The 109265-nt window shown below is 33.9% G+C and overlaps 9 protein-coding genes and 1 long non-coding RNA gene across 15 annotated transcripts; 5 read left to right on the top strand and 5 right to left on the bottom strand.

Moving 5' to 3' along the window:
- The first annotated feature begins 21476 nt into the window (after window positions 1–21476).
- LOC140809399 (aspartic proteinase 36-like) lies at window positions 21477–25416 on the top strand. The gene is made up of 10 exons (XM_073167010.1): window positions 21477–21960; window positions 22324–22453; window positions 22576–22823; window positions 22919–23146; window positions 23614–23776; window positions 23875–23948; window positions 24022–24118; window positions 24232–24298; window positions 24798–24869; window positions 24955–25416. The coding sequence occupies exons 1-10, from the start codon at window positions 21719–21721 to the stop codon at window positions 25131–25133; spliced, it is 1500 nt and encodes a 499-aa protein (XP_073023111.1). The 5' UTR covers window positions 21477–21718; the 3' UTR covers window positions 25134–25416.
- A 3008-nt stretch (window positions 25417–28424) lies between these two features.
- LOC140810862 (putative phospholipid:diacylglycerol acyltransferase 2) lies at window positions 28425–39104 on the bottom strand. The gene is given in 11 exon segments (XM_073168759.1): window positions 28425–28887; window positions 28889–29075; window positions 29468–29739; window positions 30100–30258; window positions 30260–30425; window positions 30612–30670; window positions 37437–37609; window positions 37612–37660; window positions 37885–38019; window positions 38022–38109; window positions 38215–39104. Coding segments are annotated over 11 exon segments (2016 nt in total). The 5' UTR covers window positions 38655–39104; the 3' UTR covers window positions 28425–28599.
- A 4835-nt stretch (window positions 39105–43939) lies between these two features.
- Window positions 43940–44968, bottom strand: LOC140810668 (uncharacterized). The gene is made up of 3 exons (XR_012113273.1): window positions 44721–44968; window positions 44206–44645; window positions 43940–44122 (listed from the first exon to the last, which is right to left on the bottom strand). It is a non-coding gene; the product is annotated as an uncharacterized lncRNA (long non-coding RNA).
- A 251-nt stretch (window positions 44969–45219) lies between these two features.
- On the top strand, window positions 45220–48919 carry LOC140809949 (UDP-D-apiose/UDP-D-xylose synthase 2). Its single transcript, XM_073167735.1, has 9 exons — window positions 45220–45594; window positions 46129–46221; window positions 46321–46428; window positions 47403–47517; window positions 47604–47737; window positions 47822–47923; window positions 48004–48096; window positions 48189–48324; window positions 48775–48919. Exons 1-9 carry the CDS (start codon window positions 45325–45327, stop codon window positions 48885–48887), a joined length of 1164 nt encoding a protein of 387 aa, XP_073023836.1. The 5' UTR covers window positions 45220–45324; the 3' UTR covers window positions 48888–48919.
- A 399-nt stretch (window positions 48920–49318) lies between these two features.
- On the top strand, window positions 49319–54102 carry LOC140809948 (BTB/POZ domain-containing protein At3g44820-like). Of its 3 annotated transcripts, none has more exons than XM_073167734.1 (6): window positions 49319–49438; window positions 49994–50090; window positions 50250–50452; window positions 50860–50929; window positions 51414–52622; window positions 52974–54102. In XM_073167734.1, the coding sequence occupies exons 3-6, from the start codon at window positions 50403–50405 to the stop codon at window positions 53568–53570; spliced, it is 1926 nt and encodes a 641-aa protein (XP_073023835.1). In that variant the 5' UTR covers window positions 49319–49438; window positions 49994–50090; window positions 50250–50402; the 3' UTR covers window positions 53571–54102. The 3 variants fall into 3 exon arrangements, with proteins under 3 accessions (XP_073023835.1, XP_073023834.1, XP_073023833.1); XM_073167733.1 differs by having other exon boundaries at window positions 50171–50452; XM_073167732.1 differs by having other exon boundaries at window positions 49340–50090; window positions 50171–50452.
- Window positions 54103–56819: 2717 nt separating this feature from the next.
- Window positions 56820–68336, top strand: LOC140809854 (AP-2 complex subunit alpha-1-like). Of its 2 annotated transcripts, none has more exons than XM_073167609.1 (27): window positions 56820–57106; window positions 57901–58032; window positions 59107–59232; window positions 59324–59386; window positions 59461–59558; window positions 59637–59844; window positions 61169–61240; window positions 61384–61476; window positions 61768–61869; window positions 62021–62118; window positions 62422–62503; window positions 62596–62684; window positions 63609–63714; window positions 63818–63883; window positions 64184–64290; window positions 64366–64470; window positions 64560–64680; window positions 64826–65005; window positions 65109–65354; window positions 66006–66086; window positions 66223–66387; window positions 66509–66595; window positions 66733–66861; window positions 66955–67035; window positions 67144–67215; window positions 67616–67695; window positions 67777–68336. In XM_073167609.1, the coding sequence occupies exons 1-27, from the start codon at window positions 56975–56977 to the stop codon at window positions 67913–67915; spliced, it is 3060 nt and encodes a 1019-aa protein (XP_073023710.1). In that variant the 5' UTR covers window positions 56820–56974; the 3' UTR covers window positions 67916–68336. The 2 variants fall into 2 exon arrangements, with proteins under 2 accessions (XP_073023710.1, XP_073023712.1); XM_073167611.1 differs by having other exon boundaries at window positions 56821–57106; window positions 66736–66861.
- A 2890-nt stretch (window positions 68337–71226) lies between these two features.
- LOC140809855 (GABA transporter 1) lies at window positions 71227–75176 on the bottom strand. The gene is made up of 7 exons (XM_073167612.1): window positions 75016–75176; window positions 73911–74141; window positions 73257–73354; window positions 72913–73099; window positions 72621–72751; window positions 72302–72538; window positions 71227–71849 (listed from the first exon to the last, which is right to left on the bottom strand). The coding sequence occupies exons 1-7, from the start codon at window positions 75134–75136 to the stop codon at window positions 71469–71471; spliced, it is 1386 nt and encodes a 461-aa protein (XP_073023713.1). The 5' UTR covers window positions 75137–75176; the 3' UTR covers window positions 71227–71468.
- Window positions 75177–85298: 10122 nt separating this feature from the next.
- LOC140809025 (glucomannan 4-beta-mannosyltransferase 2-like) lies at window positions 85299–90059 on the top strand. Its single transcript, XM_073166479.1, has 9 exons — window positions 85299–86011; window positions 86123–86221; window positions 86608–86860; window positions 88191–88301; window positions 88456–88592; window positions 88666–88779; window positions 88859–89058; window positions 89136–89339; window positions 89446–90059. Exons 1-9 carry the CDS (start codon window positions 85682–85684, stop codon window positions 89606–89608), a joined length of 1611 nt encoding a protein of 536 aa, XP_073022580.1. The 5' UTR covers window positions 85299–85681; the 3' UTR covers window positions 89609–90059.
- Window positions 90060–92953: 2894 nt separating this feature from the next.
- LOC140810601 (histone deacetylase HDT2-like) lies at window positions 92954–95591 on the bottom strand. Of its 2 annotated transcripts, none has more exons than XM_073168444.1 (8): window positions 95435–95591; window positions 94774–94844; window positions 94478–94694; window positions 94122–94178; window positions 93818–94002; window positions 93645–93701; window positions 93486–93579; window positions 92954–93310 (listed from the first exon to the last, which is right to left on the bottom strand). In XM_073168444.1, exons 1-8 carry the CDS (start codon window positions 95445–95447, stop codon window positions 93189–93191), a joined length of 816 nt encoding a protein of 271 aa, XP_073024545.1. In that variant the 5' UTR covers window positions 95448–95591; the 3' UTR covers window positions 92954–93188. The 2 variants fall into 2 exon arrangements, with proteins under 2 accessions (XP_073024545.1, XP_073024546.1); XM_073168445.1 differs by having other exon boundaries at window positions 93486–93576.
- Window positions 95592–97519: 1928 nt separating this feature from the next.
- On the bottom strand, window positions 97520–98699 carry LOC140810669 (uncharacterized). 2 transcript variants are annotated; one of them, XM_073168536.1, is made up of 3 exons: window positions 98538–98698; window positions 98022–98453; window positions 97520–97877 (listed from the first exon to the last, which is right to left on the bottom strand). In XM_073168536.1, exons 2-3 carry the CDS (start codon window positions 98425–98427, stop codon window positions 97687–97689), a joined length of 597 nt encoding a protein of 198 aa, XP_073024637.1. In that variant the 5' UTR covers window positions 98428–98453; window positions 98538–98698; the 3' UTR covers window positions 97520–97686. The 2 variants fall into 2 exon arrangements, with proteins under 2 accessions (XP_073024637.1, XP_073024636.1); XM_073168535.1 differs by having other exon boundaries at window positions 98022–98699.
- Between the last annotated feature and the right edge of the window lie 10566 nt (window positions 98700–109265).

Here is a 109265-nt window from a genome sequence, read left to right as displayed (position 1 = left end):
CAAGTCTCGAACCTATGACCTCCTGACATAAATACATAGTTCAAAACGACTTGGTACCAGTTGAGCTAAAATTTTAATAGAAGATCTAAATATTACCAATCAAATGCATACATATGATCGAGTGATTGTCTTTTTATTAAAATCTATATTAATAGCCATTATACAATCTTAATAGTTTAAATGTCATACGTTTCGATTGCTACCTCAGTAACATTGAAGAAATCAAACCTAATTTTAAGATTTTTATAAACTAACTAGAATATATAAACTGTATTAATGGACAAATCGACTATTTCTTGTATGCATGATAATGAATATTTGCGTTGATCTATATTATAATTACTAGAGGTATTTAATGACATACCATGATTTAAAAATTTTCGCATTTTTAAAAACTTGCTACATATGATTAAAAAAAATCTTAAATTAGTCAAAAAAAATGAACCAGAATATCGTAAACTGTATAATAATCATGCATGCCATATTATTGCAACCAAAATTTTGGACAACACTCTTTCAGATTATTAAATGGGAAGCCCTTAAATAATTATTTTTTAAATAAATGCAAAAAACTTCAATAATTTAACGCATCTATTATCCATGAATTGCTCCATATATTGAACATCAAACAATCCATATCTCTTATAAAAATGAAAAATTTGTGTGAGACGGTCTCACGGGTCGTATTTTGTGATACAGATCTCTTGTTTAGGTCACCATGAAAAAATATTACTTTTTATGCTAAGAGTATTACTTTTTATTGTGAATATACCCGTTTCGCAAATAAAAATTCGTGAGACCATCTCACAAAAGACCTACTATTAGAAACATGCCACCAGAACTCATCACTCCCACTTTCATACATCCAATAATATTTAGCTCCAATCATATCTCCTTCTCCCACTCAGGGACGGAGCCACCCCAAAGGCTGGGGTGGGCTCCAGCCCAGGGTAAAAAAATATGATTATTATGTATTCTAATTATAGATTAGGTTAAATTTTGTAGAACTCACTAGTAAGTCAAATATTTATTGTTCTTTCAAGTTTCAGCCTAAGTTCTGTTGAATAGAGCCCAGGATGAAAAAATTTCTTGGCTATGCCCCTGCTCCCACTCGTTCCATTTTGTTTGAAATCTGCATCATCATTTCCACACAAAATCCTAAGACTAAGTAGCATTAAACCTGAGAAGCACAGATAAGATTTTGTCTCTGCAAATATTTCAAAAAGGCTACGAAATTATTTACTTACATATATCATTTTCTTGGTATTTGGTTTAGTATGGATTTTATGGAAATTCAGTCCCTTTTTGGAACAAGCATTGAAAAATGATACCCTTATAGGGTATTTTAACTCTGCTTAAGCCATAGCTGATTATGCTGAGGTGTTGTTGCAAAACGGAAAACAGAACTTTTGTCAATTAAATTGATGGATCAAGACATATTATGCCCATCTTCAAGCTACAAAGTAATATAAAAATTCCTAATTTTGTTCATTTATATTGTAAAATTTCAGTTCTAGTGTGCTATCTAAATTTTTTTTGTTATAATTTTGTTCTATTCTCCGACGTGACGTCAACGAGACGTCGATCTATAACTGTGCTCATGTGTGCATGACTAAGATCCAATTTTAACAGTCGATAACTAAAATGGTAATGAAGCAAACATAATGGATGAACATTCAAATTTCTCCAAAATTTATAGTTTGAAATTAAATGGTTATATCTTTAGGTTTTTCAAAAAAAAAATTAGTATATAATATCATTTTATGTAAACTTTACATGAAAATTAAATGGATGTTCGCAAAAGTTCTTGAACTAATTCACGCCACTGCTATAAACCAGCCGGGTTAACCATATTTTCGCCGTTGATTCCGAAAGAAAGAAATTGGAGGATATATAATATTGTATTTGTGGACCTGTGGTGTAAATTGATTATATTTTTTACAAAGTACAAACTATCTACATATATCTATATATTTCAGTATAATATTAAGTTGAGATACCTCAAGTACGATGAATTTTTTTAAATACCAACGATATATTTTTAAAATTATATAATCACTCTATTTTCATTTAATAAAATATATTTCGCATAATATATAAGATAGATAATGCTTGATTGTAGATCGTGGATTGTGATTATTGATGTCCACGGTTTGGTCGATACTAGGTGTGGGGCACTCCCCACACCCAATCAACGGTCCAGATCATTTCATGGGGGGAGGGGGGTTGAATTTTAAAAAAAAAAAAAAAAAAACCAAGGGCCAGAAAAATTCTGGCCCTTGGATCTGCCCCTGCAGGCACTGCCTGCAGGGGCAGGGTCGAATTTTCCGATGTCCATCTTACTGATTAATTTATAGGCTTTTATCCAATCGGTAGGCTTTTTGAATCTGAAAGTCATTCCAGATATAGTAATCTTCGGGTCACATCACTTTCATTTTTTACAAATCGTACATCATGATAGTGCAAATAAACTCTGACAAAAAAAAAGATCAAATAATTGTTATGATACATAGAAAATCATATCTGATTTCACCAATTGGGCTTTGGATCTTAAAGAAAATGTTCTAGAAAACTTGAGAGAATGTCTGATGGGATGCCTGACTGAATCAATTCTGAAATATCATTTCGTAGACCTTGTAAATCAGTTGGCTTCCAAAAGTCAGTAAGCTTTAATGAGAATCCATATTTTTTTTTTTTGAAGAAATGAGAATCCATATTAACATTATATTTTAACATTATATTTTTTGAAATATATATTATAAAATGTAAACTTTTTTTCCATAGAAACTTTTAGGGATGATCACAGTGCGGTTTTGCGGTTATTTTAAAAAAATTCAAACCGAATTGCTACATGCGATCGGCTAATATTTTGAAAAACTAATTGCGAATTTACATAGAAAATTAGCCTTGCGGTTTTGAGCGGTTGCGGTCGGTTTACGTTTTTTTTTTGGAAAAATATTAGAACATATATTCTAATTTATTTGAAAACAACAACAATATATTGTCTTCAAATATAAATTATAGTTCAAAGCATATAAAAATCAAAATAGATAAAACAATAATCAAGATTCAAGATTCAAAACTAAGTTAATAATTTAACAACACAACACATTCACAACAAAAATAACATTTACACTATTTTATCTTTTTTTTACTTTCAACCACAATCGGTTGAAATAAATAACCCTTTGAGTGGTATATAATGGGGATTGGACAATCCTCCCCTCTTGAATGCTAGTTTTGGGGTTGAGTTAGGTCCAAGTTTCAATCGTAACATGGTATCAGAGCCAGGTTATTTATTCAACCGATGTGGGACAATTAACACACTCCTCTCACGTCCAGGAATGAACATCTGGAGCGTGAAGTTTACAAATGACCCAATTATGGGCAGAACGGGTGGCCTAATTATAGGCAGTTCAACACATAACGGTGAAACCCGGGCTCTAATATCATGTTAAGATTAGAACTTGGACTTTTTTCCGTAGAAACTTTCTTCAAACTAAGCGGATTTTTCATGTTTAATGATTAATTGATCGGATATTTCATTTTTTTAAAAATAATTGTTTCAAATAAGTAATCGATTTTTTAAAATATTATTTGTGATACATTTAAAAATCATATTAATGTTAATGACATTATTCAAGCCTTAAAAAAACAAATTTTATTCAAGCCTTTTCGAGAGTTGTTTGTCATATAAAGTTGACGTGAATTTGATTATGTGAATTTCCAAGGAATTGAGGAGAACCTTGCCACTTCTTAGGTCCATATTGGACAACTAGCTTTCTAGAAATTTTACACATTTTTTTTATGGAAAAAAAATTGTTTTTTTTTAATTATTTTTTTTCAAAAAAAAAAATCCCAGTTTTAATTGTATCAGGATACTGTATCCTTTTTTTTTTTTGTATTATGAATTATTTTATGCTAAAAAACTAATTTTAAAAATTATTTTATTCGAAAATTGTATTAAAATAAAATTCTTAAATATTATTGTGATGGCTAATTTATATATCGTAATCAGTGTTCGAGACAGTGCTCTTGAAATTAATAACGACTGTGAATGCGTTTCACCACTGGGTTACAACCTATTACAGCGGCCAAGTAATGATTTTCTATATTTAATTGATTATATTATTTTAATTCAAACTTTATATTTTATATTAAAATAAAATAATTAGGAGTACCAATTTTTTTTTATTAAATCAACCGTTGATTTTATATGCAGGGTATGTTTATGTATACTTTTTTCAAATGTTGAAATATTGTGTAATTTATTAAATTATAACTATTTTTTGTTATATTGATATTATAACGGTGGTAGAGGAACATATCACACTATTGTGTACAACCAATGGTACTGTTGTGCTTCAAGTCCATCTTAATTTGTCCCATAATAATTCCCTATCTCATTGTTTTGAATTATGCATCTGGTCTTAGATCTACCAACAACCAAACTTTTATCATAAAAACTCTTATGAGATTGTTCATGAATCAATTTTGTGAGACGGAGTTCTGATTCGATCCGATTTATGAAAATATACTTTTTATATCAGAATTATTACTTTTCATTATAATATAGATCGAGTCGACATGTTCGTAGATATATAGTCACTGAAATCATTTCGTAAGAGATCTAATCAATTTTTATCAATTCATACAAACAATTTTTTAAACTATCGGAAGCCACATAACCAAATGCTACCATTGATGTTTTATTTATGAACTTTAAAATAGAAAAATGCATTTTATATAGCTGGACATCGGAACGGAATATCGACAAAAATACACGAATGGATAACTATATATCATCTAAGTAAGCGTAAATGAGATGAAACTATCCAACAATATTGTATTGCAATTACAGTTGCTGACGTTAAGTGGAATGGAAATGTGCTTAGAGACACCCCAACCCTAAATGGGCCGATGTGGTAAATCATAAACCCTCCTCATGGCCCAAATAATTACTCACTCTCCAATAATAGCCCTGTTACCAAAAAAATAGTATGTTAAAAAACATTTTGGGCTGAAAAAGGCGAAATATCCAGGCTATTGCCACGTATTAAAACTATCTTGTAATTATTTATATTAAAAAAAATTGCATTATTATATATTATTATTAGGAGAAGTCAAAAATACAAGAAGAGAAAAATAAATAGGGGCTTGTTATCAACACACGTGTATAATTTAATAGACACCGCAATTATTCGTCGATGTTAGCCCGACGAGGTTTTGACTTTGTTAACCACATGACAAGTCGATTTAAGGATAAGACTCTTGTCATTTTCTAAATTTATTAAAGTAGGTATCATGGATTTATACAGATAAGATCTGTCGATCTGATCCATATATATAATGACAAGTAATTCTTTTTATAAAAATTAATTTTTTTTCCATATGTTGAATCTGTTATACAAAATTGATATAATTTTTTTGTGATTTAAGTAAGAATTGTAATTCTTGATCAGATTTAGTGAATCCGCTCTTCTTATTGGGGTAGAATCATCAATAATTTATTGGGACAAGAGGAATGATAGTGTTGTAATTGTCATTGTTGAGAGAGCAATCGAATTGTTGTGCTTAAACTGATGTATAGAATAAAATATTAGAGTTGCATCGTTACTACAAATTATAAATTTGATAAAACAGTAAATATTATGTCCTACAGAAGAAGAGGCAGATTCATTGTAGGATCCGGAGGGGCCGTGTCCCCCCCAAATTTTTTTTTTAAAAAAATTACTGTATAAGATATATTTTATTATTTAATATATATATTATTTGATCATAAAAAAATAAAATATCTACAATTAGTTTAATGGTGATAGTCTTTTTAGATTTACACATGTGGTCTGCGTTCCATTCTCAGCAAATTTTTTTCGAAAAACTAAATAACGGGCCTTTACAAAAGGTCAAAAAAGTCCAACTTAAAACATTCATAGTTGGTGGTGAGCCGGCCGGCCCTTCAAATATATAATCTTGGATCTGCCCCTGTACAGAAGTACTTGGTAAATTTTTTATATTTGTTGATTAAATGTATATGTTGAAGAATTGTACATAAATTTAATTTTTAAAAATAAATCATATGTCTTTCTTCCTAACTCTCTTTTGAAATATATCTGACCGGGGGCATAATCATAATTTTTTTTTCCTGGGTTAACTTATCTGATTGACAAAATAAAATTATATAAATTAAACTATAATAAAAAGATGATTTTTTTAATGATAACTACAAATATTACCAAGTGACATGAAAAAATATAAACTACTGTTACCCGAAAATAATATATGTTGGGGTGAATTTTGTATTTAATTTCACTGTTTTAGTATGAAAAAATAAGATAAAATAGAGACGGGGTTGGGGAAGTATGAAGAATTTTTCCTGACACTAGCAACACATGTGTGACAAACTCGTCTGAAAATGTAATAGTAGGGGAACTCGAACTCCTGATTGTTGACCAAACGTTCAGTCATTTTACAAACTCGGACACCTGATTGAAAGCTACTTTTTAATTATCTGGTAAAATCAAAATTCAATACTCGCGACCATAGACTATCAATCTCATCACATGAATTATTTTATGTTCTTGTATTATATTTAATAGAAATATTAGTTTTTGTTCAGAGAAAAAAAAATACGAGTTTTGTATCTCATTCTTAAATTTTTTTCCTAGTTCTTTAATTTTTTATTTTAAAAAAATATTTGGTAGGGAGTTTACTATTTATCATTATAATTTTTTGGGTACAAATTCATTAGTGGAATTGACAAAAATTAAACTTGATATTAGTTTCGGAGAAACCACCAATTAATCTCATTTACGTGATTTTTCTTCTAAATTACGTTATGCGCGTAAATCGTGATTGCTTCTTTCATTTCTTTGAAAAATAATTTTGTAAAATCAAACATCGCAAATCCCGAAAATATAATTCAAAAAATGATCTGAAACAAATCATAAACATATTTCAAAAAATAAACTGGACCAAATCTTGAGCTAATTAAAAAATTGACCTGGACTAAAATTACATGACAAAAACTTGTGTGAGAGGGTTTCACCGGTCGTATTTTATGAGACAGATCTCTTATTTGGATCAACCATAAAAAAATATTACTTTTTATCGTGAATATCGGTAAGATTGACCCGTCTCACATATAAATATTCGTGAGACCATCTCACAAGAGATCTACTCAAATTACATATGACCTCTCCTCTGGGTACCTATTGTCGGTGCATAATCTTGATTTATCTCCTTTTACGCCGGGGCTTGGAGTGACTCTGTGTAGGACCCTGGGGGTGGAGTTCACTTTTTTTTTTACTCAATTACATATATAATATAACCAATAATTTTTTTAAAATAAAATAGAGTTGGAGCCCACCCAATCTTTGTGGTAGCATGGTTGCTTTTGAATTATTTTGGCATTATTTTGGTGTTGAATATTCCAACATATCCGGATAGATCTGCACCGTTTATTCCTACTCAAGCATAATCTACCTCCACTTTTCTTGTGTTGACGTGTATACGAGCAAGAAGCTTCTTCCAGTTGTCGTATGTCTGACATCAGCAAAAGGTTCCATTCTATGTTTTGGGTTGATTTTTAATATTAACCATGGAGAAGCAAATCGAAAATATAAAACAAATCAAATCGAAACATTAAAAAGAAAGCTTTAATTTCATTACATGTTTTTGTTACATCGTCTTGTATTTTTAAATAATTTATACGCGTTATACGACCTCGAGTTCAAATAAAACTTTAATTGCGACATACTCTATATGAAATAGTTATAAATTATTATATTATCTATATAATATATCGCATCTTTCAACCAAACTATTAACAATAAACGTCGATTGACTTTTTATCTTCGTTGGTCGATTTTCTTACATAGGACCATATATAGGAGCATCATTTATTCGTTCATCATCTGGAAGCAGCCTACGATTCACGAAATCTAAAATTAATCAGAAAGAAAATGTTGTCATGAACATATGCAGTGACGTTAAAAAAATTAATCAAGACCACCCTATTACTTAGTATTTTACTTTTAATTTACACCATAATCTACAGCTTGATTTGTATAATATTATATAATAATCACGACTCACGACACTTTTCAACGCTCATAATTGTGTCTAAAGTAGGTGTAGGGGTTTGTTGAAAATACTTAATGATAATTATATAAAATAAGTCTTGGAAAAGAAAAAAGAGAATAAAATGTTTATTAGTTGAAATACATGAAACAAGTTGTATTTGAGTGTTGACTAGTGTGAGGAAAAATTTTCATAGTTATATTTAATAGCCAATTATATGTGCTTTGTTAGATAGTTATATTTAATAATCAATTATATGTACTTTGTTAGACTCGGATGATTAGTTAGAGAAAGGGTTGAATAAACAATCATACTAGTTTTTCCAAAATTCGATTGGGATAACAATTTTGAATTTAATAATTCTCGTCAAGTCAATATCAATTGGATAATCAGATAAGTTCTGTATGACATTTCACTAATATGTTTCTGAATATGCGGAGATTTGAATAAATAATAGTCAACTCTTCTTCCTTGTAGGAAGGATGTTAACTAGAAGACTTTGAAGATTACAATTTTTGAAACAATCCGATTCAGTAAAGCTTTATCACTGCCCAACTAAAACTCCTACTTTAGCTCACTTACTTGAACAATGCTTAATAATACAATAACTATCAGCTTACTAGTATTTCGAAATGAAAATATTAAGCACAAATTAATCCTCAATGATATGATATAAGAGTGAGTCTCATGTGAGACCGTCTCACGGATCTTAATCTGTGAGACGGGTCAACCATACCCATATTCACAATAAAAAGTAATACTTTTAGCATAAAAAGTAATACTTTTTCATGGATCTTAATCTGTGAGACGGGTCAACCATACCCATATTCACAATAAAAAGTAATACTCTTAGCATAAAAAGTAATACCTTTTCATGGATGATCCAAATAAGATATTCGTCTCACAATTACGACCCGTGAGACCGTCTCATACAAGTTTTTGCTCTGATATAATACTTAAATATATGCTAAGAAATCTTGAAAGCAGTTGGACTATTGAAAACTCGAATATTTGAACTTATGCGATGATTCCAGAGGGTTTAACTGATTTACAGTTCTTCTATTTATAGACTTGTATCTAACAATCAATAAAATCAAATATTATATTTGTTCTAAATATGGTAGTCGTCAGTCCCATTTTTTTCATGTTACTGTGCATTCTAACAATTCGTACACTGTAGAAACTGCTCGCAGATTTCTGACAAATCAAATAATATTGATACATAATATTTTTTCCAAAAATTCAACTTTATAACTCTGAGCAGTCTAACCTATTCTTCATATAATATTTATTCTTTTACTCAACTATCTTTTAGTTCAGTTTATTATATTGCATTCCAGCTAAACTCATTATAGGAATTGGACAAAATAAATCTACATGCAAGAGTTTTAAGCATCTAGTGTTAGTTTGTTACATTTGTTTTTAAAACATGATCTCACCTACTTACTTAACTGATATGTAGAACAAACATGATTATTGACAAATTTTATTTTAGGCAAGCCATCAACCAAGCTCATTTATACAATCAACCAAACTTAGTTTATACAATTTGTTGATAGATATAAAATTAAGATGATTCAACCTTCTATGTCATAACTTCTGCTTATCATGATTAACTGCCACAAAACATGTCAGTGAGGCTAGATAGTTATTACGCCAGTCAATCATATATTTATTGTCATTTCTAATTCTTGACACTAGATTTGATTGTTGACATCCTTAATCATACAATTTTTTTTTTATTTTTTTTATAAAATTCAACTAAGTAGCCATTATCATAGAGTTGATTGATACTAATTATATTGTAGCACAAATTTTCAACAAGTAACACATCATTAATAGTAATGTTTCTATGAGTAATCTCACATTTACCATGGTTTTACTTTTTGCATTGTCACCAAAAGTGATTCTGGGACTTTGTATTTGATCCGTTGTGTTAGCAGTTGGGCTTTCCAGTCATGTGCCTTGAACTTCCACTGTCCAAGTATCAAAGTGATTCTTTCAATGATTCTTCTATTTTAATCTCCAATCACAAGTAAAATTCAACTGATACCCAATCTTACTTGGGTCCAAATGGGAGTAAACATTTAACAACCCACACTTGGATCAGTTTGAGAAAGTGGACTTCTTTGTTTGTTCTGAAAGGGTTGTGCATAAACATGTGTATGCAATGCTGTGTGTGAATTAAATACAACATGTTGTTTACTTTTTCTATCTTCACTAATCAGCATATATCTCTTCTAAAACAGGCTTGCAATTATAGTATCGATAGAACTTACCATTCACAGAGTTATGCCTTACTGAATTGAATCTGTTATCAAACCAGTTATGCTTGGCATTTTTATTATCAGATTTGTGACCACTACCAAACTTTTTGACTTTGTTCGTCTGTTCAACATGTTTTTCAATTTGATAGATAGGCTTTTGTTGTTTATATATTGCACTGGACATATCAAAGTAAATGTATTTCCTTTTGCACATATTCAGTTTCGGTTTGATATTTGATTCTGGAGTGCGTTCATTGTTATTGAAATCGAGACCAGTCATGTCTCCTAATGATTTTGCAACTCTTGTATTTCAACTATACTGACTGATAAATTGTTCTGGAGGTTGACCAGTTCAATTGGTTTCTTATTTTTAGAACTTAACTGTTGATATTTAACTCGCACTAATTGATTCTCTGTTTTTAGCTTCGCAAATTCTGCTTTGAGACTCAATATTTCACCTAAATATTCTAGCTAGGCTCAATTTTTTTGTCAAGAAAAACTGAATGCTTTGCCTTGAATTTATCGAATGATTCAGAAAGTCTTTTGTACTCATTTACCATATCAAGTAATGTTGTGATTAAATAATCTCGTGTAAAACCAATTTTAGCTAAAATTGAATACCTCGTCACTGATATATTCTTACACCACATCAGCCATGAGGCACTGAACTTCTTCTTCATCACTCCGATTTATTGAACTCTATGATCAGATTAATTAGAATCACAATATGCCCACTCGGCCTTACTTTCTTTGGCCATCATAGCTTTCTGATCATGTTTCTTCTTAAATGATATCTTGTCATCTTTGGATCTTTTCTTATTGTCAAAAGACCTCTTATCCTTATCAGTTGGTATACGTAATACGATCATCTTTCTTAGGTTTCAGGCAATCGACTATGAAATGACCAACCTTTCCACATTTGAAACATGAGTTATCTTCATAGCAGATTCTCTCTCATGATGTGATCTTCTGTAAAAACTTTGAAATTTCCTTGATTTTTCCTCAAGAAATTTCCAAACTTTTTTTTTATAACAAAAAGTGACATGACATCATTACTCAACTATTCAAATGATTTTTCCTTGGAAATTGATGGCTCCATTGTTGTAGTAGCCAAGGCTTTTTTCAGTTGGCTGGTAGACTATTCACCATCTCTTTATTTTAATTCAAACTAAAAAACCTTGATATTTGAAAATAGATCATGTAGTTCCAGTTTGCTTAGATTTTTAGATTATCGAATTGACATGGTTTTGACATCATATTCTTTGGAAGTCATCTCGTCACTTTTAATACAACTTTCTGATTGTTTTATAATTTTCCAAGAGTACTTAGTTCATCACAATGCTGCTGACTTTTTCATCAAAGTCTGACATAGAATTTCTATGCTTCATCTTGAAACTATCAAATTCTGTATTGTGAAAGAGAATTTATTATCTTTAGTTTGATTGTTGCCTCCATACATATGAATCTGTTTCTCCCATATTTCTTTGGCCGATTTGCACATCTTGATCTTGTTGAATGTGTTTTTATCTAAAGTTTTGTACATTATGTTTTAGCAACATTGTCCAATTTTTCTTTCTTTTTATCCTCACTCGACCATTCAGCTCTGGGCTTTTCAATCATCTGAGGTGCACTGTAGTGACCCGTTCCAGAATCACCTACTAGGCAAGAACTAAGCATGCAATTAACCTAATTAACAATAATCAGAGATAACAGCGGAAAAGTCAACAAAATAATGGTTATACAACCCAATCGAAGTCTAGAATAACTCCAAAATAAAAATACCCAATACAACCATATCGAATCAAAACAATACCGATAAACTAAACCCACCAGCTACTCAACGTCCTCCTCCTGCTCCTCCTGAGCTGTACAACCTGAGGCCTGCCCCGAGGGAATGGGGTGTCCAAGAATAAACAAAACCGAGGACGTGAGCGATAAGAACGCCCAGTACAAAAGTATGAGTATACAGACCTATATGAAATGCACATGCTATGATCATGATACCGGGGTAGTCAAGAAACAGGAGTCACAAAAGGATCTCAACAATGCTCAGTCTAGAGGCGCCAAGTGGATAGTGCCGCGCGGTCCAACCTCTGGGTCACTGCATCCACTACAAGACAGACGTGGACCTAAAATGTCCCGGACCACCGAAGCCCTCCCGACCCGTCGGCCACTGTGTACTCTCGGTGTCCATGCGTCCACAAGACAGGGCTGAGCGGCCCCAAGATATAGCTTATCTCGAAAGAGATACAGCTCAACAGTAAAGGCTATCTCAAAGGAGAATACGGCTCAACATGAAATGCAACGTGCAGTAATAAACGTGACATAATAGCATGCATCATATGACATATATCAATGCACCACATAATCATGCAACACATATAAGAATGTATACTCAACCAGGATATCTCGGATAGTACTTTCGTACCTCTATCACAGCAAGCCTAGCCTTACGCAACACCGCTAATCAGGTCTAGAACAAGCCTACGCATCAAAAGCATACTCAATCAATACTACCATGCTCGACTAGCAAAACCAGTACTCCCTAGTACTACCAAAGGTTTAGGGTTTACCTTCGTCCGTCGACAGCCCTTTGATGTCGATTGCCTCGTAACTCAGGCGCCGCTACGCTACTACTCCTGGCAGCTCTTGGCTATCGCTCGACCAACAACTAACCCTAGAAACCTTCCAAACTCTCCAAAATGAGAGAAAACTCAAGAAATTGGCAAGTCAAAAATGAGAAATCCGAGCACTATTTATAGGCCATGTTCGGATCCTCCGAACAACACTTCGGAACGTCCGAACGCTACGTGTCCATTGGCTCTTGACAGCTCATGATCGGATCCTCCGATCATACACTTCGGACCGTCCGAACATGCACGTGTCCAGCTGCTCTTGACACCTCATGATCGGATCCACCGAACCCACTTCGGACCTTCCGAACTCTTCGGTGCTTCCGAACCATCTTCGGTCCGTCCGATCATGACTCGGTCAAAATTACACCTTAAACCTTCTTAATCACCATTTCTCCGTTAATTACCCAATTTGGAATTCGGGCTACTACATTCTCCCCCCCTTAAAAAGATTTCGTCCTCGAAATCTAGGCAAGAGAATAAAACACCATTGTAATACACTGCAAATATTCTTCATTACAACTGTATAACAATTACATCCCAGGCTGATCCTGGTTCAGCGCAAAAACCTGACCTTGGGCACGAGGTCGAAGATTCGAACTACCCACTGCCTGACCCTGTCTCCTCTGCTGAACAGTCGTCTGGGATCCAGAACCGGATCCTGCTCCACCTCGCAACTGAGGACAATTCTTCTTAATATGCCCCATCTCTCCGCACAGATAACAAGCTCCTGCGGCTACTCGGCATTGCTCCGATGGATGGTTCTTCCCACAATGCGCACAAGAATCCTTCTTCTCACCAAAGCGAACAACACCGCTAGACCTTGATCCAGATCCAGAAGAAGAAGAACCAGATTTCTTGAAAGACTGAGGTCGAGGGCTCAAAACACTCGGAGGTCTAGAAGAAAGAATAGCCCTACCACGCTGGAGACTGATCTCTGCTTGACGACACCGGTTCACCAACCCATCGTACGAAGTAGGATTATCACAGACAGTGACTCGATCAAAGATCTCCTGGTTAAGGCCCTGAAGGAAATGATCATACTTGGCCTCAGAACTGCCACTGATATGAGGCGCAAAGGGTAACAACTCGAAGAATTTCTGCTGATACTCATCAACAGACATACTCCCCTGCTTAAGGTTCAGGAGCTCAGTCGTCTTGGCCTGGCGAAGGGCTGGAGGAAAGTACAGCTGCATGAACGCTGCACGGAAATCGACCCAAGTCGCTCTACCCTGCGACTGAACTATCGGCGCAGAAGTTGATCGCCACCACCTGCGAGCACGGCCCTCGAGAAGAAAACTAAGAGTCTCTATCTTCTGCTCCTCGGTGCACTGGAATGCACGGAAACAACTCTCCATGCGCTCTAACCAATCCTCCGCATCATCGGGAGTCTCACCGCCAACTAAAGGCTTAGGCCCCATCTGCATGAAACGATGCATATCGAAACGCCTAGGACCATCCCGACGATGACGATGCTCACGATGACGTCTATGATCGTCCTGGTCACCCCATCGACCTACACTCCCCTGACTACTCCCGTCACCAAAGTGGTCAGCCATTGCTACAACAATAGAATGGGGAAACTAGTAAATTGGTCAACGGAAATCCCAAAACAGAAATCTATATCCCAAAATCATACGCATGCTCTGATACCATAAATGTAGTGACCCGTTCCAGAATCACCTACTAGGCAAGAACTAAGCATGCAATTAACCTAATTAACAATAATCAGAGATAACAGCGGAAAAGTCAACAAAATAATGGTTATACAACCCAATCGAAGTCTAGAATAACTCCAAAATAAAAATACCCAATACAACCATATCGAATCAAAACAATACCGATAAACTAAACCCACCAGCTACTCAACGTCCTCCTCCTGCTCCTCCTGAGCTGTACAACCTGAGGCCTGCCCCGAGGGAATGGGGTGTCCAAGAATAAACAAAACCGAGGACGTGAGCGATAAGAACGCCCAGTACAAAAGTATGAGTATACAGACCTATATGAAATGCACATGCTATGATCATGATACCGGGGTAGTCAAGAAACAGGAGTCACAAAAGGATCTCAACAATGCTCAGTCTAGAGGCGCCAAGTGGATAGTGCCGCGCGGTCCAACCTCTGGGTCACTGCATCCACTACAAGACAGACGTGGACCTAAAATGTCCCGGACCACCGAAGCCCTCCCGACCCGTCGGCCACTGTGTACTCTCGGTGTCCATGCGTCCACAAGACAGGGCTGAGCGGCCCCAAGATATAGCTTATCTCGAAAGAGATACAGCTCAACAGTAAAGGCTATCTCAAAGGAGAATACGGCTCAACATGAAATGCAACGTGCAGTAATAAACGTGACATAATAGCATGCATCATATGACATATATCAATGCACCACATAATCATGCAACACATATAAGAATGTATACTCAACCAGTATATCTCGGATAGTACTTTCGTACCTCTATCACAGCAAGCCTAGCCTTACGCAACACCGCTAATCAGGTCTAGAACAAGCCTACGCATCAAAAGCATACTCAATCAATACTACCATGCTCGACTAGCAAAACCAGTACTCCCTAGTACTACCAAAGGTTTAGGGTTTACCTTCGTCCGTCGACAGCCCTTTGATGTCGATTGCCTCGTAACTCAGGCGCCGCTACGCTACTACTCCTGGCAGCTCTTGGCTATCGCTCGACCAACAACTAACCCTAGAAACCTTCCAAACTCTCCAAAATGAGAGAAAACTCAAGAAATTGGCAAGTCAAAAATGAGAAATCCGAGCACTATTTATAGGCCATGTTCGGATCCTCCGAACAACACTTCGGAACGTCCGAACGCTACGTGTCCATTGGCTCTTGACAGCTCATGATCGGATCCTCCGATCATACACTTCGGACCGTCCGAACATGCACGTGTCCAGCTGCTCTTGACACCTCATGATCGGATCCACCGAACCCACTTCGGACCTTCCGAACTCTTCGGTGCTTCCGAACCATCTTCGGTCCGTCCGATCATGACTCGGTCAAAATTACACCTTAAACCTTCTTAATCACCATTTCTCCGTTAATTACCCAATTTGGAATTCGGGCTACTACATGCACCATCAGTAATTGCTATAGTTGTATTAGCTTTCATTATAATCATTAATCTATCAGTAATGATGTATCACATATCATCGTTTTGTGCAAATAAATGAGCTTGCATTCTGAATTTTCAGTCATCAATCTTCTTTGAGAAACATGAGGATCAAATATATAGTGTTCAGAAACGAGAATTTGCCTCACTCTTTTATCATTTGTTAAGATCATGTGATTGTTTATAATGGAGGTTGAATAAACAATTACACTAGTTTGTCTAAAATTGAATTGTGATAACAATTTTGAATTTAGTAATTCTCGCTAAATCAATGTCACTTGGCTAATCAGATAAGTTTTGTGCTGAAGCAAGCTAAACTGACAAATCGAACACTAAAAATAGCTAAGTAAGAAAAACAGTTGGGTTATTAAGAGTACGCTGACTGAAATGTAAATCACACAAAGATGTTTCTAGATGTTCGGATATTTGAATAACTCTTATATAACTCCTTCATCCTTGTGGGAATGGTGTTCACTAAAAAACTTTGGATATTACAACTTTTGTAACAACCCGATTCAGTAAGATTTTATTACTACCTAACTGAAACTCCTAGTTTAGCTTACTTACTTAAGCAACACTGAATAATACACTAACTGTCAACTTATAAGTACTTCAAAATGGAAATATTAAGCAAAAATTGATAATTAATGATATGGTATAATACTTAAGCGTGTGATAAGAAATCTTGATTATTTGAACTTATGAGATGATTCTATAGAGACTAACTGATTTACAAGTTCCTCTATTTATAGACTTGGATCCAACGGTCAGTAAAATAAAATATTATATATGTTTCAAATATGGTATCCGTTAATCCCGTCTTGTTCACGTCATTGTCCCTTATGAAAATTCATACGTCGTAAGTAGTGCTCACATATTTCTGAAAATTCAGATACCGTTGGTACGGAATAATTTATCTAATAATTAAGCTTTTTGACTCTTAGTAGTGTAACTGATTTTTCAGATAATGTTTCTTCATTTACTTAACTATTTTTTAATCCAGTTGATCTCCAGTTATCAGTTTGACATGCCTAGATATCAGTTAGCTTCAAACATATTTGTCTTATAATACTTTCAGTTTAGCTCATTATCAGTTCAGTTTGACTCAATTTGTTAAATCACAAAAACTTAATTGGTCAAACACACTTGGTCAGATCAAGTGCATTCTTTCAAATCGAATCAATTTATGATTCAAATGAAGAAGTGCTTATTCACAAAAAGTGCTATTCATACAGTCACATCATTTAGCAGACAATCAGTTATTTCTAGCAGAAGATGCTTCAACGTTAAAAATATAATTTCATTTCTGAATTGTACATGAAGTACAAATTTCTCTAATATGTTGTATGAAACTTTATTGATTTTGATGTCTATAAATTTTATTTTTCCTTTTGAAGTTTCTAAAAAGAAATTATCATTATTCCAACAGTAACACAGTGTGAGCGATATTATTTTTAAGATAGCGTCTTTGCCATCGGTCATGGCCGGATGGATAGTCGTGCTTAAAATATGTTGTGTACTACACTAACGACACTTGTTACTTCCTTTTGGGTCAAAGCAGCTGCCACCATTTTAGAAAGCAAAATCCTACGACATCGTAAAAATGGAATATTTCCAATAATGAATGCTTGGCCGATGATGAATTCATATTAGGTTAAATGAATTATTTTTAATTTTTTTTATTAAGTTACAAGTTGCAAGATCTGAATGTATTAACTCCATGCCTACTTATGAAAAAAAATTGTTATTTTTTTAGACCTGAATGATATGAAACAAAAGGCGTGTCTCCGCTTTTACTTTTGGAGAGAAACAAAAGTAGGGATCAAAAGTGAAAGCGTGAATAATTGATCAGGCACACAGTTTTGCAAAGTGCTCAGCAGTCACGGGTAAATTTATTAAAAAAAAAAGCAACAATTTCTACTAGTCCAAACAATTAAAAAGAATAAAAAACTTGTGTGAGATGAACGTATTTTGTGATACAAATATCTTATTTGGGTCATCCATTAAAAAATATTATTTTTTATTGTGAATATTGGTAGGGTTGACTCGTTTTACAGATAAAGATTCGTGAGACCGTCTCACAATACACATACTCTTAAAAGAATGGCTTCCCGGCCCTATCAATAATGTATGGTTCTGCTTTGATTAGGTTCTCAAAAGGAACGAAACATGCACAATTTTTTTATATAAAAGAAAAGATGTGAATGTAAAACAATTTTATTTAAGCTAGATCAATAATTTAGATATATCCACTTTTAAATTATGTCACGCAGTGCGTGCGTAACAATATATAGATTGCAATTAATAATTAATTTTAGGTCCTTGAAAATGTGAAGTGCTTCCAGTTGAAAGGTCCGATGGTGTAAAAAGAGGCACAAGACTTTTAATTATTCAAATCTAACAAGTTAGGTATTTGCAGCTCGCAAATCTCGTTGCTCATGCCATATGACGTAAACCAAAAAAAAAAATTAAAAAAATTATGTAAAACGATGATAATCAGATGAACGTTTGGCAACTTTGAAACACAATGTTTAGCCAATGTGATTTACTTGACTAATATGGTTTGTAATACTGTTATCTATGACCATTAAACTAATATTACAACCTACCAGATAAAGCGACATGACACAATAAATGCAACGCCATGTCGTAAAAAATAACGTCTTCGGTCATATTTTTGGTGATGGCATTGGGGGAGAAAAATATTCACTGCAATTATGTTGATATGGAAGGGTATCATCTTTATATATATTTCTTTAAGAAGCAATATAAAATGTTTTGTTACATATGAATCATACAAGTTAAATATTTTTTGTTCAGTTTGTATATGATGAAAATGTTTTATATATATTCTATTTGAATCATTCATGAAAATATATTAATTTCTATACTAAAAAATTATTTTTTATTATAAATATGTATATAACCGACATGTTTCATCGTCTTTGAAAGAGACAATCAGGTTGGAAGGGGCCGGAAGCTATAGAAGACACGGGACTTAAATTGTGGCCTGGGGGAATATAAACACAGCACAAAAATTTCAGTACCCGATTGTCACGATTTACCTACCAACAATGAAAGTATAATTACATGGAGTATAATAGATTTACTGTGCTTACCCTTTTGAATTTTAGGTTTTTTCTTGTAGCAAATAAGCTTCGTACAATAATATAATTTATTGATAGTCGACTAAACACTTTGTCTAAAAATATTACACAAATTTTGAATAAAAATTATTTTTACATGTCCTAAATTAAAATTTATAAAAATAAAAGTACCACTTTGCATGTGTTACACGCTTATAAAATTAAAATAATTATTTAAACATGATAATTTTTGTTATTTTCAAATAAGCAATTTTTCTATATTTATTTACTATTAGGAGTGATCCTATGTTCATCTAGAGTTTTAAAAAAAGAGTGAGTCTCATGTGAGACCGTCTCACGGGTCATAATCTGTGAGACGGGTCAACCCTACCCATATTCACACTAAAAAGTAATACTCTTACCATAAAAAGTAATACTTTTTCATGGGTGACCCAAAAAAGAGATCCGTCTCACAAATACGACCCGTGAGACCGTCTCACACAAGTTTTTGCCTTAATTAAAATATATATTTTTTAATCGATAAGATATTTTAGTTATATATATAGGTTACAAATTTACTAAAAATAAGTTTTTATTATATTTTTTATTAAATTAAAATTGCTTATTTTTTATTATAATTTTTTCTATATAGATTTCTGAACTTAAAAAAATGTTACATCAAGATATCAAAAACGCGATCGAGGAACGGATGCCGGAGACCATAAGAGGGAAAACTCGATTTTCAATGGATATACGCTCCCGATAAGCAATGCCTATTCGACATAGACGATGATTTTACGATAAAGTCTCGGGAACTCGGATTTAGAAGCACTCTTCATTTGTAATTTGTCTGACTTCACTCTATTATTTTATGGAACTGAGGTAATCGTGCCATTAGGAGTTGAGTTTATTTTTATCGATATGGTTTTGGCCGACGATGCCTCTCGTCTCCTCAAAGTCATCCTCACCTGCATCAATCAAGTCTAGTTAATCTAAAAAACATTTGCAAACAAACACATGGAAATAAGATACATTGGGTTTACTCTCTTTCCATATCTCATAAGGAGTCTGATTATGTCTTTTGTTAATCATTATTCTATTTTGTGTGTAACATGTAGTGTTGATTGCTTATGCCCAGAAACGCTGACTCCAAGGATTTAATGCTTTAAGATATAGTACGTATAGTATAAATAGTATAAATGATTGGCAGATTTTATATGTAAATTATTTGATTTTAGTAACATAACTTTTCTAGGTTAGCAACATTATCGTCCTTCATAATTATTATAAAAGCTTTTACCTATTACTATATATCAAACTTGAGATATTTATACTAATCGATTTTGTTCGTTATTATGATATTAGCGTCAAATTACATATATACTATAGAAAAATACATGTTCATTTTCTTTGTTTTTTTAAATTGTTATTTATTTATTTATTTATTTTTTGTTAAATAGCAAAGAGGTCAAAACCATAAATTTTTTATCCGCATCTTGATTTGTTTATAATTCATTATCTTCCTCAAATTTTTTATTCACTGAATCATTTAATTTAAATTACTAAAAAAATAAAAAATATATTACATAAACTCAATACATAATCTTGTGAAGAGGTCTCTTGTGATACCGTTTCACGAATCTTTATCTATGAGACCGGTCAACTCTACCGATATTCACAATAAAAAATAATACTCTTAGCACAAAATAATATTTTTTCATTGATAACCCAAATAAGAGATTCGTTTACAAAATACGATCTCATAGACCGTCTCACATAAGTGTTTGTCAGCTAAGTATTAATAAAAAAACTATTTAGATAATTCACTCAGATATTGAATTATTTTAATTTTATCCCATTTGAACTGTAAGATTTGTTCCAATCTTATCTAAATTTAAATGACAATATAACTTATCATAAAAAAATTATTATAAAAGTAAAGGAATTTTAAAATAATTAAATATTCATATTTAAATAATTATTTAATTAATTTGTAGAAAACTCTTATATCTCTGGAGTTTTGAATTTGAAAATTAATATAATATCTAGAAGCACAAAAATGACTTGATACATCCAAATCATGTTCAAAGAGTTTTCTTTACTTTCTCCAGATAGATTTATTTTGTTATACAAAATTTCGAAATTTTGCTTGGTCAAAGCAAGGTATAACTCTTCCTACACAACTCACAATCACTTAAAGCAGAGGATTTTCCCGAGAACGCGTGTTTGGCGCAAATAAATCGAATTTTCAAATTAACACCTTCTCCTATCGGCTTTCGTCTCTCGCGCATTCCCTCTCCCTCTCTTTCCCAAGATTCACACGCATTCACACAATACACGTAGCACGAACACACACACACACATATATACAGGTATTTATAGACATACATATGCATGATTATATAGCCACACCCGACACAATTGCGTAAAAATCCGTGTACATATATAGCCGTTGTCTTACTTCAAGTGAAAGAAAAGGCGAGAAAAGAAAGAACAGAAAGGGGAGGGGTGTTTATAGGGAATGGCGCTGTCGTGGTTTCCTTTGGCGTTGGCCGTGGCGGTGGCCGTGGCTGTGTTGCCGGCGGCGGTTGTTGGTGAAGGGAAGAGCGTGGGGTTGACTCTTGAGAGAGCGAATCACAAGGGAATTGAACTGAGTCAACTCAGGAACCGGGACAGGGTCAGACACGGCAGATTCTTGCAGCAACAGCCTCTTGGTGTCGTTGATTTCCCTGTCGAAGGAACCTATGATCCTTATCTTGTGGGGTATGTATCTATATTCTTGCCTTTATCTTTCTTTTGAAATGCATATATATGTACCTTTTCCTCTTCTAGATTGTTTTAGTGTTTGCTTTTATGTATTTGTGTAAAAGTTCTGATCTTTTATTGATGGGTTTTTATTCTTGCTTACGACAGTATACGTGTTATTTAATTCGGTCTAATTTATATGATGATTGTGTAAGAATTGACGTCGGTTTCCGAGAATTTCTTGGATTATGGTTCTGTTGAATTCTTGATCATTCTCTTTCGCCTTTTCTTTTTAAATCTCTTCGGTGATACTCAGGAATTTGATTTGGAGAAAAATCAACGATTCAAGAACTTATTGAGCTGATGAATCTTGGTTTTTAGGTTGTACTTTACTAGAGTTAAATTGGGCACTCCTCCAAAAGAATTCTATGTACAGATAGATACTGGAAGTGATGTGCTATGGGTCAGTTGCAATCCGTGTGCTGGTTGCCCCACATCAAGTGGACTACAAGTAATTATTTCCTCCATTTACGCTGATCTTCGTTTTTTAAATTTAAATTTCTCTGTTTTGTTTTTGGAGGTGTAGAAATAGTTTATGATTTTATTGAATTCTAATACTTCTTTTTTTAACAGATTCAGCTAGAGTTTTTCGATCCTTCCAGCTCAAACACAGCTTCGCCAGTCTCATGTTCAGATCAAAGATGTGCTTTAGGAGCACAGTCATCTGATTCCGGGTGTTCAGGCCAAAACCTATGTGGATACACATTCCAGTATGGTGATGGCAGTGGCACATCAGGATATTATGTGTCAGATTCAATATATTTGGACACAGTAGTTGGAGATTCTTTGACGTCGAATTCTTCTGCAGCTGTTGTTTTTGGGTGAGTTCTCTTTGATCTACAATATACCATTCTTGGTGGATATAAAATTAACTTTGGTTGACATGGTTGTGTTGCTCGGTTATGTTTCGACTCAGCTGTAGCACATCACAGACCGGGGATCTTACGAAGCCAGATAGGGCAGTTGATGGTATATTTGGTTTTGGACAAAATGGCTTATCCGTAATCTCTCAACTTTCATCACAGGGAGTTACCCCAAATTCATTTTCCCATTGCTTAAAAGGAGAAAACGGTGGGGGTGGTATTTTGGTGCTTGGGCAGATTGTGGAGCCAAATCTTGTTTACACTCCTCTAGTTCCATCACAGTTAGTATTTTCCTGCTCATAAATTATTAAGGGTCTTCTTTCTTTTCCATGTCATTTAAATGAAGCATTAATTGCATATTTTATTCTACTGTTAGATTGATGTGCATTTCTATTACTAGCATTTGAGGCTGTTAGATACCAAGAATCTTCAGCAGACTTTATTGATTCTTTTGCCTATGGCAGTTTCAGTCATCGTGATTTATGTTTGAAGGGTTAGCTTCTTTATTTCATAGTCAATATCTCAAAAATTCAATTTTTGCTACCTTCCAATAGCATTTAGGTACTTACTGAAAGAGCTTCATCAAAAGGGATTTAGGTCAAAATTGAAACGACTGACAATTCTGGAATCATGTTTATAAATAACGGATTCATTTTACTTTTTTTTTGGACGCGTCGAAATATCTTGTTTTGTGAAGGTAGGTTCTTGTTTAAGAATAATCAATTTCTCAAGTGGTTTTAAATTTCAGGCCCCATTACAATGTAAATCTACAAAGCATTTCAGTAAATGGGCAAACATTGCCCATCGATCCTTCCGTTTTTGCATCATCACCCAACCGAGGAACCATAATTGACTCAGGAACAACGCTGGCTTATCTTGCCAAAGAAGCTTATGACCCTTTTGTTACGGCTGTAAGTTTCTGCTTTCAGAAACCACTTTTTGTAATTATTATCTTCAAAATTTTATACGCCATGTGATGTCCAAAATTTGGCATATTTTTCCTTGGCAGATTACACAGACTGTATCACAATCTGTCCGCCCTCTTGTTTCAAAGGGAACCCAATGCTATCTAACTACCTCCAGGTTTCTCTCTCACACGAAAATCCTTGCTTGTCTGTCTTGTCACATAGTCTAACTAATTTTTTTTATATTCCAGTATCTCAGATATTTTCCCTCTGGTTAGTTTAAACTTCGCTGGTGGTGCCTCAATGATACTAAGGCCTCAAGATTACCTCTTGCAGCAGAACTCTGTTGTAAGTAAACATTGCATGCTCCTAGAAACCTTGCGCACCCTAGTTACATGCTCGAATAAGAACCCGGGTTTCTTGATTGTTAATGTTGTTAGATGTGATTCTTGTTTGTTCAGGGTGGTGCAGCAGTGTGGTGCATTGGCGTTCAGAAATTTCAGGGTGAAGGAATGACAATTTTAGGAGGTATGAAGCATATAATACATATGTATATATGTATAAATTCATCTTGAACGATTATTTTGTGTGATACCAATGCACTCTATAGCACTATGCCACTGTTGCATTACTAAATAATTTAGTTATTGATAGTTGTGTAACTCAAATAATTTAAATCGTATTACATATCAAGCGTCATATCTCAATTGTGTGCCAGCAGAGAAAGGATACATGACAAATAAGGATAATAATTGATTCTCAACAATTTTGTTTGATTTTGCCATTCATGATAATAAAACATATGGTATCAGATTTGATACCAACTGTTCAGTTAAAACGCCTTTTGATTCATCAAAAGTTGCAGGTTAATTTTTGAATCATATAGCAGGTGACTGCCACATTTTGATCGTTGCATCACAGGACGATAAGAACAATTATTGCTCGCTAACACTCTGCATTTGTATGCTTGCCTACCAATCTTTCGAAGTATGATGCATTATATGAATTTTCTTGGTCCCATGTACAGATTTGGTCCTGAAAGACAAGATTGTTGTATATGATTTGGCTGGCCAAAGGATTGGATGGGCGAATTATGACTGTAAGTTTCCTTCTGCTCTACACTTTCGGAGCTCTCTTTACCATCTTTACCGCTCATTTTAAATGAACTTCACGTCTTATAACAGGTTCATCTTCTGTAAACGTTACCACCGCCGGCAGTACTGGTAAAACAGAATTTTTCAATGCCGGACAATTTAACGACAATAATTCAGCATCCGTCAAACCTTACAAGATGATAGTACCGAGTGCCATCGTAACTTTACTGTTGCATGTTGCATTCTCCGGTGTTCTACCATTTTTATGATATTGGATAAGTACTTTTTACTATCTGCAACTCTATTTTTTTTTAAACTTTCTTGACGTAGTTCCCTGCTATTACAAATTTACGGCCTCAGGTCGATGTATTTTATGCACTAGATTGAAACTTTTTTGCTCTGGCATTAGTACCCATAGGATTGATTTTATACAGGCTGTTGTACAGAAGATTCATACAGGAATATTATACATTTCTTTAGAAAAGAGTGATGCTGTATATTGTTATTTAAGAAAAGAATATGATCTTCCCATAATACATCCTTGTGAAATTATATCTGATTTGTTCAACTCTTGTGTATATACAGTGACTAGAAAAGTGCACGTTTGTAACTAACATTTGACTAACAACTGAAAATATGGTTACAAATTTAGATAATATTTTAATACACTTAAATAATATCATGTTTAAGAATATTTATCGATCAAAAGAAATCAAAAACAAGATATAAAATCATAACTATATGACACACTATGAGTTGTTTCTTGCGATAAATAAACTCGAACGCTTAAGAAATCTGTCGGATTATATCGCTTACAACCAACACAGTTTTCGATCCTCAAGACGGAAGCGATTTGTTTAACTTTACATCCGTCTCAAGGTATCATTTCTAATACATCAGCGGATACGCTTAACACATTGAATACATCTTATACATGTATCATAAATATTTATTGAATGTGACATTGTATCTGCACAGTTTTGAACATCATAAGAATTTGATCTAGTAAACTAATAACGACAATCACAAATGAAAAAAATAAAAATAAAAAATAATGAATTTTGTCAATGCTCAAACAACTAATTATTGAGATATTTCTAGCACACCACAACCAATAACTTAACTATTGGACTATTTCTAGCGGAATAAATCGAAGATATTAATGAGAGAAAATTATTTATTCATTTAAGCAAACCCATAAGATGACATTAACAACCCTGAAGAAGCACGAAAATTACCAATAAAGCCCATAAAAACAATTTTTTTCACAAAACAAACTAATATCAAAATAGAGAGTAGGGCTCTTGTGAGACGGTCTCACGAATCTTTATCTGTTAGACGAGTCAACCCTACTAATATTTATAATAAAAAGTAATGCTCTTAGCATAAAATTTAATATTTTTTCATGGATGACCCAAATAAGAAATCTGTCTCATAAAATGCGCCCCTTCAGACCGTCTCACATAAGTTTTTGTCTGTGACAAAAACCCGACTTGCCGCAATCGAAAGAAAAAAAAAACAAAAAAAGAGGATAGAAACCGAGATTACGCAGACATGCGGAACATTTGGCAAATAGTTCAAAGAACAATATAGTCAATTAATTGTTGATAAAAATAGACCAATTAATCATGAAGTATTAATCGATTAATAATAACCACACTAAATATTATTCGATTAATGAGTATTGAATTGTTTTTAAATTTATTTTATCTTAATTTGACACGTAAGTTATCACATATCACAACTAATATATTATTCACGGTCTATTATATAAAAAAATTTCAATAATATAATATTATAATATAATTTAAGGATAGTGAAAAACAAATAAAATTCAATATATATGAATTTTCAAAATTAAATGAAATATAAAAATATACAATGGCATATATAGGTACTTTCACAAATGAAAATGGTAATCAGAAAAAATAAACAAATATAACATAAACCAATTAAATAAAAAATTAGATATATAAGATCGTAGTTAAAAAGTTACAAATTAAATGAAATATAAACTTAAATATATGAAATATACAAGGATATATAGGTCGTTTCACAAATGAAATTGTATATTTATGGTGAACAAATATCACAAACAAATTAATTGAAAAATTAAATATACAAGAGCACATTTAAAACCGCTACCAGATTTTGGGTTGGCAACAAAAGTGGTAAATACAGTGTTAAATATGGTTATCATAGGGAAAGAAGCAGTTTGGCTCCTCATCCTTTTCTAGCTTCACATCCAAATCAATATTGGTGGAACTTACTATGGAAGCTGCATATTTAGCCCAAAATCCACATTTTTATGTGGCGTGTCTCTCATGATTTACTGTCTACACCGGTCAATTTAGCATTGCTTCACATGCCCACACAAGGTACTTGTCTTCTTTATAAATATTTTCATGTTTCTACGAGTCACTGCTTGTTATTTTGCCCGGTTGTTTGAACTGTGTGGAAGAACACCCAATTTTAGCAGTGTTTAAAATTGTATCGAAAAGCCTCATTTCTAGATTGTGTTTTATTTCTTTTGGTCACCTTCAAGCAAGAGGATTTTGAATGTTTTGCTACTCTCTGTTGGGCAATCTGACATGAAATTTGTAAGATCAACCATGAATTTGCAGGAAAGAAATTTAAGATAAATGTGGACTGAGCTTATGCTATGATGGAAAATTTTCGAAAATATAGTTTGGTTGGTTCTTCTGGGAATATTGATGCTCAAACATTTATGGAGGAGAAGTGAGTATCACCACTACCAAACTATTTTAGGCTGATGTTGATGCAGGCTTTGATATTAGAAACAATAAATTGAACGTTGGGGCGGTGGTGCGTAATACAATGGGAAAGGTTTGTGATGCGCAAGCTAGCCCTATCAGATGTTCGGGTTCAGTTACTTGTGCGGAGTTGTTGGAAATCAGAAGCGGGATGGACTTATGTCTCTGGATTGGGCTATCAAATGTTTGTATATTTTCTCATTGGAAGCTGTTAGGACGGTCCTTTCCCATGTAGAAGATCTTGGATCTGCTGGGGTTCTTGCCTTGGAAATCCAATCAATGTTAGAGCTTTCAAATTTTCGTTCCATCCAACATGTGCGAAGAAAGGTCGTCGAAGTGGCTCACATTTAAGCTCGCAAAGCTTTGTCTTGTAATAGCTCCATTAGTTGTGTTAACGACAATCTACCAACGTGGCTTGTAAACATTGTATCTCGGAACTTCCCGAATTAATGTTATTATGTTCATTTCAAAAATAAAAAAATAAACAAACCGCTACAAATTAAATAAATATAAACAAATCTATTTTAAATTACAAATGCATACATATTTTCACAAATAAATGTGATATATTTATAATAATAATAATTATTATTATAATATGATTCTTGGTTTGGCTTTATCATTGAGACTCGGTAACATTTTGGTGTTTTTTTTAGGTTGATCTAGTTTATGCATGTAATTGAACCGTGTCGAGTCAAACTCTTGAATATTAGAGTTAAATTCATTTATAATCGAGTAGAGGAACTTTATGCTAATTAATAAAATTGACAGGGTCTTTATGAAATCTAACTGCTGACCATACCGTCACACCAAAAGGAGCCTAGTTGTAAGTATACTCTGTGTATTACATATCAAGAAGAGGAGAAGACCCATTTCTTCATGCATAGATGGAAACTTTATTTCTTTCATCTGTTACAAATTCTCGGTACATAGGTGGTTAATTTTCCAACAAAATCTTGAATCACAGCTGAATACTTACTTTCTTGGACATTTCGACAATATCGGAGTAGATTTTATCGCCTCCAAGCTCAACACCAGATGCTCCGGCTGACACTCGTAATATGTCCTCGACTAAGCCCACATTTCCCATTATATCGGCATGTGCACTACTTGCTAGCCCCCGCCCCTCCAGCAAATTTGCTGCTGCTTGATGCTTGTATTCTCTTATGTAAGTTGAGATCCTGGATGGGTTGAAACGTGTTTTTCCTCGCCAGCCTTTGGCACACATAAAACCAGAGCTCAGAACTGGGAACAATTTCGTCTCCATCCACAAAGTACGCCCCACCTTTTAAGCAATTTCCATCTGCGGAGCTGTCTATTTGGAGAGGAATGCTTCTGCGCCTGCTGGAGGGTGAGAGCTTGTAGATATACGATCTTTCTGTTGGGATTCCCACTCCATAGAGACAGTATATTTCCATGTGTGGTGCATCCGGCAATCTGAAAAAGGAGACACGTTGAACTAGAATAGAAATCAACAAGGTTTTATAATGCCAAAGAATCAAGAACTGAATTTCAAATGCATTCACTGAGAGGAGCTCTGGAGAAGCTAGAAGAATGACTTGGGTCAAAACTAAATTTTGAAAATTAAGGGAGATTAAAAACATGATAAATAAAATGTTATGTAAGTCTATATGATAATTTAATTGCCGGTTGCTGCTGTTGGCAACCTCCCTCTCCCCTGGCTCGGCTGCTACAGTCAGAGCGGACAGAAAAAAATCGGACAGGAGGGATGAACTCTGTTCCTACCCACTCTAGGCCCACGTTCCAACCCTTGTTACATGTAAAACTTGACGTGGATTGAAATTTAAATGCATTGGGTTGATACTTACTTGGTCTCAAGTGGATTTGACCAGTACTTGTGATTATTATACTTGGGATCGTCCAGGTTGTTAGCCACACCATGTGAGAACGGAGCTTCGGCACGTTTCATCATCATTGGAGCAATGGAACGGAGAAGCTCCAGCAAAGTTTTTGCGGTGTATGCTTTATTTTCGAAAATTCGGTAGATGGCATCCCGGTTTATTTCATAATCACTCCATACTTTTCCCCGTGATGGAGGATGAGATTTTGCTACGGTGTTATTGGGTCTCAGTGCTTGTTTCTATGTCCATTGAGTTGAGAAACAAAAGGAATGAGCAAGGATATTTAATACTACGTTCAACAAACTATGTAGTAGTTTTTTGAATGTCTTAGCTTTCGGAAATTCTTTCAATGGTAGTTATCTTGAAAGATTTCTATTTCCATTGAGTTGACGAACCAAAGGAATGAGTAAGGATATCAAATTCAACATTCAACAAACTAGTTAGTAGTTTCTCGAATATCTTAGCTTCGGATATTCTTGAAACGGTACGACGTCAAACAAAATATGTAGTAGTTTCTTGAATATCTCAGCTTCGGATATTCTCGAGACGGTAGTTACCAAATCAGATTAAAAAAACGAAAAATTGGTAGTTTTATTTACCGGAGAATTGAAAGTAGGGAGTTTTGAAGAATCCAATTCTGATGCCAGCTTTCCGAAAGAGATTATCCTTCCATAGTTTGTTGATTCTTGGACTTCGAAAACGCTCTTATCATTGGAGTTGTTGATCTCTGTGTCTCGAAGGTTACTTTCTTTCTTAGAACAACACACAGTTTTCTTCAGGTGACCAATCCAAATTACCCCAAATGGCCTCACCTCCTTTAGGTAACAAAGAAACTATGGAGTCCCATGTTCGAGATACTCGCATGACATGTTCCAAAGTTTGAAGGCTCAGAATTTTAGAATCCAAGAGACCTGGAGCCATAGCTCTGCAAAATTAAATTCAAGAACTAGAAACATTGATATTTGCCCCCAAAAATATGATTTTTCTGCACCACCCCAGTTTCCTTTACTTCCGGTCCAACAAACTATGTATTTTATCTTTCTTAACTGGAATTGGAACTATATATATGGTATAAATCAAGAATAATGACCATATTTTCTCTCTGATTAACCTTATGAAAGCAAGGTCTTTGCTTTCTACAGACAACATACTCCCCACGATTTTCGGAATGTAAGAAAATTGTGACCCGTAACCGTAAAATAAACGTGTTGAAAATTTGTACACGGCAGCCTCAAATTTTGAAAATTGAGATGCGTATACAAATTTGATTTGAATCTCGAGCTCCCAAAACACTCGGTGATGGTTTGAGTGTGCCTATAAATACCGAAGGCATTGAGGTCCCTAAACACACAATCTCATACAGAAAATACACCATCTAAAGGAGTGTTGGAGTGTTTAGAAGGCTTCAAAAGAAAGGAAATCAGAAAGCTTCGACAATTTTTCAATGGCCGGAGGTAATTCTCGATTAAGCTTCCGCATATTATATCATGTTCATGTATACGTGCAAAACATGATTTATGAGAAAATTTCTAACATTTGGTATCAGAGCCGTGATACCTCTACCTTGAAAATTTGTTTTCTGAAAAATTCGCTCTCGGGAAAGTTTTTCGTAAAAACTTGAAGTTGAAAATCAGAAATAATAATATTAAGATACTTACCTGAGAATTGTGTTCTCGATCCAAGTTTGAAGATCTTCATTAATTCTTGAAAAATAAAATAAATTTTGAGAGCATATTCTCGGAACCAGAAGTTGCATGGAGAAGATGAAGAGATGATGTATTGATTCATTCTGATAAGGCCATATGATATACATTAATAATATGGATTCCCACAATGAGACTTGACCTACACGTACAAATCAAATTAAATTTTCTTGCAGAGTGTTGGTCACCAATAATTTCAAATTTTATTAATTTATTATTATTATTATAATAATAATAATTAAGTATGTGGGACACACACATTTATTTAATTTAAAAAAAAAATCGGTAATAATAATAATAATTATGGAGTTATTATTATTATTATTTTGAATGATGGAGTTATTATTATTATTATTATTTTTTTAAATAAAATAATAATAATAATAAATAAATTATAATTAATGTGTTATTAAGTTATATGTATAATTTGATATACATATAGCATTTGGTTAAATAATTTGTACACATTAAAATAATTCCAAGTTTGAAGTAATTTTTAATACATGTTTAGAAATTATTTTTGCATAAAATGTCAAATATTATGGATAAGTGTTTGATGTGTACATGCAAATTTAATATACTTGCATTTATTTTTAAGTTTTTTTAAATGCAAATTGTATTGAAAATATTTTGGAAAAACAATATTCACATTGTGTTCATATCAAATTCTATTAAGTTGTTTATAATTTGAAATGAACATATCAAGTAAGATGTGAATATAATAAAATATTTCAGATATTCACAAATGAATAAATAATCCTCACTTTATCACTACTCTGATTGAAGAGAAAAACTGATGAGGAGCCCAATGTAATTGTGATCCTCACTTTATCACTACTCTGATTGAAGAGAAAAACTGATGGGGAATGTAATTGTTCATATTAAGTAAAATGTGAATATAAAGTTATTTAATATGAAAAATTTTGGCTTATAAAGATTCACATAAATGTGGATAATTAAGTTGAATAATAATAATAAGGTGACGTAAGAAAACATGATCTGAGAGAGTTCTTCATAGACCGGTTTAAACTGCCTTGACTAGCCACTGGTCTCCCTGATGAACATTGCTCTGTCTAGGAGTTGGGTATTTAAAGGGCCTTAGCACTACCTATCTTTCCTGGGAGCACCCTTGGAACGTGTTGATTGCGAAATAATTATTATATAAAGCATTAAGTAAAGCCAAAATTTTGTCCAGTGAACCGTATAATTTTTAAATAATTGGGGAATAGCCACAACATCCTTAATTATGAAAAATTATGCATTAAGTGGATTTGGATCACATAATGGACATCAATTGTAATTAATTATATAAACATAATAAAATTTACCCCACAGGGATTTTTATTATATTTATATAACTAATTAGGTTAAAATATCAAATTATATTTTTCTTAATTTACCCACAGGAGTTAAGGAAAATACATTTTGATAGTTTTATCATAAAGTTACAGAAAAATCTTATTGAATTAAAATTTTAGCCCACAGGCAAATTTTATGTCACTAGATTTTTAAAACATGAATTACATTGGTAAAACATGATATTGTCTCAAAATTTTAAGCATGTGATATTTTGTGCAGTTATGCAACCTGCGACTTTTTCTGATATGAAATGTGACATTCCCGATCTAAAGGGCGATAATTATAAAATTTGGAAAGAAAGAATTCTTCTTCAATTAGGGTGGATGGATATTGATTATGCTATACGGAAAGACGAACCATCTGCTATTAATGAAAACAGCATTCCGGATGATGTTGATCTTTATGAAAAATGGGAGCGATCTAATCGACTCTGCGTAATGTTCATAAAGACCAAAATCTCTGCTGGTATGCGTGGTTCTGTCGATCAGCATAATAATGTCAAAGAACTACTGAAGGCTATTGATGAACAGTTTCAGTCTTCAGATAAGGCTCTAGCAAGCACCCTAATTATGGAATTCTCTTCATTAAGGCTCACCAGTGTGAGAGGTGTGCGAGAGCACATCATGAAGATGCGGGACATAGCGGCTCGACTAAAGACACTTGAAGTGGAAATGTCTGAAACTTTTCTTGTGCACTACATTTTATGCACTCTTCCACAACAATATGGACCCTTCAAAATTTCCTATAACACACATAAGGATAAATGGTCGATTAATGAATTAATGACCATGTGTGTTCAAGAGGAAGGAAGACTGTTGATGGAAACAAGTGATAATGTTTTTATGACCACACAAGGAAAGTTTAAGAAGCAAGCCAAAGTTAAGGGAAAAGGGAAAGGAATAATTCCACCCCAACCTGACATCAAAAAAGAATCCAAGTGTTTCTTCTGTAAAAATACGGGACACATTAAGAAGGATTGCAATAAATTTAAGGACTGGCTTGAAAAGAAAGGTATTCCTACTTCATTTGTCTGTTATGAATCTAATATGGTTGATATAATTTATAACACATGGTGGATTGATTCTGGTTCTACAATCCATGTTACAAATACCTTACAGGGTATGCAAAACCTAAGGAAGCCAATAGGAAATGAGCGGAACATCTATTCAGGAAACAAGATGTCTTCGCATGTGGAGGCTATTGGGACTTGCTGCCTTATATTGGATAGTGTTTTTATTTTAAAATTGGAAAAGACATTTTATGTTCCTAGTTTTTCTAGGAATTTAATTTCAGTTTCAAAACTTGTACCTATTGGTTATTCATTTCAGTTTTTGGATAAATCAATAAATTTGTTTTATAAATCAAATCTTATTGGAAATGGTACAATGGTTGATGGTCTTTTCTCTATTTCTTTACAAAATAATAACACCACTATGCATGTTCAAGGAGGTATTAAAAAATGTGTTATAAATGAAGATTCCTCGATATTGTGGCACAGGAGATTGGGACGCATCTCCATAGAGAGAATTAAAAGATTAGTAAATGATGGAGTACTCAGTACTTTAGACTTTACTGATTTTGAGACTTGTGTGGATTGCATTAAGGGAAAGCAGACCAATAAGTCTAAAAAAGGTGCCAAGAGGAGTACAGAAATATTAGAAATCATACATTCAGATATTTGTTGTCAGATATGGACATGCAAAGTCCGAAATACTTCATCTCTTTCATTGATGATTACTCACGATACATGTATATCTACATGCTTCATAACAAAAACGAAGCACTAGAAGCCTTTAAGGTTTTTAAGGCTGAAGTGGAGAAGCAATGTGAAAAACATATTAAGATCGTGAGAACTGATAGAGGTGGAGAATATTACGGTAGATACACTGAGAATGGACAAGCACCTGGTCCGTTTGCGAAGTTTCTCCAAGAACATGGGATTGTTGCCCAATATACTATGCTTGGTTCTCCTGACCAGAATGGCGTAGCTGAGAGGAGAAACCGAACATTATTGGACATGGTGAGGAGCATGTTGAGTAGCTCTAAACTTCCTAAATCCTTGTGGACTGAAGCTCTTAAGATAGCTGTGTATATATTAAACCGAGTTCCAACTAAAGCTGTCCCAAAGACGCCATTTGAGTTATTTAAAGGTTGGAAACCGAGTTTGCAACATATACGCGTTTGGGGTTGTCCTTCTGAAATAAGAGTTTATAACCCACATGAAAAGAAACTGGACCCAAGAACTATAAGTGGATATTTCATTGGGTATGCCGAAAAATCCAAAGGGTACAGATTCTATTGTCCATCTCACAACACTAGAATTGTGGAATCAAGAAATGTAAAATTTCTTGAGAATGATTTGATTAGTGGGAGTGATCATGACATAATTTTTGAGAATGATCACATTAATGCACAACCCTCTTATTCAAATGAAAGATTGGTCGTTATTCACACCCCTCAAGACCAAATGGGTGTTAGACAACCAGTTACTGAAGTTCCACAAATTGCTGATGAAAATCCAGTAGATCAAGTTGTTAATGAAGAACAACAAGAAATTGTTGATCAACCAAACAACCTTAGGAGATCTACTAGAATAAGAAGATCAGCTATATCTAGTGATTATGTTGTGTATTTACAAGAATCAGACTTTAACATCGGAGCCGAAAATGATCCTGAAACGTTTTCACAAGCCATGAGTTGTAATGAGTCAAAACTATGGTTTAATGCTAGGAAAGAAGAGATGAATTCTATGGCAGTTAATGGAGTCTGGGAACTTGTTCAGTTGCCTGATGGTGTAAAAGCCATTGGATGTAAATGGGTCTTCAAAACAAAGAAAGACTCATTAGGCACCATTGAAAGGTATAAAGCAAGACTTGTTGCTAAAGGATTCACTCAGCAGGAAGGAATCGACTACAAGGAGACTTTTTCTCCTGTATCTAAGAAAGATTCTCTTCGTATCATTCTAGCATTAGTTGCACATTTTGACTTAGATTTACAACAAATGGATGTGAAAACGGCTTTTCTCAATGGAGAACTAGAAGAAGAGGTTTATATGAAACAACCTGAAGGATTCTTCTCTAGTAATGGTGAGCAATTGGTTTGTAAGCTTAAGAAATCTATATATGGATTGAAACAAGCCTCCCGTCAATGGTATTTAAAATTTCATGATGTTATCTCTTCATTCGGATTCGTTGAGAACCCCATGGATCAATGTATATACCAGAAGGTCAGTGGGAGCAAGGTTTGTTTCCTTATTCTATATGTGGATGATATATTACTTACAACCAATGATAAGGGTCTGTTATATGAGGTGAAACAATTCCTCTCTAAAAACTTTGATATGAAGGATATGGGCGATGCATCTTATGTCATTGGCATTAAGATACATAGAGACAGAATTCGAGGTATTATAGGTCTGTCTCAAGAAACCTATATAAACAAAATTTTAGAGAGATATCGGATGAAAGATTGTTCACCAAGTATAGCTCCCGTAGTGAAAGGCGATAAATTCAATTTAAGCCAATGCCCAAAGAATGATCTAGAGCGGGAACAAATGAAAAACATTCCTTATGCTTCTGCTGTCGGAAGCTTGATGTATGCTCAGGTTTGCACTAGACCTGACATTGCATTTATTGTTGGGATGTTGGGAAGATATCAGAGTAATCCAGGTTTAGACCATTGGAAAGCTGCAAAGAAAGTAATGAGGTACCTTCAAGGGACCAAAGATTATATGCTTATGTTCAGACGAACTGAGAATTTGGAAGTAATTGGCTACTCTGATTCAGACTACGCTGGCTGCATTGACTCAAGAAAATCCACTTCAGGATATATTTTCATGCTAGCTGGTGGAGCTGTATCTTGGAGAAGTGCAAAGCAGACATTGACTGCTACTTCCACTATGGAAGCTGAGTTCGTATCCTGTTTTGAGGCAACCTCACATGGTGTATGGTTGAAGAGTTTCATTTCAGGGCTTAGAATTATGGATTCTATATCTAGGCCATTAAGAATATATTGTGACAATTCAGCTGCTGTTTTTATGGCTAAAAATACCAAAAGTGGTAGTCGAAGCAAGCACATCGACATTAAGTATTTAGCCATACGAGAACGTGTTAAAGATAAAACCATGGTTATCGAGCACATTAGCACTGAATTGATGATTGCAGATCCTTTGACTAAGGGCATGCTACCATTGAAATTCAAGGATCATACAGAAAGAATGGGACTTGGTTCTTTTATGTAATTTTGTTGTAAAAACAAAATTAATGAGACTCATTAAGTTGTGATATTTTTCATATTCAGTTATGTACATATTCAGTTATCATGAAAAATATCAATAAAGTTGGACCTCGAATAAACATAGGGTTTATTCATTAAGTTATTTGAGATATATAATACATTGTGATACATGGAAGATAATAATCGCTTTTAGATGACCTATCGCCATGATTCATGTATTTTGTTTTCTCCTATGGTAAATGAGATATATGGGTCAAGTGGGAGAATGTAAGAAAATTGTGACCCATAACCGTAAAATAAACGTGTTGAAAATTTGTACACGGCAGCCTCAAATTTTGAAAATTGAGATGCGTATACAAATTTGATTTGAATCTCGAGCTCCCAAAACACTCGGTGATGGTTTGAGTGTGCCTATAAATACCGAAGGCATTGAGGTCCCTAAACACACAATCTCATACAGAAAATACACCATCTAAAGGAGTGTTGGAGTGTTTAGAAGGCTTCAAAGGAAAGGAAATCAGAAAGCTTCAACAAATTTTCAATGGCCGGAGGTAATTCTCGATTAAACTTCCGCATATTATATCATGTTCATGTATACGTGCAAAACATGATTTATGAGAAAATTTCTAACACGGAATACCAAGGAACGTCGGAGCTATATTCATGACCGCTTTGATGTGCTTTGCGCACCAATCTGGTCCACCGCCACCTCCCAAAGGCGGAGGTGCTTCAACCCATTTGATATAGTGGAGAAAGTAGATCACACCCATTGAATGAGGCACCACCACCACTTTCTTGTATCCATTTGTACGTACATCAGCTCGATTTTGCTCTTCAATCTACTTAGAGTTTGGTCCCTTATCTGTTCATCCAACCAGGAGTAGTTTACACAAAACTAAAACACAATCCGCAGTTTTATTTTCTCACGATCGATAATTTACATTGGATAGTATATGACATCTCACATTTATTGCATACCATACAAAGGCTGTAAATTAGTTAATTTATCATAGTTCCATTAATCCAAGAAGGTAATATTGGAACTTTATCAAGAACATCGATCAAAATACTTATTCAAACTCATACCTCTGTATTTTGAAAGGACAGTCTCCAATCATAAGCTGCCATGTACATATTCTTCTCCTCATACCCAATGCGGGCCAAATTCTGAATCAGATTAGCCCAAATGAAATACCCAGGAGCAAAATAGTCGGCCTCTACACGAGCCCGGGCACGGCCCGGACCCGAATTCCAGGGGGATCGAGGCCTGTTTCATCGTTTAATGATAGATGCTCTAACCAACACATAGGCCTAAAAAATGTTCTGCCAAATTTCACATTTGTGCATACAGATTCAATTAAATATCGAAAAAAGAAAAGAAGGAAACTTTTTTTAATCCAATTGTGAAAGTCATACCTCCTGAATATTTCAGTAAAGCTAACGCCCCATAGCCGCTTGCGGAAGAGGCCATCGGCACAAGGCCTGCCTTCCCACAGCTCGAGTCCTCCGGTGACAATGCCTGGAACCAAAACTACAGGGTGAAGTGCGGCGGTGCCGCCGATTCTCAGCCTCTCACCCGGCGGTTCTGGAACCTTAAATCCTTGAAAATTTGCTGGTAAAAAATGGTGCAGAAACAAGAGTAGCCACCAAGTGGTGCATAAGTATCCAATTGTCCAGCAACAAGAATCTACGCACCTCCATTGTTTCTTCAGCTTGTTTTGTTTTATCCTTTCAACGTTTACTGCAGAATTGATGCCAAAACATTGGCTTTCTTCAGTTTCTGGTCTTCGATAATTAATGGAAAACTTCACAGGCTCCAGATAACAATGCTTCCAGAACCGAAAATTTGAAGCCATTGAATGAAAAATAGACTGAATCCGTGAGTGGACAAAACAAGAGGGGCTACCCAATTGATCACGAAGTGGAGATATTCAAGCAGAGCAATTCAAGATTAATGGATGAATGAAAAATCCCAGCAGGGGAAACTGAGGAGGAAACAACGGGTGCTTCCAATTCCAAAAACAAACCCCATGAAGAGAAATCAAGAGGAAACGAAAGCCATGAAGAAGGGCAAAATTCTCTGTGAGGTATTATTTTGTTTATGCAGTGGTGGTGGCAGAGAATGAAAAACCACGTGGTGAAGCCGTGAAGGAGACGATGTGGAGGTGTCCGTTGCACAACAAAACCAAAACATGCATGAGATACAAGGAAGATTATTACTAGCTAACAAAATTCGCAGAAAACAAGAGGAAAAAAGAAAGAATTCTAGACATTTTGTGTATTTTTTTTGTCTCCAACAATATGCATACAGAAAACAAAAGCTAGGAAGGACGTTGAGCTAAGCCTGCATCGCTATGGACTAGTAGTTATAAAAGGAATAATTAGTCAAATTACTGAAAATGGCATGATACATATCCTCGTACCGATGCTGCGTCAAATTCCCAATTCTTACGATATATGTACATTTAATATGCATCGACACATGTCCGTGCTTTCGAGTTTGCATGCCCACCTCAGCTGTCACCGCAAGCTCTGTTTTCTTCATCTTAATGCTTAATAAATTAGCTTTATTTCACATGCAAAATCTCCCTAGGTGAAGCAATAAAAGGGACAAAAACTTAATGGGTTTTCTGGAATTGGATTTTTGAATGAAAAATCATTAATTTTATAACTCAATTTATGATCCTACGTATAATATTTTTCTTATTTTAATACACGGTAGCATCCACGTGCCACCAAAATTAAATTTAACCCATTTTCCAGCTCTTAATTAATCGGGTCAATAAAAAATATATGACCCATTTTAAATTTAAATAAATAAAAGGGATTTTGACTTTTTTAAATCGAGAAAAAGGAGTGGACTGTGTTAGTTAGGTGAGGTCATTTATTAGTTTATTAATTAGGGGAGTTAGTTAGTTTTTTAAAAAAATATTTTTTTAATTGATATATCAGAAATCTTTCCTATTCCTATTCTATTCCTATTCCTTATTGAGGTTTCATTTATTTTCGTTATTTTTGTGTTCTTCACGATAAACTAATCAAAAATCATTTGAAAATTTGAAGATTCCTAGAGAAGTAAATCATTTGAATTTGAAGATTCTCTTAGAAGTAAGCATATACTCGACTGTTGTACTTGTTTGTTCAGTTTAGTTCTGGTTGTATTTTGTTAAAATTTTTGTTAGTGGAGTTCGGATGAGTATTTAGAGGAGTTATATTATGATATGGGATATTGTCTAAACCACACATATTGATGGATAGAGGTTCACAGTGGAGGTGTATGGGTGGAGGTGTGCACAGATTGGTTGAGGTGCACACACAACCACGGTCGCGGTGGGTCGAGGTGCACCTCAACCCTCGACCCCAGTGGGTCGCGGTGGCTTAGGTGACCACGACCCACCTCGACCCACGCGACCCAAACGTGTGGGTCGCGGTGAACACCGCGACCCACGTTTCTCTCCGCGACCCACGTGTGTTTAGTGATGTGGTGGTCAATGTTGTAATTCATTAACATATTTTTTTAAATAAATTATATTGTCTATAATTTAATATTCTTATTTATGTTTTTGTAGGTTATGCCAAAAGTTATTCTGTTTGAGTACAACGGAGAATGGGAAGTTAATGAAGATAATATATTTAAATGGCGTTCATGGTCTAGTGGTAAGTGGGCAGCTATTCCTTTGGATTCTGATATTTGTTCAGTGGAATATATAGAAAGTGAGATATACAGAATTATAAATCTAGCTGGTACAGAAAAATTGAAATTAAGTTATCTTCCTCACGTGAAGCATTGCAATATTCGTCCAATTTATATTGAGGATGATAATGATTTGAAATCATACTTATATTTTAAATGTGCAAAAGAAAGACCAGTACTTCACGTAGAATTTGAACTAAGTGTTGTTTCCCTTGATATTGTTCAAAGGGAAAATATCATGTCACCGGATTTAAATTTTACGCATTTGGATGATGAGTATGTTGATGATGAAACAAATATGTACGATCACTATTTTGATAGAACTTTTGTCTCAAATGACCATGGTACCAATAATGATGTATTAGAAACTGAAAATATACAAGAGAATGATGTGAGGAGTACAGAAAATGATGTGGAGGATATAGATGATATTAATGTCGATGATAACGATGTTAACATCCACCACATTGGTATAGCTCATGATACTGAGACTAATGTTCAAGCTGATACTTATTCATTTACCGATGGTTCAAGCTTATTTATTGGTCAAAGATTTTCAAGCAAGACCGAAGTGAAGAAAGTGCTATCCAATATTGCTTTGAACTCGTCTTTTGAGTTTGAAAGTGTCAAATCTTCTAGAAATATCTATTCGGTTCGTTGTGTGAATAAAGGTTGCAGCTGGAGAATTTGGACTTCAAAACACGATAACTCAACAGATTTTGTGATTCGTACATATTGCAACACACACAACTGTGACATGACTGGAATGCGTAAAAAGCATCGACAAGCTAGCTCATCTATCGTTTGTGATATGTTGGTAGAGAACTTTCGAGGACAACAGAAAACACCTCAACCAAAATCTATTATGACAATGATGCACAATAAGGGGGTTGACATTACCTATTACAAAGCCTTGAAAGGTAAACAACTTGCTCATGATATCTTCACAGGTGATCCTGAAAGAAGTTTTGGTCTTCTGCCTTCGTATTTGAAAATGGCCGAGAAAATGAACCCGGGTAGTATAATAGATTTAGTAGTAGATGAGCATAATAGATTCAAGTATTTGTTTTTAGCATATGGCGCATGTGCAAGAGGATATAGATGCATGAGAAAAGTAGTATCTATTGATGGTACATGGTTGAAAGGAAAGTACGACGGTATTTTACATGTGGCCTCAGCACAAGATGGAGATTTTCATCAATATCCTTTGGCTTGGGCTGTTGTTGATGTGAAATCCATTGCTTCGTGGAGTTGGTTTTTGACGAAGCTCTTGGAAGTAGTGGTTGATGAGGATGAGTTGGTGATTATCTCAGACAGACATCCGGGCATCATTGCCGCAGTTGCCAACGTTTACAAAAATGCACATCATGGTCATTGTATATGGCACTTGTCACAAAATATGAAAATTCGTTGTAAAAAGAAGGGTTGTACCGAAATGTTTATGTGGTTAGCAAAAATTTACAAGCAAATCGACTTTGACTTGGAGTACGAGAAGTTTAAGAAAATATATCCCGATGCTGCAAAGTTTTTGAGTGAAAGTGATTCATTGGATCGATGGACTCGAGCATATAGCCCAAGATCTCGGTATAATATTATGACAACAAATGGTGTTGAATCAATAAATGCAAGATTGCGTGAAGAAAGACAACTTCCAATCATTGCACTATTAAATTCTTTGCAGACTTTGACTATATCTTGGTTTTCAAGGTATCGAAATGCATCTATAGCATCAACAACAAATTTCACTCCAACTGTTGAGTCAATTCTACGTGAAAGGTTTAATATTGGTCGGGCATATCAAGTTTATGAGCTGGGCCGTCTCGAGTTTGATGTTCGAAGTGCTACGGATAGTGACATTGTGGATTTGGAATCAAAGAGATGTACCTGTAGGGAATTCGATATTGACAAGATTCTATGTTCACATGCCATTGCAGCGAGTTATTTTCGTGATGTTAATTTATATTCCTTATGCTCAGAGTATTATTCTGTTATGATATGGTCTTTAGCGTATTCTGAGCCGATTTATCCTGTTCTGAATCAGAACGAGTGGCCTCTTGATGATATGTTAGTACTGCCACCAGTGATCAAGAGAAGACGTGGAAAGAAAAAACAAAACAGATTTCCATCCGTTGGAGAATTTGGTAGAAGATAGGATTGAATTATTTGTAATTTGTTTGAATTTAAAGACAATCGAATTGATTTTATTAATTTATTGTAATTTGTGGCTAATTTTTAATTTTTTTCGAGGGTGAGTAATCGGCTTGTAAATTTTTCATTTATGGGTCGCGTAGGCTTGTAAATTTTTCAATTTTGGGTCGCGTGGGTTGAGTGATAATTTAGGGGTTTGGTTTAGGGTTTTGTTTAGGGTTTAGGGTTTGGGTCGAGTTTGGGTCTCCATGGGTTGCGTAGGTAAGAAATTTTGATTTTTTTATCATTTTATAATATATAATTCACTTTATATATGATTAAAACGTAAATATAAATAAAAATATTATTTGTGTAAAAATTTTAAAATGAGTTATATATTATAATTTAAGTATGTTAGTTAAAAAATTGACAAGAATGTATCTCTTGTTCTAACAAATAGGGTCTTAAAAAATTTTATAATTCCACTAAAAATCTTAACAAATTTTTTATAATAACACAACTGAACTATAAAAATTCATTACATATTCACTTTAATGAATTATATGTAAGCATATGAAATTAATTTTAATGAATGTATATTTAAGTGTATGAAATTAATATTTATTATATATAAATATTAACTAATTTTTTAATTTCACTAAAATTATTTAGTAACAGATTTCATTACATATTAACTTTAATATAGAAGCATATGAAATTAAATTAATGTTTATTGTACATAAATCGATATGTTTCTCGATCTAAACTCGACCCACCAAATTTCGGTCGCGTGGGTCGCGTGTAATCGCGACCCCGTGAACAGTACCCGCGCACCTGCGCGCACACTGTCCGCGCAGGTGCGAGTGCCTGCCAGTAGCAGGCACTGCCGAGAGCTCTCGGCAGGCGCTGCCGAGCTCCGCCGAGAGCGTTCGGCGGTGCGGGCGTTGCATGTGTCCCTTGCATGTGTCCCTTCACGTTTTTTCGTGTCTTCATGTCTGGTATTTTTTTATGTATTTTTTCAATTCTTTGGCATTGTTTGATGATTTCGTGTCGTTCCAGAATGTATTTTTTCATGGTATATTTTTTTTTTATGTATTTTTTCAATTCCTTGGCATTGTTTGATGATTTCATGTCGTTCCAGAATGTATTTTTTCATTTCCTTAGTAATCTCATTTTGCATATAAATTTTAAACAATGAAAATTGGTTTCATGTTTCATTGTTTAAAATAGATACCTACACGAACCAATGAATAAAATCAATTTTCATTTTTTAAAATAGATTGAGCATATAGATCACATTCATTAACTAAAAATACATAATGTAACTAAAAATCAATATAATGTATCACATAAATGTTTTAATCCAATGACCAAAATTTATCTCAAATACAACAACAACAATAATGCCTAAATTCCTCAATCTTCTCATCGTTAAGTTGATAGGCATTTTCTCTAAACATGGTATAAGCTGCTGCCGCTAAACAGTAGACTCCACATTCACCGCTGCAATGAAAAACAAACATTAAATACATTGATATACATTAAACAATAATGAAATAATAATTTTTAAAATAAAAAATTTTAACCTCGTCTGTTGAGTAGGAAAATTTTCTGGCCTAACTATACTCTATCTTTATGAAGAATCAACACCCAACATATGTGGAAGCATAAGAGACAAAGGGTTAATAAGTTTAAGCAATGTCTTGCCCGACCTATCTACGCTACGGTTTGAATCCATGATTGTGATATTCTTACGATTAGGCAAAACCTTTAACAAAACCCAATGCCCAGGAAGATGAAAGGGTATCAAAATTATTTTGGCTTTGTTCCATAGAATAGCCGGCCACTCACTAATTTCTGCTCTCACATAGGGCATCAAACATTCTATATTATACTCTCCACCCTCATTGAAAGCACTCGAAACCAGCTGATGAAAATCGACATCCATCAATGACACCTCTTGTGACATAAAATGTGAGTATGTCCTTTGTAGTTGGAGCAACCCTCGACAACATTCTTGAATATGCTGAAAGTGATAAAAGTGAAATATGTTAATTACTAACTCAACGCAAAAAACAAAAAACAAAAAGAACAAAATTACGGTCTCAGTCAGCCAAGAAGCAGGTGTCCCCAATACACGAAACCACGAGCTATCGTAGGACGAACACATCCCACATATCATCCTATTTTCCATACAAGAATTAATCTCAGCACTTACTCATGGCCACGATCTATTGACGAACATTCTAACTCTTTTCTGAAAACTCACAGACATCATATCATTTACAACAAGACGACGCAGTTCCTCGTCAGTCATAGGCTCTTCCTCCACTGTGAACAATCTTAACTTATCGCCCGAAGTTTTTTCAAAAGCTCGAGTTTGAATTAAATTACAAATTTTTATTTAATTAAATTACAAATTTTTATTTAATTAAATTACAAATTTTATATATATATAAAATTAAAATTAAAATTTAAATACACTAAATGAAAAATTAATTTTAAACAAATTTAAAACAGAGTATAAAAAAGTAAATTTATATTGACTCCCTTTTTTTAAATAAATACTTCGTGACTCCCGTTTTCCTCGTTTTTCCTAATTAATCCCCTCTGATTTCCTCCATACTTGCTCCGTTTTCGCAATCAGTCTCACGCAATACTAAAAAATCCGTCGGTGATACGAGTTTCCGGCTATACCACTGGAAATGGCGGGTGCGAGACTGGATCTGGACGGGAATCTGATCAAACCGATGACGATATGCATGATTGGCGCGGGGGGATTCATTGGTTCGCATCTCTGCGAGAAGCTCGTGATGGAGACCCCGCACAAGGTGCTAGCCGTCGATGTATACAGTGACAAAATCAAGAGTCTCCTCGAGCCCTCCACCCTCCCCTGGGCTGATAGGATACAGTTCCACCGTCTCAACATTAAAAATGATTCTCGCCTCGAAGGCCTCATTCGCATGGCAGATCTTGTAAATTATCGGTGCTTTTTCTCTAATTGCTGCATTTTTCCAGAGTTTGTTGTTTCTGTCTGGATTTTCCTTCTCGTTTGATTCGTTTCTGTTCTCGGCATTGCATTTACTGTTGATGATGTTCGACTTTAATTCATGTGGCGATTGGAGATTTCGTCTGAACCATAATGGAATTGAAATTTTGAGTGATTGAGTCCTTATATAACTGGATTTATTTCTGAAATTGTAGTTTATTTATTTAGAACTTTGATGATATTTATTTGTATTTTGGATCTAAGTTTGATGTGAACGTGAGTCTAGCTGTCTATGTAAGTGTTCGCTGTATGGAACTTTCTTCTGCACCGGTGTCAATTTTAATTTACCAGCTCCTTCCGCTTTGTCAGTTATATATTAATTTCTTGAAATTTGCTTCGTCTATTTTGTGTTCGTTTCCAGCTGTGATTTTACCCTCCTTGTTTAGTACTTTTGTGTGGACATGATTTATGTGATTTTGAGTTTTGACTGGGATTGACACTTGAAATTTGTGTGGTGTAGACCATAAATCTTGCTGCTATATGCACTCCAGCAGATTACAACACCCGTCCTCTTGACACAATTTATAGCAACTTCATAGATGCTCTCCCGGTGGTAAGTTTTCCATCGTACTTTTTGATGATTACCAGGTCTGTTTGAATAATTCGTGATTTAATTTTTTGGATGATGAGTTAATTTTTTTGGATGATTTAGGTCAAGTACTGCTCGGAAAACAGCAAGCGGCTCATACATTTTTCCACCTGTGAAATTTATGGAAAAACCATTGGTAGCTTTTTACCCAAAGATAGCCCGTTACGCCAGGTGAATCTTTGCTTGCATCGCCTCTCGTGTAGGATTATATTTCCGTAGTTGAGCATTACACTTTCATAATGTTGTGCTATTTCTTTTATTTATTTGTTATTGAGATTTCTTCCGCCTTAGCCCAAGGCAGACCCATTGGGCGAAGGGGTGTCAGTCACGGGCTCAAGAGAATAAACTCAAATAATTTCATTTTTCTAAAATACGAAATGTATACTCTAGTTTGATTCCTAGGTTTGCCTCTGACTTCAGCAAATTGTAATTGCCTTTGAATGTTGTGCCTTGGATCTGTCTCCTGTTGGTTTTTTGCTCTATCCCTTTTATTTTTCTTTGCATGTCTAGTATCAGCAATTTCATGCTTCTTTCTGACAAAAATAATCACTTTAACTGAAGATGCAGAAGAAGTCTTGACAAAAACAAGTGTTCTCAGATAGTTTGTAGAAGTGAAAAATGCCTTGCATGCTTTTAATCTATGCTTAAAAAATATTTGAGGAATAAGTTTTGTTTAAGATAGTTTGACACTTTGACTTATACTTCTGTATCTCCTATCTGTTTGTTTTTTCCCTACTGCTTAACACACATACAACATAGGTGTTACTTCCGTGGAAAAGGCCTTAAGAATTACATGTTTTACAAATCAATTCTTAAATATTTATTTCTGTTTTGAGCCTGTTTCACCGACTATGGTTTAAATATATACGTTTGTTATATTTGATTTTTGACAAACTTGATTCTATTTTTACTTTGAAGAACTTTATTTTGATGGAGAATGTCTTAATGTTAATATTTGAATTGGAAATGTGGATTTTCAGCAATATAGTTAGTAAATAATGACTGAGGTGGTGTAATTCGCGTAAAGCTGTGAATCAGTTGTGCGACTGTACAGTTTAAGAGGGCATATTTGATGGATTTTGGTCTCTTGACTGCTTTAAATTTCAAACAAATAGTGAATCATTTTGTTAAATATCTTTTGTCAGGATCCTAGTTATTATGTTCTTAAGGAAGATGCCTCCCCTTGCATTTTTGGTTCTGTTGAAAAACAGAGGTGGTCATATGCATGCGCAAAGCAGTTAATTGAAAGACTGATTTATGGTGAGCATTGACCTTATATTCAAATATTATTGGTGTTTGTGCTGTAACTGACACTTTATATGTATCTTAATTACCTTGTATAACAGCCGAGGGTGCTGAAAATGGTTTTGATTTTACAATTGTGAGGCCTTTCAACTGGATTGGTCCCCGGATGGATTTTATACCTGGAATTGATGGGCCGAGTGAGGGTGTTCCTAGAGTTTTGGCTTGCTTCAGCAATGTGATCATTTTCATGGCTAATCTGAAAGCTATAAACACTATTTATGCTCATCTCATATTCTAAATGTTGGCTCTTTCCGTTCAGAATCTTTTGAGGCGTGAACCTTTAAAGCTTGTGGATGGTGGCCAGTCACAGAGAACCTTTATTTATATTAAGGATGCCATTGAAGCTGTTCTTTTGATGATCGTATGTTCAAAATTGGTTTTTCCAATATTTTCTCTATCTGAATATGTTTAACAATAGCTAAGTGGTGCGATTAAACTCAGGAAAATCCAGCTAGAGCTAATGGTCAAATATTTAATGTGGGCAACCCTAACAATGAAGTTACAGTGAGACAACTAGCTGAAATGATGACTCAGGTAAACTAAGAATTTGGCATCTTCTTGACAATTAACCTTCACATTAAACTATTTGTTTGGTGACTAATTTCTTTCTTTTTGCATGATTTCAGGTTTACTCTAAGGTTAGTGGGGAATCTCCGCTAGAGACACCTACTACTGATATTAGCTCCAAAGAATTCTATGGTGAAGGCTATGATGATAGTGACAAGAGAATTCCAGACATGACTATAATCAACAGACAACTTGGTAATGAATCGTTCTTGAGGTCAAAACTACATTTTCTTGTGTTAACATGAATTTGAATTTTAGTCCTTTATTATCGGTGCTTCCATTTTATGGGGTGTATGGGCTGTCCTTTACTAATTGTCTGGTTCCAACGAACACAATCGATCCTTTTTGCTGGAATTTGTAGTTCTCATCAAATTTTACCAATCTGGTTCTCATTGCACTCATTATTTGCCCAAATGGTTGTCCACATCAATGTCTGAACTTGAGAAGCAGAAGATACTGAAATTTGGAGAATATGGATAGATCATAGAGATTGGCAAAATTTCAAGCCAAAATTATCTACTTTTTTCGCTCGTCAATTCTATAATTGCAGATTGCTCATCACCAAGAAGCAAAAAATGCAGTTTAGTAGCTTACGAGTAAGAGCCTTTTTCTACCATTTGATTTTCATATATTGTTATTTCTCAGGGTGGAACCCGAAGACATCGCTCTGGGATTTACTCGAATCCACACTAACCTACCAACACAGGACTTATGCTGAAGCAATAAAAAAAGCTACTTCAAAACCAGCGGCTAATTAAGATTTAAGGGAGAGAATCCAATTTTCAGCTATTCTACATGTGCAGTTATTGTCACGTCTTCCTGTTCGAGGATATCTGTAGATCAATATGGTTCGATTTTTGTCTTACATGTGAAATTCTGTTTCTGACAATCTCTGACTGCTCCAGGAGTTAACTGTTGCAAGGATCTATATATGTCCTGTACCTATGAGAATTCACTTCAATAGTACAACATGATTTGTAATTTTTTTGTAACATGCCTCGACATTTCGGCGGAAATATGATTTAAATACTCGATATCGTACGATGAAATAGTAGGGGACCTATATTTTCCATTTTACGGGGGAAGGTGAATCCTGTCGAAGTCTTGGCTGGAATTAGCTAAACATGATCACAACATCTTATTTGCATTTCATTCCATAATCAAACAAATTATAACTTTCTTTTCTTTTGGTGTTTCTCAATGAGAATTTGCTTATCCTTCAACAATCGTAACTCATCATCACCCAGCATCAACACACAGGTCGCCATTCCCTCTAAGCATCTTATGGGGTTTCCTGATGCCAGGCTCGGTTAGCGGGGTCGCGACTTAGAGTTGTCGTAGATAATGATATTTGACACTGCAAATTTCTAAAATATTTGTTATATAGCATAAATGAAAACGTTGAAAGTATCTATTTGAACGCGCAGAAACTCTGAAGACCAAAAGCCTATTTCTCACCCGCTGTTCAGCCCTTTTTTCTTTCTTCTCCCACACCACCCGTTCGACGAAAAACTTCAATCAGCTCTGCATTACAAAATATTTTATTCTCTTAATAATTATCTCCCGTGTTTTCTTGTCTCTGTCTTTGTGCCATCTGCTCCTTGGCCGGCCTATATCATTCTCACACGCCTGCCAGCGCATGCATGAGGACCAAAAACACCCACAGATCATAATTATTATGTCCATATTATCATGAATAAATATATCAAACTCAACAGAAGACGCACAAACGCGATACGATGGAATGATGAGTGAAGCTATTTTTTAACAACCTATCTGGATTTTCTCTCTCTGTCGCTTTCTTTTTCTTTTTCTACTTATGTACACAGACACACCTATGTAAATTTTGCTTGTATTAATGAAGCGAATTGAGTGAAGTGATGTATCATCAGGAACCGTGTGTTGGACTTTTTAGAAGCACCAACAAAGGATACAGAGTTGTAAAGTTAGAGTCTTTATAGGTATGATTGCTTCTTCTTCTTTATTCCCCTTTTCATGACTCCGCGAGACTCCTTGCTTTCTCTCTCCTGTTTGAATTGAGGTGGTTGGTGCGCTGCCCTTTTGTGGGGTATGATTGTATCCATAATTAATGATATGCTGAGCTGTGGAATTATCATTAGGGTTCTTCAATGCTTGAAAGAAACTGAATTCCTGATGGAGACATCCCTTTATGCTTTGGGACAGAGAGAAATAGCTGATTCTTGAATTGAATTCGTCATTTATTAGAGAAAAGGATGTGTTGAAAGTCTCTTGGTTCCTGAATTTTGTTTGTGATGGCTCCTGCCGGCAAAATTTCCGCATTTTACCGTGAAGGAAACGACTGGTGATTCCCCTTTTCATTATTTGCTATGTATTTTTAAAATTATCTAGTTCGATCACCCCATAAACTACGAACTATCCCTAAACACAATCAGAGAGAGATTATGTTCTATAGTTATATAGCTATAGTGAAGTATGTATCGATTTATTAGAGCATCAGGTTTTGGTAATAGTTAGCCCACATCATTTACAGAGCTTATTTTTGTGGCGGTGGTTTTTTGCTGCGGGGAATATGATATGAATCAGGTAAAATGGCCTGAGTTTGAGAAGCTTGGTGTTTCTGGAGAGAATAGAGAGATTAAATTGTTAAAATAGTAGAGTTTTATGCACACTGGATAAAAAAAAGTAATTTACAATAAGCTGAACTTTGCATGGAGCGTGGCAATTTGAAATTTTCGTGTTTCATGTCAGTTTCTGCAATTCAAATCTTCCAAGCGATATTTCTGTGGTGGTGGATGGCATAAACTTCCATCTTCACAAGGTAAATTTTCTTTTACCTACATTTGCAAACTGCAATCTGATTTCATTAATAATATTAATTATTCTATTTGTCATTTGTTATTTGGATAAAATCATGAGGCAATACTTTTACAATATCAACCACTAGAATTATAATATTCTGAAAATCAATTATAAAGTTTGATCTAATATTTGATGATCCATAATTTCGATATTTGCGGCTCAATTGTTTTATTTACATTTCTAATACAGTAAAATTTATATGTCAACGACAATAAATTTACCTGTTTCCTATATAGGGAAGCATATAGGTTTTTTAAATATTATATTATTTGTTTGTAGAAAACTTGAGAAGAATGTCAAGGAGCAATCCTGGCCATTGACTACACAAAAATCTGAAGTGGAGTGTGATTAATACTTTTTAAAGTGAAAATAACACTTTCAATTTTCATTTGTTACACAGTGTCAAATTCTAGCTAAGATCTTATTAAAATGATTATTTTCAGTTTCCTCTGATTTCAAAATGTGGGAAGATAGCTCAGATCATTGAAGAATCTCAAAGCACCATTCATAAGACATTCACAACAGTTCTTGAAGAGTTTCCAGGGGGTGCCGATGCATTTCTAATGATAGTCAATTTTTGCTATGGTGTCCGAGTAGAATTGACACCAAGGAATGTAGTGATGTTGTATTGTGCAGCAGACTATCTTGATATGACAGATAAATATGGAGATGAAAATTTACTGTCCAAGTCGGAAACTTTTTTCCATAAGCATATAATACGAAACTGGAAGAATTGCATTGTTGCTCTCCAAAGTTGTGAACCCTTTATTACGAGAGCAGACAAACTTCGAATTACAAGTAGATGTATAAATGATTTATCTGTAATGGTCTGTACTGATCCCAGTTTATTTGGATGGCCAATGAAGATGTACGGTAGTCTGCAAAGCCCTGGAGGTAGCATCCTGTGGAATGGGATAAGCACTGGTGCGAAGATCCATGGCACTGAATCTGACTGGTGGTTTGAGGACATTTCATATCTCTGTGTTGAGTTTTTCGAGAGGCTAATTCGGGAAATGGAGGTCAAAGGTATACAACCTGAAAATTTGGCATCTGCCATAATGTACTATTGTAAGAAATATATCCCGGGGCTGGGACGATGGCCGGGAGGACAAACGGGCACTGGTAGAACAGTTGCGAGTTTCAGCATGACTCCGGCTGCTGTTGATCAGAGGGTTCTCCTGCAAAGTGTTGTAAAGTTACTACCTGACAAGAAGGGTAAATCCTATTGTCGTTTTTTACTGGGGCTTCTTCGTGTGGCATTAATTTTGGGAGTTAATCACACATGTCAGAGCTCTTTGGAGTGGAGAATAGGCACACAGCTAGAACTCGCAACCTTGGATAGTCTTCTAATACCTAGTTATTCTGATTCTGATATTTTGTATAATAATGAGTGTGTCGAAAGATTGATTCAGCATTTTGTTTCTTCTGACCCTAGTGTAACTACTAGATCGCCATCGTCGCTTGTCCTCGAAGCATCCCCATCGTCCGGACGGTGGAAGAGAGTTGCTAAATTGGTGGATAGTTACATCCAAGAAGTTGCTTCTGATGTAAATTTGAAACCCAGAAATCTGCGTTCATTGGCAGAAACCTTGCCAGAATCTTCCAGATCTTTGCATGATGGGCTGTACAGGGCGTTAGATATATTCTTCAAGGTTTGGTAAATTATTTTGCTTCTGATGTGTTGGAAGTCTCGTTTTTAAAGTAATCTCACATTTAATATAGCTAATTTTAGGTGACTTTATTTGCTCGTGCATATCGGGTGTGCCCTGACTTTCATCCACGTTTGTTTTTTGGTTAATAGTCAAATGTCTCCTCTCTTTATCGTTCCATAGTAAAAATGCTATCAAAATAGTAACTCTAGATTATTTCTTTTTATCTAAGTAGTGTGATAATATAAGGCTTCCCATAAAATCCCACCTTTCTAGGGCATCATTAGAACGAGGCACTCAATAACAATGCCACTGAAATATCAAGAATTCTGACAATTGCTGGCGAACATGCAGGCACATCACTGGCTCTCAGATAACGAGCGGGAGCAACTGTGTAGCATCATTGATTTTCAGAAGCTCTCAATAGATGCTTGTGCTCATGCATCCCAAAACGAGAGGTTGCCACTTAGAGTGATATTACAAATTTTGTTTTTTGAACAGATGCAGTTGAGAACTGCTTTAGCTGGCTACCTGCATGTTCTCGATGCTGAATCCGGCCCTGCAATTTCAAATGAATCAGCTCAGCAAGTAGTTCAGCGAGATGGGTGGGTAAATGTTGTACGAGAGAACCGGGTGCTGAAAGTTGACCTGGAAAGGATGAGGTCTCGAGTGGGAGAACTTGAACAGGAATTCGGTAAAATAAAGGAAGAAATGAAAAAGGTGTCCAAGTCATATGTTCCTCTTATTTCACCTCACAAGATAACTACTGATAGCAGAGCAGACATACCACAAGCTTCAGCTGAACAAGCGCGACCATCTACTCGTCTGTCTCAACACCGAAAAAGTTTATCGTCTACTGTGTATCATGATGAGAAAAGTTCATCTTTATGTCAATACAACACGTTGAAGTTGGATTTGGTCAAATTTGACTTTCCGAAGAATCCCTGTTAATATATAGTTCCAAGCCCTATACAGCACATGCCAATACACTGAATCAGCTCCTTGCAGCATTCAAGAACGATACTGCGCAATACGATCATGATGTTTTCCGAAGTACAAGAAAACAAATCTGGAGTGGAAAGCACAACGGGCAGGCAAGGGAAATGCCTGGTAAGTAACATCAACCTTTTCCACGCTTTGTGGTCGTGATTTTACTGCATACTGGACCTTTTCTCCTGATGTTCAGCAGCAAGCTTGTGCATGGTCATCTGCAGAATTTTCCGTGCTAGTGAATATGTTAGTTATTAATAGAGGTCCTTTGTTACTTCTGATGCTGTATAATGCAGAGGATTAGATCCATACCAGATAAATACTCGCCATGTTCACGGTCTACGTCGTCGAAGAATCAAAATATGCGTCTTTGGTATGTATATATACACGTTCCTGAATGAGTATCTCATCCTATACACTATACGCTCGAGGTAAGCGGAGATTCTTGTACTTGTAGAATTTCGTATAACTACACACATGTTACTTATGCTCATTCCATGCGTCCAGACGCGCAGTCATAAAAATTACTGTACATTAATTTTTATGAACTTTCTCATTGTTTAAATTGATTCAAAACAAGTAAATATATGATTTTTTACGTAAGCAAGAATTGATTTTATGGTAAATTATTGAATAATTTTATTTTATAAATAAAATAAGTAAATGTAAGAGTTTCGGTCGTGGAATGGCATCTTGCCAGCTTCTCTGTTATGTTATACAAGTGTCTTCCCTGATGCGCTCGGATTGTTGTTTAATGTAATTAATTAATAGTTAATAATAACTAAGTAATAGTGATTGAATAATGATATAATATAAAAAATATATTTAATTTTAAAATATTATTAAAAAAGTTTATGTAATTTGAGATAACGTTAGAATAAATATAATAAATTTATGTTGTTAAATTGATTTCTTTATTTTAATAGTGAAAATGTTATTAATTAAAAAATTATAAAATATATTTAAAAATCATATATTATTTTATTTTAAAAAAATTTAAACAATAAAAAATATTTTTTGAAAAATTGAATTGTTAGATAAATAAATTTTGATTGAAATTTTTAATTATTTTTAAAATATGTAAAAAAAATAGTTCTAATTAAAATAAATAATAATAATATTAATTTATATACAATTAATATAAAAAAATTAATGACAATTCTTTCAAAATTTAGAATATAATATTATATAAAAAATTATATTTTATTAAGTACGATAGATACTGATATAAAAGTAACACAAAATTATAAACGAAATTAAATAAAATTATATAATCTACATAGACACTTAAATGTAATTTATATTTTCCAGAGATATCAAATTTAAATTAATTTTTTTCGAAAAAAATTCATATTTAATTATGTATTTATTTCTTATTTTTTTCTATTGATATGATAGATTAATATATCAATACTAATAAAAATTTCTTTTCAATAGTAATTTTTTTAATTAATACTAATAAAAATTTCTTTTCAATAGTAATTTTTTGTTGAATTATATATATATATATATATATATATATATATATATATATATATATATATATATATATATATATATATATATATATATATATATATATATATATATATAATAGTCAAGCATCGGGAGCTTCTAGAAAATAAGAAATTATGGTTTTTCTTCCATTGTATTTGTGACAAGTTCAATTTGTAATCATCGCAATCTTTTCAATTGCCCCAAAGATTGTGCTTTTTAGTGGCCACCAAAGTGAAAAAAGGTGGAGAATTAAAAGCTATCACAAAGGTCGTGATCGTAAAAATATTACTATGTTTAATTTAATTTCTTCTTTTAATTTCATACAATCATGCCGTCAAGTTTTTTTTAAAAAATTTATATTATTTTTTAAATTTCTTCAAATTAAAATAATTCATATTTTATAGTATTAGATAGTAGATCTAATAGCTAATTTTTTGAAAATTAAATTAACTTAATTATTAAAAGGCATCGTTTTAAAAATAATGTTTACCAAAAAAAAAATGCCACACCTAGGTCGGTGGATTTCAAAATGATAAAAATATTTAAAATCAAAGGATTCGAAATCCAATAGATTAGAAATAATAGATTTTGATTATTTGCTTTTTTTTATCAGACTTTGACATTATATTTAGAGTTAATCTCGTTTCTCTTCTTTGAGATTTGTTATTTTCTTTAAAACTCAATTATATTTAAATATTATATATATCTCTTTTGAAAATTATGAAAAATAACAAAGATACTTTTTAATATTACATGCAGTAATTTCATGTTCGTATTTTTCTAACATTTAATTTTTAAAATTGTAAGAATTTATTCGATTTATTTTTCGTTTTGAAAAACTTCAAGACGACAAATATAATATTTTAATATAGTTGGATTTTTTCGTAATTATGATAAATTTGAAGAGAGTTATATGTAATTATATTTTATATTTAATTTTTCATTTAGTGACCGTTTATTTATATCAATAACAATGTTTTGAAGCAAAATTATCTTGGGAAAAATGTTATTATTATTTTACAAGGATTTTTTAGTGCAAAATTATCTTGGGAAAAATGTTATTATTATTTTACAAGGATTTTTTAGTATTTTAATATTTTTTAAAATACTTTAGGCATTCAGTTTTAAGAATATGTTTCTTGTGAGACGGTCACACGAATCTTTATCTGTGAGACGGGTCAACTCTACTGATGTTCACAATAAAAAATAATATTCTTAGCATAAAAAGTAATATTTTTCATGGATGACTCAACTAAGATATTTGTTTAAAAAAATACGACTCGTGAAACCGTTTCACACAAGTTTTTATCTTTTTTAATCTATGTTAATGTTTTAATTTCTCAAGTAATGATGTTATTTTAAATTGACATGCATGAAGTTACATGGAACTTTAAAGTGATTTTTATAAACAAGTATGTATTCGAAATAGATTTATTTTGTTCTTAATTTCTTTTAAATATAGAATATTTTTTAAAATGATAACTAAAATAAAAATCTTGTTGGCACGTGAATCGTGTGATAATTATGCTAGATGAAAAATAATTTTGAATTCAGAGTATCATCTATTATCTTTACTATATTATAAAATTTTGAAATATAGATTAAATAAAAAAAATTGAATATAATTTAAATTTATAATAATAAATAACTAAATTATGAAATTGCATTTTGTTTGTTTTTTTTTTTATGCTTATACTGTAATAAAATAAAAAGCCGTCACCCTCCGTCCGTCCGCTGTCCGACGGCTTTTCCAATCTCTCTCTCTAGACCAAATCACTCCCCAAAATTAATTGCAACTTTTTTGTATCTTGAATTTGATCGAGATCTGTGAAATTGGCCATTGGATCTGGTGATTTGCTGGATCTGAGATGGCGCTTTCGGGGATGAGAGGATTGTCCGTCTTCATCAGTGATGTTCGGAATTGCCAGAATAAAGAACAGGAGCGGCTTCGTGTTGACAAAGAGCTGGGTAACTTGCGCACGCGTTTTAAGAATGAAAAGGCGAGACTTTCTTCATTCATGCATTTAAAAGTGTTCTTTTAGCTATGAGTGTTTGATTTTTATTTTCGGTATGTGAGAGCTCTGGGATGACTTGCGAGCCTCAGTTTTGAAACTGGACTCGAGATGTGATTCAGGAATAATGTAATCAGTTTGTAGTTTTACATTCCTGGAATTCGGGTTGATCTAATCGGGAGCAATGGCTTGATTTTATATATATATATATATATATATATATATATATATATATATAAGGTTTGAGGGTGTAGATTAAGCAGTTGGAAAAAGCTCCAGTCCGTGTAAATTGGTTAAATGAGCTGGGCATATTGAATTTATTAAGTTAATTATTTGTTGGTTACTGCCGACCTGTTGATTGGGAGAATTAAATACACCGGGGAAAGGATTTTATCTTTTTTCAATTGTTTAAGACGCAAGTATAATAGTCTAGCCTGAAGGAGTCCTAATATCTTAGATTTGGTAATCATTTGGTGAAGAAATTGGAATTGGTAAGGATTATAAATCATAGCTTGCGAAGGAAAATTTTGGTTTTTCAGATGTTATCATCTTCACTTCATGGATGAGATGTATAATGGAGGTAGACTAGCTGCCAGTCTGCTGCGTTTCATTGAAACTTTTATCTCACCCTAGTGCTCATGAACTGTATTCTTGGATCTTTATGCTTATCTATTCAATAAAAAGCAATGTCAAATGGATATACGAAGGAGGCTGCATTTGTTTCCATGATTACAAATTTTGATAGCCCCTTTGTATTGAACTCATTTGTGTTAACTGAGCAGGGTCTCACACATTACGAGAAGAAGAAATATGTCTGGAAAATGCTTTACGTATATATGCTGGGTTATGATGTTGATTTTGGTCACATGGAAGCGGTTTCTTTAATATCCGCTCCGAAGTATCCTGAAAAGCAGGTATTGTTTTCTAGAAACTTTTGCATAATCATAGTTAACCTGCATCCCATGCTGTTAATATTAGTGCTTTGACTTTGTAAGTAGCCAAATGAATTGATAAATGAAATGTGGGCCTGCATATAGTTGTTATCAAGACTGACTTTCTAATATTTTTTTGTAGAAGGATGATGTGTTAATAATTTCCTATTGTAATGAGGTTCTACCACTTGACTATTTGGTTAGCTGCATTTCGATTAACATAGGCCTACAACTACTGTTTGATATAATAACTGTTCTTTGAAGAAAATCCATAATCCATATGGAATATTAAACGCTGAACTTTGTAGTTACTAGTTCGTACATCCAGGTCAATTGGGAGATAATAATTGTATTTATTAATGATATTCTACTGGAAATGGTCAGTCAGATTTTACATAGTTTATCTATATCTTAAAATAGTAAATGATTGATATTAATATTTTGTGGAAAAGCCAGAGGGAAAGAAGTTGTTGGTTTTGCCACTGCGATTAGTGAAGTGTGAATGTATTATGAAACCACAAATAGACTTAACTCTAAATACCCTGATAAAACCAACTATTATTGTCACTCTATGCCAATATGTGCGTCTTTTACCTTAAAATACATCAACTCTTTACCACCATGATCTGTAAAATTGAATTAGAAATCTTGATGGATAACTTTGTTGATATGTTTAGAATGTAATGCTTTTAGTTGGCATGCTCTTTCTTGAGTATGAAGGTATGCTGTCAAGTGTCAATAGAAAAAGATGAATATCAAAGGAATAGGCATATGTTTGATGGTCATTATAACGAGTATCTGAATGTTCTCGAGAAGATTAATGTGTTTTATATCTGGAAGAGTTCACATCCACATTCCTTTATTTTCTTCATTTGGATATTTTGGAATCAACCGAGAATGAATTTGTCTCGATCCGTTTATATTATATTACTTTGGCCAAAAGTTGCCTGACAATGATATATGATATTACCTATACTCATCTTTCTTTATGGTTTAGGATCAACAATAAGTTGTAATCTTTTCTTCATTGAATTTTTCTTGACTCGTATTTTTCAGGTTGGCTATATAGTCACGTCATGCCTTCTCAATGAGAATCATGATTTTTTGAGACTAGCAATTAATACAGTGCGGAATGATATTATTGGTCGTAATGAGACTTTTCAGTGTCTAGCTTTAACACTGGTATGCGTAGATCTCCTCTTCTTCTCTTTGTGTATACCATGCCCTGAATTTTATTTCTTTCCTCTGTGTCCGATCCTGTCATTTTGTTCAGGTTGGAAATATTGGTGGGAGAGAATTTGCTGAATCCCTAGCTCCTGATGTTCAAAAATTACTCGTAAGTGAATACCAATTTGAAGGCTCCATGTTGATGCAGCTATTCAATGATGCTGAACGTTTATATTGCTCCAGATTTCAAGCAGTGTCAGACCACTGGTGAGGAAGAAGGCAGCATTATGCCTACTGCGCCTCTTCAGAAAAAATCCTGATGTGGTGAATGTTGATGGCTGGTAAATTAATACATGCCACTAATTTCGTTTTATCTGAATGCATGACAAAGCTATCACCAACTAACTTCCTCTTCGCAGGGCGGATCGAATGGCTCAACTGTTAGATGAACGGGATCTGGGTGTCTTGACTTCTTCGATGAGTCTTCTAGTTGCTTTAGTTGCAAATAACCACGAGGCATATTGGAGTTGTCTTCCCAAATGTGTTAGAATACTGGAAAGGCTTATCAGGAACCAAGATGTTCCCCAAGAATACACATACTATGGTATTCCATCTCCTTGGATTCAGGTTTGTGCTTATCTTGATCTCCATTTCTTGACCGGAGGTGATATTAGTCTAAATTCTTTTTTAAAAAATTGATGTAACCTGTTGTCGTATTACCAGGATGTCCTTTAAAATGCTTCCTGGTCTGATTTCACTAAAGAAAGTTTTGAACTCTTTGCAGTGCATTATCCAACCTTATCCAAGAATGGATTGCTAGCCTCAAATTAAATGCCTTGAATTACCTGAGAAATATGATTATATAGAATTTTCTTTGGTTACATTAAATATAAGATATCCAAGTGTAAAGTGGTCGGTTAAAATTCGAACTTTTATCCAGGCCCATCTGTGGAAGTACTGGGGGACTTTAGATTGTTAATGCAACTGGTGGCCAGTGATTTTACTTGAGAACTTGTGGTGTCAGATTTGGATGATGCATTAGCAGGATTTGAAGAGAGAAGTGTGGGGTTTCTGTTGACCAAAAGAGTAGGACACGCTAGCTAACATTGGCCATGGGCTATGGAGAGAGATTTACTGTGAATGTGATGGTGTCTGTTGAGCGCAAAGGCTAGTGGGAAAGACCAGATGAAAATTGAAACCCGCTTTGCTTTTGTTTAATAACAACTTTTGCTACCATCTATCTATTTATAAGCAATAAATCAACAGGGAGATAAGGGGGAAAGATCGTGTTATTGGGTTGACCAAAGAGCAAGACAATGCAAGCTAGCACTGCCGGTTTCGGGATGAGTAGAGAGACTGGCAAAAGCTGTTACATATTCTTTCGACTGTGTAGGGCATGTGGATAGAGCAGATGAAAAATAAACCTACCTTTTGTGTCAGATAATGATGGTAGTGACCCTCTGATCATAATGACTGGTCTCTAGTTGGTGATTTCTGAGGTAGACCTGATGAAAAAAAAGGAAATTTGCACGCATGGTTAATATTCTTCAGGGCCCAGCTTTACTTTCCAAAATTCTTATATTTAGCACAACACAGTTTGATGAAAGATGAGCCCAGAAATTTGCATGGTTTATTGGTCCCTAATTAGTCAATTTGCAATTGATAAATCTCATGCATTTTGGTAGTGACACCCTGATAATGGTTTTTATTCTTGAGCTCGGATTGTCAATAGTTTTCAGCTACCTCGAGCACATTTCACAGATTTGAGCTAAAAGAGGACACAGTCATTATTTTTTTTCTTGATTTGTCTTCCTTGTTTATCAGATGAAATAAATTCATGTGCGCTCAAGTTTCAATCTTAAAAGTAGCAGCACATAAAAGAACCTCTCTGGATTTACACTAGTACTAGTATTTAATTATCTCTTGATGCTTTTAACATATAGCACTGCAGGTTAGGACAATGAGGGCCCTTCAGTATTTTCCAACCATTGAAGATCCAAACACTAGAAGATCATTGTTTGAGGTCTAAGTTAATCTTTTTATGTTTGTGATAACCATATATTTAAGTTCTAAAAGAATAATGATGCCATTTTTATATAGGTGTGTCAGAACGTGCTCTTGTATTTTGATCTACAATTTCCTTAATTAACTTTTTTTTGTGATCAGGTGTTACAAAGGATATTGATGGGAACTGATGTTGTGAAAAATGTGAACAAGAATAATGCATCACATGCCGTTCTTTTTGAAGCCCTTGCTCTCGTAAGTTTTGTTTCACGATTTCATTTGGTTGTTTACTTAAAATTGTTGGATAGCAGTTGAACTTAGGGGTTTTTTCTCTTGTCACTTCCTATATGATTTTTCACCTAAAATGCTATTCAAGTGTTTGCTTTTGCACACATAATCTATATGCTTTAGGGGAACATCTCTGCGTATGGTGGAAATGGTTGGTTTGTTGTATGCGGGGAGAGGGATTTTCTCCTCTTCTCGTTCTCGCTCTCACTCTGTGCATTTTTGTAGATAACAGTTCTCGTGTCTACTTCTTGACTGTAGGTCATGCATCTTGACGCAGAAAAGGAAATGATGTCTCAGTGTATTGCATTGCTTGGTAAATTCATTGCTGTTCGGGAACCTAATATAAGATATCTTGGTTTGGTGAGTTGTTTGTTTGTTATGAAATGTACTATGTTGTGATTGTCTTTTTCTTTCTTGTTTTCAATATTTTGATTCATTATTTCGATGTGTTAGTTTGTTATGAAATGTACTATTGTATAACTGCATAGATCTGAATATTTCTTTGGTGCAGGAGAACATGACCAGGATGTTGATGGTCACAGAAGTACAGGAGATCATCAAAAGACATCAAGCCCAGATCATCACTTCCCTGAAGGATCCTGATTCCAGGTCGCCTAAATTGTTTTATACCAGAGTTATTTATCTACCATGTATTACAAACATTTGTATCAAGGTTATGAACAGTTGGGTGCTGTATCTTTTCACTTTATGATTCCTATGATCCTATCTTTAATTTTCCTTGGCAAATTTCAATTGAAACAAAAGGTATAATCTGATTACTCGATGTTGTTGACATTCATTTTCTTAGTGTGGGTCTGTTTCCTTGTTACTTTTTACTTATGATAAAAAAAAGTTGGTTTGTTTCGGTCGATGTTTAAGCTTAGGGTTTCTGACAAATGATTATTTCTTCAGTATTAGGAGACGTGCACTCGATTTGCTATATGGCATGTGTGATGTCTCTAATGCAAAGGACATAGTTGAAGAATTATTACAGGTGCATACTTGCACGAGTGACCTTCAATTATATTTGTTTGTTACTTTAACCAACCAAGATGGAATAATAGGCTGACTTTCATCCGGTTTCAGTATCTTAGCACAGCAGACTTTGCAATGCGTGAAGAATTGTCACTTAAAGCTGCTATTCTTGCTGAGAAGTTTGCACCTGATTTGTCGTGGTATGAACTTTACCTAAAAGTCGATAAAATAGACAATGTCTTTGACATACTTAAAAATATGAAACTAATGCTGATGGAATGTCCTCGATATCATCATTGAGTATTTTCTTAAAAAAAATGGTGGTCTGTTGTATTGAGGTAGTACCCATTATGCTTTTTATGATAAAATAGACAATGTCTTTGAAATACTTAAAAATATGAAACTTAATGCTGATGGAATGTCCTCGATATCATCATTGAGTATTTTCTTAAAAAATATGGCGGTCTGTTGTATTGAGGTAGTACCACCCAATATGCTTTTTATGTAATCTTAATTTTTTGTACCATGGCAGATTTAATTGGACTATATTTAATGCATTAAATGTAATGTTTCAAAGGCAAATATGCAGAACCCTGAGGGCTGTTTTCTCTACTTCTCTTTTGTTAGAGCAGAGAAATAATTTTACGAATTGCAGGAGAGTAGAAAAGAATTTCCACATAATGCGCTAGATTTGTGGGGGTCATCTGGGTATAAAAATTATGAAAGGATCATTTATGTTGTTAGATATTGGTTCACTGTTACCGAGGCTTAACAAATTCTGAAAGGTTCATTCTATGTTGTTAGTTCTTGGTTCATTAGTGCTGAACATCAACTTTGGAGCTTGTCAAAATGAGCTACGTGAGCCTACTGTGGTGGTTAAGGGGTTAGAAACAATGGTGGAAGGGTAACCCTTCAATTCTCATGTTAACTGAAATATTTGAAGGTCAAGTTACGTTGTTGATGTCTAGTAGATGTCAAGAAAAATCTGGGATCAGATTTATTCTCTTTCCATCAATAGAATAAGCTTTATGTGACATTATACAGATCTGATAGGCATTTACACTGTTTATATGACCGTCTGTAGCAAACTTGATATAAGAACATCTCTCTCTCTCGTTTTCCAGGTATGTTGATGTGATTCTTCAGTTGATTGACAAGGCAGGGGATTTTGTCAGTGATGACATTTGGTTTCGTGTAGTGCAGTTTGTGACTAACAACGAGGACCTACAGGTAATTTACTTGTTATTGTCACTTATGTAGCTGCATAGAGTTTTTGTTTCTGTAAAATGACATTTTCATTCTGCTCATGTATTTCGTTTTGTAATCTCGTCAGCCTTATGCAGCATTGAAAGCCAGAAGTTATCTTGATAAGCCTGCTACCCACGAGACAATGGTGAAGGTGTGTTACATCACCTGTGGTTTTAATATTATTCAATTTTTTATCGGGGTGAACTGTAGATGATATGAATTGTTTCATGCATATTTTGTGGGGCTAGAATTTGGCTAAATTTATCTATGTGCTTCTTGATGGAAGAAAATGTTATTTATTGAAATTCCTCGTACATGTGATATTACCTGCTCCACCATATGCTAGTAATTGTAGACTAGTCCTCTGTTCTGTTTGTACTATTAAAATATGTATGTTAGATGTATTGTGGTTGGAACATTAAATGAAATGTTTCATAATTTTTTTTAAAAGGTGAGTGCATACATCCTTGGAGAATATGGCCATCTTCTTAACCGACGCCCTGGATGTAGCCCAAAAGAGATCTTCGTCATCATAAATGAGAAGCTTCCTACCGTTTCGTAAGTGCATTTGTTTATCTTCTGTTGCAATTTATATTTTCCTTTACCTTGTTTAACTGTATCAAATTCAACCAGGACTTCAACAATTCCTATTCTTCTTTCCACATATGCAAAAATTCTGATGCACGCCCAACCACCAGATAAGGAACTGCAGAGTCAAATTTGTGCAATTTTTAACAAGTAATAACAAGAAGTAATTTGTTGTGTTAATTTGTATTAGTAATATATGTCTGGGTACTTACATTAGATGACCAATTGTTTGTTTTAAGGTATGAAGGTTGCATTGATTCTGAAATACAGCAAAGGGCGGTTGAATACCGTGCGCTGAGTAGGAAAGGTGCAGCTCTAATGGACGTACTTGCTGAAATGCCAAAGTTCCCTGAACGGCAGGTACAAAGACAAGATTTTCAGTATGGATTTTGAATTTGTTTAGCTTATACTTTGTACTTAGTTTCTCCGAGGGCCTTTAATTTGATTTGAAGATAAGCTTAATTCTTTTAGCTGCTATTCTGACTGTGCAAGTATTTCATTCTAGTCGTCATTGATAAAAAAAGCTGAAGATTCTGAGGCTGATACTGCTGAGCAAAGTGCAATTAAATTGCGGACACAGCAGCAGACTTCTAATGCTTTGGTAGTCACTGATCAACTTCCTGCAAATGGAACACAACCTGTTGGCCACCTTGGCATTGTGAAGCTGCCTAGCATGAGTAATTCGGTAAGAAAACCTTTTCTTAATAGTGGCAAACTATGCTGTAGATTTGAGGATCTGATTATCTGACCATGTTCATGTACGGAACAACCATCATCTATGTCAACAGGATGATAACACTTCTGAACAAGGAATCACACGTGAAAATGGCATTCTGACCGTAATTGATTCTCAACCGCCCAGTACAGCTTCTCTTGATCTCCTTGGGGACCTTCTAGCCCCATTGGATATTGTAGGCCCTCCAGCTACTACACACCGGTCTGAGCCAAGTGTGGCATCATCTGATTTGCAAAGTGGTATAGGAGCTGATGCTTTAGCTATTGAACCTGTTGAAGAGCTTGCAAAGAATGTCCAGGTATCACTTTCTTCAAATCACTTATAGACATATATGCCCAGGTTACCTTAATGGTGGTATTATTTTGGGAGCTTAGTACGACGCTTTCACCAATCTGTCTTTGTATCAGATATAAATCTATAAACCAGCACATGATCTTATTGACCTGTTGTCAAGATGCGTAAATTTAGCGCCACAAATTCATATGTGGGTGCTTCTAAATGCTTGCTTAGGCTTCTTTGATTGGCTTACTATGTGTAGATAAACATTTTGAAATGAAATTAGATTTTTCCAGAGTTAATCAACCATTTTTAATCACTCAAACCAAGTTTTAGGTTCTGTGATGCCTTAATTGGTGATAATATAATGATTTGGCTTATTATTTAGCACATATTATTTGCCACTGACAATCATATAGGGATTAGAATTTGGTTAACTTTCCCATTTACAGAGATTGGGTCCAGTGGGCCCAATTCGCTATATTTTCAAACATAACCAGGATCAAAGATTGATTATGGGATATAAATTCTTTTTTACCTTGCAATTCTATAGTAATTAAAGTGTGTTTAGAGAAGATTTGTGAAGTTCTTAAGTAGTTGGAGATAATGCCGCAACACCTCATTGTAGTTGACCTCTCATGATTTTATTCCCCCGACTACATTATTCTTGCAGCCAATTGGCGATATTGCTGAACGGTTTAATGCTTTGATAGTGAAGGATAGTGGTGTATTATACGAGGACCCTTATATTCAGGTACACTGTCTTTTCATTTGTTTTATCCAATTTTTATTTGTAATGGATAACTTCCTATGCATCACCAATTGGTATTATTAGCTTTAGCTGATTGTTTCCCAGCGGTTGAGTGTCAAATTTTCTGATATAATTCCAGATTGGCATAAAAGCTGAGTGGCGAGCACATCATGGGCGACTTGTTCTCTTCTTAGGAAATAAAAATGTCGCCCCTCTCCTCTCAGTTCAAGCTATGATATTGCCCCCTTCTCATTTACAGATCGAACTTTCATTAGTTCCCGAGACTATTCCTCCAAGGGCACAGGTTGGATTATGAAAGATTTCCTTTTTCTCATCAAATCCTGTTTTTGGCTTGCTTTAATCATGTTTTACCGCTATCTATTTTTAGGATTATATGATTAATACAAATTCTCTTGTTTTCTTAGGTTCAGTGCCCTCTTGAGGTTATCAACCTTCGGCCAAGCAGAGATCTAGCTGTTCTGGACTTCTCATACAAATTTGGAACCCATGTGGTATTGCTTGAGAATTTTATAATTATTAATGAAGATATTGTATGTGTACAGCCACGTACACTAAGTGTGCATGAAATGCTCGCTCACATTCTAACCTGTTTTTGTTTTCAAACTTTACATATGGGTGTCTCCACCAGCAGGTCAATGTAAAACTTCGCCTTCCCGTTCTATTGAACAAATTTCTTCAACCAATCTCACTTTCCGCTGAAGAGTTTTTCCAACAATGGAGATCACTCTCCGGGCCTCCATTGAAGCTGCAAGAAGTTGTATGTGCTTGGTGAATTTTATCTTCAAACTCCTATAATATCTTCTTAACTCGGAGATAAAATATCTGATCTCATTTTGCATGAGCTTTCTAGGTGAGAGGTGTAAGGCCGATGCCACTAGCGGAAATGATAAACTTATTTAACAGTCTTCGAGTGATGGTTTGCCCAGGGCTGGTAAGTGCTTTCTCCTTAACATTTCCGCCTGATACAACAGTTGGGAAATTATTATGGCCTTTATGTCGTTGCTCTGATTATTTTGATTCCCTATGATTTCACGTTCAGGATCCGAACACAAATAATTTGGTTGCTAGCACAACTTTCTACTCTGAAAGCACACGAGCCATGCTATGTTTGGTAAGCTCGTCTATTTTGAGTTTTTATTTTCTACCCATGTCTTCAGGTACTACAGTAACTGCATAATCAGCTGCGGTAACTGCATAATGAGCATTGGATGAAGAATGCGAGAACCAGCCTTTAGCCTTACCATAATAATTCTGGCTTCAATATAGTTTATATTTGATCTTTTCAATGACTTGTAAGCACATGACATGCTAGTAGATTCTACTGGGTAAAATTTTCTCATTCTAACATGATTCACTGCAGCAGCATGTGTACCAAAACATTTGAAGAATTGGAATATGAATTTATCTGCATTCAATTAAATGACTTCAAACTAAAAAAAAATAATAATCAATTTTATGAGTAAATAGCTCCCAACACCTAACTTTGAATTTGTTTGGTCTTCATCATTTAGATGAGAATAGAGACAGATCCAGCTGATCGTTCCCAGTTGCGGATGACAATTGCTTCTGGTGATCATACACTTACATTAGAGTACGTCTTTAATGTCCAAGTATATGTTTTCCGATTATGCATCAGATTATGTTTGCTTAATGAACTTCAAACCATTTTTAGGTTGAAGGAGTTCATTAAAGAACAATTAGTCAACATACCCATTCCTTCCACGCCTATGCCTCCTCAAGCTCAACCAATTAGTCCACCCATGACTGCAACATCAGATCCTGGGGATCTTCTTGCTGGTTTGCTTAACTGATATACGTTGACATGGTCCATAATAAAAACTATATTATATAACAAACAATGTTCTTACGACGCAACTGCGTCGACATCCTTAAAACGCAAAAAGGGCAGCAAGAACATGATGCAAGAGCTCGCGGGGAACATGGTGAATCTGTATGGACTCGGCTTTGCGTTGAAGTTATGAATCTTGGGGTTGTGAGGCTTTCATATTCTTTTGCACAATTTTATTGTGCCTGTGGCGGCTTCCTTCTTTTTCAATAGATGTGTAATATTTTTGTCATCTGTTTTTTTCCTTCTCTAGTCAGGTTTTACATCCATTTGTCTCTGTAATGTGAAATATCGCACTTGGAAATATTTAAATAGAAACGCCAGAGCAGACGTTTTTGTTTGTTCATGACATGATTCTTATTAGGAAGATATTTTGCTCGTGTTAATTTGTCTTGCTAAATTTCAGCGTCTGTTTCTGCATTTACTTGTTCAGTTGAATAATCGGTGAATAGATATATGACTATTGTGGACTCGATGTATGAGTTTATCCTGAGCTAAATAGTTTGTGGACATCAATGATTTTATCTAAATCGAACTAGAAACTGAGATACATCTATCCAGTTCTGTTTCTCGGCCATTTCAAATTAAAACTAGTTCGTCTGCTGATCAAACATTGGCTAAGTTTTGGCATCAAGAATGATCTGTCTAACGGCAGCAACTGTTGCAATAAGCCCCAGCACTGAGATTGATCGTGATAGAACTCTCGGGCAACGTTCTGAAGAAATTCCTCACTCAGAGGGTCTACGAAGACACTATCCAGAATTTCGTTGGTGGGTTGCGTATAGACCTGTACCAAGGATTGCATGTTAGTAAGTGAGCCATTTTTCAACGCGGGTAGCTTGGGTTCTGTTTTACACAAGGCGCAACGGAGCTTCTCTAGCACCAATGCATTGATTTGGATCCGTATTCGAAGCTTTATATACGACGATGATATATCAGGTGGGCCTGGAGCTACACAAAAACCCATTTATAACTTCAAATACGGATCCAAATCATGTCAACTGAACGTTTTAATAATAGTTTAAACACACATTTCCAAAGAAATTGGAGAGAACGAGGGCTTCAGCTTGATTTCCAAAAGCCCCACTATGAAAAATGTAGCCGTTACCACTGAATAGCACACACACGTCCCAATGCTTAAAGTAGTTCCAGCGCCATCATAACATACGAGTTTCCTCGTTGCTTTCCAAAGAGTAATCCTTTTTATTGGTCCCTTGGATGAACATCCTGAAAAAAATTCAAAAACAAATATTGTTTTCGCAATTCTTTATTGTTATCGCGTAACACGGGCGAGCCTTCTGCGGGCATCATCGTCTTTACAAATTAAATAAATTTTTAAGTTTCATGCATTGAAAAGAAGGGACTTGAGCCAAAATTGATATGCCTCAACGAGTGAAAAGAAGGGACTTGAGCCAAAATCAGAGTCAGCTCGCTGGCACGATCGTGTCGGGCATTGTGGAGGCCAGTGGTTGAGCTCCCCACACACAGGCCCCAGAAAAACCAAAACAAAATAATATTTTTTTTAAGCCAGCTGCCCACACAGCCACACTTGGCCCATAACCCAAACCAAACTTTAAACAATTTTTACTCCCATCTACCTGCGTCTTTGTGGCAGAGAAGAAAAACAAAACTCACCCTCAAATTTAGGCATGCTCAAGGGTTTTCCGTTTCCAGTTCCGACCGGTCCGATGCCGGAGGTTCAGGAACAGGACGGAACCGTTTGACAACCGGTTCGTTCTGATTCCAAGGTTTTCGAACCGAAAGTCCAATTTGATATCACCGGACCGGTTCATGTCATTTTCTGAGCCCATATTTTTTAGTTTTATTATTTATTTTACGAACAAAAAATAAATAATTTTTTATAGATATTTTTCGGATATTAAAAAATATTGTATTAAAAACTAAAAACGATATGGAGAAAATAAATATTAATTTATTAAAATTTTAACTTAAAATAATATTTCAACTTTTAGTTAAACAAAATTCCAAATCAGTTTTTATATTAAATATAAAAACTGTTTTGGAATTTTTTTTTTCTTCTTAGTATTGACTTGTAAATTCATTGATAGTTATCTCATCATATTCATTTTTCAGCGTTCCAACCAATCTTATAATAATAGAAGTATGACAAGTAACTCTGAAAAAAAAATTGTATCTATGATCTTCCATTACTATGTCGCATGTTGAGAAAGCCAAATGCTACACTTGAGTACTAAATTACTAATACTTCTCTTTCAATTGATGATAAAATCACACATTGTCTTTAATTTTATTCTACCATTATAAAACATTGAAGTTATATCTTTGAAAATAACGATAAAAAAGAATTGTAGTTTATTTGATGAGCTCCTAAAAAAGTTTTTCTTTTATATTTCAGGCGTCTTAAAGTCCGTATAAAATTAATTTGATTGATTTCTCAACCGAACTTTCTTCCAACTCTGACTCCTTCTGTGATCCATGTTCACTTGAATGCAATTGAAATATTTTTTTGACAATATTGCATCTTTGATGTCCCCCTTTCATCAACACTCTTATCTAAAAATTTGCATGGCATTCAAAATATATTTATAATGAACCTTGACTTTGACTTAGGTCTAGTGAAGTTGCTAAACAATGCACACACGAGATTGAAGATGACAATGATCCGGGTTTGAACCATGTCATATATATATATATATATATATATATATATATATATATATATATATATATATATTAGGGTTGAAATAATTATATTCTATTATGATATGTTTAATTTTTTTTTTGTTATGACTTCAGTATAACTTAATAGATTTTAACTTTATGATAATATTTGTTTGTTCATCAATATTATTGATATAAAGCAGCTTTGATTATTTATTATATTTTAAAAAAATTATTGTGTAGTGAATATCATTAAAAATTTAAAATTTTCAAAAATTAAAAATTTAGTGGTCCAATCTGGGTTATGGGACGATCCCAGTTTTCACCAAATCTGTCCCACTCTGTCCCTGATGTCATCCCTAACTAAAATTCTCTCTCAATATTTTTTAAGTTTTTTTCATGCTTCATACAAATTATGACAAAATCTCATTATCTAATATATTTAAAATTAGAGGAATGAAAAGGGGAATGATAGGGTAATAAGTGCCAGAAAATATTTTCGTAGCATCTTTAAATGTTTTTAATGAATAATTACATTTAGTAATAAGATATCAATAATTTTCTTCGAGCTGAAAAGAAGACGCAACAGTAAAATTATAAAACGGATTGAAAGAATCTTTATATGACAATATCGTATTAAGAAAATGGTGAAGAGAATTCCAACGAGTTTCAACAATTCGTACATTCCATATTTTCCAAATTAATCTAATCTCTTCTTTCCTTGTGGATTCGATGTATGAGTTTATCCTGGTGTGGCACGTTTCAGCATCAACTGATGAACTGAATCACAAGAGTCCAATTGTTCTGCTTCTCGTGCAATCCTTGGCCTCATATATATATATATATATCAAGACTAATTTATCTGATGATCATCATCAGACATTGGCGAATAATCTGTAAGATTTGGCATCAAGAATTATCTGTCTAACTGCTGCAACTGTGGCGACAAGCCCCAGTATTGAGAAAAACACAGCAAACGTAATATTTAGCCAGAAAACAGGGTTTCGCTTGAATGCTTTGAATGTGAGGTTGAAGAAAACAAAAGGAAGCACGAAGTCGAGTGGCATGAAACCAAAAGCCCCTATCAGCGCATTGATGTCACCAAAAAATGGAAGCATCGCGGCTATTGTGGTTGCAACGACGACTGATATCGATCGTGATATCAGTCTCGGAATGACATTTCGAGGAGAAAATTCTTTGCTTTTAGGGTTTGCAAATGCCCTCTCCAACACTACGTTGGTGGGTTGCAAATATACCTGCATTAAATATTGCATGTTAGCCCTATTGCATGAATCAAGTTCATAAGCCAATTGACCTATATATAGTCAGTAAGTCACAACTACTATTATTTTAAATGTTATATATTTAATATATAAATAAATATATTTTATAACAGTTTGTTTTTGTAAACATTCTGTTTCAGCAAAAAATAAAAATTGAATGTTAGAGTAACACAAATACTCAAAATGCATGAGAATTTAGTATATGCAACGAGTGTACTAAGACTAGGGTTGCCAAAGAATCATTTTCCGATCATCGGCTAGGATTCCGGAAAAAATGGATTGAATTTTGTGAGTGTATACTTTCTTTGATGGAGCAAATACCAATTCTTCTGTCTTTTTTGTGAAATATAAGTTTTGTTCTCATATATTTAATTCTTAGACCGACAATAGAGAATGTTTGGTAATGCATGATATAATCTTCTTACCACGCCGACTGCTGATAGCTGCAAGATAGTGAAGATATTAGTCATCAAAATGAACCATTTGGGCACCAACGGCCTGCCGAGTTCATCCAAGAAATTGGAGAGAACGAGGCCCTTTGCTTGATTTCCAAAAGCCCAATACCCGGAGATCGCCACACTGAAAAATGTAGCTGTCACTACTGAATAGCAAATACACAACCCTTTGAACATCTTCCCCTTTATCGGTGGTGCCAATGTTGCCTTCATTATTGGACATACCGTAAATCAAGTATTCACGGGGATTGTGCTAAGACATAACATTGAGTAGCGAACACATACATACCTGAATTTCTGGGATAATCCCATTGCCAAAAGTAGTTGCAATAATGGCCAGCGCATTTAACATACCAAATATACGAGTTTCCTTGTTGCTGTTCACCGAATAGTCCTTTCTTGGTCCCTTGGACGAACTTCCTGGAAAAAAGAAAAGAAATTCAATAACAAGTTGGTTTTTTTCAAGATTTTTACAATTCGCAAAACATATTTCTTATCATTGCTTGAAATAGTTGGACTCTCCAAACAATTCTCTTGCCTTAACTGGATTCAGGCATCTATTATTTATCATAGAATCTTACCAATATAGATGGAACCAGCAGTTGCACATGCGCTATAGACAAGGCATAGAACCAAAGAAACCAAGTTGATATGCCTCAACGAGTGAAAAGAAGGGATTTGAGCCAAAATCAGCATCAGCCCACCAAATATAATGACAAATTGGTAAAGCTTCATATCTCCATCTGGACTCGATAAAACATATATCATCTGGAAAAATGAACACACGGATGTTTGTATTATAGTCCTCGTTAAATCATATGTTTAATCTGTCATTTAAATCTGCTCGAAACTAGCTTCATAGGTTGTCTAGTATTTTGATTTCATCAAAAATCATAACTCCAAGAAGGTAACAATGTGTATCGACCTTCAAGCATTGTCCTCCCAATAGTGTAGAAGCCACAACTGCACCATAGCAGACAAGGAACTGAATTGGGCCAACAAAATACATACCCCATCTTTGTCCTGCCAAAAATATATAAAATCAAATCTTAAAATAAAATAAGTAAATACAATAAAAGACAATAAATTAAGTAGCTTCATGACGTCAGCAATTGAGATTTGAGAATCATTCGTTTCCCAGGGACTCCTGTTCAAAAACACGCGTATATGATAAAAAAGACGACATATTTTTTACCAAATCTTCTTTTGATAATATTTTTTCAGAAAATATACATTTTTTTAATGGTACACATTCAGAGATTAGGTCGGGATTGAGTTCGGTGGGTAATAATATTTTAAACTTTGATATTGCAATATAATAATTAATAATAAAAAATTATTGTATTTTTTTATATACTCGACGGCTCACTCTCAGCAACCCCCTAGTATTTCACTATTTCTCCCCACATCTTAGGTCAAACTTGGTGGACAGGCAGGCACCAATAAATGTTATATCTTTACATAAATGCAGGAAGACTTGAAAATGGTTCTCGAAAAGGAAAACAAAGCATTCTAATAAATGAGTGTACATACTTTTATTTCAAGCAAAAAATTACGACAGAAATCGAATTACTGTAACCTATAATATCACGGGCCATGTCGCGAAACGTGAGATGTCTACGACCCAACTGGGCATGATGTTCGAGTACGAAAGAGAGCAAATTATAGGAATAAAAAGTGACGAGTGCTCCGATCGAAAGGCTCAAAACTCCGGCAGTCCAACCCAGTGAGGCAAATGCATATGGCAGACTCAGCAGTGCAGGAGCAACGATCGATGTTGTCAAGTGGAATCCACAATGTACCCATGATCCTGTATTCAATATCTCACTTCAAATCATAATGATTTGATTATATATATATATCTCATTTATGAATATTTTCATTTTGAGCTTCTAATTCAACTAAAACAAAATCCTTTTTTATTACAATATATATATATATATATATATATATATATAATGAATATCATGTGAGAACGTCTCATACGGGTCAACCCTACCGATATTCATAATAAAAAGTAATAATCTTAGCATAAAAAATAATAATTTTTTATTGATAATTCAAAAAAGATATCTCTCTCACAAAAACTTGTGTCAGACGGTTTCACAGGTCGTATTTGTGAGACGGATCTCTTATTTGGGTCATCCATGAAAAAGTATTACTTTTTATGTTTATAGTATTACTTTTTATTGTGAATATGAGTAGGGTTGACCCGTCTCACAGATTAAAATCAGTGAAACGGTCTCACGTGAGACCCACTATATATGTATATATAAATATATTGACTCAATTGTTCCAATTACACGGTAATAACCGGTCAAATTAACAGAATACATGGCCATGCTAATATTACATCTAAACTGGAGATGGAAGGAGTACAAGTTTTGTTGGAAAAATGATTGGAGAAAGAATGATTTGATTTTCTAATTATTTATTAAACAACTCGATTCTAATTTCTATCTAATGCAAACCTGTAAGAGTTTTTTCCCAAAAAAAAATTTAAAATAACAATTTTAACCCTTTCTATTCAGTTCTTCGTTTCTTACTTGGAATAACAATCCATTAACTAATGAAATTACAAAATATTAGTTTGAAAGGAAAGAATTTGCGGGTGTAGGAGTTCAGACACTTGATTAATCAAGATGATGGCAATTCATAATGAGACATTTCATGGATATATATACCTCTGGATTTAAGAACAAATTGAGCACCAGCATCCAGAGTGGGAGCTTTATTGGTATCATTATGATGATGATCATCTTCTTCCCTGGGAAGATTTGTGGAGCTTGGCCCATTACTCCCCATCGACGTACGGCCCGATGAATCTCTCTCTCTCTCTCTCTCTCTCTCTCTCTCTCTCTCTCTCTCTCTCTCTAGATGTTAATGGAGGTTCTGTATTTATTTATTTGTTGGTCTTCTGTTATTAATCAACTAATTTGTCCTATGTGTGTGAAGAATCGTGGAGATGAAGATAATCGAGACTATTCAATTATTGTTTTTCTTTTTCCATGCTGATGTAATAAAAATATTTTTGATTGGTCCAAGATAACTAGATAAGATCAGGAAAAAGTTTACGAAAACGATCTATTTTACAAACTTTTCAATATAAAAATCAAAATTTCTCTTGAATAATCCATTATGTTAATTTCTACCAACAAAACAGTAGTCAGTCGAAATTTTATGTCAAAGAAAACTCGTTACGTTAATCAGAAGAATAAAATTGAGAGTGATAAAATTTAAAAAATTGAGTGGAAGAACTTCGTCAAATGGTTATGATTTACGTATTAGAGGGTTTTTTTTTTTTTTTTTTTTTTTGACTAATCTCGACATTTTTAACGTTTGTTCTTAACGTATGTGACGATCCACAAAATTTGTTTTTTTTGTTGGAGTAGGTTTTTTTTTAGAATATAATTAAATTTTTACAAAAATTAAAATTTTAAGAGTGTTGCAAAAAAACACATCAAATTTTTTCCAACGGAATTAGGTATTTTTATTTAAAATATTGCATTGTCTTAAAGCATTTGTATTAGTCAACTGTCAAAGATTTTAGTCAAAGATATTTTAGAGTGAAAAACTGAAGCTTGTCCGGATTTGTTTTTTCACGTAATTTAAAATTTTAATACAAAAAACATATTTTTAAGTAGAATATGTAGAAAATAAATTTTAGAAAATGAAAAAAGGTTCAATTAAAGTTATGACGGAAATTTTTTTTAAACTGAATTATAATTTTTTAACCATTATGAATGAAATGTGTTGCAAAAGGCCTTGATTCTCGAGAAATATGAGAAGTAAAAAAGTTATTTCGTGAGGGTTTTAGGTAAAATCTTTATTGAATTAAATTGAATTTGTTTACAATTTTTTCTACTATTTGTTTTTAGTTTAATAAATAATCAGAAGATATTTTTAGGGGAAAAATTAAAATTTAATCTTTTGCCCCCTACAATTTGTAGTTACCGGAAAGATGATTAATTAATTGATACTCACGTGTCCCGACGTAATATCTCGCAAGAGTCTTAAAAAAGGCAAGACAATGGCCTCTAGCCAAAAGGGCGGAGGCTTTTGTGTAAAACGGTCTTACGGGTCGTATTTTATGAAATAGATCTCTTATTTGACTCATCCATGAAAAAATATTATTTTTTATTGTGAATATCGGTACAATTGACTCGTCTCACAGATAAAGATTCGTGAGACCGTATCAGAATATACATAATCTTTTGGATCATTCCCAATCGAACGGCTATTATATTTCCATGCGAAATAACAAAATATGTGAGTCGATTAATCGATTTCGAATACGAAAGGCCTGGCCCAAACTTAATTAGACCCAACATCAATTATTTCAGGCCCCCTTAAATGTTTATTGGGCCCGATATCATATCATTCGAAGAAATATGATTTTCGGATTCCAAACAAAGCTTTTCAGAGAAGCCTCCTCCCTCCGGATCATTGGCATGAAAATATGTTCTAGTAAATTTTTCTTTTTAATACCATATGGGTTGGATTTTATTGCTTTTTAAAGCGGATTTGAACTTACATCTCTCTTCTCATGGAAGATATTTATGTTATTCAGGGCTGGAATTTCTATGTAGCCGAAGAGGCCCAAAGAGGGGTCCAATTTTTTCGTATCAGATATCATGGAATACAGATAGTTATGATGTTACTACATCATCAGTGTTCACAAGCTCTAGTAAATCCAAATAACTGAATTTATGTTTTATTCTTCACCTAATATTCAATATATTACGGGTTTTTTCACATTTTTTTACACTGTGTAAGATTATACAAGATTGTATGCATGTGATGGGCATTTGTTTGTTTTTATACAGAAATGTTGAGACAAATTAAGTGACAAAATTTCAAATACAGTAAAAGTATTTCTTCCAAATGAATTGAATCCGTTGTTCCCAAATATTCCCCCTGAAATCGAGCCTTTAATCTTGCACTGCCGACACTCGAGATACATTCCTCGTCTTAAATTTTAACCGGTCCTTTCCTAAAATTTGAACGCACAAAACTCCACGGTCCACTAGGGAATTCTTCGTATTTTGTGCCACTTATTTCGTTAGTGGATTTTATGTTTTTTTTATTGGTAAAATCTACGTTTTTTTATCATATAAAATCGAGTTTTTGTTACATTCTTCAAGTTTCCTAAGCACTATATGTTTTAAGTTACAAATTTACCCCCTTCGGTGTAGAATAATAATGGATGGTTGCCAATGTAAAAGTCAATTAGGATGTACACAATTTTATTCTACTATTGTTTTTACGTGTGTGAGCGCGCGCGCGCGCGCGCATATATATATATATATATATATATATATATATATATATATATATATTAAATATAGAGTATCTTTTATGAATTAATTAGGAAAGGCACGTGCTACCATATGCTTTTCCAGCATGTTAACATGCAAGCAACATGTCGTCACCTCACCCATTTTCAGTTTATTAAAAAAAATTGTGAGACGATTTTATGAGTCAATTTTATGAAACGGAAGGATTTCAAATTCGGCTCAAATTAAAAAAATAATTGTCTATATTAAGAATGTTACTTTCTATTTTAAGTATGAATTAAATTGATTTGTTTCATAAAAATAGATTTGTGAGACTGTTTCGTAAGTTTCCAAATTCTGCCATGTATACTCAACTTCTTCATTTGTGCTTCAATGTATTTACCCTTTCTCATTCGACTTTGTGCTTACTTATCCTGAAATCACTTCACGTGGAATAAATATTTATTTATCGGGAAAATTGAGCACGGATTTATTTGACTCTTATCATTAGGACAGTAAAATATTTATGGAATTATTTTCATGAAACAAATATTATCTTTTGAATATTTTTGAATTTCAATTTTGTTGCTAATATATTATGATGGTGATGTAATTTGTCGTGTTTCTTGAAAATTAATATTTGAGGGTTAAGTGTGACAAAATCATGCAGCTTTGTCTTTGTTATCCGCATTTCGTGGTAATTTGATTGATCCAAATGCTGGTTAATTAAATTAGTGCATGGACACGACACGACTTTTTCTGGTGAGATTAATTAAAGTGTGGAAAAAATGGTTAATCACGCATTCCACGAAGAAGTAACATGTGCTTGACCCAACTTAATTAATTGACATTCAAATTACGTGTTTTCAGGTAATTTTGTTCCTTAATTCATATCTCAATTTCTAAATATTGGTTTTAAATATTATTCTCTTTAAATTAATAAGTATACGACCTCTTAAAAAATATAGATTTTGTTTTAACATGTACAAATAAGGAAAAATAATGATTTTGGTAAATAAATAAAAAAATCGGAACACTTTTTATATCCAAGATTTTTTTGTATAATTCAAAAAGCATTATCTATTGAAAACATTTCAATTAAAGTATATATTTTCGCTATTTTATTAAAAAAAACTAATATTTAAATAACTTATATACCAAATATTTTACCTTAAATAGGTTTCACTTTTACTAGGCAAAAACTTGTGTATGACGGTCTTACAGATAAAGATTCGTAAAACCGTCTCACAAGATGTCACGCACCGAGCCCGGGCCCGCGGCTGCATGACTGCACAATGGGCCCCTATAGCAACTACTTCGTATTCGTCCTCGCTTTTACGAAAATGATTAATCCAAGTTGCTATAGAAGTCCATTGTAAACCATTATAAACTCATTTTAAATCTTTGATTTTTTTCAATATGGGACAAGAGTATCACACAAGAGACCTACTCTAATTTCAAATAGTATTCACTTCTTAACCGTCTATAATTAATAACTTATCTAAAATCATAATCTTTTGCACACACTCCCCGAATCATACCATTTTATGCATATCATTCAACTTCTATATAAGTTTTATTTTATATATTAGTTTTTTTACAAGGAAAAAACGTCTTAGATTGATAAATTAAAATGATTTAGTCCATGTGAAATGTCGTGTAAGGAGTATTTGAAGAGAATATTCCGCTCTTATTCGTTGAATTGAATTGCTCGTGACTCATTTGTTTCTATCTGTGTTAAACTGGCTTGCAACCTTTTTTCCTATTAATTTAAAATATACTTACTATTATTTATTCCTAGGAGGTAAAAATCCGCTTATATGGTACATTAAATTTTGTAGCCAATGTGGCTATGTTTTTTTTTTTTTTTGTAAAAAAAAATAAATAAAAAAGTTGGTGAATGAGAATATTAATCAAGATTAATGATTCGAATTAAATTCGCTTATAATTCGAATTATAATTCAATAAGTCAGCGATCGAATGAGAATATTAATCAAGATTTTAAATTTTTACTCCTATATATTCGTAACTTTTAATTAAATTAATGATATTTTCTACACAAAAACTCATTTAAGACGGTCTCACAAATCAATTTTGTAAAAATTTTATTATATTTAAGTCACTCATGAAAATTATTTATTTTATATTATAAATATGACCAGAGTTGATCAATCTCACAATAAAGATCAACGAGATCGTCTCACACTCTTTCTATCGAGAAAGCACTACTCTATGATAATTCTATATTTAGGTTTTGTAGTTAAACCTAGAACATGAAATTATTAATTTGCCCCACCAGCTTTGAAGAATTATTAAAATAATTTATTTTGTTTATGTTATTATAACTAGTTGTTCAATTGTCCTTAGGGGCCAAGAAAAGTTAAGGCATCCAAGTCAATAATTAACCATGGCGCACAATGTCCTAAATCTTGCAGCACTTAGTTGATAACCATAATAATTAAGGCATTCCCAATCATTAAATTATGTTCTCTGCGTCTGCATTTTTTTTAATCAGTCTTAATTATGCAGTTCAGTTTCCGTATTTGATATTATTTTACCTATTCTTTTACAAATCTACTTCTATTTAATTTACTTTCCAACTATTTTTTATTCAGTTAAAATATTCGTTAGATAAATGTCAAATAGAAAATTTATTTATTGAATTTATCTTTCTAATAATTTTTAAAATTTATGTGAAAACATACATAAATCTAAATATATGATATTGGAGTACGAAGTTTTTATGCAGATGGTGTGTTTTTTGTAAAATCAGAACTTTACTACTTGTCGGATGAGCGACATCATGTGTACTGACAAATTAAGTACATTTCGTTGCTCCATTTGAGTTTTTAAGGTAATTATGTGGTTAATCATTACCATAGCTTCTTTTTACTTGTATCTTTATTATTAATTGGGTTGGAAAAAGGAAAAAAAAATTTACTTGAGTACGTAGGTTTTTTTGTAAGACGATTTTACGAATCTTTATCTGTGAGACGGGTCAATCTTACCGATATTCACAATAAAAAGTAATACTCTTAGTATAAAAGATAATATTTTTTAATGGATGACCCAAATGAGAGATTCGTCTCATAAAATACGACCCGTGAGACTGTCTAACACAAGTTTTTGTCATATTACTTTAGGGCAAGGTTGATTTGATTTGATTTTTTTTTTAGGCAGGACATGTAAAGAAAAATAGCTAGATAAATTTTGATAAAAATAAATGAAATTTTTTCCCTAACTTCAAGGTCAAACTTGGCTCGGGGTCGGGGGTATGTGATTACTGATTACTGAAAATAAATGAAAATATTTTTAAGTGTTACCTTTAGGAAATATGCACAAATTGAGCAAATTTTCTCAACCACTGATATTAATTTATTTGAGTGTGCATGTTCTCTATGATTTAAACTTTCGATTTCCAAAATTCCAACACATGTGCCTAATTTTGGATTATAAATCTAGGGTTTTATTTTTGAATGTAGACTTTTTCACTTTATTAATTCTTTAATAAATTCCAAGATATTCCACCTATTTAAATAATCATTGTTCAAATAAATAAATAAAAACTCAACATAATAAATTACGAAGAATATTATTAGATGTATCATTTTATTTGGATTAAGTTATTGAGAATGGTATGTATGGATTTGGACTACTTCTTCTTAAGCTAACTTTAAATATTGAATTATGTACATATCTTAATTGTAATATGATATCAGAAAAAAGTTCCAATCTTGGTTCATGCACCCCGTCATGTGTTGAACTGTCTTATGAGCCACTCGTAATGTCTTGTAACTTCACACTCTAAATGTTCATTATTGAGCGTGAGATAGATGTATTAAATGTTTCACATCGGTTGGATTAACTCTTTGAAAATATTATATATAGACATGGACAATCATCAATTTGAGTTAGTTTTAGAGGTTGAGTTAAGTTCAAATTTCGCTCTTAATAAACAGAAGTCAACCAAATACAAAATTCTATAAAGAAATTCCATGCTGGAATAATTTTACATTTCAACTGTTTTGGTACAAATTAAGGACCTCTCGAAATCAATGGTCATTTTTTAGTATTTAAATTGATTAGTCCAAAGTGAATTTTGCATTTTATAATTTAACATTTCGGAGGTCACAACTGGCTATACTCTGTAACGTCAACTGATGCAATGCATGTACGATTACGTTGTACTACACTACTGCCTATTTAATTATTGATTTTTTCAATTGCTTTTAATTAAGTACTGATAAATATGACTGAAATGCATTATAAAATTTTACAAATTTTAATATCATTTTGTCAGTAAATAATTAGATAATGAAAAATTAGCGACAAATTTCATTTCAATATTGTATCTATTATATATCGGTTTCATAGATATTGGATATTGTGAAAAGGGATGAAAATCTCCTAAATTCTTAATTATAGCATTGAAATATTCGGCAATTATTTTCTTGTATCGAATTATCATATCAGTTTCATCAAGAGTGCATAGAAGGAAAAAGGTTTGAAATTTGACTTTGCACGAAAAAAAATGTTCAAAATAAAAAAAAAATATGAAAAAATAACGTGGTCACATCGTGGCTAATGGGAAGCTAGGAAATTGGGTTTTTGAAATTGAAAATTGTTAGTTTTTTAGTTTTTGTATCTCTTTCTATATAAAATAGAAAGAGATACAAAACTACCCAGTCAAGAGGGATATATATAAACAACTTCATTGTTATTTGTTATTACGAAAAAAATATTGTATAATATATGTTGATTTGAGTGAAAAGTATTAAACCCACGAAAAGTACCACGTTTTGTCTAAAACTATTATTTTTCAGTGCAAAAATATTTTTTTTTGTTAGTTATGTTATGAAAAAAATTGTGTAATATCTATTGATTTAAGTGAAAATTATTATCTTTCACTGCATGTATAAATCATAACAACGAATCTCGTAAATATAGATCCATGATATAATTACACGCAGACATACTCTTAAACATAACGTGTTTCCGCGATACATACTAAACTCAATCCAAATTTTTTTTACCTGTTTTTATGTGGATTGTATGTTGTCATTTGTTGGCCATTAGAAGAAAAAAATGTTTCAAGCCGCATTACTATTTATATAAAACAATTATCTTTGATAATTAATATTTATGATTGTTGTTTTGGTGAACATGAGACCAATAGCTAATTTTCATTTCCGTACCAAAAAACCAAAATTATAATCGTGTCGAAAAAAACTATATTAAATGAATGAAAAGACAGCCACCTTAATTGATGTATTATTTTTTGTAACTGAAATTTTCCCTGCCCTATTATATTAAATTGCCTGATAGGTGTGGGCAACTTAAATTCACGGGCTCTCTGAATTTAATAATTGGAGCAGATCTAGGAGATGATCGTTAAACTCTATTTACCGGTTGCGGGGCACTGACCCACATGGTTTGGATGCACAAAATTCACATACATATGTGATTTTAAAATAATTAGTGGACCCCATGTATGTATGGCTAAATTTAAGCCCTATGAAATCAACCCTATATATCTATTAACAAACTATTACTTCGAGGATTTGTTGGAGTATCGTTTTCTACAAATAAACGGATTAAAAACATCCTTCGTCTTTATTAATATTTTTAAGAAGTTTTATTTTGTTGGAGCGGGATAAATATGCGTAAAAATCAGAAGAAAAAATAGTAATTGCTTTTCGATCTGAGAGTGGCCATCATTGGTTCAAGATAATTCTTTGGAACCTAAAGAGCATTAAGCAACCAATGTATATTTTTATTATTTTTCCAGCGGAAATTATTCCGGAATTCCCAAAACAAAGACAACAATAATAAGAAATATATTTTTTTATATATTAATTATAATATGATTTCTCTCAAAACCGGGAAATATGACACAGAGATGACCCACGATAGAGACCTGTAAAGGTTTATTGCATGCCAATAGCAAATCTCGCAATTTTGTGCGCAGCATTTTAGCCTAATACTTTTGACCAAACGAGGAAAACAAAGAAGAATTGCAACCTCGAGCATGATATTTTTTTAGGCGTATCACTGCATAAGATCTTGACTTCCAACACTGAACTACGAAGAAAAGTGGTCATTACTATTGACGAAAATTTAAAAGCAGAGCGAGTTTGTCGATGATTCATCTGTGTTGAATAGATAAAAACATATCGGATTCTAAAAAAGTTTGGATATCTTTCATTACAACACTATTCGGACCCAGATCTAATTCGGACCATCAGTAATTGCACCCGTTGTTAGTGAAGAGTCCGAAAAGATATGAACTCCTTTCATCTCATGCAATTCTCAAGTAAAACTCCATACTATGTCGAATAGCGATAAGCTCCGCTCTTTTAACCGATCTGAGATGCCTACCAACACTAGTCATAGCACCTCGAGTGAGTGAGTGAGCGAGCGAGCGAGCGCGAAGACAAATTATCACAAGTTCGATGCCTTCACCAATATTTTGCGGTCGAATTTGTCTCACAAAATCTGTCTAGTGTTGGTTTATCTGACTTACGTGAATGAAATGCTATGTGTTATATTCGAGAATCTACCCAATATACAACAAAAATTAACAACTGCGAATTTCACTTAGTTATTTTCTAAAATGAAGTCTACCCAATGCCACTTATATATGTTCACAAAAAATAATGTTTTCAAAATGGCACATACATTTCCTAAAAATAGAAGAGTATTTGAGTATTTGGATATTGTCATCACTTTCTCTTTACAATCATCGAATGTGACGAATTTGAGTCAGTCTGCTTTTAGGTTTTACTGCATACCATCAATAATTGTTTTATCAAAATTCGGATCCCATTTCCCTATACAAGAAAAAATCCGTATCCGAATCATGACCCGGAGCAGCTGCAAGTTTGGCCCACTTCTTTTTTTTTTTCCCGGAAAATAATCCATACATTACTACCTAAATAAAAATCCAATCATTGTACGAAAGAAAAATTACTGCTAGTAAAAAAGAATATCGAGGGTCGATCTATCCTGATGTATCTGGGAACTAAGATGAGGCAGGTGATTAATAAGTTAAAGGGTGTTTATTTATAAAATTATTATAATTTTTATTTTGTATAATAATTATTTTATTTTGCATTTATATTACGCACGTGATAAAATATTTTCTTGAAATCTTTATCCTCTCCAATATTTGTAGTGCAAATGAGTCTCTTTTAGACTTTGGCCACAAATTTTCATCTAAGATATATATAGTTTTTCCAAGTGATTTACCAAATTTCGAATTTCAAATAAAATTCAATACTTCCAAAAAGAATTAATGTGAGACCGTTGCTCAAAATTTAAAAATGAGTAAGAAAACCCATCAGTAGAAGAGTGTGTTTCTTGTGAGACGGTCTCACGAATCTTTATCTGTGAGACGTGTTAACCCTACCGATATTCACATTAAAAAGTAATACTCTTAGCATAAAAAATAATAATTTTTTATGGATGATCCAAATAAAATATTCGTCTCACAAAATACGATCGTGAAACCGTCGTACACAAATTTTTGTTCAATAAATAATAATAAAAAAAAAGATATAGTCAAAAATTTATGCCACTGACTGCTCAATATTATTACTTTATTTATTTATTTTTCTTCAATAAAAAAAGACTAACAATTAACAACGCTAAGCCTAAATCAAACAAAATAATGATTATAAAAAACCTCTTCGTGTCTCCCATACACTTACTCCCCCCATTACTCACTTGCTCCACTCTCCTCAACTCCTCCCCTTCTCTTCTCTTCTCTTCTATCTGCTCACGACGCTACAGTGAATAAGCATTCATTGGCTCGAACTAAGAGCAGAAACACCAGAGTGCAAGGGAAGGGGGTGTGTCGCCTCGGTTCTTGAAAATCTTCGGTCACATTCGTGCTGCCAAGTTCCGTTTTTCGAATATATTCTTGGATTTGAAAACGGGCACAAGAAGTTAGCAGATCTATAGGTTTTGTTCAGATATAGCATTTAGCACAGAGAGATTGAAAAACAGAACATCCTCTCCTCCCTTTTTTTTTCTTTCTACATTCCCCTGTTTCTTGGTTTTTGAAAACTGAAAAATGGCTGAAGTGTCGGAGAACAGTTTTATCCCAGAAGCATTACCGGGATACACTGCAGACATGGCTGGGCAGATTAGTCTTTTGTGGGAGCTAATCAAAGCGCCATTGATCGTTCCATTGCTGAGAATCTCCGTGTACATCTGCCTAGCAATGTCAATCATGGTTTTCATGGAGAGGCTTTACATGGGAGTCGTTATCATTCTCGTTAAGCTTTTCTGGAAAAAGCCTGACAAAAGATACAAATGGGAGCCGATGAAAGACGATTTGGAGATGGGAAATGGCGCTTTTCCTATGGTTCTAGTTCAGATCCCCATGTTCAACGAAAAAGAGGCGAGCCTCTGGTTTCTTGACTCTCTACTTTCTTCACACTCACACACACACAGAGAAAGATGGATATGCTTGAAGAGAAAGAAAAAAACACATTTGTTTGTTTCTTTGCAGGTTTACAAGATCTCCATTGGTGCTGCGTGTAATCTTTCATGGCCTGCTGATAGGCTGGTGATTCAAGTTCTGGACGATTCCACTGATCTTGTCATCAAGGTACAATACATGATTGTGTAATCTTTTTCTCTGTCGTTTCATCCCATTTTCCATACAAGGGCTGTTCCGTTGTGGTGTACTTTGCAGTTGTAGATTTATAGAATCTATACATTTTCATGTAATGACACACATATACCATGCACCTATATTATATTATTATAAGAATTTTTTGAGGTTGGACCACATTAACTTAACTCAATTGAAAGGAGGCCATAGGTGAAGGCTTGAATTTCATATATTTTGAGATGGGATTTTATATTTTTAAGAAATCGTGCATAAATTTGAAATTATGTACAGTAGATGATTAGTTGTCATCAAATTGATCCGTTAAACGTAAAGCACAGCCGTTGTATAGTCTAAGGTTTAAACTGAATTAAACGTTGTAGGATATAGTAGAGAAAGAATGCATAAGGTGGGCAAGTAAAGGCATCAATATCCGATACCAAATTAGAGAGACAAGGGGAGGTTACAAAGCCGGAGCTCTTAAAGAAGGCCTGAAACACGATTACGTCAAAGAATGCGACTACGTCGTCATTTTCGACGCGGATTTCCGACCTGAGCCCGACTTTCTCCGGCGGTCTGTTCCTTTCCTGATTCACAATCCTGACATTGCCCTTGTTCAAGGCCGTTGGAGGTTCGGTAAGCATCAAATCTAAGTCGTATGTTTGTGAGTAAAAAAAAATAATTTAAAATACACTTTCTCTTAGTTGTTTAGCTTGGTAAACCTTTTTCTGCTAAAGTGTGATATTCAAGATGCTTTTCCTTCAATTACTATAGCATGCAAGAGTGTCGGTGGTGGAAACATGCACGAATATAGTGTGTTGGTGGACTTATTATAAGCATGCCTAAAATTTTGTACCTAAAATTTTGTAGCACGTCTGAGACGGTCTCACGGGTCGTATTTGTGAGACGGATCTTTTGTTTGGGTCATCTATGAAAAATTATTATTTTTTATACTACGAGAATTGCTTTTTATTGTGAATATGAGTAGTATTGACCCGTCTCACAGATTAAGATCTCACTCAAATTTTGTTTACTAGTTCAATTTCTAGATATTAAAGTTGTTATTTAGATTTTAACTCTTAATATTAGTTACTTACATTATTTATTTATTTATTATTGAAATTCATTCGTATTTAGAAATTTTGAAGTAGTATCAAATTATTCAAAAGCTCAAAAGGACAAAATCTAGCTAATTGTTTTGAATTTGCGTGGGCTGCAGCTTTTTAAATATATAAATTTTGTCCGATATCTAAGCAGCAAGTGTGATCTATTTAGACCCTCTTCCTTGACTGACGGAGTGGGGCCGTTAACGCCCTGTATCATCTGAGACACTTAAGTTTGTCTAATTGGCGCCACACATCACGGCGTCAGGACCCAACTCTTTTCAAATTGGCGGAATATTTATATTTCCAGTATGCTTAATTATGCCAAAAGTCAATATTCTTTAGAAAACATTTTCTCTTGCATTTTTTGTGTACGTGATAAAATGTTAAATCAAAATGCAACTGTATTCGTAGGTATTAGTCACGGAACTCTTGGCCTTATGACACTGACGTTTCAACAACAAATAAACGAAAAAAAAGACGAAATCTCGAGTTCAAGACCCGTAATTATAAACATTTATCCCATGATATATTTTTTAAAAGAAAACTATTTGATCTTATTATTTTCATGATTAAAGCCGGTCAAAAGGTCAACCACGAGGTGGAGGGCAGGGCTTGTAATTCACCGCCCCCTATTTCGGAAACTGTTCTCTGCCGACAATATTTTGTATGACATCTTGGGTTTGTGGACCGTAAAGTCACGTGCTGTCAGAAATCTTGAGTCTCTTTCTTGCTTTTGTTTGGAACGTGGGTCACGTTGGCTGATGATACGTTTATTGAAAAACTGGATTACCTTTTTTCGAAAAATTTGGACTGTAAAATACAGATGTCGTTATTTTTTTGAACGTGGACAAATTTTACAGTGAATGCGAACGAATGCATGCTGACAAGAATGCAGGAGATGTCATTGGACTACCATTTTACAGTCGAGCAAGAAGTGGGATCATCCACTCATGCCTTCTTTGGCTTTAATGGTATGGTAACTCAACAATGATACAACCATGCTTAATTATATACGATTAATTCGATAGTGAATTTAATTAGCCTTCGCTCCATTAAAGTTGTATATACGTTACAAAACTTGATTAATTTACAAACATGATAATTTAATTTTAACTGTAATTGCAGGAACCGGAGGAATATGGAGGATTGCGGCGATAAACGAGGCAGGAGGGTGGAAAGACAGAACCACAGTGGAAGACATGGATCTTGCTATTCGAGCTGGTCTTAAGGGTTGGAAATTCGTGTACTTGGGAGACCTCCAGGTATTGTATCAACTTAAAATCAAAGCTACTCTTGTTGATTTAATAATCTTTTTTATGTATATAATTATTATAGGTTAAAAGTGAGCTTCCGAGTACTTTTAAAGCTTTTCGATTCCAGCAGCATAGATGGTCTTGTGGTCCGGCGAATTTATTTAGAAAAATGGTGCTAGATATTGTGTGGAACAAGGTAATTTATTTTGCAATAATCTTTACTCAAATCGACATTTTGTGTAAGATAACTGGACAAGAACTCTAATCTTTTGCAGAAAGTTTCGTTGTACAAGAAGTTTTATGTGATCTATAGCTTCTTCTTTGTCCGAAAGATCGTCGCCCACTTCTTCACTTTCTTCTTCTATTGCGTGGTTTTGCCATTGTCAATTCTAATCCCGGAAGTCGAGGTCCCGAAATGGGGAGCTATTTACATTCCATGCATCATAACAGCCCTTAACTCAGTCGGAACCCCAAGGTAAATCGTGAATTTATCTAAAGTGCTATGAAGCTAATGTCCGCATGACTTGTTCATCAGACTTGGGTGATTTTCAGGTCATTCCATTTGTTGTTCTATTGGGTTCTTTTTGAGAATGTGATGTCGTTTCACCGGACCAAGGCCACGTTCATCGGGTTGTTGGAGGCAAAGCGAGTTAACGAATGGGTAGTCACTGAAAAACTCGGTGATGCACTTAAGAACAAATCCAATAGTAAACAAGCTGCACCTAAGAAACAGCTGTTAAAATTCCTCGGAGACAGGTAAAACATCTCGAAACTTCAGATCAGATTGTTGTTACTTTTGTGCCTCTACACCTCCCCTGCTAATCGAATCCTACTTGCTTAAATATGTTCGTCTCTTCTACAGAATACAGATGCACGAACTTGGATTCGCCTTGTTTCTTTTCGTCTGTGGGTGCTACGACTTCTTGTACGGAAAGAACTGCTATTTCATATACTTATTCCTTCAAGTCATCACCTTTACCATTGCGGGATTTGGGTATATTGGCACCATAGTCCCAAGTTCTTGACAGCAGAGCAGTCTCTTCACAATTCAGCTTTCGATTCTACACAAAATATGTATACAAGAGTTGTGCTTTTCTTGGACCAAAAGCCGACCCGGTCCTGTATTCAGGACAAAAACATAAATAGAAAATGCAAGGTTTTTATTTCAGTCAGATGTCTATTGCTGATCGTGGCCAAAAGAATTGGCAGAAGATGCAGCAAGTTATGCATTCAAGAAAAATTGAAGGAGCTTAAAGATCATATATGTAAGGTCATTTTTTTTCCATATTATAGTGGCTGTAGTTTTCGTGTGAAATTGTGTTTCAGTTTTGTCCACTTATTGCACAACTGCAAACTTTTCTTTCCTGAGCTTTTAGATGAAATAAAATGGCCATACTTAAAATTGGTCATATTGTAATATTTACTCTCATCTTTTGCTAAGCTCATATATTGTAATCTTTCAAGATGATGGATCAAGTCTAGTCTTTCCCTTTGTTCTTCTTGTAACCCAAATGTTAGACTTTGAACGTGCAATAGAGCGATCTGTCTAATTACATATATATATATAACTCTCGGAGATTTTATTTAACCGATGTGTTCAACTAACATATTATAAATTTGTCAAATGAATATCGGAGGGAAAACATACAACAACAAAAATAATTCTCATATTTTATGAACGTGACGTTAATATAATGATTTGGTATCCAACCAAGACTAAAGACAAACTTGAATGCTATGAATGTAGTTGCATCATATGAGTACGATAAAACTAGCTCGAGAATACGACATTGCATTCTTGTCCATGTTCCCACCTTGAATAGGACATGGCCCCATTTCAAATTCCAAGCAGAAACAATTTTGATTCGAATGTTATCTCTAATTTAAACTTTGACAAAGAATGGAATGATTAGAATTTAGAACCAAGAAAGAACGTCGGTCATTATTTTAGATGTACGGCCACTGCAAATGGGCTCCAAGACTCTTGCTTCTAAAAAAACAAATTCACGTGACACTTGGGGACGAAGTGGGCCGACCCAACTTTAGTTAGTTCAAGTGTCGCCGCCACGGCTGTGCGCTGTCTTAGAGTTAATTCGAATCGGAAACTTGTCCCTCTTACTACTCTCCATTATTGCCGAGTATTTATAGCTATTTATTAAATATTCGAATGAATAACATTATATATTTACTATCCAATAATAATTATTAAATAAAAGAAATTTCGACTTATTTCGAATCAAATTCTCTCCACACAATTGTATGGGAACATCGAAACCCCGAATGGGTCGGTATGCTAGAAAGGTTATGTTGTAAATAATATTCGATTTAATCAGAACAAAAATAAAAATGCGCTTTGTTTCAATACACAAGTTATCTCTTAAATTCTTTTTTTTATATAATATTTTGCATAAGAGTTTTGTCTTTCTATAATATTGAGTTTCTTAAACTTTAGATTTGATATTTTTAATACTTACAAAAATGGCAAAAAACTTATGTGAGACGGTCTCACGGGTCGTATTTTATGAGACAGATCTTTTATTTGGGCCATCCATGAAAAAATATTTCGTAGACGGATCTCTTATTTGGTTCATCCATGAAAAATTATTACTTTTTATGCTAAGATTATTACTTTTTATTGTGAATATCGATAGAGTTGACCCGTCTCACATATAAAGATTCGTGAGGACCGTCTCAAAAGAAATCTACTCTAAAAAAAGTTGTTTCTTGATGAAATAACTTTATTTAATTTTTTTGTTGGAATCTATTCAAGAAATTCTATAAAGATCAAAACAGATCTATATATATTTAAGAATAATTGATGCACAATAGAACAACGAGATACGTTGGAAAATGGCTAAAGCTCGGGAGAATTTTCTGAAAAACTCGCAAAGATGAATTATCGCCATTTCACAGTGTTGTTGTGACATGTGGTAGACATTTGAAGATAACATCCGTACAAGTTGTTGATTGAAAAATTGTTTTCTAAACTCGATTTCTTTTCTCGTAATTATTTTGTTCTGAAGCATCGCACAAACACACTTTTGTATAATTATTTCTGTGTTATTTTTAATTAAGTTATTTGTTTGTAATATATTATTTCGCAATATATTATCACCAAATATTACATCTGAGACAACACTTATATCTGATTTATACCATCCTTGTTATGATGTAAACTGAAATTTTTTCAGTCGATAAACATGTCATATATGTAAGAAATTATTTCACGACCGATCCGGAAAACTCTATTTGTCAATTTTGTTTATTTCGGTTTTTTAAAATGCATATAAAATATTCCTAGTAATTATAAAAATCTCAAGCCCAGGGGTTTGGGAATCTTGAACAGAGTCGGTCCAATAGCAGAGAAAATAGGACATTCGAGAGGCGATACTATGCTAAAACATCAATTGCAATATTTAGCCGCATTATGCAAAACTGCATTATTAACTACACAAGTAATAATATATTTAATTCTAATATAGAAATTACTCGAAATTAACTTTATAATTACTTCTCTGATAATATCTATTATATAAGTTTATTATTAGTATTCTCTCATTACACTGCTGGTATATTATAATTCTCCTTATTGCATTTTTGATTGATTAATTTCGTATCCATATATTTCAAATTCATAACTTCCATATTTATATAGTGTCTTATATTAAATACGATGTATTTCAATTTCACCTAATAATTAAAACATTTGAAATTTATCTTATTTTGTGTAACCGATATGTAAATAAGTAAAATATGAATTTAAGATTTAATATATTGTTTCATTTTTAAAAATAAAAATATAATTAGAACCCATGGATTTCGAATCCTATCTATCCAAATATAACCAACCTCAAGTTTCTTCTAACCGATTTGGTTTTTGGTTCTATTTCGGATAACTAAAATTTAGATATTTGGATTTAATGAAATAGAAAGCGAACCCAGAATGATCCATTTCGATATCATTTTTCCCTGGGGGCATAATTTTGATCCAATTTTTGAGAAGCTGTTATCTGGCCATGAATAAATAATATCTTTTAAGGGAAAAAATACTGTACAGGTAGCACGGCCACGAGGAGTACTTGAGAAATAACCCGTCCTAAAAGGAAAATAAGATCGCATCGAAAGATTGAAGCTTGTGCAAAAAAATTCATTTACTCTGTTTGGAGATATAATTTTTCATAAATTCAAATTTTCTTTGTAAATGTGCTAGAACGATGATATATAGTAAATTTCCCTCCGATGCATAGTAGTAGCTCAAGTCAAATGAGCAATGCATGATGACATTCACAGGGTTCCAAGGAATCTAGATCAATGGTTACCTCTCCAGAAACACGTTGTCTTGAATGAAAATAAATAAGTACAAGAACACGTAAACAAAAATGAAATACTAATTCATGGCGGATTTTCCCAAAAATGTAATAAGGTAAAGAAGATTCTTGATTCTAAACATTCAAACCAAAACATCTATTATAGCCAGATTTCTTGTGGTATATGATGCGTTGCAACGGCAGGTGGAACAGAAGAGTACCATTTGAGAGGGAGGAGCTAAATGCAGAAGAAGGTGACAGTTTAGGAATATGAAGATGGATGGCACTATAGCTTCTTTCATTTGCGAGACATGCGGCCATTCGACTTCTTGTTCTTTCCATTTGGCTTATAATTGGTAGCTGGACCTTTTCCAGGTTTTTTTGAAGGTAAAGGAATGGCATTATGGGCAGTCTTGTTACCTACACAAAATATTTTTACTCAGTACTGTGTTTATCTTTGACATACACACGTTAGTGTAATTCTTAATAAACGACAAGTTTAATGGTGTATTTTTTGAACTAATCGCAGTTCGAGACATGCTCAAGTACATGCAATGGCCCTGTTTACAGCAAAGAAAAAGGATAAAGGTGAAACCTGTTTTGTTAGGAGTGAAAGGTTTAGCTTTCTTGTTTAAAACAGGAGCTTTTTGTGCAGAATCAGCTGGTCTTTTCTTGGTCTGCTGTGCCTTCTACATAAAGAGAAATTAGGAAATTCATTTCATATCAATCATGGCAGAAATACAAGAGCTGGTACCTTCGGCTGTTCTTCTTCTTCGCTGGAAAAACTCCCATCCATGTCATCTTCAGAATCCTGAACACCAACTCACAGAGTAAACAATGGATAGTTTACATAATACAATGTCTTAAGAAGAGAAAATAGACTAATGTGTGATGTCAAAAAATAAAAATAAAAATAACAAAGCATACTTCTTCAGAGTCGTCACTAAAATCCTCCTGTGCTGATTTCATAAATGCTATCTCATCATCAGGATCAGATTCACTGTCATCCTCATCTTCATCGGAGGCAGGTAGCCCTTCTTTCTTGTTTCCAGCTTCGGTGGTGGCAGCAGTTTTAGCATCCTTCACATCCCCAGTATTTTGCTTGATATTCCCTAAAATTTTCAAATGACAGAAAAAATGGAGTCATCATTTCTAGGATAAGTTATTATAGTAAAAGCTGTACAGCCTTTTCTAAAAGGGGAATAACTGAGGGTCAGAGAGAGAGGATTACCAGTTAGAAGTGCGTCCATTGGTTCATCCTCAAATTCATCCGAGAAATCTTCCTCGTCTAAATACAAAGAACAATTGCATTATATTTATAATAGATAGCTCAGAATAGAGAGGCTCGGGAACACTTTAATTTCTAAGTTTTCTTCAAATCCCAGACACTCGTATATGCATGTGATAGTTTGTTGCAGCATACAGTAAAAAAAAATGCACCGGCAAAAAACATAAATTGAATAGAGGTAGGATGAACAGAATTAGCGAAAACCATCAAAGCAGGATGAGACACGTTAAAACAGGGTTTGACTGCTTACAGGAAGAATAGCAATAACACCATTTATAAATGGGCCAAAAAATATGCACCTGAAACTGGATCATCAGCAATATAACCCATAAAGTATACACTTCCGGTTTTCCAGTCGTGTGATAGCTCAAATTCTCTCTCAAATACCAAGTCAAACATCAATTGAGTTCTTTCTTCAGCTGTAAGAGCTCCCATAACTAAGCTCTTGGCATCAATCTTCAGACGAAGGGGAACATACTTGGCTCCTTTCACATCCTTCACCTCCCCCAATGCTGCCTGTAAACATATGTCAAATTAGCAACACTTGCAAGCTTATAACGAAAGGCAACTTTATGTCGAAAGACACAACTCTCACCTGTGAGATATGTATCAATTTGCCAAACTCAGGTTGCACCTTAAGTGTTTCACCAGGTTTGACTTCAACTCCTAGAATTGCAAGAAGACAACAAATTAGAAAAATCACATCAAAAATAGGAAAAAATTACGTATATAAAAATTAATTGATCAAGAACACCACGAATTCGAGATGGGACAGTTAGGAACCTTTTGACGGCCATGTTCAAAACAGGCAATTCACCGTTTCATATTAAAACGTGCTATATGTTGCTTCAAATTCAAATCATAAATCCAGATGATTGGAAAAAGCAAACAAAAAGAAAAAGAAATACCCAAAATTAAGAGAATTATGTACAGGCCGATAGAAGGAACTAATTTTTTTAAAAAAAAACATTAATTGACAAAACTGTCGGACCCGAAATATTTCAACCACAAAGAGAGCCATCAACTTGATCAAACAGCTTTAATATTTCAAGGAATACCAAAAAAGCTTCAAAGCAAGGGAATGCATACTTATATTCCATAAAAAAGGTTAAATATTATATAAAATATGACAAACAGTTAACCCAAAATTTAACTTGAAACTGCAATTCGAAAGGGGAAACACAATCAACAAAACAATGACTGAACATAATACAATTTAACGCAAGCTCATTCAAATTAAAGAACCAGGAGCTTACCCCAAAACTCCATTGAAACCAGGCAGAAAACGAGGAAGCTTGCAGAGAGGCGAAGGAAGGAAAAGTTATCGAGTCCGAAAGAGAAGAGGCGGAGCAGGGTACAAGGGTTTAAGTAGGGTTTTTATAGACAAACGATGCAAGGGTTACGGCGAAACAATTTGCCTTTCGCCCCCTAAGATATATTTGTGTTTAGGCTGTGTTTTAAATACGGATGGGCTTTTTAATTGGGCTTGTTTAAATATAATTTCAATTTGCGAAATGACCCTCGTAAATTTTAGAATTATTATATTATCTTTTTTGGGATATAAATCGACTTAGTTCTAAAAAAATAATTTACGAACATGTAATACGTGTGTCGATATATTAATGTTATTAGAAAACAATGTGGTATAAAATCAAATAATTATTGGATTAATTAAAATGACAAATTTGTGGATTGTGAAACTTGTCAATAAAAAAATACGATGATATGGTAAAAAAATCCTATCAAATCTCTAATTATATTTTATAACTATTTCGGGCCGAAACTTGTGTGAAACGGTCGAATGAGTCATATTTGTGAGACGGATCTCTTATTTGGACCATCCATGAAAAATCATTATTTTTTATGCTAACTGTATTACATTTTATTATGAATATGTGTAGGGTTGATCCGTCTCACAGATTAAGATCTGTTAGACGGTTTCCCATAAAACTTACTCCTATTTCGGAATACTATACGGATATGCGCGAATTCAGTTATCTTATATAATAAACTTCCATATTACCAATGAATAAAGACAAAAACTTGTGTGAGACGGTCTCACGGGTCGTATTTTGTGAGACGGATCTTTATTTGGATAATCCATGAAAAAGTATTACTTTTTATGCTAAGAGTATTACTTTTTATTGTGAATATGGGCAGGGTTGACCCGTCTCACAGATTGTGATCCGTGAGACGGTCTCACATGATACCTACTCATGAATAAAATACTCATGATCCTCATTATGGTACATCTTTCATGACCAATTACTTTCGCATTTCATATATATTATTTTATCTCAACTGACTTGACCATTAGAATCACTTCACCTTCAAGCAAATCATCATTTATATTATATATACATGAATATTTTTCGAGTGGTTCGATTCTGTTTTATTGAAGAAATTGGTTTGTGACTGCCAGATTCAAAATATTTTAATGGATACAAATTTTTTATACATCAAATTACCTTTGAGTAATTTACTATTATAAAGGTTATCCGATCTTAAAGTGACGTGTTTTTATTGCACTTTAAAATATAATTTATATTATCATCATCATCAAATTATTAAGTTTTAACTTGTTTTGGTGTCATAGTCAGTTTTTTAAAATATCAACCATAGCCCTTTAAAATTATAAAAATACTCTATCTTTACTTAAAGGAAAATATGATAAAATTTATTTTAGTAAATATATAAATTCTCTTATAATTATCATTTTTTTTTCAAAATTATTAAAACTACTGAAATTTTCATTTAATTTTTATCCAAAATTTTGAATTTGAATCAATATTATCATTTCTATTTTCTAATATAAAAAACAGTAATAAGAAAACATTCAATTAAAAAAAATTAACATAGAAGATCGTTACATGTGCACACCACACGGTGCGTATGAATGATCGTTAGTATTAATAATATTAAATCTCCATACTCTCTTTTATTTAATGATAGGTTAGAAAGTATAAATGATATAAAATGTGAAGATTAGATAGTCTGTGAGATGTTTTCACGAATATTTATCTGTGAGACGAGTCAATCCTACCGATATTCATAATAAAAAATAATACGCTTAACAAAAAAATAATACATTTTCATTGATGACCCAAATAAGAGAACTGTGTGAGTTTCTCTCAAAATACGATTCGTAAGACCGTCTTACACAAATTTTTGTCAAACATGAAATTCTAATTATTTTAGTTTGACCATAAAATTCATATTTTATTCGAAAATAATGCGCACAATCCTAACTAAAGTTATGGTTGACGTTTGACGGTCGTTGTTTGCTATTAATCCACCATAACCAGCGGCTTTGTTTGTTCCACGAGGGAAATTGTTGGCGCGACACAAATTCTATTATTGATTACAAATTTCCATAACCAAGATTACGGCCTTGATTTTTCTGGAAGATTTTCAAATTATTTAATCAATCAAAAAGTTTTTACAATCTTTAGAATTTAAAAACTTATCCAGATTCTTGAAAACAGAGGTATTCCCGAATTCTGGTCGGTCAGAGCGAAAAATTCATGAAATTGAGCCAAGGCAACCTCTTGTTGCTACCCTTTTCAGCTTCCTTTGAACATCTTGAATTCGACGTTGACGCGGTGCCACCACTTTCCGCCCCGGCGGACGCCACAGCCTTTGGGCAGAGAAAGAAGTTTCTTGACCCCAACTCCGATAGCTTAACGTCACGGTCCAAACCTGCACTTCCGATATAAAAAAAAAACTCAGTTAGCTACTTGAATTTGATTGATATTTTTATGGCACATGGAGTTATCTATCAATTACATGTGAAGTTATATGCCGAGACACAATGTACGAAATTCAAAAGAACAAAAAACATACTTTCCAAGCTAAACTGGGAGTAATGGAGGTCAAAGCTTGGAGCAACTGTTGAAAGAACAGGCCGGCGTGCCTCCTTGGCGTACTGGAGCAGCGTCGCCGCAATCAAATCCTCCACTGTCGCCTCCGGCGGGATCAACACTTGAACAGGGCCAAGACTCCTCTGTACGGTGATGTTCAGCAGCAACTTGGTCAGCTTCAGCGGCCTCACCAGGGCCATCGCTTCATCCGGCGTGTTCCCACCGCTTCTCCTGCCTGCCAGCAAGTCCGGCACCGTCCGCGGCCTCGGAAGAATTTCCGCCTCTTCCCCATACCGTCTGCCGTTAAACGACGATGACTTCTCCGACAACCTCCCCCTCTTGTTCTTCTCATGACCTCCATACCGTTGACTAATCTTAGACGACGGCATATGATATTATATTGCTTGCTCTTTGTCTATAATTATAGTTAATATATAAATATATATCCTGTGTATGCTTTATAATTATAGGTGGGAATTGCTAGTTGAAAACGGTTCACCTCAGGCGGCGGTAGCGGAAGAAGAGGAGGCGGGGGAAGCCAAGAGCTCGAGGATTCCGGGGCTCGGCGGCGGACATAACCCTACGCCAGGATTGTAATAATTAGGGATGAAGCAAAGGGTTGAGTAAGGAACGAATGTTGGCTAGAAAAGTAAGACAATTGGTTCTGGGGGAAAGGGGGGCTTATATATATACATATATGTATATACTGTAAGAAAATGGGAATAAATTTTATTTTTGAATGAAATATTATCATCAAACGATTCGCAAATATATGTTTATAATTGAGAGAAAATTTTGATTTGCGAAAAAGAAGAGGAAATGCAATTTGGTTATCACTTGATGGGCACTATGCTTATTATTTTGATTTTGATTTATTTTTGAAACTCCTCATTTGAGGTACATTATATAAATATTCGAGTTAACGCAATAGTTTATAAACTAAGTTAGACAATAAATTACATTGGGTGACATACTTGTTTGATAAAGTGTTGATACGAAAAATCAAACTTGTTAATAAGTCGATAACTTATTTCTCCTTTCATTATTGGGGTTGGGTTATTTTGGTTGTTTGCAATTTCGAATATATCATTTTGATTAATTCAAATTTGAATGCAGCATTGACTTATTTGATTAATTAACAGAACACGTAGGTTTTTTATGAGACAGTCTCATGAATCTTTAATTGTGAGACGTGTACCGATATTCACAATAAAAAAACAATACTCTTAACATAAAAAATAATATTTTTTTATGAATGACCCAAATAAAAGATTTGTATCACAAAATACAATCCGTGAGACCGTCTCACACAAATTTTTACCTATCAGAAGTTATTAAATCAATGGTTAATAATGCATCAAGTCCAGGACTTATCCGTTACCTATTCTATATTCCTATTTGAATATTCTAGTAGACAATTAATATTTATTATATTTTAGATATAGAAAACTAAATTGTTTTTAAGATATTGTAATAAATAATTGAGTTAATTGATGATAAATATGTCAATATTATCTTAAGCGTCATGAAGAGTGTGAAATTAATTATTATAGATGTCCATAAGTAAATTAATTATGTTGATAGAAAATTAAAATAGTTCAACCTTATAATAATCCATTATTAATTTTAAAGAGGTATTGGTAAAACAATTAATTCAAGACGAATGTTGTTAGGTTTTGTTTTTGGAAAAAAAATAAATATAATATAGGGATGAAATCGTGCAATTCTTTGTACGACGATTAGCATAATAATACCCATGTATAATTCGAAGTTTTAAAATATTTTTATACAATAATATAGCTAGTAATATGGAGTGGTATTTCGGAAATGACAAAAACTTGTGTGAGACAGTCTCACGTGTCATATTTTGTGAGACATATATCTTATTTGAGTCATCTATGAAAAATATTACTTTTATGCTAATAATATTATTTTTTATTGTGAATATCGATATAGTTGACCCGTCTCACAGATAAAGATTCGTGAGACCGTCTTACAAGTGACCTACTATAATTAAATTTTGGATTAAAAGTAACTCTATATTTAGAAATATGACATTGTTATTTTAGAAAAAGAAAAAAAAACATACATGTATTTTCATTTTAGTCATTTTTTAAACACCAAATTAATGCGCAATGTCATTCATAACTGAAACTCAATAATACTCTGTATTTTTTTATTTTTTTTACATATTTTTCATTATAAATGCCACTGAATGATTGACCAGTAAAAAGAGACTTTTGGCCTTCGAAGTCTTTTTTATTTTTCCAAAAAAATAAAAGGGTAAAACGATTTAAATGATGTTCGAAAACGAACAAAAATTGAATAGAAGTCTTGAACTTATTTAAATGATAAATAAAATAATGTAATTAATCTATGATTGAGAAATCATTATGCTACATCTGTTCTTTTTTGGGATTCTATGATACTATTAATAGGAATCTGGATGTGTCTTTTTTTTTTTTTACCATGTGTAGCTTTGTCTTTGTAAATATTATACAGGTAGATAGTTTCTGTTACTAAATTATTAACCTCAAAATGCTTAGGATCACTAATTTTGGAATCTGATCTTCTCAAATTAGACAACTTATGTGAGACGATCTCACGGGTCGTATTTGTGAGACGGATCTCTTATTTGTGTCATCAATGAAAAAATATTATTTTTTATTCTAAGAATATTACTTTTTACTGTGAATATGGATAAGGTTGACCCGTATCACAGATTAAGATGCGTGAGACGGTCTCACATGAAACACTCCTCAAATTAATAATTTCAACAAATTTTAGAAGGGAATTCAATAACTAATCTCAATAAATTCTCAAAACATTTTTATTGGGTGAGCAACACTAAAATATAATTCTCATTGGTTTGGATCAATAAGCCAGCAGTTGGAGACTGCGCGGAAAGAAGCTTGCTATAAGGGATTGAACACAAAATGGCTTAAGTGTATGAACAGTTGTGCTATCAAGTATGAATCCAAACCAAAGTAAATCAAAAGAATATTACAAAAGTTTGTTTCGAAGCCTTCGATATTCTTACGTCACTCTTTCTTTCTTACGGAAATATTTCATTAAAAGACTTTGAAAATTACAACACCTTGAAATTGCCCACTTCAATAGGTCTGACCATTCTACCTAGCTAAAACTTTTTGTATTTCACTCGAACTTAATAAAAATTCGTATTAAAACTTCTTAATCTCAATTACAAAGATTTTTTCTCAAAAGAAGTTCTAAGGATCGTGTAACAAAATATCAGTGTGTTTGTTATGATCATTTGAGCTCTCAAATATGGTCGTCCTTTTACAAATACATAAATCGTTGTGACATGTTATTGTCCTTTCTGATAGATAGTATATTTCGGGTAGTGTACATGGACTTTGACATTCTACGGAATGAAAAAACTATTATGCAAGATCTTATCAAATCATCAACCGACCTTTGCTCTTCAGAAATGATCAGAAGATATTCAGGGAATGTCTTTTGTCTAGATTAACTAACTGATCTACCAAGGTATATTGTACTATCAGGTTATCCTTTGATCAACTCGGCTTCTGTTAGCAACAGTTTATATCATTTTGACTTCTATTATTTACCTTTTACTATTGAATAATCCACTAACAGTTTCGCTTAGACAATCTATCGGTACGGCTCTGGTTAACAGTTTTGCTTCGAAAACATATCTACAATTGAATAATTAATTTTCGTGTGTGTGTGTGTCAGATTTCAAATTGTGTTTGTATTGTATGCATTTCAAATAACGCAAATTTCATGTAGTATATGTGATAACTGTCAGCTTGACCGACAACGGACGCTGATCCAAATTATGTATATGGGAGAAACAATCACTGAGAATAATCCAGTACCAAATTTATACAATGAAAATCTACCTGAGAAATTTTGATGGGCTGGAGTTGAGATGTGTTGTTGGTATGGAAAGAAAAATCCAACAAATTGAAGATCATAGTAGTAACGTTACGTCCCGAAATGAAAATAACGAATGATAAGGCACGTTTTTGCATGATTCATTACGTGGACCAGCCAGCTGCGCAGTCCTGCTCCACCACGGCACATGATTGCCCTTCATTTGTCTTGTTTCGAATTGTGTACACGATAAGTAATTTTTTTAAAAAACATATGTTTTAACAATTTGAATATATATATATATATATATATATATATATATATATATATATATATATATATATATATATATTTTTCTTTCTATTTTGATGAGATTTCCGGTTTGTTTCACACTCTTAAGCAGTGCCTGCACGGACAATGAACGACTCGGATCACTCCACATGAATGATCCGGACCCACCTCCCTGTAAAAAAAAAAAAATTGACTCGGAAAAATTCAGAGTCGTTGGATCGACTCCTAGTGACAGGAGTCGACCGAACCGAGATTTCCCCAGATAGAACTGCACCACTAGAAGACAAACAAACTGAAGATGCCGAGTGTTTAATGGCTATTGATGAAAAACATAATACAATTAACCTCGAAAAACACGTGCGTTGTCCCATGATTTAAGTTATTTTGAGGGATTTCATAAATGGAACTCATCAAAATTTGTACAAATCCAAATAAAACGTGAAATTGCGTGAAAATATAACCAACCTACCTAAAATAAACTAAAATAATCAAACCACTCAAATCCTGTAGATAAGTTGGTATTAATACCATCTTGACGAAAAGAAAAAGAAACTTAATGGAATTAAATGATGATTTTAACAATATTAAATTTGATAGGTTAGTTTGACTAATAAACTAAATATTCCCCCACCCCTTATTCGATTCGTCTCCTCCTTATCCCGGTTTTCTTATCTGAATTTAAGAGAGGATTGCTCTCGGAGACCTGTTTTCTAACCTTTTTTATTTTAACCTTAGCTGAATTTATTTTTGTAACTTAGGCCTCGAGTTACCATTTTCCTATTCTCGTATTATATATTCTTCACCAGATTACTGTTTGTTTACAACAATATGTTATCAGAGCACCACCATGGGCCTGATTTTGAGAGTCAAGAAACTACAGTTTCTTTAAGAAAAGAGCGAGTAAAAAAGAAAAAAAGAGAGTGTGAACCAGAAAAAGGCCAGAGAGGAGGAAAAGAGTGATCGAAGTATGGCAACTGAAAGCAACTTTGTTCAACCAGCAATTCCTAAGTTTGATGGCCATTATGATCATTGGTCCATGACTACGGAAAATTTTCTTCTTTCAAAGGAGTATTGGGGCTTGGTGGAGAATGGAATCCCTGTAGCAGAAGAAGGTATAAGGCTTACTGAAGCTCAACAAAAGTCAATTGCAGAACAGAAGCTAAAAGACTTGAAGGTCAAAAACTATTTGTTCCAAGTTATCGATCGGAATATTATGAAGACCATTCTCAATAAAGATACTGCAAACGATATTTGGGACTCTATGAAGCAGAAGTGCCAAGGTTTCACAAGAGTCAGAAGAGCACAACTTCAGGCCCTTCGGAAGGAGTTTGAGATTCTACAAATTAATGAAAGAAGGTGAAAGTGTTTATGAATACTTTGCTCGAACACTCGCCATCGCAAATAAGATAAAGATTCAGGGTGAAAGCATGACTCAAGTAGAGATCATTGAAAAAATTCTGAGATCTAATGACTGCAAAGTTCGACTATGTTGTGTGCTTAGTCGAAGAATCTAGCAACTTAGACACTTTAACAATTGATAAGTTGCAGAGCAGCTTGTTAGTATACTTTAACCATTGATAGTATGCAAGGTGTGGATATTTTTTTTTTTGCTGAAAAATCTGAAGCTTTTACCATCTTCAAAAATTATAAAAACTTCGTTGAGAAAGAAACGGAGGTTTTATTCTTTGTCTATGTACAGATAGGGGTGGAGAGTTCACATATCTCGATTTCAATGATTTTTGCAAATCTAATGATATTAGTAGGCAGCTCACTACATCATACACTCCCCAACAAAACGGAGTGGCCGACGCAAGAATAGGACGATAATGAACATGATTAGAAGTTTGTTATCGGATAAGCAAGTTCCAAAGAGTTTCTGACCTGAAGCAGTAAATTGGACAATGCATGTGCTCGACAGAAGTTGTGAGGCCCAGGGCTGAAGAGGGCGGGGTGATCGCCGTTGCCATGAGGTTGCATGAACAATAAGCGGCTCTTGGCAGGCTGCTAGCAGAGAGAACACGAATGAACCGATCTTACACCGGAAAGAGAGAGATTCTGAAAATGTTTAGATATGGAACTATGCAGTTGAGGAAGGTTTAAAATATTTAATATGTATCACTCCTTCTTGAAAGCCACACCCACTAGCTATTGAAGCTTTTATAATCGCTTTCCCTTTCAAATATAAAACAGGCACAGAAAAATGCCGATGTACTTCTCGACAGCAAAGTAAACAGTAGCATCTGTGGAAACAGCAAATTCAATATGTCAAGTGAGTTTTTTCACATTTTAAGTCACTCGATCGAGTACCTTATATAGAATGTTGGGTTAATTTAGTCCCTCTTCTTTAGGTTCAAGAAGCTGCTAACTTCTTGGGCGCTGATTGTTGCACCACGATATGTGGAAATGAAGCCAATGCTTGACCTTGACATCGGAAACATCCTTGCGCATACTGAAAAAGACAGTAAGAAACATTTTTTGTGATACTTTACATCTGTTTAGTACCTCAAATAAATTTAGTGTGCCTTCTTGTATTTGAATAACCTTTTGTGTAACCCATCTGCACTTATCGCAATAAAGGGTATATTCTAAAGTATGCAACTTTTAGTATTTTTGTCTAATTTTGACAGTATAAGCTATGGCTACAGTTGGGGGGGGGGGGGGGGGGGGGGGTTGCGCTACTACACAACATAGGATTTACATGATTCGAAAATAAATGTCTGCATGGATGACATAGTGCTTTCCCATGTTGGGAATCCTCCTAGTTAGCATGCAGTGGGGGGAAACTTTTTCAATTCACTCCGTAAGCACTTTTCCAGGTATTCCATCCGACTCTTCTTATCATATTGACTTTCCGTCCTCTTTCGATCAAATTAAGGCGCTGGCTTGCTCATAGACATTCCCCTTTAGGATGTAAAGTTTGTATATTCCTCGTCAATAGATTCCTTCGTCCGTCTATCAGGATTCAGAGGGTTAAAACTCATGTGGGATAATCACTTCTAAATAAATCACTATAAATCATAGTCTTGATAAAATCAAATCTTTTTTTTGGAATATGTATTTTTTAATTTCTGACCATTTAAAAGATATGCATGGTGGTGGTAGCATTAGTGTCGTTGATTTTCCAGACGGGGCCACTGGAAGAGCTGTGTCCGGTGCATCAACTACACAGCTCATCTGGGACGGTAGTCGATACCAATTATGAGACCGACGGTCAGGGATGGAGCCAAAGGCTCCTATAAACCCGGGTGGCCTAATTTTTTTTTTTAAATTATATGTAAATTTTATATAATTTTGGAATAATATAATATTAGTTCGGGTAGATCAATTTAATATATTAAAAAATTATAGAATTTAAAATTTTAGCCCGAGCGGAGTCATATTCTGCCGACGGTTGATGACGAGGAATTTTAAGTGTTGATATATATAAACTGGAGACGGGAGAAAATTCAAAATTTGTACATGTATGTTTTTTTAATGAAAAGCATTCATTAAATTTTGGTAAAAAAAAAGTTTAAAATACAAATATACTGGGCATCTCCAGGAGATAAACGGAAATCGAAAGTCAACAATTAAACATAAACAAGAATCGTATCAATAAAAACAAACATATCTATAACAGTAAAGTAGTTGCCTCAGGTACACATCTGAATGTATGAATCTTTATCTTCATGAAGATAGCATCGATGTCCATCTTCTCATCGTCAAACATCACCCTGTTGCAGAGATTCCATACCTGATATACAGTTGCTGATAAGGCTGTAATCCTCATCCTTGCCAACATGGAGTTCCCTTTGTAGAAGTTACGGAATGCACGAAAGACCGAAGTTGAGGAAGCCATTGTTTTTTTCATGTCAAGCCAATCACGCACTTTGTCCCAAAGCCGCTTCGAAATTTCGCACCGGAAAAAAAGGTGTGCAACTGACTCGTCTGTTACTTTACAAAGAGCACATCTTTGATCACTGAGAAATCCCAATCTATCACGTGTCATAAGCTTCGAGTGTGCAAACAACCAAAGAACGAAGCGGTGTTTGGGGAGAATGTAGCTCTTAGCCAAAATTGGTTTCCACGGCCACCTCCCTTTCGCATGTACAAAAAAATCATACGCCCTAGATAGGCCCCCACTCTTACCAAACCAGCTGTGAAGCCGTGAAATTGCAGCTGCTGTAGTTCCATCGACGCAAATAATTTCATCTCTTATGAGCAGGATGTTCTTGATCAAGGGTGAGTCATCGCGTTTGTAATCCCAATTCCACACCCCGTCAATGCAATTGTAAATGTGATTGACACATTTAATCCACAGACTATCCTTCTTGGAGTGAATATTCCCAAGAGTTTTTGCAAGCAGTGCACGATTCCAAGCTTTCAAGTCTTTCAACCCCAACCCTCCATCCGCAAGAGGTTTACACAACGACGACCAAGCGATACATGGGTGTTTTGTGGGCCAAACAAATTTGCGACATATTGAATCAATCGAGTTTACCACACAATTCGGAATGGGTAATATGGACATCCAGAAGCATTCAATTCCTTGTAAGACAGATCTTATTAACTCAATTTTCCCCGCATACGACAAGGAGTTTCGTGGCCAAGAATTTACCTTCTTTGTCATATTGTTCAAAAGATCACTGTAATCTGCTGCACATAGTCTCTTCGCCGCGACAGGTATCCCTAGATATCTGAATGGTAGTGTCCCAATCTTGAAACCTGTAAAGTTCACGATATCCTGCTTGCTGTACTCGTCAATACTAGCCATGAAGATGTTAGATTTCAGAGTATTAATTCGAAGGCCTGCTGTATTTCCAAAATCATGAAGGCATTGCATAATCATAGAAACACTAGACCGATCCCCATATGAAAATAGAAGCAAATCATCGGCATAAGCTAAGTGAGTTATTGTAAGATTCGCACATCTCGGATGAAATCTGAAATTTTGCGATCTAGACATGCGTTTCAAAATTTGTACATGTAGATGATATTTAATGTAGTTATTAATTAATGAGCTGAAAACACTCTTGTAGCCCAAAGAATTCATGGGCCTTACACACGTGTAAAGTTATGAGTGTGTAAACGAAACGAATTGAACTGAATACGACGAAAAATTTGAAGGCTTGAATTCGACTAAAATTTGTTCTATTCGAGTTCGAAAATTTTAAAATTTTTGTCTCGAATACAGACAAATTAAAGTTCGAGTTCGGCTCGAATAATTTGAATAATTACTATTGCTCGAAAATAATCATTCTAAAACCTTAAAATTTATTTATTTAATATATAATTATATTATATTAATAAAATATCAAGGCTCGCAATTTATTGAACAAAATAATTTAGGTTTGATTTTGACTAGGAACATGTTCGAGTTCGATTCGAATTCGATAAGCTCGAAAAGAAATCAAATATTTTTCGAGTTCACTAGAAAAACTCGCGAACCGACTCGATTCGTTTACACCTTGTGTAAAGAATTGAGTGATCACTTTGTGAATAGTACTACACAAAATGCATGGTCTTGGGCAGTATCTGTTTAGAAGCTATTCATTCTTCCAAAACATAGGTTTACCTTTTGACTATTTAAGAAAGCATCTGTTTTTACTTTTGAGACGATTATGGGGTATTTTTTATTTTCGGGTGTGCTTAGTGTAATTGTATTAATAAAATTTATTTATCGATAAAAAAATTATAGTTTTGAGTCCTAGATTGACCAAACCTTTCTGTCAATTGGAATTTTGCCAAAATTTAGTTTAAAGAATTATTATTTTAGTGTTTCTATGATTTTTACTATTTCAGCTTAACTATTTTTTATTTCAAATACAATATAAATTGACCATAACATCCCTCATTCATTATTCGTAGTTTTTAAAACATGTTTTTCAACAGATTGTTTAGTTAAACATATAATAAAATGCATATTAAGAAAAATACGGAACAAAAATAAATAATTGTTTTATTCTTAGGTTTAGTTAAAATTCTATGTTTTTTCAATTTTTCCCATTACAGTATTGTCATTTTCTATTATAAATTATGTACTTTAATAAATAAAAAAATCATTCTTACTCGTAATTTCTTTTGGCAAAAACTTGTGTGAGACAGTCTCACGGGTCGAATTTGTGAGACGGATCTCTTATTTGGGTTATCCATGAAAAAGTATAATTTTTTACGCAAAGAGTATTACTTTTTATTGTGAATATGTGTATGGTTGACCCGTCTCACATATTAGTATCCGTGAAACGGTCTCATATGAGACCCACTGATTTCTTTTTAGTTCTTCCCGTAACATCTGATATTTATTTATTTATTTTCTTAAATTAAACGAAAAATTCTTAAATATAAAAGTAAAATAAAAAACCAATCCCGATCAATAAAAATAATAATTGTAATAATCTGTCATTTTCCTTTTTCAGAAGCTGGATTTTAACGGATTATATGCTCTAGCCATATTCATTTTTTTAAAAATAAACTAAAATATTTTTCCATTCCAATAATATGAAAAGTTTTTATATCTAAAAAAATACTGATACATGCCATTACTCGAAAGGAAATATGGATTCATCGAGTCTAAGGTCGTCGCCGATGTGCCTAATTTCTCAAGTTGCCAAACATTAGTTAATGTAGGTCGCTAAACACCAAGTGATACATGCCAATTATTTTATTTTTTTGGCTTACTTGCATAATATTTTACTTTTTTTCAAAATGATAAATTGACTAATTTTATGAATAATTTAAGATTAGGTCTCTTTTGAGACGGTCTCACGAATCTTTAGCTGTGAGACGGTTCAACCCTACCGATATTAACAATAAAAAGTAATATTTTTTATGGATAACTCAAATAAGAGATCAGTCTCACAAAATACGACCCGTGAGACCGTGTCACACAAGCCTTTGCCATAATTTAATTGATATTTAATTTTTTAAAATACTGTTTTGGAGATATATTTCATTCATCCAGATGTAAACAGGAAAAGAATATGTAGATCACTTACAATTAGCAGGTTTTTATAATTCGGATTCTTCATTCCCTAAATATATTTATTTTTGGGAAACGATTAAAATAAAAGAGGCTTTGAATAGTAACAACGTTCCT

Source organism: Primulina eburnea, chromosome 13 (genome assembly GCF_022965805.1).
Source record: "Primulina eburnea isolate SZY01 chromosome 13, ASM2296580v1, whole genome shotgun sequence".
Lineage (NCBI taxonomy): Eukaryota > Viridiplantae > Streptophyta > Magnoliopsida > Lamiales > Gesneriaceae > Primulina > Primulina eburnea.
The sequence above is the reverse complement of the archived record's forward strand: the minus strand, read 5'-3'. Positions and strand labels throughout refer to the sequence as shown.

What these genes read in the sequence shown, in the direction of transcription:
- LOC140810601 (XM_073168444.1), bottom strand. An exon ending in TTAGTGACGACTCTGAAGAA is followed by an intron (nt 93,702 to 93,817) that starts GTATGCTTTGTT and finishes GTTGGTGTTCAG; the next exon opens with GATTCTGAAGATGACATGGA. An exon ending in TTTCACTCCTAACAAAACAG is followed by an intron (nt 93,311 to 93,485) that starts GTTTCACCTTTA and finishes TATTTTGTGTAG; the next exon opens with GTAACAAGACTGCCCATAAT.
- LOC140809948 (XM_073167734.1), top strand. Translation starts at nt 50,403, where the DNA reads ATGGCTCCTGCCGGCAAAATTTCCGCATTTTACCGTGAAGGAAACGAC. An exon ending in TAAACTTCCATCTTCACAAG is followed by an intron (nt 50,930 to 51,413) that starts GTAAATTTTCTT and finishes GATTATTTTCAG; the next exon opens with TTTCCTCTGATTTCAAAATG. An exon ending in CGTTAGATATATTCTTCAAG is followed by an intron (nt 52,623 to 52,973) that starts GTTTGGTAAATT and finishes GCGAACATGCAG; the next exon opens with GCACATCACTGGCTCTCAGA.
- LOC140809399 (XM_073167010.1), top strand. Translation starts at nt 21,719, where the DNA reads ATGGCGCTGTCGTGGTTTCCTTTGGCGTTGGCCGTGGCGGTGGCCGTG. An exon ending in ATGACCCTTTTGTTACGGCT is followed by an intron (nt 23,777 to 23,874) that starts GTAAGTTTCTGC and finishes TTTCCTTGGCAG; the next exon opens with ATTACACAGACTGTATCACA. An exon ending in TGCTATCTAACTACCTCCAG is followed by an intron (nt 23,949 to 24,021) that starts GTTTCTCTCTCA and finishes TTTATATTCCAG; the next exon opens with TATCTCAGATATTTTCCCTC.
- LOC140810669 (XM_073168535.1), bottom strand. Translation starts at nt 98,427, where the DNA reads ATGCCGTCGTCTAAGATTAGTCAACGGTATGGAGGTCATGAGAAGAAC. An exon ending in CTCCCAGTTTAGCTTGGAAA is followed by an intron (nt 97,878 to 98,021) that starts GTATGTTTTTTG and finishes TCGGAAGTGCAG; the next exon opens with GTTTGGACCGTGACGTTAAG.
- LOC140809855 (XM_073167612.1), bottom strand. Translation starts at nt 75,136, where the DNA reads ATGGGGAGTAATGGGCCAAGCTCCACAAATCTTCCCAGGGAAGAAGAT. An exon ending in CATGGCCCGTGATATTATAG is followed by an intron (nt 73,355 to 73,910) that starts GTTACAGTAATT and finishes TATTTTTGGCAG; the next exon opens with GACAAAGATGGGGTATGTAT. An exon ending in GGATTATCCCAGAAATTCAG is followed by an intron (nt 72,539 to 72,620) that starts GTATGTATGTGT and finishes CCAATAATGAAG; the next exon opens with GCAACATTGGCACCACCGAT.
- LOC140809854 (XM_073167609.1), top strand. Translation starts at nt 56,975, where the DNA reads ATGGCGCTTTCGGGGATGAGAGGATTGTCCGTCTTCATCAGTGATGTT. An exon ending in CGCGTTTTAAGAATGAAAAG is followed by an intron (nt 57,107 to 57,900) that starts GCGAGACTTTCT and finishes TTAACTGAGCAG; the next exon opens with GGTCTCACACATTACGAGAA. An exon ending in TTTTTGAAGCCCTTGCTCTC is followed by an intron (nt 61,477 to 61,767) that starts GTAAGTTTTGTT and finishes TCTTGACTGTAG; the next exon opens with GTCATGCATCTTGACGCAGA.
- LOC140809025 (XM_073166479.1), top strand. Translation starts at nt 85,682, where the DNA reads ATGGCTGAAGTGTCGGAGAACAGTTTTATCCCAGAAGCATTACCGGGA. An exon ending in TCAAGGCCGTTGGAGGTTCG is followed by an intron (nt 86,861 to 88,190) that starts GTAAGCATCAAA and finishes CAAATTTTACAG; the next exon opens with TGAATGCGAACGAATGCATG. An exon ending in TGCCTTCTTTGGCTTTAATG is followed by an intron (nt 88,302 to 88,455) that starts GTATGGTAACTC and finishes CTGTAATTGCAG; the next exon opens with GAACCGGAGGAATATGGAGG.
- LOC140809949 (XM_073167735.1), top strand. Translation starts at nt 45,325, where the DNA reads ATGGCGGGTGCGAGACTGGATCTGGACGGGAATCTGATCAAACCGATG. An exon ending in AAGATAGCCCGTTACGCCAG is followed by an intron (nt 46,429 to 47,402) that starts GTGAATCTTTGC and finishes ATCTTTTGTCAG; the next exon opens with GATCCTAGTTATTATGTTCT. An exon ending in AAGCTGTTCTTTTGATGATC is followed by an intron (nt 47,924 to 48,003) that starts GTATGTTCAAAA and finishes GATTAAACTCAG; the next exon opens with GAAAATCCAGCTAGAGCTAA.